The sequence below is a fragment of the Coregonus clupeaformis genome, unplaced genomic scaffold, assembly GCF_020615455.1.
Source record: "Coregonus clupeaformis isolate EN_2021a unplaced genomic scaffold, ASM2061545v1 scaf0090, whole genome shotgun sequence".
Classification (NCBI taxonomy): domain Eukaryota; kingdom Metazoa; phylum Chordata; class Actinopteri; order Salmoniformes; family Salmonidae; genus Coregonus; species Coregonus clupeaformis.
This window is the reverse complement of record NW_025533545.1, coordinates 285,555-429,733: the sequence shown is the minus strand read 5'-3', so window position 1 is coordinate 429,733 and position 144,179 is coordinate 285,555. Positions and strand designations below refer to the sequence as shown.

Sequence of the window (144,179 nt, the reverse complement as noted above, 5' to 3'; positions counted from 1 at the left end):
AAACTAAAATAACGGGCAATCTTCCCGAAGTTTCCGGTGGTAGCAAAATGCAGCCAGCCATGTGGACGATTGGAGGACTTCCAACAGACTTACTTCGGTCTTCCAACATGGCCTGGTGCGATTGCTAGGTGATTTGTGACGCAACTGCAAGCACTCTATACTATGTAATGTTTCATCATTACCTCATTATTCAAATCAAACTTTATTCCAATAGAATGTTTTACAAAAGTAAATTAATCACACATCTATTTATCTGAAGCAGAGAGTATGCATGATCCAGAGTTGCTTTGCTTTCCTAAGAGTAGGGCTGGGCGTATGCCGTATTTTACGATATACCGGTATTGACGGTATTTGAATGTTTGGTTTGTTAAATGTGATAATGTCCATTTTCATAGTTTACTTCCCTACTTGAGTCTGCTCTCTCTCTCTCTCCATGCCGCTGTCCACACAGACCTAGCCCCGCCCCCTGTTACTCAAGAAGCGCATTTGTTGTTCCCCGACCCCAACACACAGCATGTTTTTTGCAACAGTATCTTCTAAATCAAAAAGGAATAAGCGAAGCATGAATGTTAGCTACATGAAGTACCTAAGAGAAAACATTAAATGTAGCCAAAGATTATAGGGTCCCCTAGAAAACACTTATCCACACTTTGGTTCCTACCCTGTCACAATAACCCCTCCCTGACATTTTCATTCTGGTCATGTCACACAACTCTGTATTCAAAGTGCCCACTATTATATTCTAACTATAGAATTAATCCCAATTGCAACGATTAGTTTAAAAAAAAGGCCTAGACTGTTTGCCCAGATCGTACAGCCCTACGTGGCAGTGTGGAAATGATAGCAAATTGGTGCAGGAAATGCATATATTGATGAAAACGCTGAATTTTTGGGGGGGGTTGAAGTTGAATTGAACAGTATAAAACAATCAGAATGGAGAGAGACCCATTGAAATCACTTAGAATGTATGTGTTGCCACCCTAGGGTCACGCACTACTCAAAACAAATTTAGAACATTTATTATTAAAAAACATAAAGTACTGTCAAATACTGTCCATAAAAAAAAAAAATACCAGCCCTACCTAAGAGTGTTGTCCACATCCTGCCTGTTATTCCCATCTCCTGACAGAAGATCTTTGTCCTAACTTTCTTCTTTCAGTTCTCAACCTGTTTTCTTCCTTTGTGGATGTTTTTCACATGCATCAACAGGTTAGACTTTTGAGTGAAGCTTTTCCCACAGTCACCACAGCTAAATGGTTTCTCTCCTGTGTGAGTCAGTTTATGCCTGCTTAAGTTCATATTGAGACTGAAGCTTCTCCCACAGTCACCACAGCTAAATGGTTTCTCTCCTGTGTGAGTCAGTTTATGCTTCATTAGGTTCCCCTTCAAATTGAAGATTTTCCCACAGTCACCACAGCTAAAAGGTTTCTCTCCTGTGTGAGTCCGTATATGATCTGTAAGGTGCCCCTTCTGATAGAAGCTTTTCCCACAGTCACCACAGCTAAATGGTTTCTCTCCTGTGTGAATAACCATGTGCCTGGACAGATCTCCTTTGTGTTTGATGGTCTTGCCACAAACAGGGCATGTGCAAGATTTCTCCATGTGACAGAGTTGGATATGGGCCTGCAGTTTACAGGTGGAATTGTACTGTTTATTGGAGAAGTGACATTCGCTGAGTCTCTTCTTGGCAAGAGTCAAATGCCTCTGCAGGTCAGCTTTCAGAGGAAACGTTTCACCACAGTCACGGCAGTGGTGAGTTTTTCTAGACGTGGTGCTGGGTGTGGAACAGTGTTCCCCCATTGACGTGTTTGGATCCAATGGTGGGCTGGGATCCAATAGTGGGCTGCTGTCAAGTCCTACTGGGTCGCTGCTTACGGCTGAGCTGTGGCTGGAGGCATTGTTTTGATTATATGGCGGGTCACAGGGAATGTAAAGACCCTTAATGTGGGTCCCAGTGCCAAAAGGTGTGGGATCCAATGGTTTAGAGTCACTCTCTCTGTTCTCCACAGTCTGGGTTTGGGGAAGAGTCAAGGACCGAAGTGGGTCCTCCAGATCACATTCACTTTTCACACAGGAAGGAGTGAATATGAACTCTATGGTATCAGCCTCCATCCCTTGAAGCTGCTCTTCCTCCTGACTGGTCCTGAGTTCCTCCTGTTTCCCTTTAATCTGTGTGGGCTCTGGGTCCTCCTGCCCCAGACTGGGGCTCCACTCCTGCTCACAGTGCTGCTGCTCAGGGGGAACCTCCTCTTCAGACACAGAGACAGAGCGCTGCAGGGAGTCTGGAGGGAAGGAGAGGAGGAGCAGATGTTACCTAGACTTTAGACATCAGGGTTGGGGTCAATTTGAATTTAAGACAGTCAATTCAAGACTAGGTCAACTGTAATTCCAACTCAATAACTGGAAAACGAAACTATATTTTCGACTACTTCTCAATAAATTGAAGAGAATAAGATATTTATTTCTAACGTTTTTCCATTTTTTTATTATATAAATTCTAATCACTTCCTGTTTTTTTATGACAATGTTTTTATCCATGCGCGTTAAGTTTAAAAACAACTTCTTAAAATGTATGAACTGGTGATCACTGTTAGCCCAAACAGTTTCTCAATAAGGTAGAAATAACTATAGCTAGCTATCAGTAGATCTACATACGAACCTATTCTACATAATTGCATCTTCGGTGAGATCCGCAGCAGTCTCCGTAGCCGATCATTCTCCTCCTGATACTCCACTACCGTTTTCTCAACTGCCCCGAAAATCTCCACAGCAGCCGCCGTTAAACGCTCATTTAAAAACACACGCAACAACTGTAGTTTATACATGATCAGTCGAATGAGAGTTGGGTAACCTATTGAGTTCAGTCAGTGGATCTATTGTTATTCCACGCAATGAATTCAAAATCAAAAGAAAGTCGTTTCCAATCCTACTTCCGTGTTCTAGTCAAGGAAAGTTCTTAAAATACCTCGGTTCAAAGTAGTTGGTGGCAAACCCGGAAACGCACTACAGCGCCGCCAGCTGGATGGGGGTTTACTACTGTGCACGACAGCCTACAGACCAGTAGCAAAGGGAAACAATAAATACATGTAGACAAACAGTGGTTATCATAAGTATAGGATGATCTGGGATAAACAATTATTCATCAGGAGTCGACTGTATAGCATTACTTTATACATGATTAAATCAATATCATGAATGAGCAGCATTAGGTCAGAATTTTTATTTAACCTTTTATTTTAACAAGGAGTCATACTGAGACCAAGGTCTCTTTTACCGATGAGCCCTTTAATTACACAAATATACACATTAATATGAAAAGCAAAGCAGAGATACAAAACGCAGTCATAGAAAACAAACACATACTACTAAACGTCCTCAATCAGCCATCTGAAATGCCCTAGAGACACCAAATCATCAAATTTGAGAGTTTTTGAGATTATTCCACAAGTAAATTGCAAAAAAAAAACCTCAAAGCTGATTTACCTAACTGTAGAGAAAAAGGAATTTCCAGAGTTAGCCATCCTTGGTAACGTGTACGTCTAAAAGTGATTAATGATGTTAGGTACAGCGGGAGTTTTTGTAAAATAGTTTTATAAACAAAAAAGAAAGCATTGCATCGATCTGCGAGACTTCAAAGAGGGCCAACTTACTTTCTGATACAGAATGCAGTGATGTGAACTGAACCTGTCGTCCGTAATAAAGTGCTGTGCGGTGTGATAAACTGCATCCAATGGTTTCAGTGTATAGGCCCTTTTCACGATGACGTCATCTAACTTCCGCCTTTCCGCGTAGCAGGTTAACTTCACTTCCGTTCGCCCGTAACCTGAGACTTCTCTTCTGAGGTACGTTTAAGTTAAATTAGTAAAGTTAAGAGTAATAATGTTTACGTATATGCAATGGTTTGTAACTTGCTAACGTTATTGTTAATTCATAATTGTTCACTGCCTTAGTTACTTAAAAGTGGGCTAACGTTAGCTAACAACAACTTAGTACCAGATACCGATAACGTTAAAAGGTAGCGTTACATTGCTGCCTGGCTGTAATGTAACAAGTTTACTTAGCTAGCTATCTAACCCTTTGTTAGGCAGTTAGTTTATTCATGAATGTATAGTAACTCACCTATTCAAATACTGTTGTGCATGATAGCTAGATAAATATTGATTCCTGGTCAAAGCTGAATGTTAATTTAGCTGTTTCTTTTCTCCCGGTGTCTGTATCGCAACAGTATCCCATCCAACACCGAAGCATGGCACAATCTTCGAGAAGATGCTATTGCAGTGTACCATTTTGTTCAAACAACAAACAGAAATTCCTGTATCTTCCCGTAAAAATCTCCTCAGCTCAGCAGGGAGGACACTCTTAAGACCCAGGCCATCGCCCGGCTGAGGATTTTAGTCGAGAGGGCCATACGGAGGGTGAAGGAGTACCATATCTGGGATGGGCTTGTTCCTCTTTCCACAGTGGGTTCAGTGAATCAGCTGTGGGCCATCTGCTGCCTCATGTCGAACTATCAGGGACCTCTTGACATTAAAGGAGACAAACCAGTCTGATGTTTTTGTCAACTGGAAGTTGTATATTTCCTGAGTAAGCTAGATGGGCTGTAAATAGAAGTACTTTTATATTACTGTATTGTATGTACAAAAAAATGTAAATATGAATTAACTTTGTTGGTAATTTAATTGATCTAATGTTATACTGTATGTTTTTGTTAAGGGTAATAACTTTTTCATAGCTATTAATGAACCTAATGTGATATATTGTAAAAATATCCAACTATTAACCATGTTATGTGCTTATGTGTCATGGCACTGATGGAACTATTAAATATATGTTTGCAAGCAACTGCTTCCAATCCTTTTGATTTTGGTAAGAGCATTTACAACATCGCAATCCTTTTCAAAATTTGTATTTCAATACATAGATATACAGTATATAACACAATTAAGTTCATTTGCAGTTAAAGAAAAACATGTCGACATTTACATCACAATCCTTTTCAAAATGTGTGTTTCAGTACATAGGAGATATACAGTATATGACAAGTTAATTTGCAGTTAAAGAAAAAAATGTCAAAGGTTCACCTTCCACATTTACCTTAACACTATTTACACATAAAATTCTGCCTTATGTTTTATAACTTAAGAAGACATCCATGTAGATGTTATAATAGAAATGATCAAGCTTCTGTCGCATTGAGTGGATAATCTCCTCATCCCTAAAGATTCTCTCAACTGTGAAGTCAGTGCGGGTATCTGTAATGAAGTCACACCACTGAAGTCCGCTTAAGGCGAGTTGGCCTTGAACCTGATAGTAGTATTTGTGGCTCTTCTTAAGGCAGGCCTGGCCTTTAACTGTGATCAGGTGTTTAACTTGGGTAACATTTTCAACATCGCAACTCTTAACCTCAGCAAGACCAAATGGTGGTGCTTCTGTTGGGCAGAAGACTTTAGCATCCGGGCTGGCTGCAAGGTGAGTGAATCAGGGTGGATGATGACCCCGCATTGTTTCAGAGAGACATCACAAAAATCAGAATATTGCCTCAGTATCTCAGGTTCCAGATCCAACCCTCTTCTCATAGCAGCTGTCTGAGGAGTTCCTCTCAGAATGCGGGTTGCCAAAGCCTTGGCAGACAACTCCCCACGAACATGGCATATTTCACGGAATCTGCTGGCTGTCAGTCGGGGTTTGCGTACCTGGCTCCACAGCTGGCATTCTGACTGCATTCTTGTTTCTGCTTCAATAGCAGCAGACATCTCCTCTGACACAATCAGGCTGTCCAAATGACATTGTTGTATGTAGTTGGGCTCAAAATCAATGGGAAATGTAAAGTTGTAACCTTCAATAGGCAACTGAGGAAACTCACTGGCACCAGGGTGTTTAATAATATCTCTACTTAATTCTAGAGGGCACTGGTAAGAAAGCACAGACCCAAATGGCACAGGGCCAAATTTAGAGTCCACCAAATTAAGGCCCTCAAGCCCGTGCAGCAATTTGCAAATCCCTGGTTGTGGACGGATGTCTTTCAGTTTCTCAGCACTGGCCATGACGTGAGGATCCGGAATAGGCCCTGGCATGAAAAGTGAGATATGTCAAGTTTAGATTTCATTAAATGCCACCTTATCTTTTTCACTAAAAAAGACAACCACACTCATCCAGTCTCGTACATGCTTCTAATACAAATAAAAAATATCCACTGAAAGTCTATATAAAAAGTAACAAATAATAATCACTTTTATGTTTGTATTATTTTAGAAATGCACTAAAGTCTTTGCGCTCTAGTACAGGCGGGGGCTCATTCAGACTCACCATCATAGGCTCGGTACAGTGTGCACTTCACACCAGCTCTGACACTTGTTTTTTTCTTAGCCGCTGGTTTACACACCGCCATATCATTGGTGGCCTCTGGTACAATTCCCCTGTGATATAATAATGATGAACAATACATTGTCAAAAGTCAATACAAACTGCAAAGTTCTGCATCAGTGTAACAAATAATGTCTGACCTGTGTCCTAGGCCGGTGCCAGGTCTGCAGTGCGCTGGTGCATGACAGAGGCAATGGCACTGTCTTAAAGCCCATGGTAACATAGTGAGCACTTTGAAAAGAAGTGCTACTATGTGATTACATAGTGCTTTCCCAGCAGAGCAGGAACATGACATGTGATTGAGTACCACAGGAACCTCTGCAGAGTCTAGTGTAACCTGTTCATAGAGACATAACAATTAGTGCTGTACTTACAAAACATTTTTTTCTGCGTTTCATTATAAACTACTGTACACAATTTTCAAAACCCAATTTCTTTTTTTTAATTAAGAAAAATTGGCTGTTCTGAAACCTTTGACAAGTAGTGCCAACACTTATCGAAAATTTGAACATTTTGAGTTATCACAGAATCTTTCCCAGTCTTTATTGCCGTCAACAACCCACATCGGTTTGTTAGAATTTCGTTGTGTATTAAGTTTAATGATACAAAATCAGAGCTCAGACTGAGAAACAAACTGATCCACAGTGGAACATTGTGGAATCATTCTTATTAAATCTGCAACCGCAGCAAAACACAACAAAAAGAAAACTTATCTATCTTAACCTATCTTATCATAATGTTAGAGAACTGTTTATCTGAGAAACCTGAAGCCGATGAGCCTCCTCATTTTTCTTCATGGACCTGTAACATCGCCCTCTCACTGTCACCTCACCGTTAACTACACTTGAGACTGTTTCAATACAGTGATTGGGAGAAAGGGCGCAGCATTAGCCATTAATACATTACTGACTCTTATCTTACGGTCGATACAAACAGCAGTAATATTAAAAAAGAGGCTGCAAAACAGAAACTCGTCAGCTCATAACCTTCGCTAGCATAGGGCTAATTTAAGCTAAATAAAGATAAACACGTACCTTCATAATCAAACAGGTAACCTTCAACGAAGAACTTGTAGCCTTTATCAAGCTTCGATCTTGAAGTAAGGGACCACTTGTCAGCAAGTCGTTCTACGTCGTTAAGTCGTATTGGTGGCAGATGTGAAAGGGACTGGGTGAACTCCATAATGATGTGCTACTAGCTAAGCGTTCCTAAGCGACACCGGATGTAAACATAACCTGCATCGCGGCAGAACGGAAGTTGTCTGACGTCACGTGAAAAGGGCCTATTGACAGCTGCATTAATATAGATCAGGGGTGTCAAACGTACGGCCCGCGGGCCGGATCAGGCCCGCAAACGGGTTTAATCCGGCCCGCGCGATGATTTAGAAAAAAGAAAAAAAGTTTTTTTTTTTTTTTTAGTATAAAAATGCGCTGCAATTTTTCAATAAAATAAACTGCTGTTCCAATTGCGTCCACTGGATGGCGCAATAGCAATTGTGTTAAGCAAGCAAACTGTTTATGCCAGGGCAGAGCAAGTAGGTCAAGCACGTGCAGCCAATGAGCTACTTTGTTTTGCCCGCAATATTTATTACGGCTTCTACTTTTAACATTATGTGCTTTGGCACCCTCATTGCCCCAATATGTCTCTGTCAAAAAGAGAAAAGTGGACGAGAGTGTTCCAAGAAAAATGGTCATCCTATTTAATCACGGAATTGAATGGGAAAGCTGTATGTTTGGTGTGTTCAGAGCATGTTGCAGTGCTGAAAGAATATAACCTTTGTCGCCACTATGTGAGTCTTCATGCCGACAAATATGACAACTTTCAAAGACAGCGGAGATGAGAGAAGGTGAATGAACTGTTGGCGGGTCTGAAGAAACAGCAGTCTGTGTTTACTCACAGCCGAGACATCAGTGACGCTGCAGTGAAAGCTAGCTACCTCATTGCTAATGAAATCGCAGTGGCTTCAAAACCATTTAGTGAGGGTGAATTTGTAAAAACATGCATGATGAAGGCAGCGGAGATTGTGTGCCCTGGAAAGCGGCAGGCTTTTGCAAATATCAGCCTGACAAGAAGCACAGTTGCAGACAGGATTTCCGATCTTTCAGTGGATTTGGACAGCCAGTTGAAGCAAAAAGTAAAGTCATTTATTGCGTTTTCGGTTGCAATTGATGAAAGCACGGACATTACAGATGTTGCACAACTGGCCATTTTTTCATCCGCGGAGTTGATGACACATTGACCGTCACCGAGGAGTTCGTGGAGTTGGTGCCGATGACAGATACAACGACAGCAGCTGATATTTTTACCGCACTCGTCGGCGCGCTGGACAGGGTCGGAGTGGACTGGTCCCGCACTGTCAGCCTGGCTACAGATGGTGTGCCCTCAATGATCGGGAAAAAAGCAGGCATTGTGACAAAGTTCAGAGAGAAAGTGCAATCTGCAAATGGAGGACGTGATTTGACTTTTCACTGTATTTTGCACCAGGAGGCTTTGTGTTGCAAGTCATTAAAGATGGATAACGTCATGAAGGTGGTCATCCAAACTGTTAATTTCATCCGATCCAGAAGCCTGAATCACCGTCAGTTTGACAGCCTTCTCAGAGAGAAAGACCACATCTATGGCCTGCCATACCACACTGAGGTAAGATGGTTAAGCCGAGGTGCTGTGCTGAGGCGTTTCTTTGATTTACGAGAAGAAATTGAACAGTTCATGGAAGAAAAGGGCAAACCAGTGTTAGAATTTCATTCCGCAGAATGGATGCCGGACCTTGCATTTATGGTGGATGTTACAGAGCACCTGAATAACTTGAACAAACAGCTGCAAGGGCGCAACAAAGTTGTCACGCAGTATTATGACAGCATACGTTCTTTCAAGTTGAAGCTGTCATTGTGGGAGACGCAACTTGCCGGTGGTGATGCAGCTCACTTCCCCTGTCTGAAAAATGTGTGCGCGACCCAACATGTGGCAGACATGAAGCGGTTCAAAGATAAAATAACTGGACTGTTACGGGAGTTTGAGCAACGCTTTCAGATTTATGTTTATATGTTTTTATGTTGATGTGCTATTGTTTTTAATTGATTTTATTTTATTTGTATATTTAACCTATTCTTGACTCTGTGGTTCTTGCACTTGTTTGGGGGAACAGGATTTCATTATTTTTATCTACATTTCTGCCTGAGAAATGACACCCTGATATAGTTCTGTGATCTGTGATATACTTCTGTGAATCACTGAGGCATTGTGTGTTTGTGTGTTCTTTGTCCTCAGAACTTTCAAATAACTTGAGGTGTTTTATGATTAATAGTGATGTTGTGCTTTTGGACACTGTCCTCAGGCTCCAGCTTTATGTTTATATGTTTTTATGTTGATGTGCTATTGTTTTTAATTAATTTTATTTTATTTGTATATTTAACCTATTCTTGACTCTGTGGTTCTTGCACTTGTTTGGGGAACAGGATTTCATTATTTTTATCTACATTTCTGCCTGAGAAATGACACCCTGATATAGTTCTGTGATCTGTGAAACAGTTCTGTTAATCACTGAGGCATTGTGTGTTTGTGTGTTCTTTTTCTTTAGAATTTTCTAATAAACTTGACGTGTTTTATGATTAATAGTGATGTTGTGCTTGTACTATTTTGGACACACTGTCCTCAGGCTCCAGCTTTATGTTGTATGTTGATCGTATTAAAACAAAGAAAACAATCTGAAGTTGTTGTTTTTAAGTTATATATACCATGATTTTTCCGGTCCGGCCCACTTGGGAATAGATTTTCCTCCATGTGGCCCCTGAGCTAAAATGAGTTTGACACCCCTGATATAGATCATGTCGCCGTAGTCTATGACGGGTAGGAGCGTTGATGATAAATACTCTTGGGCAAATGGAAGGAGATGTTTTCCTGAAAGCATATTTTAAATGTATCAATAACCTGGGGTTTTACTACAGAGCAGTGATAATGGAAATAGATAACTACATGTGGGCAAACAGTAACAATAAATAATAGGGTAATTCATCTAGGATGATAATTTATTGCATTGTTTCTAATTTTAAAGACAAAATTGTTGGGTTTCCCTGATGTTAGACACTGACTAAATATGGAAGTCAGGATCACAAATTCGTCTCTTCCAGCCATGCTTTTCACCAATGCAGAGTGCTCAAACAAACTGACAGGCAATAACTTTGTTTTGAGAAATTCTTTAAGCATTCTAAACCAGATTATACATGTTTAAAAGGTGCCAGATACCTCTGTATACACTCAAATATGGTTTAATCATTATTTTGTTCCACCTCGGTCTGATAAGAATCTGTGGTATGACTTAAAGATTGCTGTACACCAGTGGAACCCATCCAACTTGAAGGAGCTGGAGCAGTTTTGCCTTGAAGAATGGGCAAAAATCCCAGTGGCTAGATGTGCCAAGCTTATAGAGATATAGCCCAAGAGACTTGCAGCTGTAATTGCTGCAAAAGGTGGCTCTACAAAGTATTGACTTTGGGGTGGGGGGGTGAATAGTTATGCACGGTGAAGTTCTGTTTTTTTGTCTTATTTGTTGTTTGTTTCACACACAAATGTTGCATCTTCAAAGTGGTAGGCATGTTGTGTAAATCTAATGATACAACCCCCCCCCCAAAATCAAATTTAATTCCAGGTTGTAAGGCAACAAAATAGGGAAAATGCCAAGGGGGGTGAATACTTTTGCAAGCCACTGTACCTCCAGGTTTCCCCAAAGTGTGACAGGTGCCATTCAAAAGCATATAAAGCATGTAAATAGGCCTATGTCTGGATTTGATTAGAGCTTTGAGAGAAAAAAATTCAAGCCTGATGCTACCTGAACCTGATGATCCATACATTAAATCTTTATTGGGGGTGTCTTGCTAATTGCCTATAATTTCCACCTGTTGTCAATTCCATTTGCACAACAGCATGTGACATTTATTGTCAATCAGTGTTGCTTCCTAAGTGGACAGTTTGATTTCACAGAAGTGTGATTGACTTGGAGTTACATTGTGTTGTTTAAGTGTTCCCTTTATTTTTTTGAGCAGTGTATTATATTATAATTCAAATTTAAATCACTTAATAAATCATAAACCAAATTGTTAGCAGTAAAAACACGATCATTAATTGGTAGGTCTAACTTTACTTGTAACTTCTGTGAACTTTCATTATCCTCCCTCCTCATGAGGAAGAGAAATTAGAAAATATCTTAAAGATATGTGGGTTTTTGGTAAAAGAATGACAAGACTCTAGGCAATATTTCTTCAACTCACAGAAGGCAAATACACTGAACAAAAATATAAACGCAACATGCAACAATTTCAAAGATTTTACTGAGTTACAGTTCATATAAGAAAATCAGTCAATTGAAATAAATTCATTAGGCCCTAATCTATGGATTTCACATGACTGGGAATACAGATATGCATCTGTTGGTCACAGATACCTTTAAAAAAAGGTAAAGGCGTGGATCAGAAAACCAGTCAGTATCTGGTGTGACCACCATTTGCCTCATGCAGCACGACACATCTCCTTCACATAGAGTTGATCAGGCTGTTGATTGTGGCCTGTGGAATGTTTTCCCACTTCTCTTCAATGGCTGTGCGAAGTTGCTGGATATTGGTTGGGAACTGGAACAAGCTGTTGTACACGTCAATCCAGAGCATCCCAAACATGCTCAATGGGTGACATGTCTGGTGAGTATGCAGGCCATGGAAGAACTAGAACATTTTCAGCTTCCAGGAATTGTGTACAGATCCTTGCGACATGGGGCTGAGCATTATCATGCTGAAACATGAGGTGATGGCGGCGGATGAATGGCACGACAATGGGCCTCAGGATCTCGTCTCTGAGCATTCAAATAGCCATGGATAAAATGCAATTGTGTTCGCTGTCCATAGCTTATGCCTGCCTATACCATAACCCCACTGCCACCATGGGGCACTCTGTTCACAACGTTGACATCAGCAAACCGCTCGCCCACACAACGCCATACATGCTGTGTACCCTGTGCCCGGTACAGTTGAAACACACTTCTCCAGCATGCCAATGGCCAAAGGTGAGCACTTGCCCACTGAAGTCGGTAACGAAGCCAAACTGCAGTCAGGTCAAGACCCTGGTGAGGACTACGAGCACTCAGATGAGCTTCCCTGAGATGTTTTCTGACCGTTTGTGCAGAAAGTTTCATCAGCTGTCCGGGTGACTGGTCTCAGACAATCCCGCAGGTGAAGAAGCCAGATGTGGAGGTCCTGGGCTGGTGTGGTTACACGTGGTCTGCGGTTGTGAGGCCGGTTGGACGTACTACCAAATTCTCTAAAACGATGTTGGAGGCGGCTTATGGTAGAGAAATGAACATTCAATTCTCTGGCAACAGCTCTGGTGGACATTCCTGTAGTCAGCATGACAATTGCACGCTCCCTCAAAACTTGAGACATCTATGGCATTGTGTTGTGTGACAAAACTGCACATTTTAGAGTGGCCTTTTAAGCCCCGTTTCCATTGGCACTTTGAAGTCAACCCCAGTTGAGCTGGGCATGATGGACTAGCTCAAATTGCGTTTCCACTGCCTCCAGAAATTAGAAATGATGTCATGTTGCTAGGTAGTCAATATGTGACTGCAGCTGGCTTCGCTAATGTTGGTAGCTAGCTAGATGTTGAATAATTTAATTCACCCTCACCATGCTGTAACTAACGTTACCCCATACTCCTGTCGGTGCCAGCCAGACTCAGAGCCATGTATTTAGCTTGCTGACGTTAGCTAGTTAGCAAAACGGTTAGTGTCGTCGCTAGCATAACAGGCTAGCTAGATAGCTCCTGAGTGGCGCAGTGGTCTAAGGCACTGCATCGCAGTGCTAACTGTGCCACTAGAGATCCTGGTTCGAATCCAGGCTCTGTCGCAGCCGGCCGCGACCGGGAGACTCATGGGCGGTGCACAATTGGCCCAGCGTCGTCCAGGGTAGGGGAGGGAATGGCCGGCAGGGATGTAGCGCAGTTGATAGAGCATGGCGTTTGCAACGCCAGGGTTGTGGGTTCGATTCCCACGGGGGGCCAGTATAAAAAAAAAAAAATAAAAGAATATATATATATATATATATAAAAAAATGTATTCACCAACTGTAAGTCGCTCTGGATAAGAGCGTCTGCTAAATGACTAAAATGTAAATGTAATAGCTTAATTCCTACCTTGCTTGCCATGGCATTGGCTATTAGCTAGCTAGCTAACCTAGCAAACCAGACGACAGGTTTGATATGATGTAGCTAGCTAGCTAGCTTTCAATACGACCTGGCCAGCTAAAATTCCTGCTAGCTCACGTTAGCTAGCTAGCTTGTTTCAACACTGATTTGCTAGCTAGTGTTAGGTAGCTAGCATTCGAGGGCTGACTGTTCTCATAAAAGTGTGTTGTGTAGTGCAAAAATGAATGAAGGATTCAGCTATGGCGGTAATTCGTGTCATGTCTGACTACTGCAGTACTACTAGCTGACAGCAACAAGCCCAGACGAGCTAGCTAACTTTGTGTCAACATCCATCAGTGATCAGCTTGGTGGTTGCATAGTAACGGTGTCACCAGCCCGAATTCTAATTGAGCTGGCACCAGTTGTTAAACTGGGCTGCACTGGCCCGGGTTTCCCTAGACCCAGCTCGAATTTGAGAATTACATTAAAGCCAGCTCGAATTTGGCCCTAATTTGGCCCTACTTTTAAGTGCCAGTGGAAACGGGGCTTTATTGTCCCCAGCACAAGGTGCACCTGTGTAATGATCATGCTGTTTCATCAGCTTCTTGATATGCCACACCTATCAGGTGGATGGATTATCTTGGCAAAGGAGAAATGCTCACTAACAGGGATGTAAACAAATAAAAGTGAGACACCCAGTAAAATACTACTTGAGTAAAAGTCTGAAAGTATTTGGTTTTAAATATACTTAAGTATCAAAAGTAATAGTATAAATCATTTCAAATTCCTTATATTAAAGGGATACTGTATCTACTACCCCAGAGTTAGATGAACTCATGGATACAATTGTTATGTCTCTGCATCCAGTATGAAGGAATTTAGAGGTAGTTTCACAAGCCAATGCTAACTAGTGTGAGCGCAATGACTGGAAGTCTATGGTATCTACTAGCATGCTAGCAGTTACCATAGACTTCCAGTCATTGCGCTATAGATATCATAGACTTCCAGTCATTGCGTCAACGCTAGTTAGCAATTCTGCTAACGCTAATTAGCAACTTCCTTCGAACTGCACAAAGAGACAAAAATGGTATCCACGAGTTCATCTGACTCTGGGAAGTAGATAAAGTATACCTTTAAGCAAACCCAACTGCATGATTTTTTATTTTTTATTTTATTTATGGATAATCAGGGGCACACTCCAACACTCAGACATAATTTACAAACTAAGCATTTGTGTTTAGTGAGTCCACCAGATCAGGGTTGTTCTCTTAATAAGTGTGTGAATTGGAAAATGTCCCTGTCCTGCAAAGCATTCAACATGTAAGAAGTACTTTTAGGTGTCAGGGAAAATGTATAGAGTAAAAAGTACATTATTTTCTTTAGGAATGTAGTGGAGTAAAAGTTAGTTGTCAAAAATATAAATAGTAAAGTATAGATACCCCAAAAAAACTACTTATGTAGTACTTCAAAGTATTTTTACTTAGTTACTTAACACCACTGGTAAATAGGATCATTTTGGTCATAAAGTCAGTCTCGTCTAAAACGTAGTTTGGAACATCTGTGCGTCACAAAGGATAAATGAAGGTTGGGTTTTGATTTGAAGATGGACATTTGCCCACTACCATGGGGTGAACAGCTCTCTATCCAATAGCAGAGAGTACCACAGTATGAGTCATAATACCCATAAAACCTAGCGGTCAAACAGGGTAATGGTTCCAATCGTTTTTCCACCATTCATTTTTCCCTATAGGGGATTTTAGAAACACTTGAAATAAGGGCTTTGTTTTGTGTAAGCTTACCCTGGTGTGACGTTTTGATAACCGTGTAAATCTCTCTCGGAGAAGGTGACATTTATCAATATATTATATACACATTGCATGTAATGCCACATAGGGCGGCGCACAATTGGCCCAGCGTCGTCCAGGTTTGGCCGGGGTAGGCCATCATTGTAAATAAGAATTTGTTCTTAACTGACTTGCCTAGTTAAAATAAAGGTTAAATAAAATAATTTGCTGATATGTGGTGAATCTGGTAACGAATGATCAGTTTTCCTATTGGCCAATGCTTTCATTGTGTGGAGTTAAGCTTTATTGATACAGGAAGTGACAGACAGTTCTAGTGCCGTTGGCTGATGGTGTTCAATGTGGTTTGACCATTAAAGCTGCTAAATAGTTATCTGTCTCCATCCAGTCCTTGCTCCTACAGAAAGTCATCCATCCACCTGTACTCGGACCTTCAACTTCCACTTATATACTGTCATGCATCCCTTATAAACTCATCCCCATAACCCGGTTGCATCATAGTCATATCATACTAGCGTTTTCCATCATACAATCACTACCCCTCCCCCCCCCACCCCCCGTTTATGTAATGCCACGTTTTACAGAACATCCTGCTTGCACAATTATTCTCTTGAGGCCGGTTACATCTGGTCCATGTTAGACCCCCACCCCCCCAAGTCTCATTCGACCTCCAGCAGGACATCAAAGGATGGCGTGGGAGGAAGCTCATGTTGAATGTCTGGTCCTTCTGCAATCTCCTCTGGCATTCTTCCAGGCTCTGTTGGCCTGATGTAGACAGATTGGGGGCTGCCTCCACCTCTCTCTGCTGGCTGTGGCGCCTCTCGGCTCACTCCCTTCTGTTACTTTTCCCCTCCCGTCGAATCTCCGTTTTTTTTGGCCTCCTGCTTTCTCCATCCCAGAACCCGTTGTATCTCGGTGGGACGCGGGCGTGAGTTATATCCATCCCATGATTCACGACAACACACAACAGCGCCGCCAGCTGGATGGGAGTTTACTACTGTGCACGACAGCCTACAGAGCAGTAGTTCTGGTTTTGCTTTACTACATGTAGACAAGCAGTGGTTATCATAAGTATAGGATGATCTGGGAGAATAAATTCTTCATCAGGATTCCACTTTATATCATTATAACAAGATCAAATTCATATCATGAATGAGCAGCATTAGGTGAAATCTGATGAAAAATACTCATGGACAAAAGCAAGGAGACCATTTCTGGAATTGTATTTTATGTATCAATAACATCAGACATTCCTCTCTCACCTTCATGAGAGAAATTACAAACCAAACGCTGAGGAATTCCTGTTTCTAGTAACGTGAAAACATCAACAGACAACAGCAGAACTGTGAGCTTCCTACAACCCTATGTACTGTTTAATCATTACATCGTTCAAATAAAACTTTTATACAAAAGTGAATCCATCCAAAGTGAATCCATCACACATCATATTCATCTGAAACCCACAGTATGAATGATCCGGAGTTGCTATGGTTTCCACATTCTGATGTCACCGTCCTCATATTCTTTTCTCTTTTTGTTTTCTTCCTTTGTGGACTTTAGCCACATGCCTCAGAAGATTAGTCTTCTGAGCGAAACATTTACCACAGACTGAGCAGCCATGTTGTTTCTCTCCTGTGTGAGTCAGTTTATGATCGGTTAGAGTCTGGTTTCGACTGAAACTTTTCCCACAGTCACCACAGCTAAATGGTTTCTCTCCTGTGTGAGTCCGTTTGTGCCTCCCTAGGTCCCCTTTCTGACTGAAGCTTTTCCCACAGTCACCACAGCTAAATAGTTTCTCTCCTGTGTGAGTCAGTATGTGCCTCCCTAGGTCCCCTTTCTGACTGAAGCTTTTCCCACAGTCACCACAGCTAAATCGTTTCTCTCCTGTGTGAATCACTTTATGCCTGATTAGGTTATTCTTTAGACTGAAGCTTTTCCCACAATCATCACAGCTAAATGGTTTTTCTCCAGTGTGAGTCAGTTTATGCACGTTTAGGGCCCCCTTGTGACTGAAGATTTTCCCACAGTCGCCACAGCTTAAAGATTTCTCGCCTGTGTGAATCCTCAAGTGCTTGGGCAGAACTCCTTTGTATTTGAAGGTCTTGCCACAAACAGGGCAGGTGCAGGGTTTCCCACCGTGACAGAGTTGGACATGGGCCTTCAGTTTACAGGTGGAGTTGTAGCGTTTTTTGCAAAAGCGGCATTCGCCGGGTCTCTTCTTGGTGAGAGTCACATGTCTCTGCAGGTCAGATTTCAGAGCAAACGTTTCACCACGGTCATGGCAGCTGTGAGTTTTTCTAGATGTGGTGCTGGGTTTGGAACAGTGTTTCTCAAATAATGGGTTCTGATCCAATGGTGGCCTACTGTCAAGTCCTACTGGGTCGCTGCTTACGGCTGAGCTGTGGCTGGAGGCATTGTTCTGATTATCTGGAGGGTCACAGGGAATGTAGAAACCCTTTAGCTGGGTCACAGTGCCAAAAGGTTTGAGATCCACTGGTTTAGAGTCACTCTCTCTGTTCTCCACAGTCTGGGTTTGGGGAAGAGTCAAGGACCAAAGTGAGTCCTCCTGATCACATTCACTTTTCACACAGGAAGGAGTGAATATGAACTCTATGATATCAGCCTCCAGCCCTTGAAGCTGCTCTTCCTCCTGACTGGTCCTGAGTTCCTCCTGTTCCTCTTTAATCTGTGTGGGCTCTGGGTCCTCCTGCCCCAGACTGGGGCTCCACTCCTGCTCACAGTGCTGCTGCTCAGGGGGAACCTCCTCTTCAGAGACAGAGAGAGAGAGCTGCAGGGAGTCTGGAGGGAAGGAGAGGAGGAGCAGAGGTTATCCATGTACCACAGAATGATATAAACAACACTTAAATGAAACACGTGAATTAAAGGTGGAATACGCAGTTGGGGAAACAGCGCCATTGTCCGCTCATCACAACCGTGAAGCATGGAGGTGGAAACATCATTCTTTGGGGATGCTTTTCTGCAAAGGGGATGCTTTTCTGCAAAGGGGACAGGACGACTGCACCGTATTGAGGGGAGGATGGATGGGGCCATGTATCGCGAGATCTTGGCCAACAACCTCCTTCCCTCAGTAAGAGCATTGAAGATGGGTCGTGGCTGGGTCTTCCAGCATGACAACGACCCGAAACACACAGCCAGGGCAACTAAGGAGTGGCTCCGTAAGAAGCATCTCAAGGTCCTGGAGTGGCCTAGCCAGTCTCCAGACCTGAACCCAATAGAAAATCTTTGGAGGGAGCTGAAAGTCTGTATTGCCCAGCGACAGCCCTGAAACCTGAAGGATCTGGAGAAGGTCTGTATGGAGGAGTGGGCCAAAATCCCTGCTGCAGTGTGTGCAAACATGGTCAAGACCTACAGGAAACATATGATCTCTGTAATTGCAAACAAAGGTTTCTGTACCAAATATTAAGTTCTGCTTTTCTGATGTATCAAATACTTATGTCATGCAATAAAATGCAAATGAATGACTTAAAAATCATACAATGTGATTTTCTGGATTTTTGTTTTAGATTCCGTCTCTCACAGTTGAAGTGTACATATGATAAAAATTACAGACCTCTACATGCTTTGTAAGTAGGAAAACCTGCAAAATCGGCAGTGTATCAAATACTTGTTCTCCAACTCTGAGGCGCATATTGAAGATATTGGAAGAACTGTCCACATTTACTTTTCGTCAGCCAACAAGATGAGTAGGCCTAACGAACAGCAAACACACTGGCCTATGTCAATCTACTATCCCCCATAGTACAAAAGTCGACCTGTTCTATTCTGTGCGACAAATAAACATTCCAAACAGTCTGGGACAGTTGTGGGATGCGATAGATCCCAAATTAATACAACCACTAGCATCAAAAACCTTTTTTTATGCATTGAGCCTGATGCAACAGATCAGAACGTTTAGTTAAAATGTTGATAAACTATTAGGCTATTTCTTCACATTATAAGCGCAGCAATGCGCACATGGCAGTAGGCTATAAGCGGGAATGTTCCATTAGCAGGAAAACACCATTATCAAAAGTGACCACAAATGCGATTATGCATGTAACGCTTTCATTTATTGTATGGTAAAAATTATCTTCCCCAAACTTGAAAACGTATGCACTGCTTATGTATGCCAGTTAGGCTCTAAACCCCTTGTAAAGCGGATTAATGTGCTTATTTTTAAGATGTTTTTTGGCCACTTTAGTTGTGATATAAACCTTATCAAAACATATTAGGCCTATGGGGCTAGGCTACATGAGGTGTGTGACTATGATTAGAAAAAGGTCGCAAAAAAAGCCTGTTTCTTATGCTGGGCATCATTCACAAGTGATAGGCTAATAGTCACCCATCAGACTACTCTTGATTTAATCTTGTCTTTACATATACTAAATAATATATGTGTGAAATTTGTTTTGATTTAGAATGGACCATTAAATAAATGCAATCTAGGCAGTTAAATAGCGGACGGAGGACGCTTTTCCCATGATTTATTTTCATGCCAGCCAGGTAGGCTACACTCCAGTTGTAAAGATAAGCAATGTGCTTAATATTAGGAGAGTTGAGAATTTAATGTATTGATGTCAGAGTGATTAGAGGGACAATAGAGTGCTGAGTACCAGGCAGTTAGCAAGTTTGGTAGGCTACTAATGACCATCAGCAGCATTAGAGCTTGGAGAAGCCTAATTAGCGTGACTAAGCGGTCATGTGGAATTCGACTGCCTTCGTGACCCGTGACCGGTGTGGCGGTAATACGGTCACTGCAACAGCCCTAGTCAGGGATATTATTTTCCATTCACGATAAATGTAAAAAACTTGTTGAAATGGTGATATAATATTATAATAATGTACCATTTAGCAGACGCTTTTATCCAAAGCGACTTACAGTCATGCATGCATACATTTTTTTGTGTATGGGTGGTCCCGGGGATCGAACCCACTACCCTGGCGTTACAAGCGCCGTGCTCTACCAGCTGAGCTACAGAGGACCACAAAGCCTAAACAGTTTAATAATTTAGTAGAGCTGTAGCTAGCTATCAGTAGATCTACATACGAACCTATTTTACATAGTTGTATCTCCGGTGAGATCCGCAGCAGTCTCCGTAGCCGATCATTCTCCTCCTGGTACTCCACTACCGTTTTCTCAACTGCCACGAAAATCTCCACAGCAGCCGCAGTTAAACGCTCATTTAAAAACACACGAAACAATTGTAGTTTAGACGTTTTCAGTGGACTGAGAGTTGGATATTCAGCTAGTATGGCTTCTTGACATGGGTCTTTCTGATCACGTTCACTTTTCACAGGAGGATTGAATATAGAGTCTTTGGTATCAAAGAGCCCTTGAAGCTGCTCTTCCTCCTGACTGGTCCCGAGTTCCTCCTGCTCCTCTTTAATCTGTGTGGGCTCTGGTTCCTCCTGCCCCAGATTGGGGCTCCACTTCTGCTCACTGTGCTGCTGCTCAGGGGGAACCCCCTCTTCAGACACAGAGAGCTGCAGGGAGTCTGGAGGGAAGGAGAGGAGGAGCAGAGGTTATCCATGTACCACAGAATGAAATAAACAACACTTAAATTAAACACGTGAATTAAAGGTGGAATACGCAGTTGGGGAAACAGCGCCATTGTCCGCTCCACCGCCGTTGTTATTGTTATGTTGACGAGTTGAGGAGCGTCGCGCAACGTGGTAAAAAAAACATTTGCATTACATATTCTGTTGTTTTATCGCGCGTGCAATGATGTCAGAGTGGGGCAAAAAACAGTGTTTGTTGTTTGCAGTAACTAACTTGTTGTAATATCTAGGGATGGGCACAGTTAATCAAATTTCCAGATAATCGAACGGACGGTAGTATTCAATCACTTGAGTGAATGTTCATTTTTGGAGAATAAAAAGAATATGCCTATTTTGACAATGAAAAAGCTATTTTATAAATTAAATAAGATTCTCTTTGTGAAATTGTTACCTACAGGGATAGACCATGACATTTGAAATCCTTAATTTAATAAAACAACAAACTTTTTAATGTAGTTTTTACAACCATGCGTTGAGCTACTGCTGCGCATTTAGTCCTCCAGTCTTTTCGCCACTTCAAATAGCAATTACACCATTAAGGAACGACGTGGCCGTTCCACCATTAAGGATTCCAGATGTAAAGATCTCTATGATCTATATAGGCAAGCGGACTCAAACCTCCAGCTGCATAGCTAACGCTTGTGCCTGAGTTTGAGCAGAGGTTCCATTGACAATACGGTACAACTATTTAGACATGCCTGAATCCAGACAACTCTATGCGATTTCAGTTCGCTTTTCGTTAATAAAACTAATTTTTAATAATGCGCGGTAAAAGTTACAGTAGATAAGTGTTCTTTAACAATGTATGAAATGGTGTTCACCGTTAAAGGAGGAGGCGTAGAACAATAGCTAGCTATCAGTAGCTCTACATACGAACCTATTCTACATAATTGCATCTTCGGTGAGATCCGCAGTAGTCTCCGTAGCCGATCATTCTCCGCCTGGTTCTCCACTACAGTTTTCTCAACTGCCCCGAAAATCTCCACATCAGCCGCCGTTAAACGATGATTTAAAAACACACGCAACGACTGTAGTTTAGACATTTTCAGTCGAATGAGACTTGGGTAGCCTATTTAGTTTAGTCAGTATGTCTTTCTTTATTTACTCCACACAAGGAATGCAAAATCAAAACAAACTCCTGCTTCCGTGTTCTAGCCCAGGCGTTTAATAAAATCCTTGGTTTTAGTGGATGGGGAGCCCAGAAACACACAACAGCGTCGCCAGCTGGATGGGAGTTTAACACTATACAAGGCAACCTACAGACAAGTAGTAAAGGGAAACGATAACTACAAGTAGACAAACAGCGGTTATCATAAGTATAGGATGATCTGGGAGAATAAATTCTTCATCAGGAGTCGACTGAACAATATCATGTATAAGCATCATTAGGTGAAATCTGATGAGAAATACTCTTGGACAAATGGAAGGAAATATTTTCTGGAAATTATAAACATGTTTTAATATATCAATAACATCAGTCTGACCATTCTCTCCTCACCCTGAGAGACATTCCAAAACAAACAAATCAGGAATTCCTGTTGAAAAATGAGATGAAAACATCAACAGACCTAGGCTGTGTTTATTTACATGGGCAGCCCAATTCTTTTCCATTCCAAGGTCAAATTGGGCCTTCGTGCTGTTGGAGGTTTGGCGTTCCAGCTGGGAATCTTCCCCTGAATAACCCTCCCTCCAAGTCGTAATTAAAAGTGGGAAACTGAGAAGATGTTGTTAGCCATTGCGGAGTTGCTTCACCACTGACTTCTCACCCTTTCAACCAAAAGTTGACGACAAATCAGTTGACAATTACAAACTTATCAATGTGGATAATATAGCTATTTCAACAATACAATCAATGTTAAAGTTATGCTCAGATCTTTTGTATGATTTCAGCCAGTAGTTTTGAAAGTAGTGCTCACGAGCCAAAATGGGTCCCCGAAAATGGTTCACAATTGTGTACTACGTCATCCATTTTGTATAATAAAAAACTTTTTTTTTTTTTGTAATTTGTACAATGTGTTACGAATTTGTACATGCTTAAGATCCCGGACTGCACCTTTAAGCAAGCTAGCTAAATGTATTATTAGCAACATTAGCTAGCTTATCTAACTAGCTAAAATCTTAATGGTTGAAGAGTTATTCTGACTTCAAAAAGCACTTGAACACAATCACGTCGAACTTGCGACTTCCTTATTGGCTAGTGTTCCACTCCATTAGTCATAGTTTTCTTCCTTTGTGGATGCTTTTAACACGCATCAGCAGGTTCCTCTTAACACTGAATATTTTCCCACAGTCACCACAACTAAATGTTTTCTCTCATTTGTGAGTCCGTTTATGAATGGTTAGGGTCTTCTTTTGCCTGAATCTTTTTCCACAGTCCGCACAGCTATATGGTTTCTCTCCTGTGTGAGTCAGCATATGCATGGATAGAGTGTGCTTGCGACTGAAACTTTTCCCACAGTCCCCACAGCTAAATGGTTTCTCTCCTGTGTGAATCAGTATATGACTGGTTAGGGTCTCCTTGTGTCTGAAACTTTCCCCACAGTATCCACAACTAAATGGTTTCTCTCCTGTGTGAGTCAGTACATGCATGTTTAGAGCGTGTTGGCGACTGAATCTTTTCCCACAGCTACCACAGCTAAATAGTTTCAGTCCAGTGTGAGTTAGTATATGATTGGTTAGGGTCGTCTTGTGTCTGAAACTTTCCCCACAGTCTCCACAACTAAATGGTTTCTCTCCTGTGTGAGTCAGCATATGCATGTTTAGAGTGTGCTGGCGACTGAAACTTTTCCCACAGCCAACACAGCTAAATAGTTTCAGTCCAGTGTGAGTTAGTATATGCGTCTTAAGGGATCCCTTCTGACTGAAGCTTCTTCCACAGTCACCACAGCTAAATAGTTTCTCTCCGGTGTGAACCCTCATGTGCGTGGTCAGACCTCCTTTTTGTTTGAATGTCTTGCCACAAAAGGGGCAGGTGCAGGGTTTCCCACCGTGACAGAGTCTGACATGGGCTTCCAGTTTACAGGTGGAGTTATAGAGTTTTTTGCAGAAGCGGCATTCACTGAGTCTCTTCTTGGTGAGAGTCACATGCCTCTGCAGGTCAGCTTTCAGAGCAAACGTTTCACCACAGTCACGGCAGCTGCGAGTTTTTCTAGATGTGGTGCTGGGTTTGGAACGGTGTTTCTCCAATTGTGGACTGGGATCCAATGGTGTGCTGCTGTCAAGTCCTACTGGGTCGCTGCTTACGGCTGAGCTGTGGCTGGAGGCATTGTTCTGATTATCTGGAGGGTCACAAGGAATGTAGAAACCCTTTGAGGGGGTCACAGTGCCAAAAGGTTTCAGATCCACTGGTTTAGAGTCACTCTCTCTGTTCTCCACAGTCTGGGTTTGGGGAAGAGTCAAGGACTGAAGTGGGTCCTCCTGATCACATTCACTTTTCACACAGGAAGGAGTAAAATCGAAATCTAGTATGTCAGGCTCCAGCCCTTGAAGCTGCTCTTCCTCCTGACTGGTCCTGAGTTCCTCCTGTTCCTCTATAATCTGTGTGGGCTCTGGGTCCTCCTGCCCCAGACTGGGGCTCCACTCCTGCTCACAGTGCTGCTGCTCAGGGGGAACCTCCTCTTCAGAGACAGCGAGAGAGAGCTGCAGGGAGTCTGGAGGGAAGGAGAGGAGGAGCAGATGTTATCTATATACCACATAATTAAATAGAACACTTGAATCATACAATAAAACATTATAATTTTTTTTTACACACAAAACAATTAAGGCGAAAGGGATCTTGATCCAGGAGGGGATTGAATGTCTCTGCTGTAACCAAGAAGCTTGATCTTGACATCTTAGCTAGCAAGTTAGCAAACCAAATGCATAGCTGGAGCCCTGAGCTGGATAATTCATTTGACACATCTTAGATTTCTTATAGTTATGAGCAGTCCAGCAAGGCAGGGGTCATCCCAACTCCCCAAAATAAAAATAAAATACTGTGTATATACAGTTGAAGTCGGAAGTTTACATACACCTTAGCAAAATACATTTAAACACAGTTTTTCACAATTCCTGACATTTAATCCTAGTAAAGAATCCCTGTCTTAGGTCAGTTAGGATCACCACTTTATTTTAAGAATCTTTAAATGTCAGAATAATAGTAGAGAATTATTTATTTCAGCTTTTATTTCTTTCATCAAATTCCCAGTGGGTCAGACATTTACATGTACTCAATTAGTATTTGGTAGCATTGCCTTTAAATTGTTTAACTTGGGTCAAATGTTTTGGGTAGCCTTCCACAAGCTTCCCACAATATTAATGTTGTAAATGGCCAGAAAAAAAGAACTTTCTTCTGAAACTCGACAGTCTATTCTTGTTCTGAGAAATGAAGGCTATTCCATGCAAGAAATTGCCAAGAAACTGAAGATCTCGTACAACGCTGTGTACTACTCCCTTCACAGAACAGCGCAAACTGGCTCTGACCAGAAAAGAAAGAGGAGTGGGAGGCCCCGTTGCACAACTGAGCAAGAGGACAAATACATTAGAGTGTCTAGTTTGAGAAACAGATGCCTCACAGGTCCTCAACTGACAGCTTCATTAAATAGTACCCGCAAAACATCAGTCTCAACGTCAACAGTGAAGAGGCGACTCCAGGATGCTGACCTTCTAGGCAGAGTTGGAAAGAAAAAGCCATATCTCAGACTGGCCAATAAAAATAAAAGATTAAGATGGGCGAATCGAAGTTTGAGGTGTTCGGATCACAAAGAAGAACATTTGTGAAACGCAGACCAAATGAAAAGATGCTGGAGGAATACTTGATGCCATCTGTCAAGCATGGTGGAGGTAATGTGATGGTCTGGGGGTGCGTTGGTGGTGGTAAAGTGGGAGATTAGTACAGGGTAAAAGGGATCTTGAAGGCTATCACTCCATTTTGCAATGCCATGCCATACCCTGTGGATGGCTCTTGATTGGAGCCAATTTCCTCCTACAACAGGACAATGACCCAAAGTACAGCTCCAAACTATGCAAGAACTATTTAGGGAAGAAGCAGTCAGCTGGTATTCTGTCTATAATGGAGTGGCCAGCACAGTCACTGGATCTCAACCCTATTGAGCTGTTGTGGGAGCAGCTTGACCGTATGGTACGTAAGAAGTGCCCATCAAGCCAATCCAACTTCTGGGAGGTACTTCAGGAAGCATGGGGTGAAATCTCTTCAGATTACCTCAACAAATTGACAACTATAATGCCAAAGGTCTGCAAGGCTGTAAAAGTTTGAAGGACAATTATATTATTTAAATTAAAAATCATTATTTCTAACCTCGTCAATGACTACATTTCCTATGCATTTTGCTATATTTCCTATTCAAACTCATTTCATGTATGTTTTCATGGAAAACAAGGCAATTTCTAAGTGACCCCAAACTTTTGAACGGTAGTGTATATCACTTGTTGGTTTATCCCTCTGTACTGGTACAGCTCTACTACTCACACCACTCCTCTCAGGATCCCTCCCCCTTGATCCATCTTCCTCTACTTTCTTAACAGCCTCAGCATACAAAAACTTCTGCACTACTCTAACCCTGGTAACCTCCACCTGCCTCTCTCGCACCGGACATTTCTGATCCCGAGCCCCATGGGCACCCCTACAATTAACACATACACATTCCTTTGTCTCATGCCCTTCTGCACACCTAGGAACCTCCCTCCTACACAATGCTGCCACATGCCCATAAGCTTGACACCTGTAACAACGTAATGTACTCGGCACAAAAACTTGTATGGGATAACTGACATTTCCTAACATCACTTTGTCGGGCAAAGACTAAACATCAAAACTCAAAAGAACAGACAATGACTTCTGTTTCACCACTGACACCACCCTGTCTGCGTCGCACCAAACAACGAGCATCAAAAACACTGGGAATCTTCTGCTTCAGTTGGTCAACTTTCACATTTACCACTACCCCAGTAATCACTGCTTTCAGTGGCACCCTCTTCTTTAGAAAAGAACAAGTCACAGATCTCCTTCAACGTGAGCAAGACAAAGGAGCTGATCGTGGACTACAGGAAAAGGAGGGCCGAACACGCCTCCATTCACATAGACGGGCTGTAGTGGAGCGGGTCGAGAGTTTCAAGTTCCTTGGTGTCCACATCACCAACAAACTATCATGGTCCAAATACACCAAGAGGGCACGACAACACCCTTTCTCCCTCAGGAGACTGAAAAGATTTGGCATGGGTCCCAAGATCCTCAAAAAGTTATACAGCTGCACCATCGAGAGTATCCTGAGCGGTTGCATCACAGCCTGGTATGGCAACTGCTCGGCATCCGACCATAAGGCGCTACAGAGGGTAGTAAGTACGGCCCAGTACATGACTGGGGCCAAGCTTCCTGCCATCCAGGACCTCTATACCAGGCGGTGTCAGAGGAAGGCCCAAAAAATTGTCAAAAACTCCAGTCACCCAAGTCATAGACTGTTCTTTCTGCTACCGCACGGCAAGCGGTACTGGAGCGCCAAGTCTAGGTCCAAAAGGCTCCTTAACAGCTTCTACCCCCAAGCCATAAGACTGCTGAACAATTAATCAAATGGCCACCCGGACTATTTACATTGACATTTTACACTGCTGCTACTCACTGTTTATTATCTATGCATAGTCACTTTACCCCTACCTACATGAACAAATTACCTCGACTAACCTGTACCCCCGCACATTGATTTGGTACCCCCTGTATACAGCCTCTTTATTGTTATTTTATTGTGTTACTATTTTTTTTTTTACTTTAGTTTATTTAGTAAATATTTTCTTAACCCTATTTCTTGAACTGCATTGTTGGTTAAGAGCTCTTACGTAAGCATTTCACGGTAAGGTACCTGTTGACAAACAACATTTCATTTGATCTTGTCCCCATTAGTTTCACACGGAGCGTCTTCTCCCTCTGACCATCAGAAACACAAACAATGATCACAAGACCACTTCTGGTTACCTTCACCTTTTCCACAGCACCCAACTCTGAAACCACAAATGGATCAGCCAAAAGGCAAGGGTCTGGCAAGTTGAATGGCTGCTTCATGGACTTAAAGGGGATTCGCCATACAGTATCAACGTCTCCAGTAAAGCCAGATTCTGGTTCAGCCAGCTATATGCTATAGAGTGGTGAGGAGGAGTCTACCGTGTCCGGAAGCGACTACACTATTAATTTTCTGATTTCAGGTTCACTCAAACATCGTTTTAAGCTTTGTTTTACTATTGATAGTTACAGCTGATTTCGAGATTGTATATCGATTAGCTCTCCTTAAAATATTTGTCTTCTGATGTGTTCGTTTCAGTCTGAATTGTTTAATCTAACTTTTTGCCACCAGCTCCTGATATCAAGTCTCCTGAATTAGCCTAGTGCGCATGTGCGCCCAGCTATATCCTGACCCAACTGGCTAAACTAGCTGGCTAACAGGCTAGCTGAACTATGCTAGTTTTCGTCCTCATTGCTAAACTTAATAAATACTGCACCCTCAACTTCAAAACTAATTTGCTAGTAATACAATCATGTAACTAATACATTCGCTGGAAATAAACGTATGACAACGGTGGCAAAGGACATTCATTACTACTTAAGTTCAGTTTTGAGATCATCCGACGTCATTGGCATAGGGTTAGCGCGACGTTTGGAAACGGTGACAACGGGCAGCCTCTCCCCGCTTGGCTCGATGGGATATGTAGTGATTTTGCCAAAACAGCCAACTATGAACACAGTCTTGTACCCTTAACCTTTTAAACGGACTATCGTATTTGTTGATTAAATCGGACTTCATTAGTGTAATGAGCAATCCAGGAATGTCACGAGGTAATTGATACGAAAAAAACTCGAGACAATAGGCCCTTTTCACGTGACGTCAGACAACTTCCGTTCTGCCGCGATGCAGGTTATGTTTACATCCGGTGTCGCTTAGGAACGCTTAGCTAGTAGCACATCATTATGGAGTTCACCCAGTCCCTTTCACATCTGCCACCAATACGACTTAACGACGTAGAACGACTTGCTGACAAGTGGTCCCTTACTTCAAGATCGAAGCTTGATAAAGGCTACAAGTTCTTCGTTGAAGGTTACCTGTTTGATTATGAAGGTACGTGTTTATCTTTATTTAGCTTAAATTAGCCCTATGCTAGCGAAGGTTATGAGCTGACGAAGTTTCTGTTTTGCAGCCTCTTTTTAATATTACTGCTGTTTGTATCGACCGTAAGATAAGAGTCAGTAATGTATTAATGGCTAATGCTGCGCCTTTCTCCCAATCACTGTATTGAAACAGTCTCAAGTGTAGTTAACGGTGAGGTGACAGTGAGAGGGCGATGTTACAGGTCCATGAAGAAAAATGAGGAGGCTCATCGGCTTCAGGTTTCTCAGATAAACAGTTCTCTAACATTATGATAAGATAGGTTAAGATAGATAAGTTTTCTTTTTGTTGTGTTTTGCTGCGGTTGCAGATTTAATAAGAATGATTCCACAATGTTCCACTGTGGATCAGTTTGTTTCTCAGTCTGAGCTCTGATTTTGTATCATTAAACTTAATACACAACGAAATTCTAACAAACCGATGTGGGTTGTTGACGGCAATAAAGACTGGGAAAGATTCTGTGATAACTCAAAATGTTCAAATTTTCGATAAGTGTTGGCACTACTTGTCAAAGGTTTCAGAACAGCCAATTTTTCTTAATTAAAAAAAGAAATTGGGTTTTGAAAATTGTGTACAGTAGTTTATAATGAAACGCAGAAAAAATGTTTTGTAAGTACAGCACTAATTGTTATGTCTCTATGAACAGGTTACACTAGACTCTGCAGAGGTTCCTGTGGTACTCAATCACATGTCATGTTCCTGCTCTGCTGGGAAAGCACTATGTAATCACATAGTAGCACTTCTTTTTCAAAGTGCTCACTATGTTACCATGGGCTTTAAGACAGTGCCATTGCCTCTGTCATGCACCAGCGCACTGCAGACCTGGCACCGGCCTAGGACACAGGTCAGACATTATTTGTTACACTGATGCAGAACTTTGCAGTTTGTATTGACTTTTGACAATGTATTGTTCATCATTATTATATCACAGGGAATTGTACCAGAGGCCACCAATGATATGGCGGTGTGTAAACCAGCGGCTAAGAAAAAAACAAGTGTCAGAGCTGGTGTGAAGTGCACACTGTACCGAGCCTATGATGGTGAGTCTGAATGAGCCCCCCGCCTGTACTAGAGCACAAAGACTTTAGTGCATTTCTAAAATAATACAAACATAAAAGTGATTATTATTTGTTACTTTTTTATATAGACTTTCAGTGGATATTTTTTTATTTGTATTAGAAGCATGTACGAGACTGGATGAGTGTGGTTGTCTTTTTTAGTGAAAAAGATAAGGTGGCATTTAATGAAATCTAAACTTGACATATCTCACTTTCATGCCAGGGCCTATTCCGGATCCTCACGTCATGGCCAGTGCTGAGAAACTGAAAGACATCCGTCCACAACCAGGGATTTGCAAATTGCTGCACGGGCTTGAGGGCCTTAATTTGGTGGACTCTAAATTTGGCCCTGTGCCATTTGGGTCTGTGCTTTCTTACCAGTGCCCTCTAGAATTAAGTAGAGATATTATTAAACACCCTGGTGCCAGTGAGTTTCCTCAGTTGCCTATTGAAGGTTACAACTTTAAATTTCCCATTGATTTTGAGCCCAACTACATACAACAATGTCATTTGGACAGCCTGATTGTGTCAGAGGAGATGTCTGCTGCTATTGAAGCAGAAACAAGAATGCAGTCAGAATGCCAGCTGTGGAGCCAGGTACGCAAACCCCGACTGACAGCCAGCAGATTCCGTGAAATATGCCATGTTCGTGGGGAGTTGTCTGCCAAGGCTTTGGCAACCCGCATTCTGAGAGGAACTCCTCAGACAGCTGCTATGAGAAGAGGGTTGGATCTGGAACCTGAGATACTGAGGCAATATTCTGATTTTTGTGATGTCTCTCTGAAACAATGCGGGGTCATCATCCACCCTGATTCACCTCACCTTGCAGCCAGCCCGGATGCTAAAGTCTTCTGCCCAACAGAAGCACCACCATTTGGTCTTGCTGAGGTTAAGAGTTGCGATGTTGAAAATGTTACCCAAGTTAAACACCTGATCACAGTTAAAGGCCAGGCCTGCCTTAAGAAGAGCCACAAATACTACTATCAGGTTCAAGGCCAACTCGCCTTAAGCGGACTTCAGTGGTGTGACTTCATTACAGATACCCGCACTGACTTCACAGTTGAGAGAATCTTTAGGGATGAGGAGATTATCCACTCAATGCGACAGAAGCTTGATCATTTCTATTATAACATCTACATGGATGTCTTCTTAAGTTATAAAACATAAGGCAGAATTTTATGTGTAAATAGTGTTAAGGTAAATGTGGAAGGTGAACCTTTGACATTTTTTTCTTTAACTGCAAATTAACTTGTCATATACTGTATATCTCCTATGTACTGAAACACACATTTTGAAAAGGATTGTGATGTAAATGTCGACATGTTTTTCTTTAACTGCAAATGAACTTAATTGTGTTATATACTGTATATCTATGTATTGAAATACAAATTTTGAAAAGGATTGCGATGTTGTAAATGCTCTTACCAAAATCAAAAAGGATTGGAAGCAGTTGCTTGCAAACATATATTTAATAGTTCCATCAGTGCCATGACACATAAGCACATAACATGGTTAATAGTTGGATATTTTTACAATATATCACATTAGGTTCATTAATAGCTATGAAAAAGTTATTACCCTTAACAAAAACATACAGTATAACATTAGATCAATTAAATTACCAACAAAGTTAATTCATATTTACATTTTTTTGTACATACAATACAGTAATATAAAAGTACTTCTATTTACAGCCCATCTAGCTTACTCAGGAAATATACAACTTCCAGTTGACAAAAACATCAGACTGGTTTGTCTCCTTTAATGTCAAGAGGTCCCTGATAGTTCGACATGAGGCAGCAGATGGCCCACAGCTGATTCACTGAACCCACTGTGGAAAGAGGAACAAGCCCATCCCAGATATGGTACTCCTTCACCCTCCGTATGGCCCTCTCGACTAAAATCCTCAGCCGGGCGATGGCCTGGGTCTTAAGAGTGTCCTCCCTGCTGAGCTGAGGAGATTTTTACGGGAAGATACGGGAATTTCTGTTTGTTGTTTGAACAAAATGGTACACTGCAATAGCATCTTCTCGAAGATTGTGCCATGCTTCGGTGTTGGATGGGATACTGTTGCGATACAGACACCGGGAGAAAAGAAACAGCTAAATTAACATTCAGCTTTGACCAGGAATCAATATTTATCTAGCTATCATGCACAACAGTATTTGAATAGGTGAGTTACTATACATTCATGAATAAACTAACTGCCTAACAAAGGGTTAGATAGCTAGCTAAGTAAACTTGTTACATTACAGCCAGGCAGCAATGTAACGCTACCTTTAACGTTATCGGTATCTGGTACTAAGTTGTTGTTAGCTAACGTTAGCCCACTTTTAAGTAACTAAGGCAGTGAACAATTATGAATTAACAATAACGTTAGCAAGTTACAAACCATTGCATATACGTAAACATTATTACTCTTAACTTTACTAATTTAACTTAAACGTACCTCAGAAGAGAAGTCTCAGGTTACGGGCGAACGGAAGTGAAGTTAACCTGCTACGCGGAAAGGCGGAAGTTAGATGACGTCATCGTGAAAAGGGCCTATAACTCTACAGAGCGCTAATGGCTACAATGAATGGCTAAATTACTTCCGGACACGAGGTTCCGCGGAGCTCCTCACATTTACATTGTGTCATTTAGCAGACGCTCTTATCCAGAGCGACTTACAGTTAGTGAGTGCATTCATTTTAATACTGGACCCCCGTGTGAATCGAACCCACAACCCTGGCGTTGCAAGCGCCATGCTCTATCAACTGAACTACACCGGGCCCCTCACCACTACTTCAATAACGTTTTTTTTATTTTTATTTTATTTCACCTTTATTTAACCAGGTAAGCCAGTTGAGAACAGGTTCTCATTTACAACTGCGACCTGGCCAAGATAAAGCAAAGTAGTGCAATAAAAACAACAGAGTTACATATGGGGTAAAAAACATAAAGTCAGAAATACAACAGAAAATATATATACAGTGTGTGCAAATGTAGCAAGTTATGGAGGTAAGGCAATAAATAGGCTATAGTGCAGAATAATTACAATAGTATTAACACTGGAATGCTAGATGTGCAAGAGATTATGTGCAAATAGAGATACTGGGGTGCAAAAGAGCAAAATAAATAACAATATAGGGATGAGGTAGTTGGGTGGGCTAATTTCAGATGGGCTGTGTACAGGTGCAGTGATCGGTAAGGTGCTCTGACAACTGATGCTTAAAGTTATTGAGGGAGATAAGAGTCTCCAGCTTCAGAGATTTTGCAATTCGTTCCAGTCATTGGCAGCAGAGAACTGGAAGGAATGGCGGCCAAAGGAGGTGTTGGCTTTGGGAATGACCAGTGAGATATACCTGCTGGAGCGCAGACTACGGGTGGGTGCTGCTATGGTGACCAATGAGCTAAGATAAGGCGGGGATTTGCCTAGCAGTGATTTATAGATGGCCTGGAGCCAGTGGGTTTGACGACGAACATGTAGTGAGGACCAGCCAACAAGAGCGTACAGGTCACAGTGGTGGGTAGTGTATGGGGCTTTGGAGACAAAACGGATGGCACTGTGATAGACTACATCCAATTTGCTGAGTAGAGTGTTGGAGGCTATTTTGTAAATGACATCGCCGAAGTCAAGGATCGGTAGGATAGTCAGTTTTACGAGGGCATGTTTGGCAGCATGAGTGAAGGAGGCTTTGTTGCGAAATAGGAAGCCGATTCTAGATTTAACTTTGGATTGGAGATTCTTTATGTGAGTCTGGAAGTTGAGTTTACAGTCTAACCAGACACCTAGATATTTGTAGTTGTCCACATACTCTAGGTCAGACCCATGAGAGTGGTGATTCTAGTCGGGTGGGCGGGTGCTAGCAGCGTTCGATTGAAAAGCATGCATTTAGTTTTACTAGTGTTTAAGAGCAGTTGAAGGCTACTGAAGGATTGTTGTATGGCATTGAAGCTCGTTTGGAGGTTTGTTAACACAGTGTCCAATGAAGGGCCAGATGTATACAAAATGGTGTCGTCTGCGTAGAGGTGGATCTGAGAGTCACCAGCAGCAAGAGCGACATCATTGATATACACGGAGAAAAGTGTCGGCCCAAGAATTGAACCCTGTGGCACCCCCATAGAGACTGCCATAGGTCCAGACAACAGGCCCTCCGATTTGACACACTGAACTCTATCTGAGAAGTAGTTGGTGAACCAGGCGAGGCAGTCATTTGAGAAACCAAGGCTATTTAGTCTGCCAATAAGAATGCGGTGGTTGACAGAGTCGAAAGCCTTGGCCAGGTCGATGAAGACGGCTGCACAGTACTGTCTATTATTAACGTTGAGCTTTTCTTGACAGAAACTCATAAATCATGCACGGGTGAATCTTACATTTAATATATATTCTTTAAAATGGATTCATAGTGTTCACTGTGGTGTATTGAGAAATGTATTATGTGTTAATGAGTTTACATTTAAAATGGTTGAAAATAGCCAATGGGATGTATATGCAGGAGTTGAGTTATTTGAATTAACAAATGACAATGGGTTTTCCGTTCTTGCATGGAAGTGATTGGATTACGAGATGCAAGGGCGGGAAAAGTTCAATGACGTATGGGGGAGTTGCGCTGAAGACGCTGTAGAGTGTAATTTCTGGTTATTATAAATTCGCTTCGGAGTCTAAAGCAAAAGAACCCAGCATCTTAGGATGCAACATTCACTGTTAGCTCAAACTGTTTATTTATTGAGTAAAACTGAAGCTAACTATCAGTAGATCTAAATTACATACTAACCTATTTTACATAGTCGTATCTCTGGTGTGATCCGCAGCATTCTCCGTAGCCGATCATTCTCCTCCTGATACTCCACTATCGTTTTCTCAACTGCCCCGAATATCTCCACAGCCGCCGCCGTTAAACGATCATTTAAAAACACACGCAACAACTGTAGTTTAGACATTTTCAGTCGAATGAGAGTTGGGTAGCCTATTTAGTTCAATCAGTATGTCTTTCCTTACTCCACACAAAGAAGGCAAAAAAATAAAGTACTATCCGATCCTCTTCTTTGGGATTGGGTTGGCAGATCGCCTCCAATTTATAAGGTGCATACACCGCCACCTACAGTACTGGAGTGTGAGGCCAGTCACGGCCTAACTAGATAAAATGTTATTCATTAGTCCTGTTCCTCTAAGAAAGTGAAATAGAGTCCTAGACACCTCTTTCCTCCAGTGGCAGTCAGTGGCGTTGAAGATTTTTTAAAAATCATGACCATGGCCTTATTTCTATTACATCATATTGGATGACTGTTATTCATATTCCATTCACCCAGTTCAATGCATCTAGCGACAGTTTCTATTGGACAAATTCAGGTACGTTCATCCCCGTTTTTCTTCCGTTTAAGAAAGGTTTTTCAACAGAATCGGCGGAATGAATACACTCCTGATCACACGTAAACACAGTTCACTTTCATAGCAGCCACGTTGTATTCCTCCTTGCATCTATGTGCTCCCCTCCTCTCACCTTGTCCCTTTGCTTGTGGACTACAATGCACAAAAAACCTTTCCAAGCCAAACCATATCATAACTGCTACACATAGCCTACATCGTTGTCACTATATTAGCTAAAGTAACGTGCTAGTCAACATAGCTAATAGAACTAATGCGTTAGTAAACCCGCTACAATCATGCGGTAAAGTTACAGTGTACAGTCAGTCAGCAGTTACACCGGCGGCAATAAATTAGTAAAACCAAAAGCTTACCTTAACTTGGAAGAGTTCCAGTGTTGTGTTGGATAGTCATAGCCAGCTAGCTAACATAGCATCCCTCTTTTTTGAGCAGGGTGTTTGGGTAGGCTAAACTAGCTAGCTGCATTTGCTAGCTAAGTAAGTGAAACAGAAAGTTAAAAAAAATAATAATAATGAAATCTCTCTCTCTTGCTTCTCCTTCATTTTGGAAGAAATGAATTTGTTCAAAACTGTTCAACTATTGTCTGCTTTCTCTCCTTGAGTCAACTACTCACCACATTTTATGCAGTGCAGTGCTAGCTAGCAGTGTTGCCATCTCCTCAGTAAGGAAAGTAGCTATTGGCTGTCCTAAAAGTCGCTAGAAGTTGCTAAATGACGTCATCACCTAATTTCCATAATTGGCCGTGTGCATGTAATTGTGATGGACGCTATAGGAGAGAGGAATAACGTTGTGGGAGAGACAAAAAGTGAGTAAAAAACACCCTAAATATGTTTAGAACTACAAATGAATGTTCGTCTGTCGATTCTTTACAAAAAAAAAAAAAAAAAGTTACATCCCGCCCTGAATCCCAGGGCGGGATCAGCCAGCGGTGGCTTCCCGCATGCGCAGTCTGGACGCGGAGGGGTGAACATCTCTTGCTCTGACTGCAGCTGGGAGGGACTGCTGCGCGAGGACTGGGCCGCCTGTGAGTGCTTTGGGACTGGGGTAACAAAGCACCTGCTGCTCGTTGAGAAGAGTAAGAACGATACGTGCTTTCACGTCAGAGTCTCCAAAGGTCTCCAATAACACCAGAAAAAGTCGCTAGATTTGTCGCTAGTCGCTTTTTTGAAAATATGTCGCTAGAGGGGTCTGAAAACTCGCTAAATATAGCGACAAAGTCGCTAATTTGGCAACACTGCTAGCTAGCTGTAGCTTATGCTTTCAGTACTAAATTCATTATTTGATCCTTTGATTGGGTGGACAACATGTCAGTTCATGCTGCAAGAGCTCTGATAGGTTTGAGGACATCCTCCGGAAGTTGTCATAATTACTGTGTTAGTCTATGGAAGGGGGTGAGAACCATGAGCCTCCTAGGTTTTGTACTGAAGTCATATACCCAGAGGAGGAGGGAAGCTAGCTGTCCTCTGGCTACACTATGGTGCTACTCTACAGAGTGCTGCTGAGGCTACTGTAGACCTTCATTGCTAATCAGTGTGTTTTAATCAATTATCTGGTGACGTGATTATATTTAGCATCGTTTTATCTAAAAAGGATAACTTTTTAAATATTAGAAAATATATATTTTTATGAAATTCACTGAGGAGGATGGTCCTCCCCTTCCTCCTCTGAGGAGCCTCCACTGCTTTCCTCCCCCCACTACAGCACCCAAACCGCAACCCCGTCCGGCCTCTCTAACCCTTGGCTTTCACACAATCTCTCCCTATCTAATTAATCCAGTTTACAAAATATCAACACACGCTCCACCGTTTCCTCCAGTAAACACTCGTCACACAGACCTGTTTCATGTCTCCCCATCATCCACAAAATGGCATTCAAACCTGTGTGCCCAAACCGTAATCTACTCCACACAACTAACTCTCTCCTCCATCCCATACTCCCCACCTCTTCCTTTACTGACCGATGCACGCGATAAAATTGCCTTCCCTTACTACTAGCATCTCACCCCCTTTGCCAAAGATCGAGCCCTTTTTCCCGGATCAAGGACTATACTTCCCTGCGGCCCAGCAGGACCTGAATATCTACCCCCTCTCTCCCTCCAGCACTCTTAGCAACCACATCAGCCTTCTCATTATCCTCCACACCCACATGGGCGGGAACCCAGCAAAAGCTTCCCACCACTCCCATCCTCTCCAATCCCATGAACAGCACCATCATCTTCACAAACAAGTCTCCCCTATCCGACCTGCCCGTCTTCACACTACTCAACACTACAGCTGAATCAGAGCAGATCTCCAATCCTCTTTCCATGTTCTAGTCCAAGAATTTTAGAAACATCTTGGTTCTAGTGGGCGGTGAAACCGAGAAACGCACAACAATGCTGCCTACTGGATAAGAGTTTATTAATCTACAAAGCAGCCTACAGACCAGTAGTAAAGGGAAACGATAACTACATGTTTAGGATGATCTGGGAGAATCCATTCTCATCAGGAGTCAACTTTATATCATTATACAATATTAAATCAATAACACGAATGAGCAGCATTAGGTGACATCTGATGAGAAATACTCTTGGGACAAAAGCAAGGAGAACTTTTCAGGAATTTTATTTGATGTATCAATCACATCAGTCTGACCATTCTCTCATCACCATGAGATAGATTACAAAATAAATGCAGGGGAATTCCTTTTTGAATTAAGTGAAAAGATCAACAGACTTTGATCGGCAGACCTTTGCGCTTCCTACAACACTATGTACCATCTGATCATTACCTCACTATTCAAATAAAACTTTATTTATAGAACATTTTACACAAAGTGAATCCATCACACACCTATTTATCTGAAACCCAGATTATGAATGATCCAGAGTTGCTCTCCTTTCCCAAGAGTTGTTCGCATCCTGCCTTGTTAGTCCCATCTGCTGACAGGAAATCTCTTTGTCCTCAATTTCTTAGTTCTTTGTCATGTTCTCTTCCTTTGTGGACTTTATCCTCAGCAGATTAGTTTTATGAATCTTTTTACCCCAGACTGAGCAGCCATGTTGTTTCTCTCCTGTGTGAGTCAGTATATGTTTTGGTTTGGGTGCCCTTGTATATTAAGCTTTTATCGCAAACCTTACAGCTAAATGGTTTCTCTCGTATGTGAGCCTGTTAATGCTTCACTAGGTCTTCCTTCTGACTGAAACTTTTCCGACAGTCACCACAGCTAAACTGTTCATCTCCTGTGTGCCGGGACAGATCTATATTGTATGTTAAGGTCTTGCCACAAACAGGGCAGGTGCAGGGTCCGACAGAGTCGGACATGGGGCTTCAGTTTACAAGTGGAGTTGAAGCGTTTTCTTACAGATGCGGCATTCACTGGCTCTCTCCCTGACCTGAGTCACATATCTCTGCAGGTCAGGGTTCAGAGGAAAGGTTTCACCACAGTCACCGCAGCGGATAGTTTTTTTTAAACATGGTGCTGGGTTTGGAACAGTGTTTCCTCAATGATGGGTTGGGATCCAATGGTGGTCTGGGATCCAATGGTGGTCTGGGATCCAATTGTGATCTGGGATCCAATTGTGGTCTGGGATCCAATGGTGGTCTGGGATCCAATGGTGGGCTGGGATCCAATAGTGGGCTGCTGTCAAGTCCTACTGGGTCGCTACTTACGGCTGAGTTGTGGCTGGAGGCATTGTTTTGATTATCTGGAGGGTCACAGGGAATGTTCAGATCCTTTAGGTGGGTTACAGTGCCAAAAGGATTGAGATCCACTGGTTTAGTCAGTCTCTCTGTTCTCCACAGTCTGGGTTTGGGGAAGAGACTAGGACCAATGAAGGCAGAAGGTTATGTGTGTTCCTGTTCCAGTCGTACAGTTCTCCAGAAACACGGCATACCTCAACATATTTTGATGGGGTTTTAATTGCTGATTTTACGGCCATCCTCACGCACTGTTGCACCTACGACACCAATCTAGTGAGCACCTGATAATTAATTGCACCCTCCTGGTGTCCCAGGTCTAAATCAGTCCCTGATTAGAGGGGAACAATGAAAACAATGCAGTGGAACTGGCTTCAAGGTCCAGAGTTCAGTTTGAGGGCATTAGTGTGTGTGCTTGACTGTATTTATACTTGGGATATTGCTTATCAACAGTAAAAGTTCTAAAATCGCTGGAGGACAACTTTATGGTTAGGAAAAATGTTAGAGTTAGCTAAAATTCTTCCCTAACCTGCTACGAAAAGACACTTCCGGTTGTATCTATACTCCATCTAGTCACAACGTGTTTTTAGGGAATCTCATGCAAAACAAGGGAGGGACTATATGGTCACGCCTGGTGCCCAAATTGATGACATATATCGCACAGCTGAGAGTCGCGTGGAGACGAATGGATGTGGTTCAGTTAGTTCAGTCAGTTGTCCTGATGATGCCTTCCCAGCTAGTTATAGTTTATGCTGGCTAGCTGGCAACAACAGCAGCAGCATGGCGCTAGTTAAAACGTGTAAAATAAATGTATGTTTATTTAGATGGGTGAGGGATAAATTACTTGTAGTATCGGTCACCATCTGGATGTCACCATGACATCCCAATAAGATAACTTTACGACAAGCCAGCGCAAATGACCATTGTAACAGTGTTGTATTATCAACGTGCTTGCTTGCCAACGTGAGTCGCTTCCCACTGGGCAGCTGTATCACATGTCGCAGGCGGTAGTTACTGTGGCCAATTTATTCCATCCCACTTGATTTTTATTTAAAGTAGTATAGCAGCCTACACAATAAATAACTTGTAATAATTGGTAGTAACCATCTGGATGTCACCGTGATACAAGTCATGGGACCAATATTAGCATTTTTCGCACATCATGTTTTCTAACATCTATAAGTGACTTTGTTGAGCATCAAAATCAATGAGATAGTTTTGGATGATTTGGACATGATGTGGGAAAAATGACAATATCGGTCCCATGAATTTAATGGGATTTGTGCCTAAAATTCTAAAACGTTAGCATGTGGAAACGGTCCCATTGACTATAAACCAAAGCATGGTTTGCTGCCATATCTTGTCCATAGACTGGTTACAGGGTAAGGAAACCAATGTGTCATTTTGTAATTTGGTTGAACTATCCCTTTAACCACACTGCTAACCTTATGCCTAACCTTAAATTAAGACCAAAAAAAAAACTCATTATGACTGTGTGGCTGTGTTATCTGACTTTGTGGCTGTGGAATCCGACTTTGTGGCTATAGAAACTAGTGGAAAGAAAAACAAAGGTCGTCACTCACTAGTTGCCACAGCCACAAAGTCATAAACCCCACCTATTTCTACAATTTCTCTTCTTAAAATCCGATCTTATGCCTAACCCTAACCTTAAATTAAGACGAAAAAGCACATTTTGGTTTTCATTAATTTTTACGATATAGCCAATTTTGACTTTGTGGCTGTTGTACCTACTGACAACCCAAAACAAACCCGCATTTTCTTCTTCTGTTTATATCGGCTGGTGTTAACCGCAAAAAAACACAACACAGTGCCCCCTGGTAGACGGAGTTCTACTACAAGCTACAGACCAGTGGTAATGGAAAGAGCTACAGTGGGGAGAACAAGTATTTGATACACTGCCGATTTTGCAGGTTTTCCTACTTACAAAGCATGTAGAGGTCTGTAATTTTTATCATAGGTACACTTCAACTGTGAGAGACGGAATCTAAAACAAAAATCCAGAAAATCACATTGTATGATTTTTAAGTAATTAATTTGCATTTTATTGCATGACATAAGTATTTGATCACCTACCAACCAGTAAGAATTCCGGCTCTCACAGACCTGTTAGTTTTTCTTTAAGAAGCCCTCCTGTTCTCCACTCATTACCTGTATTAACTGCACCTGTTTGAACTCGTTACCTGTATAAAAGACACCTGTCCACACACTCAATCAAACAGACTCCAACCTCTCCACAATGGCCAAGACCAGAGAGCTGTGTAAGGACATCAGGGATACAATTGTAGACCTGCACAAGGCTGGGATGGGCTACAGGACAATAGGCAAGCAGCTTGGTGAGAAGGCAACAACTGTTGGCGCAATTATTAGAAAATGGAAGTTCAAGATGACGGTCAATCACCCTCGGTCTGGGGCTCCATGCAACATCTCACCTCGTGGGGGATCAATGATCATGAGGAAGGTGAGGGATCAGCCCAGAACTACATGGCAGGACCTGGTCCATGACCTGAAAAGAGCTGGGACCACAGTCTCAAAGAAAACCATTAGTAACACACTACGCCGTCATGGATTAAAATCCTGCAGTGCACGCAAGGTCCCCCTGCTCAAGCCAGCGCATGTCCAGGCCCGTCTGAAGTTTGCCAATGACCATCTGGATGATCCAGAGGAGGAATGGGAGAAGGTCATGTGGTCTGATGAGACAAAAATAGAGCTTTTTGGTCTAAACTCCACTCGCCATGTTTGGAGGAAGAAGAAGGATGAGTACAACCCCAAGAACACCATCCCAACCGTGAAGCATGGAGGTGGAAACATCATTCTTTGGGGATGCTTTTCTGCAAAGGGAACAGGACGACTGCACCGTATTGAGGGGAGGATGGATGGGGCCATGTATCGCGAGATCTTGGCCAACAACCTCCTTCCCTCAGTAAGAGCATTGAAGATGGGTCGTGGCTGGGTCTTCCAGCATGACAACGACCCGAAACACACAGCCAGGGCAACTACGGAGTGGCTCAGTAAGAAGCATCTCAAGGTCCTGGAGTGGCCTAGCCAGTCTCCAGACCTGAACCCAATAGAAAATCTTTGGAGGGAGCTGAAAGTCCGTATTGCCCAGCGACAGCCCCGAAACCTGAAGGATCTGGAGAAGGTCTGTATGGAGGAGTGGGCCAAAATCCCTGCTGCCTTGTGTGCAAACCTGGTCAAGACCTACAGGAAACGTAGGATCTCTGTAATTGCAAACAAAGGTTTCTGTACCAAATATTAAGTTCTGCTTTTCTGATGTATCAAATACTTATGTCATGCAATAAAATGCAAATTAATTACTTTAAAATCATACAATGTGATTTTCTGGATTTTTGTTTTAGATTCCGTCTCTCACAGTTGAAGTGTACCTATGATAAAAATTACAGACCTCTACATGCTTTGTAAGTAGGAAAACCTGCAAAATCGGCAGTGTATCAAATACTTGTTCTCCCCACTGTAACTACACTGTGGGGAAACAGTTACAATAAGTAATATAGTGGTCTAGGATTATAATTTCTTACATGAACTGAATTGAAAGACCACATTTTATTTGATATTTTACCTTTATTTTACCAGGCAGGTCAGTTAAGAACACATTGTCACACAGGCGACTCCTGACAACTGCAACAGCTTTGGGACTGATGTGACAGCATGCACTAAACCAGAGAATGCAGTTATCAAGAGATATTATAAAGAATGTTACTGAATTGGGAAACACTGCAGTGCACATAAAACATAGTTTGTACTTATAGAAGTGTACTTATCAGGAGTGGCCTGTATATCATTACTTCCCAAAAGATTGAATCAATATTATGACTGAGAAGCATTAGGTCAACATGGATGAGAAATACTCTTGGACAGATGGAAGGAGATATTTTCTGGAAAATGTTTCCTGTTTAAATGACGTGAAAATATCAACACTTTGAACAGCAGAGCTGTGAATTTCCTACAATACTATGTAGTGTTTGATCATTACCTCATCGTTCAAATCAAACTTCATTTCATAGAAATGTTTACATAAACACAACTTTCTCACATCCAATTATCTGACACCCACAGTATGAATGATCCAGAGTTGCTTTGTTCACATCCTGCCTTGTTATTCCCAACTTCTGACAGAACATCTCTTTGTTCTAATGTTCTTTCAGTTTTCATCCAGTTTTCTTCCTTTGTGGACGTTTTTCACATGGGTCAGCAGGTTAGTTTTCTGAGTGAAGCTTTTCCCACAGTCACCACAGCTAAATGGTTTCTCTCCTGTGTGAGTCCGTACATGATCGGTTAGGTTCTTCTTGAGACTGAAGCCTTTCCCGCAGTCACCACAGCTAAATGGTTTCTCTCCTGTGTGAGTCAGTTTATGATATGTTAGTGTCTGCTTGCGACTGAAACATTTCCCACAGTCACCACAGCTAAATGGTTTCTCTCTTGTGTGAGTCAGTTTATGCATGGTTAGGTTATTCTTGAGGCTGAAGCTTTTCCCACAGTCACCACAGCTAAAAGGTTTCTCTCCTGTGTGAGTCAATTTATGCCTGGTTAGATGTTCCTTGCGATTGAAGCTCTTCCCACAGTCACCACAGCTAAATGGTTTCTCTCTTGTGTGAGTCAGTTTATGCATGGTTAGGTTATTCTTGAGACTGAAACATTTCCCACAGTCACCACAGCTAAAGGGTTTCTCTCCTGTGTGAATCCTCATGTGCTTGGACAGAACTCCTTTGAGTTTGAAGGTCTTTCCACAAACAGGGCAGGTAAAGGGTTTCCCACCGTGACAGAGCTGGACATGGGCCTTCAATTTACAGGTGGAGTTGTAGCGTTTTTTGCAGAAGAAGCATTCGCTGAGTCTCTTCTTGGGGAGAGTCACATGCCTCTGCAGGTCAGTTTTCAGAGCAAACGTTTCACCACAGTCACAGCAGTGGTGAGTTTTTCTAGATGTGGTGCTGGGTTTGGAACGGTGTTTCTCCAATAGTGGGCTGGGATCCAATGGTGTGCTGCTGTCAAATTCTACTGGGTCGTTGCTTACGGCTGAGCTGTTGCTGGAGGCATTGTTTTGATTATCTGGAGGGTCACAGGGAATGTAGAAACCATTTAGGTGGGTCACAGTGCCAAAAGGTTTCAGATCCACTGGTTCAGAGTCACTCTCTCTGTTCTCCACAGTCTGGGTTTGGGGAAGAGTCAAGGACCAAAGTGGGTCCTCCTGATCACATTCACTTTTCACACAGGAAGGAGTGAATATGAACTCGATGATATCAGGCTCCAGCCCTTGAAGCTGCTCTTCCTCCTGACTGGTCCTGAGTTCCTCCTGTTCCTCTTTAATCTGTGTGGGCTCTGGGTCCTCCTGCCCCAGACTGGGGCTCCACTCCTGCTCACAGTGCTGCTGCTCAGGGGGAACCTCCTCTTCAGAGACAGAGAGAGAGAGCTGCAGGGAGTCTGGAGGGAAGGAGAGGAGGAGCAGAGGTTACCTAGCTATACAGCCTTGATCCAGAGGTTACCTAGCTATACAGCCTTGATCCAGAGGTTACCTAGCTATACAGCCTTGATCCAGAGGTTACCTAGCTATACAGCCTTGATCCAGAGGTTACCTAGCTATACAGCCTTGATCCAGAGGTTACCTAGCTATACAGCCTTGATCCAGAGGTTACCTAGCTATACAGCCTTGATCCAGAGGTTACCTAGCTATACAGCCTTGATCCAGAGGTTACCTAGCTATACAGCCTTGATCCAGAGGTTACCTAGCTATACAGCCTTGATCCAGAGGTTACCTAGCTATACAGCCTTGATCCAGAGGTTACCTAGCTATACAGCCTTGATCCAGAGGTTACCTAGCTATACAGCCTTGATCCAGAGGTTACCTAGCTATACAGCCTTGATACAGAGGTTACCTAGCTACACAGCCTTGATCCAGAGGTTACCTAGCTATACAGCCTTGATACAGAGGTTACCTAGCTATACAGCCTTGATCCAGAGGTTACCTAGCTATACAGCCTTGATACAGAGGTTACCTAGCTATACAGCCTTGATCCAGAGGTTACCTAGCTATACAGCCTTGATCCAGAGGTTACCTAGCTATACAGCCTTGATCCAGAGGTTACCTATCTATACAGCCTTGATACAGAGGTTACCTAGCTATACAGCCTTGATCCAGAGGTTACCTCTACAGCCTTGAAAAGCATCAGGGTTGGGGTTTATTCAACTTTAATTTGAATTTAAATTGGATGTGGACAGCTGATGGGAGTTGTATTAATAACATTGCTAACTTAGCTTGCTAACATACATTTAGAGAAAACAAGTTGTATTAAGTGGCTAGCTAGCGTTAGCTTCGTTTGGTGGTCAATGAGATTGAGAGCTAGCTAACCAGCTGAGCTAGCAAACAATGTAACAAGTATTATTTTGGATTTTGATTTTCGTGACACAGAACGTTTTTTATCCATGTACAGTCAAAGTTACAAAAAAAATCTTAAAAGGGATAGGTCAGGATGATCTACTTCCTCATAGTCGGATGAATTTGTGGATACCATTTTTATGTATTTGCGTCCAGTATGAAGGAAGTTAGATGTAGTTTTGCGAGCCAACGCTAACTAGCGTTAGCGCAATGATAGCGCTGACGCTAGTTGGCAAGTTTGCTAACACTAGTTAGCAACTTCCTTCAAACTGCATGCAGAGACAAATATTTTCATCTGACTGTAGTTTTGCGAGCCAACGCTAACTAGCGTTAGCGCAATGATAGCGCTGACGCTAGTTATCAAGTTTGCTAACACTAGTTAGCAACTTCCTTCAAACTGCATGCAGAGACAAATATTTTCATCTGACTCTGGGAAGGTAGTTAAAGGGATTAGGAATGTGACAAATGTAAAAATTGGCTTAACGTTTAAACCAGGGTTGCCCAACCCTGTTCCTGATGAGCTACCCTCCTGTAGGTTTTCACTCCAACCCCAGGTTACTAACCTGATTCATCTTATCAACCTGCTAATTATTAGAATCAGGTGTGCTAGATTAGGGTTGGAACAAAAACCTACAGGACGGTAGCTCTCCAGGAACAGGGTTGGGCAGTCCTGCTTTAAACAATAAGAAAAAAAATCATTAAATGACGTGAATTCACATTTCAGATATTGTCCTTCCTCGTATGACCACTAAGGGGCAACGCAGTTCAATCTACCGCAGTCTTGGCTACCTGCAAGACGATCGCCACTAGTCACCACATCCACAAAGTCATAAACCCTGACTATTTCTACATTTTATTTTATTGAATTTTAAACCTAACCTTAACTCTAACCTTAACCACGCTGCTAACTTTATGCCTAACCCTAACTTTAAATTAAGACAAAAACAGCTAACTTTTATTTTCATGCATTTTTTAAGATATAGCCAATGTTTGACTTTGTGGCTGTGCTATGTAGTGGAAACCCCCTACCAGACTGTACTCACCTTACTGCTACCACCCCCACCCACTCAGCAATGATTGTCTGCTGTGTGCTTTTCCTCCACGTTCTCACTTCTCATCAATGTGATGGCTCGTTTTCAGTGATGTATGACAGCGTGTTCATAGACATCCAACGATCTCACGCCGTCCCTTATCGCACTGCTGCCCAGCAACGGTATGGGTCTCACCGTGACTCCCTTTCAGCTTTGCACCTGTACTGCCACTGTAGCTTTAATTCCACCTCGCAAAGTTTGTATTTCACAACCTTCTCATTTAACTTCGCAAAAGTATTTCCATATAGGACTTTGCTCCTGTCGCTTCCTTGTCTCACTCTCTGCCATTTTTCCAAGTATTTAACGACAGTAACGTGCAGAGCGCTTTATATTTGTGGGAGATAATTGTAAAGATTCATTCATTGTTGCGTTAGGTATTTGTTTCATTCTAATTTTCCCTTTAAGATGATAATCGGGACATGTTAGTGGTAGTTTGTGATAACTGCACTGTGATTTTTTAAAATACAAATAAATATAGGTTTCAGTTATGGATTTTGTAAAAACGTTAACGATCCCAATTTCGTTTAAACGTCACACCCGTAAAAGGGATTACATTCCAAAATCCCGAACTGTCCCTTTAATTGAGTAGGACTGTATCTAGCTATCAACAGGTCTACATACTAACCTATTCTACATAGTTTTATCTCTGGTGTGATCCGCAGCAGTCTCCGTAGCCGATCATTCTCCTCCTGGTACTCCACTACCGTTTTCTCACATGCCCTGAAAATCTCCAAAGCAGCAGACGCCGTTAAAAGCTCGTTTAAAATCTCACGAAAAGACTGTAGTTTAGACGTTTTCAGTCGACTGACAGTTGGGTATTCAGCTAGTATGGCTTCTTGAAGTGGGTTCTCCAGATCACATTCACTTTTCACACAAGGAGGAGTTAACATGAACTCTATGATATCAGCCTCCAGCCCTTGAAGCTGCTCTTCCTCCTGACTGGTCCTGAGTTCCTCCTGTTCCTCTTTAATCTGTGTGGGCTCTGGGTCCTCCTGCCCCAGACTGGGGCTCCACTCCTGCTCACAGTGCTGCTGCTCAGGGGGAACCTCCTCTTCAGAGACAGCGAGAGAGAGCTGCAGGGAGTCTGGAGGGAAGGAAAGGAGGAGCAGAGGTTACCAACAGTTGATGTCAGAAGTTTACATACACTTAGGTTGGAGTCATTAAAACTTGTTTTTCAACCACTCCACAAATTTCTTGTTAACAAACTATAGTTTTTGCAAGTTGGTTAGGACATCTACTTTGTGCATGACACAAGTAATTTTTCCAACAATTGTTTACAGACAAATTATTTCACTTATAATTCACTGTATCACAATTCCAGTGGGTCAGAAGTTTACATACACTAAGTTGACTGTGCCTTTAAACAGCTTGGAAAATTCCAGAAAATGATGTCATGGCTTTAGAAGCTTCTGATAGGCTAATTGACATCATTTGAGTCAATTGGAGGTGTACCTGTGGATGTATTTCAAGGCCTACCTTCAAACTCAGTGCCTCTTTGCTTGACATCATGGGAAAATCAAAAGAAATCAGCCAAGACCTCAGGGAAAAAATGGTAGACCTCCACAAGTCTGGTTCATCCTTGGGAGCAATTTCCAAACGCCTGAAGGTACCACGTTCATCTGTACAAACAATAGTACGCAAGTATAAACACCATGGGACCACGCAGCCGTCATACCGCTCAGGAAGGAGACGCATTCTGTCTCCTAGAGATGAATGTACTTTGGTGCGAGAAGTGCAAATCAATCCCAGAACAACAGCAAAGGACCTTGTGAAGATGCTGGAGGAAACAGGTACAAAAGTATCTATATCCACAGTAAAATGAGTTCTATATCAACATAACCTGAAAGGCTGCTCTGCAAGGAAGAAGCCACTGCTCCAAAACCGCCATAAAAAAGCCAGACTACAGTTTGCAACTGCACATGGGGACAAAGATCGTACTTTTTGGAGAAATGTCCTCTGGTCTGATGAAACAAAAATAGAACTGTTTGGCCATAATGACCATCGTTATGTTTGGAGGAAAAGGGGGTTGCTTGCAAGCCGAAGAACACCATCCCAACGTGAAGCACGGGGGTGGCAGCATCATGCTGTGGGGGTGCTTTGCTGCAGGAGGGACTGGTGCACTTCACAAAATAGATTGCATCATGAGGAAGGAAAATTATGTGGATATATTGAAGCAACATCTGAAGACATCAGTCAGGAAGTTAAAGCTTGGTCGCAAATGGGTCTTCCAAATGGACAATGACCCCAAGCATACTTCCAAAGTTGTGGCAAAATGGCTTAAGGACAACAAAGTCAAGGTATTGGAGTGGCCATCACAAAGCCCTGACCTCAACCCTATAGAAAATTTGTGGGCAGAATTGAAAAAGCGTGTGCGAGCAAGGAGGCCTACAAACCTGACTCAGTTACACCAGCTCTGTCAGGAGGAATGGGCTACCCGAAACGTTTGACCCAAGTTAAACAATTTAAAGGCAATGCTACCAAATACTAATTGAGTGTATGTAAACTTCTGACCCACTGGGAATGTGATGAAAGAAATAAAAGCTGAAATAAATAATTCTCTCTACTATTATTCTGACATTTCACATTCTTAAAATCAAGTGGTGATCCTAACTGACCTATGACAGGGAATTTTAATAGGATTACATGTCAGGAATTGTGAAAAACTGAGCTTAAATGTATTTTGATAAATTTCCGACTTCAACTGTATAATATACTTTAGATTTCAGGGTTGTGGTCAAATTGAATTTTTAAGCCAGTAAATTCAAGACTAGGTAAACTATAATTCCAAATAAATAACTGAAAGCTATAATCTAGTTTAAATTACTTCTCAATAAATTGTAGAGAAGCAATTTATTTATAACGTTTTTCGATTTTTGAATTATAACGTTCAATTCAAATCACTTCCTGGTTTTTATGACACAATGTTTTTATCCATGCACGGTAAGTTTAAAAACAACTTCTTAAAATTTATCAAATGGTGATCAGTTAAATGTATCAATAAAGTAGAACTATAGCTAGCTATCAGTATAACTACATACGAACCTATTTTACATAGTGTTATCTCTGGTGTTATCTGCAGTAGTCTCCGTAGCCGATCATTCTCCTCCTGGTACTCCACTACCGTTTTCTCAACTGCCACGAAAATCTCCACAGCAACCGCCGTTAAACGCTCATTTAAAAACCACCGCAACAACTGTAGTTTAGACATTTTCAGTCGAATGAGAGTTCGGTATCCTATTTAGTACAGTCAGTGGGTCTTTCTTTACTCCACACAAGGAATGCAAAATCAAAACAAACTCGTTTCCAATCCTACTCGTTCTAGTCTACCTAAAAACTATGTTAAATCCTTCGTTCTAGTTGGTGGGGAGCCCAGAAACACACAACAGCGCCACCAGCTGGATGGGAGTTTACTACTGTGCAAGGCAGCATACAGGCCAGTAGTAAAGGAAAACGACAACTACATGTAGAAAAAATGCGGTTATCATAAGTATAGGATGATCTGGGAGAATCATTTATTCATCAGGAGTCAACTGTTTATCATTACTCTAAACAAGATGAAATCAATATCATGAATGAGCAGTATTAGGTCAGAATTGATGAGAAATACTCTTGGACAAATGAATTGTATTTAATATAATGTATCAATAACATCAGCCCGACTATTATGTCATCACCCTGAGAGACATTCCAAATCAAATGACCAGATATTCCTGTTTCTAATGAAGGGAAAACATCAATAGACTTTGTACAGCAGACCTGTGAATTGCCTACAATAATCTGTACTGTTTGATCATTACCTCATCATTCAAGTGGTTATCCCACTGGCTATAGGGTGAACGCACCAATTTGTGAGTCGCTCTGGCTAAGAGCGTCTGCTAAATGACGTTAATGTGCCCTTGAGCAAGGCACTTAACCCTAATTGCTCCTGTAAGTCGCTCTGGATAAGAGCGTCTGCTAAATGACTAAAATGTAAATGTAAATGTAATTCAAATCAAATATTATTTACATTCAATGTTTTACAACATTAAATCCATCAGAGATCTATTTATCTGAGACCCACAGTATGAATGGTCTGGAGTTGCTCTCCTTTCCTAAGAGTGTTGTCCACATCCTGCCTTGTTATTCCCATTTCCTGACTGAAGATGTTCTTTCTTCTTTCCTCTCTTTGTGGATATTATCCATATGCTTCAGCAGATGAGTCTTCTGAGTGAATCTTTTACCACAGACTGAGCAGCCATGTTGTTTCTCTCCTGTGTGAGTCAGTATATGTTTAGTTAGGTGCTCCTTGCGATTGAAGCTCTTCCCACAGTCACCACAGCTAAATGATGTGAATCCTCATATGCATGGACAAATTTCCTTTTTGTTTGAAGAGAATGTTTTGCTACAGAAGGGGCAGGTCCAGGTTCGTTCAAATCCAATGGTGGGCTGGGATCCAATGGTGGACTGCTGTCAAGTCCTACTGGGTCGCTGCTTACGGCTGAGCTGTGGCTGGAGGCATTGTTCTGATTATCTGGAGGGTCACAGGGAATGTCACAACCCTTTAGGTTGGTCAGTGCCAAAAGGTTTAGGATCCACTGGTTTAGAGTCACACTCTCAGTTCTCCACAGTCTGGATTTGGGGAAGAGTCAAGGACTGAAGTGGGTCCTCCTGATCACATTCACTTTTAACACAGGAAGGAGTGAAATTGAACTCTATGATATCAGTCTCCAGCCCTTGAAGCTGCTCTTCCTCCTAACTGGTCCTGAGTTCCTCCTGTTCCTCTTTAATCTGTGTGGGCTCTGTGTCCTCCTGCCCCAGACTGGGGCTCCACTCCTGCTCACAGTGCTGCTGCTCAGGAGGAACCTCCTCGTGAGAGACGGCGAGGGAGAGCTGCAGGGAGTCTGGAGGATAGAGGTTATACAGCCTTTAGACTAGCTGAGAAAAACTCAACTCCACCGTATATACAGTACCAGTCAAAAGTTTGGACACACCTACTCATTCAAGGGTTTTTCTTTATTTTTTTACTATTTTATACATTGTAGAATAATAGTGAAGACAGCAAAACTATGAAATAACACATATGGAATCATGTAGTAACCAATAAAGTGTTAAACAAATCAAATTAGCCACCCTTTGCCTTGATGACAGCTTTGCACATTCTTGGCATTCTCTCAACCAGCTTCACCTGGAATGCTTTTCCAACAGTCTTGAAGGAGTTCCCACATATGCTGAGCACTTGTTGGCTGCTTTTCCTTCACACTGAGGTCCGACTCATCCTAAACCTTCTCAATTTGGTTGAGGTTGGGGGATTGTGGAGGCCAGGTCATCTGATGCAGCACTCCATCACTCTCCTTCTTGGTAAAATAGCCCTTACACAGCCTGGAGGTGTGTTGGGTCATTGTCCTGTTGAAAAACAAATGATAGTCCCACTAAGCGCAAACCAGATGGGATGGCGTATCAGTGCAGAATGCTGTGGTAGCCATGCTGGTTAAGTGTGTCTTGAATTCTAAATAAATCACAGACAGTGTCACCAGCAAAGCACCCCCACACCATAACACCTCCTCCTCCATGCTTTACGGTGGGAACTACACATGCAGAGATCATCCGTTCACCCACACCGCGTCTCACAAAGACACAGCGGTTGGAACCAAAAATCTCAAATTTGGACTCCAGACCAAAGGACAGATTTCCACCGGTCTAATGTCCATTGCTCGTGTTTCTTGGCCCAAGCAAGTCTCTTCTTCTTATTGGTGTCCTTTAGTAGTGGTTTCTTTGCAGCAATTCAACCATGAAAGCCTGATTCATGCAGTCTCCTCTGAACAGTTGATGTTGAGATGTGTCTGTTACTTGAACTCTGTGAAGCATTTATTTGGGCTGCAATTTCTGAGGCTGGTAACTCTAATGAACTTATCCTCTGCAGACTCTGGGTCTTCCTTTCCTGTGGCGGTCCTCATGAGAGCCAGTTTCATCATAGTGCTTGATGGTTTTTGCGACTTTACAAAGAAACTTTCAAAGTTCTTGAAGTTTTCCGTATTGACTGACCTTCATGTCTTAAAGTAATGATGGACTGTCGTTTCTCTTTGCTTATTTGAGCTGTTCTTGCCATAATATGGACTTGGTCTTTTACCAAATAGGGCTATCTTCTGTACACCACCCCTCCCTTGTCATAACACAACATATTTGCTCAAACGCATTAGGAAGGAAAGAAATTCCACAAATTAACTTTAAACAAGGCACACCTGTTAATTGAAATCCATTCCGGGTGACTACCTCATGAAGCTGGTTGAGAGAATGCCAAGAGTGTGCAAAGCTGTCATCAAGGCAAAGGGTGGCTACTTTGAAGAATCTCAAATATAAAAATATATTTTGATTTGTTTAACACTTTTTTTGGTTAATACATGATTCCATATGTGTTATTTAATAGTTTTGATGTCTTCACTATTATTCTATAATGTAGAAAATACTGGTACTGTACATCTCAATGGAGTTGAGTTGTGATGAGTGTCGGCGGGGTGTACCTGCGACTACATTGAGACACTATCAGTCGATGCTACAATTTCTCTCTCAGGTATTGCCTATGCTCTTCACTCAACAGCGTGCCTTGGTTGTAGTTGTTGTCCTGCATGCCTCTCCAAAAGGACTTGAATTGCCCTCACATACGTCCTTGCAGTTGCATGAGGTAACGCAATTGTCACAGTAGTCATGTTTGGGTGATATTGGGTTGCGTGACCTCATCATCAAAAGAGCTGTAACAGTTTCACCCACCTGCAGCTGGTACTGTTTGACACATACAGTCTCACCTTATCTGAAACGCCAACAAGCTGTCTTCCATGGTGCAGGATAAGTGAATGTTATCTTGCGCCGTCCCTCCCAGCTCAGGACTCAAGGTGTGGAGGTGGTCCATAGTTGACTACATGGTGGACACCCTTAAAGTCTACCCACGTTCCCAGTGCTGAAGTAGCCATCACAACTCTGAGATAAGATGACTCATCTTTCAAGGCTGCGTTGATGTGCAGTTTTATGTGCTCGGGTGTCTCTGAGTGGTACATGTTGAAAAGCCTGTTTCCCAGTGTGTCCTCTGCTTCTGCTGGATGCACAGATTTCTCCCCAAGGAAATGATGGAAAACCTTCTACAGCAAGGAACAGTCTTCAATTCTCTTACAGGATATGACAGTCCTTGGGGTCTCGGGGCCCCTTTGACTCCAACTCTGTGAGCAACCGTAAAAACGTCTCTACAGGATCAGACGACACCCCTTCTTCACTGCCAGTCTGATGTTGTCCCTGTCAGGAAACAGACATGCCCAGCTGCTTCATTATGCTCTTCCTTGTAACCTTGGAAACTGTAGCTGTGACGTCCAATACAGGAAACTGGAACTGGTAGGAGTGACCGCAGCTCACCAACCATTCCACACCACTTCCGAAAAGCAGCCTCCTTCCCCTGTACATTACCCCTTCATAGGAAATGGGATAAAAACAAGAAAATATGCATTAGTTGTCATAATAAATAATACTGGTTCAGTGACAACATTGTCATGTTGAAGGTAGAGTATGGACTTTGTGTTCATTTAAAGGAGTGTCATTTTCAGAGAAGGTCCAACATAATTTTTTTGAAAAGTGATATATACTAAAATGCACAGAAACACAACTGATCAAAGAATTAGCAGGTTTCACACATCAGACACTTGTTTTACAAGTCAAATAACACCAGGGCATCTCAAATCATATAAGGACAATTAACATGTACATTAACATCTAGTGGAAAGCCTTCCCAGAAGAGTGGAGGCTGTTATAGCAGCAAAGGGGGGACCAACTCCATATTAATGTCCATGATTTTGTAATGAGATTTTCCACAAGCAGGTGTCCACATACCTTTGGCCATGTATTGTATCATCCTCTACACGACGAGAGAAAAGATCCTGGTACAGGAGCTCTGGAACAAGGAGCGGGGATGGGACGACCCCCTCTTACCGGCACCCCTACTAAATAATAAAAAATAATGCCATTTAGCAGACGCTTTTATCCAAAGCGACTTACAGTCATGCGTGCATACATTTTTTTTTTGAGTGTGTATGGGTGGTCCCGGGGATCGAAACCCACTACCTTGGGGTTACAAGCGCCGTGCTCTACCAGCTGAGCTACAGAGGACCAGTGGAAGGAGCGGGAGCGCGAACTATCCCTAGGTGTTACGTCCCTCCAAACAAAGACAGTGCCGCAGTGCCCACCGACATCCACATCTTCTGCGATGCTTCAGAGACAGCTCTGCGGCCTTGAGGGCTTGGGATCACCATCATTTGGCATCATAGTTTGGTACACAGACTCACAGATCTTCCAACTGTGAGACGTGCTCCAGTCTACCTTTACAGGATCAGGAGTAAGGGTGACTTGACCGCAGAAAGTAGATTTGCGACATTCAGTGGTGTCCTCTTCTCTAGCAGTACTGGGCATCACAGGCCAGGTGTCAGGTGACTGTTGCAGGAAGGGTGGACCTTGAGTCCAGTGGTTCACTCGGGTTTGCTCAGCCAGAGTTTTCCATCTCGTGATTTCGTCTGCTGGGTTGTTAGCGGTGTCGACATACACTACCGTTCAAAAGTTTGGGGTCACTTAGAAATTGCCTTGTTTTCCATGAAAACATACATGAAATGAGTTTGAATAGGAAATATAGCAAAATGAATAGGAAATGTAGTCATTGACAAGGTTAGAAATAATGATTTTTAATTGAAATAATAATTATGTCCTTCCAACTTTGCTTTCGTCAAAGAATCCTCCATTTGCAGCAATTACAGCCTTGCAGACCTTTGGCATTCTAGTTGTCAATTTGTTGAGGTAATCTGAAGAGATTTCACCCCATGCTTCCTGAAGCTCCTCCCACAAGTTGGATTGGCTTGATGGGCACTTCTTACGTACCATACGGTCAAGCTGCTCCCACAACAGCTCAATAGGGTTGAGATCCGGTGACTGTGCTGGCCACTCCATTATGGACAGAATACCAGCTGACTGCTTCTTCCCTAAATAGTTCTTGCATAGTTTGGAGCTGTGCTTTGGGTCATTGTCCTGTTGTAGGAGGAAATTGTCTCCAATCAAGCGCCATCCACAGGGTATAGCAAAATGGAGTGATAGCCTTCCTTCTTCAAGATGGCATCAAGCATTTACCAGACGCTCTTATCCAGAGCGACTTACAGTTAGTGAGTGCATACATTTTCATACTGGCTCCCCGTGGGAAACGAACCCACAACCCTGCCGTTGCAAGCGCCATGCTCTACCAACTGAGCTACAGGGGACTACAAGCACTCTTCCAGCATCTTTTCATTTGGTCTGCGTCTCACAAATATTCTTCTTTGTGATCCGAACACCTCAAACTTCGATTCGTCTGTCCATAACACTTTTTTCCAATCTTCCTCTGTCCAGTGTCTGTGTTCTTTTGCCCATCTTAATCTTTTCTTTTCATTGGCCAGTCTGAGATATGGCTTTTTCTTTGCAACTCTGCCTAGAAGGTCAGCATCCCTGAGTCGCCTCTTCACTGTTGACGTTGAGACTGGTGTTTTGCAGATACTATTTAATGAAGCTGCCAGTTGAGGACCTGTGAGGCGTCTGTTTCTCAAACTAGACACTCTAATGTATTTGTCCTCTTGCTCAGTTTTGCACCGGGGCCTCCCACTCCTCTTTCTATTCTGGTTAGAGCCAGTTTGCACTGTTCTGTGAAGGGAGTAGTACACAGCGTTGTACGAGATCTTCAGTTTCTTGGCAATTTCTCGCATGGAATAGCCTTCATTTCTCAGAACAAGAATAGACGCGTTTCAGAAGAAAGCTCTTTTTTTCTGGCCATTTTGAGCCTGTAATCGAACACCACAATTGCTGATGCTCCAGATACTCAACTAGTCTCAAGAAGGCCCGTTTTATTGCTTCTTTAAATCAGCACAACAGTTTTCAGCTGTGCTAACATAATTGCAAAAGGGTTTTCTAATGATCAATTAGCCTTTTAAAATGAAAAACTTGGATTAGCAAACACAACGTGCCATTGGAACACAGGACTGATGGTTGCTGATAATGGGCCTCTGTACGCCTATGTACTGTAGATATTCCATTAAGAATCATCCGTTTCCAGCTACAATAGCCATTTACAACATTAACAATGTCTACACTGTATTTCTGATCAATTTTATGTTATTTTAATGGACACATTTTTTTCTAAGTGACCCCAAACTTTTGAACAGTAGTGTACATCATTTACACACACACACACACACACACACACACACACACACACACACACACACACACACACACACACACACACACACACACACACACACACACACACACACACACGTCAGCTCAGACAGATCCAGCTCAGAGAGGCCCAGCTCCATCAGCAGTAGAATGGAATTTAGAATGAAATATTAATGTGTTTTATGCAACAAATTTTAGTGCATCGTATCGCATCGAACCGAATCCCACCGATTTGTTCTTCTAATCAAACCGAATTGCACTGAATCCTTTCAAACTAAAACGTATCGTTCCTGTGTCGGAGAACATGTATTTAGATACGTGCCGAGTCGTCTTGAACGGGAAAGATGCAAATCCCTACAAGTTACATTACCCAAAAGGTGAAACGACCCAAGTATCACCACATTAAGGTTGGTTGATAGTTAATGTACCGTATTGTCTATGGACCCTTTGTCAATGGACCCTCTGCTCGACCTCAGGCACAAGCTTTATCTATGCCACTGGAGATTCGAGCCCACTTGGCTATATAGATCTATCATCTGCGCGTATAATTGAAGTGTTGGGGCGGCAGGTAGCTTAGTGGTTAAGAGCGTTGAGACAGTAACCGAAAGGTCGCTGGTTCTAATCCCCTAGCCGACTAGGTGAAAAATCTGTCGATGTGCCCTTGAGCAAGGCACTTAACCCTAATTGCTCCTGTAAGTCGCTCTGGATAAGAGCGTCTGCTAAATGACTAAAATGTAAATGTGTTCTATTTAATTCTGTTGTATATAGATAATGTTATTCTCTTCTTCCATGCGGCTCTCTGTCTCTGAAGAGGAGGTTCCCCCTGAGCAGCAGGAGTGGAGCCCCAGTCTGGGGCAGGAGGACCCATAGCCCACACAGATTATATAGGAACATGAGGAACTCAGGACCAGTCAGGAGGAAGAGAAGCTTCAAGGGCTAGAGGCTGATATCATAGAGTTCATATTCACTCCTTCCTGTGTGAAAAGTGAATGTGATCAGGAGGACCCACTTTGGTCCTTGACTCTTCCTCAAACCCAGACTGTAGAGAACAGAGAGAGTGACTCTAAACCAGTGGATCTCAAATCTTTTGGCACTGTGACCCACCTAAGGGGTTTTGAAATTCCCTGTGACCCTCCAGACAATCAAAACAATGCCTACAGCCACAGCTCAGCCGTGACCCAGTTGGACTTTCATTTTACATTGACATTTGAGTCATTTAGCAGAGGCTCTTATCCAGAGCGACTTACGGTTAGTGAGTGCATACATTTTCATACTGTCCCCCCGTGGGAAACGAAACCACAACCCTGGCGTTGCAAGCGCCATGCTCTACCAATTGAGCTACACGGGGACTTGACAGCAGCCCACCATTGGATGCCAACCCACCATTGGATTCGAACGCACCAATGGGGGGAACCCTGCACCTGCCCCTTTTGTGACAAACAAAAAGGAAATCTGTCCATGCACATGGATTCACACAGGAGAGAAACGATTTAGATGTGGTGACTGTGAGAAAGGCTTCATTCGCAAGGAGCACCTAACTACACAAATACAGACTGACACAGGATAAGTTTCGGTCTAAGCAGAACCTTACCATGCACAAACTGATAAATAGATCTATGATAGATTTAATGTCGTAAAACATTGTATGTAAATAAAGTTTGATTTGATTTGAATGATGAGGTAATGATCAAACAGTACAGAGTATTATAGGAAATTCACAGGTCTGCTTTACAAAGTCTATTAAATTTTTCCCTTCATTAGAAACAGGAATATCTGGTCGTTTGATTTGGAACGTGTCTCAAGGTGATGACAGAATGGTCGGCTGATGTAATTCCAGAAAAAGTCTCCTTACATTTGTCCAATACTATTTATCATAAATTCGGACCTAATGCTGCTCATTCATGATATTGATTTGATGTTGTATAGAGTAATGATATACCGTCGACTCCTGATTAAGAATGTATTCTCCCAGATCATCCTATAGTAATGATAACCACTGTTTGTCGACATGTAGTCGTCGTTTTACTTTACTACTGGCGTGTATGCTGCCTTGTATAGTATTAACCTCCCATCCAGCTGGTGGCGCTATTGTGTGTTTCTGGGATCGTCACCCACTAGAACAAAGGATTTTATCAAATTCATTGACTAGAACATGGAAGTAGGATTAGAAACGAATTTGTTTTGCATTCCTTGTGTGGAGTAAAGAAAGACATACTGTCTGAACTAAATAGGATACCGAACTCTCATTCGACTGAAAATGTCTAAACTACAGTTGTTGCGTGACTTTTTTAATGATCGTTTGACGGCGGCTGCTGTGGAGATTTTCGGGGCAGTTGAGAAAACGGTAGTGGAGTACCAGGCGGAGAATGATCGGCTACGGAGACTGCTGGGGATCACACCGGAGATACAATTATGTAGAATAGGTTCGTATGTAGATTTACTGATAGCCAGCTATAGTTATATTTTATTGATAAACTTTTAACTAACTGATCACCATTTCATGAATTCTAAGTTGTTTTTAATCTTGTGGATAAAAACATTGTCATGAAAACCAAGAAGTGATTAGAATTTCTAATTCAAAAATGGAAAAACTTTAGAAATACATAGCTTATTATCTTCAATTTATTGAGTAAATGAAATCAGATTCTAGTTTACCTAGTCTTGAATTTACTGGCTTAAAGGTTCAAATTGACCTCAACCGTGATGTCTAAAGTCTGTATAGAGCCCCACAGTGGAGATGTCATAATACCCTAAAGTGTGTATAGGCAGAGATACTGAGAAGGGTGCACTTGCGGCTCGCAATTCGGGGCGTTACTGCATGTGGGCCTTCCTGTATATATTGGTACATTTAAAATGTTTATGCTAAGACAGGCCGAGGCACTCCAGTACAGTTGGAGGCGGTAAGGCACCATAACGTTGTATGCCAACCGCCGATAAACCCCACAGAAGAAGAGGCAGGGCCAACAACGGTAGCTAGCTAGTACACCGGTAGACGGTGTCCTTCGACCCCGCCTCTCGGGCACTGTTTTCCCGTAGTTCTGTTAACGACGGCGAGGGCAGGTGTTCGGCAGGCGGGTGCGAAGGACACTGTGCTAGCTAGCAAGGAGGACTCCGGTACACAGCAGGCGGGGGCGACACGGTGTCGCTAGCTAGCGCAACACTGGTAGACACCTTTCGGGCACTGTTTTCCAATAATTCTGTTAACGACGGCGTGGGCAGTTTTTCGGCAGGCGGGAGCGAAGAACACGGTCTACTGGTGTCGCCTCTCGCTAGATGGTAAGGAGGACTCTGGTACACAGCAGGCGGGGGCAAAAAAACTCTGATAATTCTTATATTTCCCTTTTGACCCACATTCAAAAGTGTCACACAAGCATGAAGATGTAATGCTCAAGGAGGGGCGTTCATGCAGAAACCAATGGGATGCTCGGGGGTGGGCATTCATGAAGGAACCAATGGGATGCTCGAGGGGGGCCGCAATCACACACTATTGGTGATACTGGATATAATGGAATTTGCTGTCCGCAGAGCGGAACTGTCTCCGCCCTAACAGTGGGATTCGCTGTCCGCAGAGTGGAACTGTCTCCACCCTAACATTGGGATTCGCTGTCTGCAGAGCGGAACTGTCTCCGCCCTAACATTGGGATTCGCTGTCTGCAGAGTGGAACTGTCTCCACCCTAACATTGGGATTCGCTGTCTGCAGAGCGGAACTGTCTCCACCCTAACATTGGGATTCGCTGTCCGCAGAGTGGAACTGTCTCCGCCCTAACAGTGGGATTCGCTGTCCGCAGAGTGGAACTGTCTCCACCCTAACATTGGGATTCGCTGTCTGCAGAGCGGAACTGTCTCCGCCCTAACATTGGGATTCGCTGTCCGCAGAGCGGAACTGTCTCCGCCCTAACATTGGGCTGTCAAGCTCCCGCCTATTCCTCTCTTTGGATCAGTGGATACATCTGGTTATTTGAATACTTTTTTGAATATTCGATGAGGGGTGTTGACATCAACCACCTCTAATGGAGAGTGAGATGCTTTATGCTAGCCTCATGAATACAGCGCATTCAGAAAGTATTCAGACCCCTTCCCGTTTTCCACATTTTGTTACGTTACAGCCTTATTCTGAAATGGGTAAAAAAAAGAAAATCCTCATCAATCTTCCCATAATGACAAAGCGAAAACAAGTTAAATATTTTTTGCAAATGTATTCAAAATAAAAAACAGAAATACCTTATTTACATAAGTATTCAGACCATTTGCTATGAGACTCGAAATTGAGCTCAGGTGCATTCTGTTTCCATTGATCATCCTTGAGACGTTTCAACAATTTGATTGGAGTCCACCTGTGGTAAATTCAATTGATTGGACATGATTTGGAAAGGCACACACCTGTCTATATAAGGTCCCACAGTTGACAGTGCATGGCAGAGCAAAACCAAGCCATGAGGTCGAAGGAATTGTCCTTAGAGCTCTGAGACAGGATTGTTTCGAGGCACAGATCTGGGGAAGGGTACAGCAGCATTGAAGGTCCCCAAGCACACAGTGGCCTCCATCATTCTTAAATGGAAGAAGTTTGGAACCACCAAGACTCTTCCAAGAGCTGGCTGTCCGGCCAAACTGAGCAGTCGGGGGAGAAGGGCCTTGGTCAGGGAGGTGACCAAGAACCCAGTGGTCACTCTGACAGAGCTCCAGAGTTCCTCTGTGGAGATGGGAGAACCTTCCAGAAGGACAACCATCTCTGCAGCACTCCACCAATCAGGCCTTTATGGTAGAGTGGCCAGACGGAAGCCACTCCTCAGTAAAAGGCACATGACAGCCCGCTTGGAGTTTGCCAAAAGGCACCTAAAGGACTCTCAGACCATGAGAAACAAGATTCTCTGGTCTGATGAAACCAAGATTGAACTCTTTGGCCTGAATGCCAAGCGTCAGGTCTGGAGGAAACCTGGCACCATCCCTACGGTGAAGCATGGTGGTGGCAGCATCATGCTGTGGGGATGTTTTTCAGCGGCAGGGACTGGAAGATTAGACAGGATCGAGGGAAAGATGAACGGAGCAAAGTACAGAGAGATCCTTGATGAAAACCTGCTCCAGAGCACTCAGGACCACAGACTCGGGCGAAGGTTCACCTTCCAACAGGACAACGACCCTAAGCTCACAGCCAAGACAACGCAGGAGTGGCTTTGGGACAAGTCTCAAAATGTCCTTGAGTGGCCAAGCCAGAGCCCGGACTTGAACCCGATCGAACATCTCTGGTGAGACCTGAAAATAGCTGTGCAGCGATGCTCCCCATCCAACCTGACAGAGCTTGAGACGATCTCCAGAGAAGAAAGGGAGAAACTCCCCAAATACAGGTGTGCCAAGCTTGTAGCGTCATACCCAAGAAGACTCAAGGCTGTAATCGCTGCCAAAGGTGCTTCAAAAAAGTACTGAGTAAAGGGTCTGAAGACTTATGTAAATGTCATATTTCAGGGGTTTTTTGATAATACATTTGCGAAAAATCTGTTTTTGCTTTGTCATTATGGGGTATTGTGTGTAGATTGATGAAGGGAAAAAAACAATTTAACCCATTTTAGAATAAGGTTGTAATGTAACAAAATGTGGAAAAAGTCAAGGGGTCAGAATACTTTTCCGAATGCACCGTATGTATAGACAGTCTCTGATTTTCAACAGGGAGAACTCCGATATCAAGTGTTTAAAGTATTTATTCTCAAAGTTGCCACAAAAAAATTGCACATGCATCACACTTACATCAGTACACACGTAACAACCAACACATTACGAAACTTCTATTAGATCAAATAAGCCTCTCATATCAAAATAGCAATTCATTTTCATCTTGACTAAATTCGACACTCTCTCGTTGCCCACCATACAAAAAGTCCTCAAAAAGTCCTCAAAAACAAAAATAAATAATTAGGCCGTGGCTGCGGATCCGACTTTTTCTGGATCTTTAAGCCGAGTTCACGTCATGTCAGAAACTCGGGACCTCCGAGTGAAAATGATCGTAAGTTATTTGCGTAGAGCTTTCTATTGGTTTATTCTGGTACCTCCCATGTGAGAAACTCAGGATCCGACTCTTCCGCCAGCAACCAAGTCGGAGATTTCCAAGTTTTCGGCATGACGTGAATGCAGCATTAGTCCGCTGCGCTCAAAGATCCGTAGCTTCCTGAAACTTCTGCTCATCTGTATGTTCTCTACGTGTAGAGAACAGGCTACTCAGGCCATAACCGACTATAATAGCATAGCATAACAGTACTGTAAGACTAAAACCCCACCGCATTCAATCGTGCGTCACAATTCTTCAAGTTTTACCGGTGAAACATCCACGAAGCATCAAATCATTCTGCATAGTAACCATTTGATCTCAGTCAGTTTCATGGGGATATATGTATAACTTATATCTTCTTGAGTTATACAGGATTGTTTTCGAAGTAGCCTACAGTGTTGTGAGTGAATACATTTTAGAGCAGATTGTGTTTACAAAGCTGTAGCATAGCCTACCAAGCTGTAGCATAGCCTACCTGCATAGCCTACCAAGCTGTAGCATAGCCTACCAAGCTGTAGCATAGCCTACCAAGCTGTAGCATAGCCTACCAAGCTGTAGCATAGCCTACCTGCATAGCCTACCAAGCTGTAGCATAGCCTACCAAGCTGTAGCATAGCCTACCTGCATAGCCTACAAGCTGTAGCATAGCCTACCTGCATAGCCTACCAAGCTGTAGCATAGCCTACCTGCATAGCCTACCAAGCTGTAGCATAGCCTACCTGCATAGCCTACCAAGCTGTAGCATAGCCTACCTGCATAGCCTACCAAGCTGTAGCATAGCCTACCAAGCTGTAGCATAGCCTACCTGCATAGCCTACCAAGCTGTAGCATAGCCTACCTGCATAGCCTACCAAGCTGTAGCATAGCCTACCAAGCTGTAGCATAGCCTACCAAGCTGTAGCATAGCCTACCAAGCTGTAGCATAGCCTACCTGCATAGCCTACCAAGCTGTAGCATAGCCTACCAAGCTGTAGCATAGCCTACCTGCATAGCCTACCAAGCTGTAGCATAGCCTACCTGTGTATTCAGCACGCTGTTGAGTTCTGGCCACGAGAGAAAAATGGGGTGGTGTTTTAGTCTTCCAGGAGCGTTATACTATGCTATTATATTGGGTTCTGTTATGTACAATACATTGTGATCTTGTTGACACTGATTCAGCTTTATTAAACGAGCACCAGACCAGCGTGTAGAATAGACACACAGTGATCCGTACATGCGAAGAAGCTTCGGGAAGCTCCACATCTTTTAGTGCAGCGGACTAAAAATCCCGAAAAGATCCTGCAGCCACTCGGTAATAATTAATGATCTGCTTAACGTGGAAAGATTTTGGGGCGGAGTAAACCTTCTCGCTTCGCTTCTTCCTCTCTGGTATAGGTAACCTATGCTCCTCCTCTCCTTCCCTCCAGACTCCCTGCAGCTCTCTCTCTCTGTCTCTGAAGAGGAGGTTCCCCCTGAGCAGCAGCACTGTGAGCAGGAGTGGAGCCCCAGTCTGGGGCAGGAGGACCCAGAGCCCACACAGATTAAAGAGGAACAGGAGGAACTCAGGACCAGTCAGGAGGAAGAGCAGCTTCAAGGGCTGGAGGCTGATGTCATACATTTCATTCCTTCAGGTGTGAAAAGTGAATGTGATCAGAAGGACCCACTTTGGTCCTTGATTCTTCCCCAACCCCAGATTGTGGAGAACAGAGAGAGTGACTCTAAACCAGTGGATCCTTTTGGTACTGTGACCCACCTAAAGGGTCTTGACATTCCCTGTGACCCTCCAGATAATCAAAACAATGCCTCCAGCCACAGCTCAGCTGTAAGCAGCGACCCAGTAGGACTTGACAGCAGCCCACCATTGGATCCCAGCCCACCATTGGATCCCAACCCACCATTGGATCCCAACCCACCATTGGATCTCAACCCACCATTGGAGGACCACTGTTCCAAACCAAGCACCACATCTAGAAAAACTCACCACTGCCGTGACTGTGGTAAAACGTTTGCTCTGAAAGCTGACCTGCAGAGGCATGTGACTCTCACCAAGAAGAGACTCAGCGAATGCCACTTCTGCAAAAAACGCTACAACTCCACCTGTAAACAGAAGGTCCATGTCCGACTCTGTCACAGTGGGAAAACCTGCACCTGCCCTGTTTGTGGCAAGACCTTCAAATACAAAGGAGTTCTGCCCAAGCACATGAGGATTCACACAGGAGATACATTTTTAAGCCGTGCAGTGACTGTAAGAAAAGCTTCAGTCTCAAGAATAACCTTACCAGGCATAAACTGATTCACACAGGAGAGAAGCCATTTAGCTGTGGTGACTGTGGAAAAAGCTTCAGTCTCAGGAATAACCTTACCAGGCATAAACTGATTCACACAGGAGAGAAACCATTTAGCTGTGGTGACTGTGGAAAAAGCTTTAGTCAGAAAGGAGACTTAGGGAGGCACAAACTGACTCACACAGAAGAAAAACCATTTAGCTGTGGTGACTGTGGGAAAAACTTCAGACAGAATGGAGACCTAAGGAGGCACATACTGACTCACACAGGAGAGAAACCATTTAGCTGTTGTGATTGTGGGAAAAGTTTCAATCAGAAGGGAGACCTAAGGAGGCATATACTGACTCACACAGGAGAGAAACAACATGGCTGCTCTGTCTGTGGTAAAAGATTCATTCGTAAGTCTCATCTGCTGAAGCATGTGATTAATGTCCACAAAGAAAGAAAACGGGATGAAAACAAGAACAATTAAAATTAGGACAAAAAAATCTACAGTTAGGACAAAGAGGATCTTCAGTCAGGAGATGGGAATAACAAGGCAGGATGTGGACAACACTCTTAGGAAAGGAGAGCAACTCCAGACCATTCATACTGTGGGTTTCAAATAAATGGATGCGTGATGGATTTACTTTTGTGAAACGTTTTATACTAATAAAGTTTTGATTTGAATGATGAGGTAATGCTCAAACAGTAGCACCCAGTATTACGGGAACCTCACAGATCTGAGGGATGTACAACAAAGCAGGAGTTCGCCGCTAACTGGTCTAAATATTCTGATATAACTTTTTATATTTTTTTAGAGAGATGATCTTGAAATGGGTATAATTGATTCAACAAACGAAAAATACATAAAAGTTTAGCTTTAAAAAAAAGAAAAATGAACCAGAAAAGCAATAGTTATTTCTGGTTGCTAGCTAAATCCTTGATTCTGCATTGTAGTAGAACCCTCTGCTATTACATTTACATGTTAGTCATTTAGCAGACGCTCTTATCCAGAGTGACTTACAGGAGCAATTAGAGTTACGTACCTTGCTCAAGGGCACATCCACAGATTCTTCACCTAGTCGGCTCGGGGATTTGAACCAGCGACCCTTAACAGCTAGGCTACCTGCCGATCCTGTCTGAAGTCTGTTTATGTTTTCACATCATAAAAAATATATATATATCTACAGTGGGGAGAACAAGTATTTGATACACTGCCGATTTTGCAGGTTTTCCTACTTAAAAAGCATGTAGAGGTCTGTAATTCTTATCATAGGTACACTTCAACTGTGAGAGACGGAATCTAAAACAAAAATCCAGAAAATCACATTGTATGATTTTTAGTAATTAATTTGCATTTTATTGCATGACATAAGTATTTGATCACCTACCAACCAGTAAGAATTCTGTCTCTCACAGACCTGTTAGTTTTTCTTTAAGAAGCCCTCCTGTTCTCCACTCATTACCTTTATTAACTGCACCTGTTTGAACTCGTTACCTGTATAAAGACACCTGTCCACACACTCAATCAAACAGACTCCAACCTCTCCACAATGGCCAAGACCAAAGAGCTGTGTAAGGACATCAGGGATAAAATTGTAGACCTGCACAAGGCTGGGATGGGCTACAGGACAATAGGCAAGCAGCTTGGTGAGAAGGCAACAACTGTTGGCGCAATTATTAGAAAATTGAAGAAGTTCAAGATGACGGTCAATCACCCTCGGTCTGGGGCTCCATGCAAGATCTCACCTCGTGGGGCATCAATGATCATGAGGAAGGTGAGGGATCAGCCCAGAACTACACGGCAGGACCTGGTCAATGATCTGAAGAGAGCAGGGACCACAGTCTCAAAGAAAACCATTAGTAACACAATATTAAGTTCTGCTTTTCTGATGTATCAAATACTTATGTCATGCAATAAAATGCAAATGAATTACTTAAAAATCATACAATGTGATTTTCTGGATTTTTGTTTTAGATTCCGTCTCTCACAGTTGGAGTGTACCTATGATAAAAATTACAGACCTCTACAGGTGGTATGAGGGCCCGCCGTCCACAGGTGGGGGTTGTGCTTACAGCCCAACACCGTGCAGGACGTTTGGCATTTGCCAGAGAACACCAAGATTGGCAAATTCGCCACTGGCACCCTGTGCTCTTCACAGATGAAAGCAGGTTCACACAGCACGTGACAGACGTGACAGAGTCTGGAGACGCCGTGGAGAACGTTCTGCTGCCTGCAACATCCTCCAGCATGACCGGTTTGGCGGTGGGTCAGTCATGGTGTGGGGTGGCATTTCTTTGGGGGGCCGCACAGCCCTCCATGTGCTCGCCAGAGGTAGCCTGACTGCCATTAGATTTACATTTTTAGTCATTTAGCAGACACTCTTATCCAGAGCGACTTACAGTTAGTGAACACATTTTTTTTTTAATACTGCCCCCCCGTGGGAATCGAACCCACAACCCTGGCGTTGCAAACACCATGCTCTATCAACTGAGCTACATCCCTGCCGGCCATTCCCTCCCCTACCCTGGACGACGCTGGGCCAATTGTGCGCCGCCCATGAGTCTCCCGGTCGCGTGCCTTAGACCACTGCGCCACTCATTAGGTACCGAGATGAGATCCTCAGACCCCTTGTGAGACCATATGCTGGTGCGGTTGGCCCTGGGTTCCTCCTAATGCAAGACAATGCTAGACCTCATGTGGCTGGAGTGTGTCAGCAGTTCCTGCAAGAGGAAGGCATTAATGCTATGGACTGGCCCGCCCGTTCCCCAGACATGAATCCAATTGAGCACATCTGGGACATCATGTCTCGCTCCATCCACCAACGCTACGTTGCACCACAGACTGTCCAGGAGTTGGCGGATGCTTTAGTCCAGGTCTGGGAGGAGATCCCTCAGGAGACCATCCGCCACCTCATCAGGAGCATGCCCAGGCGTTGTAGGGAGGTCATACAGGCACGTGGAGGCCACACACACTACTGAGCCTCATTTTGACTTATTTTAAGGACATTACATCAAAGTTGGATCAGCCTGTAGTGTGGTTTTCCACTTTAATTTTGAGGGTGACTCCAAATCCAGACCTCCATGGGTTGATAAATTTGATTTCCATTGATAATTTTTGTGTGATTTTGTTGTCAGCACATTCAACTATGTAAAGAAAAAAGTATTTAATAAGATTATTTCATTCATTCAGATCTAGGATGTGTTATTTTAGTGTTTTTTTGAGCAGTATATATAGGTTGTTTTCTCTTAATTTTTTCAACAACAAAAAATCGAATAATTGGATCCAATGAACGGAGCAGGCTGGGCTGACATGCTCATAGCCAATCAGATCCAATGAACGGAGCAGGCTGGGCTGACATGCTTATAGCCAATCAGATCCAATGAACGGAGCAGGCTGGGCTGACATGCTTATAGCCTTGCTAGGACTTTCTAAATATGAGCATGCACTTATAAGATTGTGCTGTTATTATTTCTATTAATATGATCTATTATTGTTATTTTTTTATTTTTTTTCCTGACTGTTTTCCATGTTATTTGGTTAGTTTGCTTAAAAAGCACCCTCATAGATATGCAATAGACCTACGGGGGTTTGAATGTGTGAGTGAAGGGTGGCAGTATTGAATTATGTTATCATGGGACTGCTCATATCTCCCGCTGGCCTACGCCAATTGACGGCCAAGGGTTTGCCTTAGGACGCAAAGGTGCGTCATGAGTCAGGGAGATGGTCTGATGGTCTTAGTGACAATAGACCTAGATATGGAGGGAGGTTTTAGTGGGTGGAGTATTAGGACAATTGGAGGTTTACATAGATACAGCTACAGTATGCTTAACAGTGCAAATATTATGGTCCAGCTATATGGACACTTAATCATCCTGGTGCTTTTTAATGGTAAGTTTACAAACATTGGTTGTGGTAAATATAATTGAAACGTGGGTATCATTATGGTAAGTGGGGAAATAAGTATAGCCAGTTACAATTGTAATGACTTAGCAGATCATAAAAAAAGATATATTTTTACCTGGCTAAAAGAGAAATAATATAATATCTATTGTTTACAGGAAACTCACTCTACAAATATAGATGAGGTTGGGTGGAAAATATATTTTTGTCATGGGCAAAAAACTCAAAAGGGGGGATTATACTAATTAAAACACATTTTGATCCAAACTGTGCAAACAGATCCTCAAGGAAGATGGATTCTTTTAAATATGCTATTGGACCAAAAACAGATCTGGCTAATTAATATATATGGGCCAAATAATGATGATCCACACTTCTTCAAAAAAATATATAATAATCTATTGAGCTCACAAGCAACAAATTAATATATTATTATGGTGGGAGATTATAGTACGGTTTTAAGTACACTACCAGTCAAAAGTTTGGACACACCTACTCATTCAAGGGTTTTTCTTTATTTTCAATATTTTTTACATTGTAGGATAATAGTTAAGACATCAGAACTATGAAATAACACATGGAATCATGTAGTAACCAAAAAAGTGTTAAACAAATCAAAATATATTTTATATGTGAGATTCTTCAAATAGCCACCCTTTGCCTTGATGACAGCTTTGCACACTTGACAAGATTCTATAGTCCAGCTGATCGCCCATTAAGGATGGCTGGCTTCTTTTGTATTCCTATTGATTGGATGAATAGGTAAGGCTTTCAAAACATTTACACCTTGCCCAGACAGTCGTCTGAACTCCATATCAAATCAAATCAAAATGTATTTGTCACATGCGCCAAATACAACAGCCACCCGAGTGGCGCAGTGGTCTAAGGCACTGCATCGCAGTGCTAGCTGTGCCACTAGAGATCCTGGTTCGAATCCAGGCTCTGTCCGGGGAGACTCATGGGGCGGCGCACAATTGGCCCAGTGTCGTCCAGGGTAGGGGAGGGAATGGCCGGCAGGGATGTAGCTCAGTTGGTAGAGCCGATTCGATTCCCATACATACTTTCATACTGACTGTTTTCCATGTTATTTGGTTAGTATGAAAAATAAAAAAATTATGTATGCACTCACTAACTGTAAGTCGCTCTGGATAAGAGCGTCTGCTAAATGACTTGCTTACTTATACAACAATGCAGTTCAAGAAATAGAGTTAAGAAAATATTTACTAAATAAACTAAAGTAAAAAATAAAAGTAACACAATAAAATAACGAAGCTATATACAGGGGGTACCGGTACCGAGTAAATGTGCGGGGGAACAGGTTAGTCGAGGTAATATGTACATGTAGGTAGGGGTAAAGTGACTATGCACTGTCAGTGTCAATGTAAGTAGTCCGGGTGGCCATTTGATTAATCGGTCCTGCTTTGTAGCCTATTTACAGTGCCCTTTCACTCTCGATTAGCGGTAGAGAATATGCTTTCTGATTGCACATTTCAAACCGCAAATGCAAGAAGAGGTTCCCAAGCTTTCTTTAAGTCAACATTTAATTTCTTCAACTCTTATATTGAGCAAAAGGCATTCACAGTGAGTTCATAGGCCTATACAGTACATTTAGGCTTACTGTTAGACCTTTCAAATACACAGCAAACTATCAGCAATAGCCTCATTAGACTAAATTTAGAGTGGGTGAACTAACCACTTCCTCAGGTGGTGAATTAGTCCGACATGAATGAGCTTATGTGATACTAGTGCCCAAAAAGATGTAGGCAAATGAATCTATTAAACAAAAATAATCTGTAAATTCTGGAACCCTACTTTGTATTGTAGGCCTAAAATTCAAAATTCATGACAATCACTGGTTAAGGTTGCACATCAAAGTATCTTGAGTCATGCATTTCTGCTTGAACATGTTAGCTTAAACATGTAGTTCTTTAATAATTTTAGTAGTTTATTACACTTAGAATGAAGCACATTGAATGGGTTTAGATAAGATCATTAAAGTGCCTTCAGAAAGTATTCACACCCCTTTACTTTTTCCACATTTTGTTGTGTTACGGAGTGGGATTAAAATTGATTGAATTGTCATTTTTTTGTCATCGATCTACACAAAATACTCTAATGTCAAAGTTTGTGTAAAAAAATTATTTAAAATAAAACACTAATTACAGCTGTGAGTCTTTCTGGGTAAGCCTCTAAGAGCTTTGCACACCTGGATTGTACAGTATTTGCACATTACTCTTAAAAAAACTATTCAAGCTCTGTCAAGTTGGTTGTTCATTGTTAGACAGCCATTTTCAAGTCTTGCTGTAGATTTTCAAGCCAATTTAAGTCAAAACTGTAACTAGGCCACTCAGGAACATTCAGTGTTGTCTTGGTAAGCAACTCCAGTGTATATTTGGCTTTGTGTTTTAGGTTATTGTCCTACTGAAAGGTGAATTTGTGGTCCTCTGTAGCTCAACTGGTAGAGCACGGCACTTAAAACGCCAAGGTAGTGGGTTCGAGCCCCGGGACCACCCATACACAAAAATGTATGCATGCATGACTGTAAGTCGCTTTGGATAAAAGCGTCTGCTAAATGGCATATTTATTTATTTAATTTGTCTCCCAGTGTCTGTTGGTAAGCAGACTGAACCAGGTTTTCCTCTAGGATTTTTCCTGTGCTTAGCTCTATTCCGTTTCTTTTTATCAAAAAAACTCCCTAGTCCTTGCCGATGACAAGCATACCCATTACATGATGCAGCCGCCACTATGCTTTAAAATATAAAGAGTGGTACTCAGTGATGTGTTGTGTTGGATTGGGCCCCAAACATAACACTTTGTATTCAGGCCATAAAGTTAATTTCTTTGCCACATTTTTTGCAGTATTACTTTAGTGCCTTATTGCAAACAGGATGCATGTTCTGGAATATTTTGATTCTGTACAGGCGTCCTTCTTTTCACTCTGTCAATTAGGTTAGTATTGTGGGAGTAACTACAATGTTGTTGATCCATCCTCAGTTTTCTCCTATCACAGCCATTAAACTCTGTAACTGTTTTAAAGTCACCATTGGCCTCATGGTGAAATCCCTGAGTGGTTTCCTTCCTCTACGGCCACTGAGTTAGGAAGGACACCTGTATCTTTGTAGTGACTGGGTGTATTGCTACACCATCCAAAGTGTAATAACTTCGCTATACTCAAAGGGATATTCAATGTCAGTTTTTTTTTACCCATCTACCAATAGGTGCCCTTCTTTGCGAGGCATTGGAAAACCTCCCTGGTCTTTGTGGTTGAATCTGTGTTTGAAATTCACTGCTCGACTGAGGGACCTTACAGATAATTGTATGTGTGGGGTACAGCGATGAGGTAGTCATTCAAAAATCATGTTAAACACTATTATTGCACACAGAGTGCAAGTCCATGCAACTTCTTATGTAACTCGTTAAGCACATTTCTACTCCTGGTCTTACAGTATTTAGGCTTGCCATAAAACATTTTTTGAATACTTATTAACTGAAGACATTGAATCCATTTAAATTCAGGCTGTAACACAACTAAAGGTTACAAAAAAGTCAAGGGGTGTGAATACTTTCTGAAGGCACTGTTGATTACAAAAAATATATATATATCGCCTGACCCCGTAACAACATTTGGGTGTGACCAAATCATAGGCTTAAGCTACCAACTGAAACCGAAAAAGTTAGTATGTAGCCTGTGAATGCTATCACTCATAGAATGTAGAACATGTAAATTATAGGATCTGTATGTTTTTACACTAGTCCCCAAATTGGAAATAGTCATGTTACTAAATGAAATAATGAGTTGCATGTTTTTATGCCTGGGTGTTTAGAAGTGAAAGTATTCCAAAAGGAATCGGATTACGTTGCTCATTTTGAGTAAGCCAAAGGATTGTTATTGATTACTTTATTTTTCATATAATTGTAATCAGCAACAGATTACATTGTTAAAGTAATCTGCTCAACCCTGCCACTGTTTTCTCGACACATAGTTATCGTTTTCCTTTACTACTGGTCTGTATGCTGCCTTGTATAGTATTAACCTCCCATCCAGCTGGTGGCGCTGTTGTGCGTTTCCGGGGTTCGTCACCATCTAGAACCAAGGAGTTTTCAAAAATTATTTGACCAGAACATGGAAGTAGGATTTGAAGAGGACTTTGATATATTTTTTACGGAAGAGTATTAGGGCCAAGTGAAGAAAAAAAAAGACAAAACTGCAAGGGGTGGTGGTACTTGGATTATACTTCAGAATTGGCTTTAGTAAGAAGGAAATCCTTGCTCTTTTAGCACATAATAACCATATTATTATAATTATTAGGACCTGGAAAATGTGCCACATATTATTTTCAGCAGGAACTGTGGTAACGTACAGAGAGACGAGCGGGTTGGGTGTGTGGGCGGTATAGAGTAGCAATAGTATCAATCTAATGATCTAATACACTCGTTCAAACAGGCATCACTGTGCACTCACAGCTTATCAATCTAATGATCTAATAACGCGAACGCACACACACACACACACACAGACACACACACGCACACACACACACACAGACACACACGCACACACACACGCACACACACACACACGCACACGCACACCTAGTTTCCCCCTTGCAATTTCAGACTGTATGCATACGCTCTAACGGCCATCGTGCGTTATGAGCACAAACAAAAAACGTTATCTGCACTGTCACTGAACGCAAAATGAACTGGGGTTGAGTCCCTGAACGCAAAGAGAACTGGGGTTGAGTCCCTGTCTGTCACTGAACGCAAAATGAACTGGGGTTGAGTCCCTGAACGCAAAGAGAACTGGGGTTGAGTCCCTGAACGCAAAGAGAACTGGGGTTGAGTCCTTGTCTGTCACTGAACACAAAGAGAACTTGGGTTGAGTCCCTGTCAGTCTGCACTCAGAATTCGCTACAACCTTCTGCCGCGAAGCCTAGGCGTTCGAACACCTTGCAAAAAACTGTGCATAATGGGAACTATTAACGACCTTATCCCACAGGAGGTTGGTGGCACCTTAATTGGGGAGGACGGGCTCGTGGTAATGACTGGAGCGGAATCAGTGCAATGGTATCAAATACATCAAACAAATGTTTTCCATGTGTTTGATCAGTGGTGGAAAAAGGACCCAATTCTCATCCTTCAGTAAAAGTAAAGTACCTTAATAGAAAATGACTCAAGTAAAAGTAAAAGTCACCCAGTAAACTTCTACTTGAGTAAAAGTCTAAAAGTATTTGGTTTAAAATATACTTAAGTATCAAAAGTAAAAGTATAAATCATTGATGGAAGTTACAATCTATCTGCAATATTAAAGCTGATCTAACCCCCCAAAAAAAGACATACAAATATATATATATATATATATAAAAACAAACAAAAAAATTATACAAATATAATAATAAATAAACAAACAAAAAAATTGTATAAATAATTTATATTTCCTTATATTAAGCAAACCAGACAGCACCATTTATTATTTTATTATTTTTATTTTACGGATAGCCAGGGGCACACTAAAACACTCAGACATTATTTAGAAACAAAGCATATGTGTTTAGTGAGTCCGCCAGATTTACATTACATTTACGTAATTTAGCAGACGCTCTTATCCAGAGCATTAGGGATGACCATGGATGATATGTTGATAAGTGTGTGAATTGGACCATTTTCCTGTCCTGTTAAGCATTCAAAATGTAACGAGTAGGAGATTTTTCAATTTTCCCTTTTTGCTGAGAATTTTTTTGTCTGCACTGAATTTTTTTGGGGGCCCGCTCTACAGACGGCTATATCAGTCCGCTAATACAGCACTAATAAAAGCCCAGTGCCCTAATATATATATATATATTTTTTTATATTTATTTGTATATTTTTTATTTCTGATTTTTCAGGGGGTGACGGTGTGCTTTAGGACCATGCGGACGCCTCCGAGCGGTTGGGTAGGCTGTTTGGAGTCTTTATCCGACTGGATAACATAATATATGTCCCTTCCCTTCTACTTCTAAAACCAAAGTTGAGCCCCTGCTCCTGTCTATCTGTGGGGAGGGGTTGGGTTGCCAGTTCGTCAAATTTCTGCCCTGTTAGAGCTGCCCCGGTCAACTGTAAGTGCTGTTATTGTGAAGTGGAAACGCCTAGGAGCAACAACGTCTCAGCCGCGAAGTGGTAGGCCACCCAAGCTCACAGAACGGGACCGCCGAGTGCTGAAGCGCATCTGTCCTTGGTTGCAACACTCACTACCGAGTTCCAAACTGCCTCTGCAAGCAACGTCTAGCCAAGAACTGTTCGGTTTCCATGGCCGAGCAGCCGCACACAAGCTTAAGATCACCATGCGCAATGCCAAGCATCGGTTGGAGTGGTGTAAAGTTTGCCGCCATTGGACTCTGGAGCAGTGGAAACGCATTCTCTGGAGTGATGAATCAAGCTTCACCATCTGGCAGTCCAACGGATGAATCTGGGTTAGGTGGTTGCCAGGAAAACGCTACCTGCCCCAATGCATAGTGCCAACTGTAAAGTTTGGTGGAGGAGGAATAATGTTTGGGGCTGTTTTTCATGGTTCGGGCTAGGCCCCTTAGTTCCAGTGAAGGGAAATCTTTAACGCTACAGCATACGATGACATTCTAGACGATTCTGTGCTTCCAACTTTGTGGCAACAGTTTGGTGAAGGCCCTTTCCTGTCTCAGCATGACAATGCCCCTGTGCACAAAGCGAGGTCTATACAATAAATAGTTTGTCGAGATCAGTGTGGAAGAACTTGACTGGCCTGCACAGAGCCCTGACCTCAACCCCATCGAACACCTTTGGGATGAATTGGAACGCTGACTGCGAGCCAGGCCTAATCGCCCAACATCAGTGCCTGACCTCTCTAATGCTCTTGTGGCTGAATGGAAGCAAGCCCCAGCAGCAATGTTCCAACATCTAGTGGAAAGCCTTCCCAGAAGAGTGGGGGTCGTTATCGCAGCAAAGGGGGGACCAACTCCATATTAATGCCCATGTTTTTAGAATGAGATGTTCTACGAGCATTTGTCCACATACTTTTGGCCATGTAGAGTACGTGACTCATCGCTTCAAGCGACATCCACCAAACGTACCTCAAAGTCTGTTCAAGAATGTTGAAGAACGTTTTGGTGAAACATGTCGTTCAGTACAAACCTTTTAAGCAACGTAGCAAACGTTTAATCGAACTAAAGGCACCCCTGAACCAGTGTTGCCATGTTCACGGTATTCCTCCCAAATTGGGATACTTTGAAAACGATGTCGCGGGTGAAAATGTATTGGTCGTGGGTTGCAGGTTTTTGGGCTATTTCTAAGTTGCACTGTGGCCGCCATGGCATTTCTCTTTTTTAAAAAATATATTTAATTGTGACCTGCTGCTGACTGTCAGGCAGTGAGGAAGGCTGTTGATGAGTGAGTGGGTGGTGGGGAGGGCGGGTGTGTGTGTGTATATCACGTTGTGACAACGTTTTTGTAGGTAGGCTATTTAGATTGTCATTATGGAGACACTTATTTCTAACGCTTTTTCGTAAAACATTTGAATACGCTACAACTGACATCACGAAATAACGGAGACAAAAGCACTGAAAAACGACTTTGGGCGCACTAGAGCGCATTTCATAAATTCTCTTGCTCGGAGGTGGTTTAAACTGCATTCTAATCTTGACTTTGCTTTAAAAAAAAAAAAATTTAACGGTATCAAGCGAAGCGTTTTACTCATGCTCAGTTCTTGAGTCTCGGGGGCTTCCCGAGCGGAAATTTGAAATGGAAGTTATGGAACTCCCTTGCGTGGTTCTTTTATGGGGGGGGGAGTCCTCAACGAAACTGACATTAAATGAGGAGAATGATACATTTGCCTCTGTTGGCCATCAAGTAGCCTATTAATTTATATGCCATTTTAGGCTACCATTTGATACAATAAATATGTTGAAATGACGATATCACTGGAGTCATTGCAAAATCAATTTGTGACACCTGAAGCTGGCAAACCAACTGAATAAATAACGTACAACTTCCTGTTTATTGTTATTGTAGCCTTGTGTTATTATGCAGTTATTAATGGACATGTTTAGTTAATTAAATTGGAACTAATCAAATATCTATTGCAATTGCTGATCAGTTGTTAGAACGCATTAGATTAGGCTACAGGTAAAAAATAAAAAAATAAACACAGGCTGTATATTTAATTCAGTGATTGAAATGATGACCCCCTCCTCAGTAGCCTGTTCCAGCAGGTTATTGGGAAATACAAGCACTTCTTACCTCGAAATCACCTCGCTACTCATGTTGAATAAATGTGTCTGTTTATTTGAACTAAGCAAGCTGCTAAAATCGTTCAGTTTACATCTTGTCTAGGCTACTGTAGACTATCTGGAATTAGATGTAGGTCTATCAGGGGATATAGGCTACCTGCCTTTATGTAAGCAAACCACGGCAAAAGTTGAATTACATTCATAAACCCCGATTTTAGTCTGTAGCCTACGCCTATTGAAATTACAAGTCAATCTCGTAAATGGGCCATTTATAACATTTTGTAGTCTTAACATCTGGCACATAATAACAGCACAATTGTTTCAAACAGCCTAACAGTTTCATCACTCAAACGCTCCTGTCGGATTTAGCTGTAGTTATGCACATGCGCAAAGAGGATTTTTTTTTTACAATTGTAAACCTGCTTCAAGCCCTGAATGCTGATTGGCTGAAAGCCATGGTACATTTAAGCAATAAAGCCCGAGGGGGTGTGGTATATGGCCAATATACCACGGTTAAGGGCTGTTCATAAGCACGACGCAACACAGAGTGCCTGGATACAGCCCTTAGCTGTGGTATATTGGCCATATACCACAAACCCCCGAGGTGCCTTATTGCTATTATAAACTGGTTCCCAACGTAATTAGAGCAGTAAAAAGAAATGTTTTGTCATACCCGTGGTATACGGTCTGATATACCACAGCTGTCAGCCAATCCGCATTCAGGGCTCGAACCACCCAGTTTATATTAGACCGTATACCACGGGTATGACAAAAATATATACATTTTACTGTTCTAATTACATTGGTAACCAGTTTATAATAACAATGTTTTACGACATTAAATCCATCATAGATCTGTTTATCAGTTTCTGCATGGTTAGGTTCTGCTTGAGACAGAAACTTCTCCTGTGTGAGTCCGTATATGTGCAGTTAGGTGCTCCTTGCGAATGAAGCCTTTACCGCAGTCACCACAGCTAAATGGTTTCTCTCCTGTGTGAGTCAGTATATGTCTCCTTAGATCCCCCTTCTGATTGAAGCTTTTACAGCAAAAATTACAGCTGAATGGTTTCTCTCCTCTGTGAATGCGTATATGTCTGGTTAAGTGCTCCTTGCGATTGAAGCGCTTCCCACAGTCACCACAGCTAAATGGTTTCTCTCCAGTGTGAATCTTCATGTGCATGGAGAGATTTCCTTTTTGTTTGAAGGTCTTGCCACAAAAGGGGCAGGTGCATGGTTCCCCCATTGGTGCGTTGGGATCCAATGGTGGACTGTTGTCAAGTCCTACTGGGTCACTGCTTACGGCTGAGCTGTGGCTGTAGGCATTGTTCTGATTATCTGGAGGGTCACAGGGAATGTAGAAACCCTTTAGGTGGGTCACAGTGTCAAAAGGTTTGAGATCCACTGGTGTAGGGTCACTCTCTCTGTTCTCCACAGTCTGGGTTTGGGGAAGAGTCAAGGACCAAAGTGGGTCCTCCTGATCACATTCACTTTTCACACAGGAAGGAGTGAAATTGAACTCTATTATATCAGCCTCCAGACCTTCAATCTGCTCTTCCTCCTGACTGGTCCTGAGTTCCTCATGTTCCTCTATAATCTGTGTGGGCTCTGGGTCCTCCTGCCCCAGACTGGGGCTCCACTCCTGCTCACAGTGCTGCTGCTCAGGGGGAACCTCCTCTTCCGAGACAGAGACAGAGAGCTGCAGGGAGTCTGGAGGGAAGCAGAGGAGGAGCAGAAGTCATCTAAAGTGCCTTCAGAAAGTATTCACACCCCTTCATTTTTCCCACATTTTGTTGTGTTACAGCCTGAATTTAAAATGGATTAAATTTAGATTTTGTGTGGCCTACACACAATACCCCATAATGTCAAAGTGGATTTTTTAAAACAAATTAATTAGAAATGAAAAGCTGAAATGTCTTGAGTCAATAAGTATTCAACCCCTTGTTATGGCAAACCTAAATAAGTTCAGGAGTAAAAATGTGCTTAACAAGTCACATAAGTTGCATGGACTCCCTTTGTGCAATAATGTGCATTCTTGAATGACTAACTCATCTCTGTACCCCACGCATACAATGATTTGTAAGGTCCCTCAGTCGAGCAATGAATGTCAAACACAGATTCAACCACAAAGACCAGGGAGGTTTTCCAATGCCTCACAAAGAAGGGCACCTATTGGTAGATGGGTAAAACATTTTAAAAAGCAGACATTGAATATCCCTTTGAGCATGGTGAAGTTATTAATTACACATGCTCGCTTCGAGGCAAGCAACCCTGAAGCATGCATGAGAGCATCAGCTGTTCTGGATGACTATGAGATCACGCTCTCCGTAGCCGATGTGAGTAAGACTTTTAAGCAGGTCAACATTCACAAGGCCGCAGGGCCAGACGGATTACCAGGACGTGTACTCCGAGCATGCGCTGACCAACTGGCAAGTGTCTTCACTGACATTTTCGACATGTCCCTGACTGAGTCTGTAATACCAACATGTTTCAATTAAATCAAATTATTAGATGCCAACACCCCCCCCTCCAATTCAAAACCAAACATGTTCTACTTCCTGTCTGAAGCAAATACAATGTCTGTCTAGAAGCTGGGCTAAGTTATGCCCCTGCCTATATCCCATTTCAGTCAGCTTTTCGTGACAAAGACAACTTTCTAATCATGCAGTCAGTTACAGTAGATAGCTGTTCTTTTAACCCTCAAGCTGAGGCACATTTTTTTTTATCATAGCCCAAAGTGGGTTATTCAATTTTACAAATGTTTCATGACTTTGTCAATCAACTTGTTCTTGATAAATCTTAATTATTGTTTAGTGTTTCTGAATCAATATGGACTTTGTTCAAATTCAAGACCCCAGACAAAACATCTATCTCCGCCTACAGTAATTTGATCAACAGGACCTTTATTTGACTCCAGATTTCTCTGGAGACATAATAACAAGGTTATCCATACCACCAGAAGGTTATCCATACCACAAGGTTTTTTTAAGCCTTGAGACATGGATTGTGTATGTGTGCCATTCAGAGGGTGAATGGGCAAGACAAAATATTTAAGTGCCTTTGAACGGGGTATGGTAGTAGGTGCCAGGCGCACCGGTTTGTGTTAAGAACTACAACGCTGCTGTTTTTTTCACACTCAACAGTTTCCCTTGTGTATCAAGAATGGTCCACCACCCAAAGGACATCCAATCAATCAATTTTATTTTATATAGCCCTTCTTACATCAGCTAATATCTCGAAGTGCTGTACAGAAACCCAGCCTAAAACCCCAAACAGCTAGTAATGCAGGTGTAGAAGCACGGTGGCTAGGAAAAACTCCCTAGAAAGGCAAAACCTAGGAAGAAACCTAGAGAGGAACCAGGCTATGAGGGGTGGCCAGTCCTCTTCTGGCTGTGCCGGGTGGAGATTATAACAGAACCATGCCAAGATGTTCAAAAATGTTCATAAGTGACAAGCATGGTCAAATAATAATCAGGAATAAATCTCAGTTGGCTTTTCATAGCCGATCATTAGAGTTTAAAACAGCAGGTCTGGGACAGGTAGGGGTTCCATAACCGCAGGCAGAACAGTTTAAACTGGAATAGCAGCAAGGCCAGGCGGACTGGGGACAGCAAGGAGTCACCACGGCCGGTAGTCCCGACGTATGGTCCTAGGGCTCAGGTCTCTCAGTTGGCTTTTCATAGCCGATCATTTAGAGTTGAAAACAGCAGGTCTGGGACAGGTAGGGGGTTTCGTAGCCGCAGGCAGAACAGTTGAAACTGGAATAGCAGCAAGGCCAGGCGGACTGGGGACAGCAAGGTGTCATCATGCCCGGTAGTCCTGACGTATGGTCCTAGGGCTCAGGTTCTCAGAGAGAAAGAGAGAACGAGAGAATTAGAGAGAGCATACTTAAATTCACACAGGACACTGGATAAGACAGGAGAAGTACTCCAGGTATAACCAACTAACCCCAGCCCCCGACACATAAACTACTGCAGCATAAATACTGGAGGCTGAGACAGGAGCGGTCCGGAGACACTGTGGCCCCATCCGAAGAAACCCCGGACAGGGCCAAACAGGAAGGATATAACCCCACCCACTCCGCCAAAGCACAGCCCCCGCACCACTAGAGGGATATCCCCAACCACCAACTTACAATCCTGAGACAAGGCCGAGTATAGCCCACAGAGGTCTCCACCACAGCACAAACCAAGGGGGGGGCGCCAACCCAGACAGGAAGATCACGTCAGTAACTCAACCCACTCAAGTGACGCACCCCTCCCAGGGACGGCATGAAAGAGCACCAGCAAGCCAGTGACTCAGCCCCTGCAACAGGGTTAGAGGCAGAGAACCCCAGTGGAGAGGGGAACCGGCCCGGCAGAGACAGCAAGGGCTGTTCGTTGCTCCAGCCTTTCCGTTCACCTTCACACTCCTGGGCCAGACTACACTCAATCATATGACCTACTGAAGAGATAAGTCTTCAGTAAAGACTTAAAGGTTGAGACCGAGTCTGCGTCTCTCTACATGGGTAGGCAGACTGTTCCATAAAAATGGAGATCTATAGGAGAAAGCCCTGCCTCCCGCTGTTTGCTTAGAAATTCTAGGGACAATTAGGAGGCCTCGTCTTGTGACCGTAGCATACGTATTGGTATGTACGGCAGGACCAACTCGGAAAGATAGGTAGGAGCAAGCCCATGTAACGCTTTATAGGTTAACAGTAAAACCTTGAAATCAGCCCTTGCCTTAACAGGAAGCCAGTGTAGGGAAGCTAGCACTGGAGTAATATGATCAAATTTCTTGGTTCTAGTCAGGATTCTAGCAGCCGTATTTAGCACTAACTGAAGTTTATTTAGTGCTTTATCCGGGTAGCCGGAAAATAGAGCATTGCAGTAGTCTAATCTAGAAGTAACAAATGCATGGATTAATTTTTCTGCATCATTTTTGGACAGAAAATTTCTGATTTTTGCAATGTTACGTAGATGGAAAAAAGCTGTCCTTGAAACAGTCTTGATATGTTCGTCAAAAGAGAGATCAGGGTCAAGAGTAACGCCTAGGTCCTTCACAGTTTTATTTGAGACGACTTTACAACCATCAAGATGAATTGTCAGATTTAACAGAAGATCTCTTTGTTTCTTGGGACCTAGAACAAGCATCTCTGTTTTGTCCGAGTTTAAAAGTAAAAAGTTTTCAGCCATCCACTTCCTTATGTCTGAAACACAGGCTTCTAGCGAGGGCAATTTTGGGGGCTTCACCATGCTTCATTGAAATGTACAGCTGTGTGTCATCCGCATAGCAGTGAAAGTTAACATTATGTTTTCGAATAACATCCCCAAGAGGTAAAATATATAGTGAAAACAATAGTGGTCCTAAAACGGAACCTTGAGGAACACCGAAATGTACAGTTGATTTGTCGGAGGACAGACCATTCACAGAGACAAACTGATATCTTTCCGACAGGTAGGATCTAAACCAGGCCAGAACTTGTCCGTGTAGACCAATTTGGGTTTCCAGTCTCTCCAAAAGAATGTGGTGATCGATGGTGTCAAAGGCAGCACTAAGGTCTAGTAGCACGAGGACAGATGCAGAGCCTCGGTCTGACGCCATTAAAAGGTCATTTACCACCTTCACAAGTGCAGTCTCAGTGCTATGATGGGGTCTAAAACCAGACTGAAGCATTTCGTATACATTGTTTGTCTTCAGAAAGGCAGTGAGTTGCTGCGCAACAGCTTTTTCTAAAATTTTTGAGAGGAATGGAAGATTCGATATAGGCCGATAGTTTTTTATATTTTCCGGGTCAAGGTTTGGCTTTTTCAAGAGAGGCTTTATCACTGCCACTTTTAGTGAGTTTGGTACACATCCGGTGGATAGAGAGCTGTTTATTATGTTCAACATAGGAGGGCCAAGCACAGGAAGCAGCTCCTTCAGCAGTTTAGTAGGAATAGGATCCAGTATGCAGCTTGAAGGTTTAGAGGCCATGATTATTTTCATCATTGTGTCAAGAGATATAGTACTAAAACACTTAAGTGTCTCTCCCGATCCCAGGCCCTCGCAGAGCTGTGCAGATCCAGGACAGCTAAGCCCTGGAGGAATACGCAGATTCAAAGAGGAGTCCGTAATTTGCTTTCTAATGGTCATGATCTTTTCCTCAAAGAAGTTCATGAATTTATCACTGCTGAAGTGAAAACCATCCTCTCTTGGGGAATGCTGCTTTTTAGTTAGCTTTGCAACAGTATCAAAAATAAATTTTGGATTGTTCTTATTTTCCTCGATTAATTTGGAAAAGTAGGATGATCGAGCAGCAGTGAGGGCTCTTCGGTACTGCACGGTACTGTCTTTCCAAGCTAGTCGGAAGACTTCCAGTTTGGTGTGGCGCCATTTCCGTTCCAATTTCCTGGAAGCTTGCTTCAAAGCTCGGGTATTTTCTGTATACCAGGGAGCTAGTTTCTTATGACAAATGTTTTTCGTTTTTAGGGGTGCAACTGCATCTAGGGTATTGCGCAAGGTTAAATTGAGTTCCTCAGTTAAGTGGTTAACTGATTTTTGTCCTCTGACGTCCTTGGGTAGGCAGAAGGAGTCTGGAAGGGCATCAATGAATTTTTGTGTTGTCTGAGAATTTATAGCACGACTTTTGATGCTCCTTGGTTGGGGTCTGAGCAGATTATTTGTTGCGATTGCAAACGTAATAAAATGGTGGTCCGATAGTCCAGGATTTTGTGGAAAAACATTAAGATCTACAACATTTATTCCATGGGACAAAACTAGGTCCAGAGTATGACTGTGGCAGTGAGTAGGTCCAGAGACATGTTGGACAAAACCCACTGAGTCGATAATGGCTCCGAAAGACTTTTGGAGTGGGTCTGTGGACTTCTCCATGTGAATATTAAAATCACCAAAAATTAGAATATGATCTGCTATGACTACAAGGTCTGATAGGAATTCAGGAAACTCAGAGAGGAACGCTGTATATGGCCCAGGAGGCCTGTAAACAGTAGCTATAAAAAGTGATTGAGTAGGCTGCATAGATTTCATGACTAGAAGCTCGAAAGATGAAAACGTCATTTTTTTTTTGTAAATTGAAATTTGCTATCGTAAATGTTAGCAACACCTCCGCCTTTGCGGGATGCACGGGGAATATGGTCACTAGTGTAACCAGGAGGTGAGGCCTCATTTAACACAGCAAATTCATCAGGCTTAAGCCATGTTTCAGTCAGGCCAATCACATCAAGATTATGATCAGTGATTAGTTCATTGACTATGACTGCCTTTGAAGTGAGGGATCTAACATTAAGTAACCCTATTTTGAGATGTGAGGTATCACGATCTCTTTCAATAATGGCAGGAATGGAGGAGGTCTTTATCCTAATAAGATTGCTAGGGTGAACACCACCATGTTTAGTTTTGCCCAACCTAGGTCGAGGCACAGACACAGTCTCAATGGGTATGGCTGAGCTGACTACACTGACTATGCTATTGGCAGACTCCACTAAGCTGGCAGGTTGGCTAACAGCCTGCTGCCTGGCCTGCACCCTATTTCACTGTGGGGCTAGAGGAGTTAGAGCCCTATCTATGTTGGTAGATAAGAGGAGAGCACCCCTCCAGTTAGGATGGAGTCCGTCACTCCTCAGCAGGTCAGGCTTGATCCTGTTTGTGGGTGAGTCCCAGAAAGAGGGCCAACTTGACACAACTGTGGGAAGCATTGGAGTCAACATGGGCCAGCAATCCCTGTGGAACGCTTTCAGCACCTTGTAGAGCCCATGTCCCGACGAAGAGGGTTCTGAGGGTGCAACTCAATATTGGGAAGGTGTTCCTAATGTTTTGTACACTAAGAGTGTAACTACAGTGGGGAGAACAAGTATTTGATACACTGCCGATTTTCTTTGGGGATGCTTTTCTGCAAAGGGGACAGGATGACTGCACCGTATTGAGGGGAGGATGGATGGGGCCATGTATCGCGAGATCTTGGCCAACAACCTCCTTCCCTCAGTAAGAGCATTGAAGATGGGTCGTGGCTGGGTCTTCCAGCATGACAACGACCCGAAACACACAGCCAGGGCAACTAAGGAGTGGCTCCGTAAGAAGCATCTCAAGGTCCTGGAGTGGCCTAGCCAGTCTCCAGACCTGAACCCAATAGAAAATCTTTGGAGGGAGCTGAAAGTCCGTATTGCCCAGCGACAGCCTCGAAACCTGAAGGATCTGGAGAAGGTCTGTATGGAGGAGTGGGGCAAAATCCCTGCTGCAGTGTGTGCAAACCTGGTCAAGACCTACAGGAAACGTATGATCTCTGTAATTGCAAACAAAGGTTTCTGTACCAAATATTAAGTTCTGCTTTTCTGATGTATCAAATACTTATGTCATGCAATAAAATGCAAATTAATTACTTAAAAATCATACAATGTGATTTTCTGGATTTTTGTTTTAGATTCCGTCTCTCACAGTTGAAGTGTACCTATGATAAAAATTACAGACCTCTACATGCTTTGTAAGTAGGAAAACCTGCAAAATCGGCAGTGTATCAAATACTTGTTCTCCCCACTGTATATACAGTATGTATATGGTGGTGTGTAGAGACAGCATGTGAATACACAATACCCCATAACGACAATGTGAAAACATGCTTTTAGAAGTTTTAGCAAATGTATTGAAAATTAAATACAGAAATCTATCTAATTTCCATAAGTATTCACACCCCTGAGTCAATACATGTTAGAATCACCTTTAGTGTCGATTACAGCTGTGAGTCTTTCTGGGTAAGTCTCTAAGAGCTTTGCACACCTGGATTGTACAATATTTGCACATTATTATTATTATTTTTTAATTCTTCAAGCTCTGTCAAGCTGGTTGTTGATCATTGCAAGACAACCTTACTACCAGATCGTCTTGAGGTAAAATACATTAAAAAGATAACGTAACTTATTTGCAGTTGTAACTGTTTCCACTAGTGACTGATGGCTTTACAATGTTACTTCATAGCCTTTTAGCTATTTTACACAGCACTTTATGTCATATTGCTGGATAGCTAGCTACGTTTTTTTAGAGAGAGCTTTTCGACTATCTCTCCCCCTGTTTTCAGTCACAGGTGGGGACTGGATTAGGTGTGAGCAGTGCAGGAGGTAGGCTCATGAGTTGTGCTCCAGTTTGACTGAGGATAGCTTTATTTGTGACCTACAGTGAGGGGAAAAAAAGTATTTGATCCCCTGCTGATTTTGTACATTTGCCCACTGACAAAGACATGATCAGTCTATAATTTTAATGGTAGGTTTATTTGAACAGTGAGAGACAGAATAACAAAAAAAATCAGAAAATCGCATGTCAAAAATGTTATAAATTGATTTGCATTTTAATGAGGGAAATAAGTATTTGACCCCTCTGCAAAATATGACTTAGTACTTGGTGGCAAAACCCTTGTTGGCAATCACAGAAGTCAGACGTTTCTTGTAGTTGGCTACCAGGTTTGCACACATCTCAGGAGGGATTTTGTCCCACTCCTCTTTGCAGATCTTCTCCAAGTCATTAAGGTTTCGTTTGGCAACTCGAACCTTCAGCTCCCTCCACAGATTCTCTATGGGATTAAGGTCTGGAGACTGGCTAGGCCACTCCAGGACCTTAATGTGCTTCTTCTTGAGCCACTCCTTTGTTGCCTTGGCCGTATGTTTTGGGTCATTGTCATGCTGGAATACCCATCCACAACCCATTTTCAATGCCCTGGCTGAGGGAAGGAGGTTCTCACCCAAGATTTGACGGTACATGGCGCCGTCCATCATCCCTTTGATGCGGTGAAGTTGTCCTGTCCCCTTAGCAGAAAAACACCCCCAAAGCATAATGTTTCCACCTCCATGTTTGACAGTGGGGATGGTGTTCTTGGGGTCATAGGCAGCATTCCTCCTCCTCCAAACACGGCGAGTTGAGTTGATGCCAAAGAGCTCCATTTTGGTCTCATCTGACCACAACACTTTCACCCAGTTCTCCTCTGAATCATTCAGATGTTCATTGGCAAACTACAGACGGGCCTGTATTTGGAATCTGATTGATTGATTGCTTCTGTGGACAGGTGTCTTTTATACAGGTAACAAGCTGAGATTAGGTGCACTCCCTTTAAGAATTTCTAAATAAAAGGGATGAAATGTATTTGAACACACTTGTGTGCCATAATAGTCTACCGGGTTGGGGGGGGCAGTTACCCCGGTACTTTAATAAAATGCTCCTTTCCTAAAAACAAAATTTCATGAAATAACAAAAAAAATGTAAACTGTAGCTATTTATTTCCTTCATCCACATACCATTTTTTCCCCAAACGTTGCTTTTTTTGTGTGTCAGCAATTAGACATTGTTCTTAGGGGGGGCTAGTTACCCCCTAATACCCTATCATGCTGCCTTGTTGACAACATGTCTGAGCTGCACAGGTTACTGTTCGATTTGAGAAGGGCGCTCCTCCCTCCCCGCTTTCGCCTGATGAAGTGACAGGCCATAGCCCGGTGTACCCCAGGCCAGATTAATCGAACCCCCTCTATATTAGCCCACACAGCTACAAGGACGCACTTTCATGCTAGGTTTAGGACCTCATATTGAAGCTCATAAACACGCCAACTGATGTAATGAACAATCTTACAATTATCAACTTCGGTTTAGATACAAGCGTCATGAAACCTCTAAACAAGGGCGGGTCAATTTACCCCACTCTGCCCTAGGTGGTAATATCTCTCTAGAAGCTGATCCGTCGTCAGTATTGTGAAACAATGTAAATGTTAAGATAAGATTTTAATAGAGAAAACTGATCCGGGAGCAGGGCTGCCTTTCTTTCGATCCTATATGTAGGCCTATCGACGCACTACGACGACGTTCTCTCTGCGTGGTGTTTTGGGAAACGTATGTGAAATCTTCGGCCGTTATAGGAAGGTCGTCACAAGTTACCACAGTCAAAAAGTCATAAACCCCGCACATTTCTTCAATTCCTCTTCTTAAAATGTTATTTAAAACCTAACCTTAACCAGTGTTAACCTTAAGCCTAACCTTAAATGAAGACCAAAAAGCACATTTTTGTTTTTATGAATTTATATAATATAGCCAATTTTGACTTTGTGTCTGTGTTAACTAGTGGAAACCTTACAGGAACGATGCAACGTAAAAACACTCGCAAGGTTAAGTTCCATCGCTATTGAGAAACCGGGCCTACAGCTACAGCTAGCTATCAGTAGATCTACATACTAACCTATTCTACATAGTTTTATCTCCGGTGTGATTCGATTCCGCAGCAGTCTCCGTAGCCGATCATTCTCCTCCTGGTACTCCACTACCGTTTTCTCAACTGCCCCGAAAATCTCCACAGCAGCCGCCATTAAACGATCATTTAAAAACATACGAAACAACTGTAGTTTAGACATTTTCAGTCGAATGAGACTTGGGTAGCCTATTTAGTTCAGTCAGTATTTCTTTCTTTACTCCACTAAATGATTGCCAAAACAAAACAAACTCGTTTCTAATCCTACTTCCGTGTTCTAGTCAAGGAATTTTATAAAATCATTTTTTCTAATGGCTGGCGATCCCATAAACACACAACAGCGCCGCCAACTGGATGGGAGTTTCCTACTATGCAAGGAAGTTTACAGGTCAGTAGTAAATGAAAACGATAACTACACAGTAGCGGTGCGTGGGTAAAATCACCGGGGAAGCCAATCCAGGGGAAAAAAGCCATAATACAGCCTATGTGTTGTGATAATTGAGTTGTTTGCTCTATAACCTGTTAATTCATATGCCTTGCGACCGTCATATATAGGCCTAAAGGCCCAGACAGTAAGAAGACACAGTGGCAGAATACATTCAACCACATCTTTGTTTAATCACAAAACCGAAGAGCAACCTCTGTCTGGCGAAGTCCACAAAGAATGTAACAAACAGTTACCTGACCTTCAGCATTGTCAAGCAAGTTAATGTTTCCGACATTTTCGGACCACTAAACAACTATTTATTTAGAACCACGGAGTGTTACTGCAAGTCGCAAAGAAAACAGGAGCTGCCTCCACTATTCCAGCACCATTTCAACATCATCTAATCACTTATGCTTATACTAATACAGAGACAACTAAAAGATACCAAAAACGATTTAGTCCAACCAACGTAGGCTAAATATGATGTGGCTGTCCATGTTATCGATTTCTGTGTGTGTGCAAGTAGAAAAAACATGTAAACTCACCCTAGGTGCTGAAAAACGCCAATGTCATCCTCCTCTTTCATGTTGCCGAATGGTCTACCACTCTGACATACAGTATACACTTTTAGGTTTTGTTGTCCTAGGATACCTGACTAAAATACTCGCTCGCTAGCCTGACTTCCTTTCATGGGCAATGATTAGCCAGCATACTACATACTACATCTAGATACATGTTGAACTTCCATCCTTTCAGGCCAGGGGCACAATCTTTGGTCGCTTGCGAAAGTATTCAACCCACTTGGCATTTTTTCTATTTTGTTGCCTTACAACCTGGAATTAAAATGGATTTTTGGGGGGTTTGTATCATTTGATTTACACAACATGCCTACCACTTTGAAGATGCAAAATATTTTTTGTTGTGAAACAAACAAGAAATAAGACAAAAAAACGGAAGTCAATACTTTGTAGAGCCACCTTTTCCAGCAATTACAGCTGCAATTCTCTTGGGGTATGTCTCTATAAGCTTGGCACATCTAGCCACTGGGACTTTTGCCCATTCTTCATGGCAAAACTGCTCCAGCTCCTTCAAGTTGGATGGGTTCCGCTGGTGTACAGCAATCTTAAAGTCATACCACAGATTCTCAATTGGATTGAGGTCTGGGCTTTAACTAGGCCATTCCAAGACATTTCAATGTTTCCCCTTAAACCACTCGAGTGTTGCTTTAGCAGTATGCTTAGGGTCATTGTCCTGCTGGAAGGTGAACCTCCGTCCCAGTCTCAAATCTCTGGAAGACTGAAACAGGTTTCCCTCAAGAATTTCCCTGTATTTAGCGCCATCCATCATTCCACCAAACGTGTTTGCTTATTTTTTTCTTTACGCAATGGCTTTTTTCTGGCCACTCTTCTGTAAAGTCCAGCTCTGTGGAGTGTACGGCTAAAAGTGGTCCTATGGACAGATACTCCAATCTCCGCTGTGGAGCTTTGTAGCTCCTTCAGGGTTATCTTTGGTCTCTTTGTTGCCTCTCTGATTAATGCCCTCCTTGCCTGGTCCGTGAGTTTTGGTGGGCGGCCCTCTCTTGGCAGGTTTGTTGTGGTGCCATATTCTTTCCATGTTTTAATAATGGATTTAATGGTGCTCCGTGGGATGTTCAAAGTTTCTGATATTTTTTTATAACCCAACCCTGATCTGTACTTCTCCACAACTTTGTCCCTGACCTGTTTGGAGAGCTCCTTGGTCTTCATAGTGCCGCTTGCTTGGTGGTGCCCCTTGCTTAGTGGTGTTGCAGACTCTGGGGCCTTTCAGAACAGGTGTATATATACTGAGATCATGTGACACTTAGATTGCACACAGGTGGATTTTATTTAACTAATTATGTGACTTCTGAAGGTAATTGGTTGCACCAGATCTTATTTAGGGGCTTCATAGCAAAGGGGGTGAATACATATGCACGCACCACTTTTCCGTTATTTATTTTGTATAATTTTTTGAAACACATTTTTTTTTTCATTTCACTTCACCAATTTGGACTATTTTGTGTATTTCCTTTACATGAAATCCAAATAAAAATCCATTTAAATTACAGGTTGTAATGCAACAAAATAGGAAAAACGCCAAGGGGGATGAATACTTTTGCAAGGCACTGTATGAATTTATGGTTGGATCAGAATCATTGGCCAGTACAAATAATTAAGTAAAACAACAAGTCCAAATCCCTATCTCCATCCATGGCTAATTTAGGAAAGGGCCAATTTTAGCTAGCTAGATAGACACAGGAGGACAACAACACAAGGAGATGCAACAATTCAAGTTTTTTTCTGTCAATAATGACGTTTGGCTTCTGATGTGATGTGATTGGTCTGAAGCCAAAATCCAAACTGGCCTCCCTTGACACTTTTTTTTGGTGCGCCAGGACCATTCACAGTTGAGCTCACTCAGTTTAGCTCAACGCTGATTGGCTATTATTATTATTATTTTCTTTTTATGAAGGGAGGCCAAATGCTCCCTTGCTTCCCTTGCATTAATTGCTACGGGCGGCAACAATGTCATACTCTTTTTGACCAGACAGCATCAGATAGATGGGCTACACATACAGAGACAGAGGGGCGCTGTTTCGCTCACTCTGATGCTTTCTCCGCTGAGACACATTCAGCCTCTTGCGAATTGAAGGAAATGTATTAGACACAGAGAGACTAAATAATAAAATTATTTTGTAGTTTTTTCTTGATAATTTTTTTGGGGAAGCCTGGCTTCCCTTGGCATCCATGAATGCATGCAACTGTTACTACAAGTAGACAAACAGTGGTTATCATAAGTATAGGATGATCTGGTATAATAATATGCCATTTAGCAGACGCTTTTATCCAAAGCGACTTACAGTCATGCGTGCATACATTTTTTTGGTGTATGGGTGGTCCCGGGGATCGAACCCACTACCTTGGCGTTACAAGCGCCGTACTCTACCAGCTGAGCTACAGAGGACCACAATAATGGGCAGCGCACAATTGGCCTAGCGTTGTCCAGGGTAGGGGAGGGAATGGCCGGCAGGGATGTAGCTCAGTTGATAGAGCATGGTGTTTGCAACGCCAGGGTTGTGGGTTCGATTTCCACGGGGGACCAGTATGAATTTTTTTTTTTTAATAAAAATACACAGTAAATTCCATAGTGTTAAATATGCAGTGTCAAAGTACATTGACTCTTACAGAGTTATTACTACAACAGTTGGAGTAAGATACCGCCCAGTGTTGGTGAAAAAGTACGTTGTTAAAAGACGCAGTGTCAGACGTACTCTGAAAGCTCCGCCCACCTACGACTCGTCTCAAACGGACCACACATTTTCACGGCGCCATTTTCTTCATGTGGAATGACTGCGGTAAGTTTCTCCTAAGCGACTATACACACATTATTTGTCATTTTAACAGAAGCAGCATTTAAGAATTACTTTATATCGTTGCTAACAGTGCACTCTAGTTGGTTTTAGGTCTTAAAATGTATAATTTTAAAAAGGCTAACGTTAACATGTTGTGACTGACTTCTGTCCAGTCCATGTGCCAGCAGTATTAAGCTAACGTTAATTAACATTAACTGACGAACATAACGTTCAAACTAGACAATGTCAGCCCGATTTATTGTAAGTTATGTTAATACAACGTGGAGGGGGGATTGTGTACTTCTTGTTAACGTTCAGATATTACAGGAACATAGCAAAGACTAAGGGGAGTTGGCTAAACTAGCTACAGTTAGCTACGTTAGCTTGACTGGCTAACTATGTGCGGGTGGCATGGATTTATTATGTTAACGGCGGGTAGACATTAACCTTGGACACTGCTTAAGCGGTGTGCCTTTATTTTTTTCCTGGATATTATACAAAATGACTTTCGGGTTTCAAAGCAGCAGCAGTACTGTTAAAATACTTAAGCACTATCTTAGCACACACTTATGGTGTAACGTTTAGCTAACATTATTCAATTCAATGTTATTTATATTGTCAAATCATAACAAGAGTTATCTCAAGACACTTTACAGACAGAGTAGGTCTAGACCACACTCTATAATATACCAAGACCCAACAATTGCAGTAATTGTGCGGGCAAGGCGGTAACATTAATGTTACAAGGATGAAAATCAGACGTTATCCTTTTTAATGTGTTTGACAGTAACTTCAATTTAACTGGCCATTTCTGCAAAAGTGCTGATCATTTCTCAGCACTTTGGTGGCTTGAAACAATATTTTTTCTTATATTTGAGGAAATACTGCTAAAATAAGACCATCAACTTTTTTAACTGTGAGAAATTGTACTGATACTATTTGCAGGGAGCATGCTGCTTAAAGCTAAACTTGGAGATGTCCAAAAATTTGTCAGAATAACTGAGCCAAATCTGAAAGACTTTTTGATTGCAGGTAAGAATTTGACAATGTTAGTAATAACTGTCTGAATTTAGCTGTTTAAAATTGATATACTGGAATATTCCTAAAATGATGGGACATGTTAAGTTCTCAGGTTTTTGGAACTGGTCCATTTTTGTACGTCTAAATTTCTTCTGTTTTGCCCTTGGTAACTACACTTTAATTGTGGATGCATTGCTTAAGGTATAGTTATGATGCTACAAAAAAAAAACATTTTAATCACTTAATAGTGTTTGTTTAAAACCTATTTTATAGGGTAAGGTAGGTGTACACAGTGAAATTATTATATAAATAATGATTTACTTTTGTTTACACAAGCTTTTATCCCTGTTTTTTCTAGCATTTGCAAAGTTTGGTGTCCCAGCTGTAACAGAAGGTGTGAAAATTGTTGACAGTTCAGGGACTGAATTGGATGATGATGTTTTTGAGGATATTATAAAGGATCCCTCAACTGGGGTGCTAACCATCAAATATGACTCAGGTTTGTTTCAGTTAATTAGACTAATTAATGAATACGTTATTTCTTTGTTTTATGAAGTTCATGGTGTCTATTAAATAAGTGTCTTAGATTATGAGGGAACTATATATAATTCTTTTTCTTCTAAAAATCATGGTTAGAATCTGTCTCCATGGTGGCCTCTTCTGAGCAATCCCAACCATCATCCCTTGATACCTTGGACTCTGAGGATACAGTCATTATTTCAGATAGCCCCTCCAGAAAACGCCAGAGGCTGGATACAGAAGCCAAGCAAGTAAGACAATTCTGACATTTTAAATTCTGTTCTTGAATCTGTTCTCAGAGAATTAAAATTACATTAATATACATTGTAAATTACATGGTTTCAAAACATTTTTGAAGTCCTGATTAGGGATGTCCCGATCAAGTTTTTTTAAGCGCCCTATCCGATTAAAAAAAGTATCTGCTGATATTGAGTCCTGATCAGATACTTTTATTTATTTATTGATAATACAGTGCACACTTCGAGTACATTCAAGTTATTGTCGCTGTCTGGAGGGAGTTTCTTACCATTATTGGCTTTTTCATTGGATTTTTGTAGCACTTGCAATCTTTGAGATTGGATCGGGACATCCTCTGACATCATATTAGTTTATTTCCAGTTTATTTGCAGTGGACATAACATGCAGAATTGTTATGCATTTTGTTTTAAGTTGGTGGAATCAGCTCTTACCAACAAAACCGGTGGGGAACGTATAATAAATGAATACAACCGAACCAAGTCCTTGACGGATGAAACAAGACGCAAAATGGTGAACATGCTGGCAGCTGACATGACAGAAATGAATGGGTAATTTGTTAATAGTCCTTGTGTTCTCAATCTGTAAATCTAAATCTGAATCTAAGTGAATATGACTGCACAATCCTTTCTTCTTCAATTTTGCAGTACATCTCCACCCAGACAGGTGAAAGAAATGTATGCCAAAGGAATAGTGACCTTATTCCCGTACCTCAGTGACCCATTCTCTAAGAATGGCTATGTGAGTTGCACACAGTAATAGTTGTAATGTTAAATATTATTGGAAGTTTTTGAATCCTACCAGACCATGTTGTTTTCAATGAAGTATCCATTTTTGTTATCCTTTCATCCTTCAAGGAGCATTATTATGATGGCGAGAGTGGAACTGGGTACTTGGCCTGGAGGATTAAAACTATTCAGAGAGGCACCGCCAAAGACAGGCGATCATCATTCGGAGGTAATACTGGAAAATGTATGGAACAAAACAGTTGCTAGATCAATAATTGCATTTGTTGCACTATTTCTCAGACATATAGTATAATGTGTAACTACATCCTTCAATTCTGCTAGCTCCCTCCCTCTTAGCAAATTTAAAGAAAATATGCATCAGAGACCTACAAAGGACTGTGACATAAGGGGGGGGTTGCCTCGACACTGACTGGTCGAGGCAACCCCTGGCAAACTGGCCTTGCAAACTTTAGGGTGATTTAAACCAGTAGATGGCATTTTCATACATTTTTCAACCCACAAACTGCAGATTTCATAAATTGTGAAGAAATAATGTCAATATTAACACCAGCATTGATGCAGGGCTCCACACTAACTTTTTGTCTTGGTTGCACTTGTGCGCCTAACTTTTTTATTTAGGTGCACCAGCACAAAATGTAGGTGCACCCAAATTTTTTCCTTGCGTCGCCATTAACGCCACAATTTCAAGGTCACCTTTTTATCACGCTCCATATACATTCATATATATCATGTAACCACCCCCCCCCCTTTGCTGTCCTCTGCCCCTCAGATGGCCAACACCTGTAATTTGGCCTTCTTCCCATTTGGCCTTGGCTAAACCAGCTTGCCACACTCCCTAGCATCAAACATATCATTCATATCATTTAGTTTACAGCTCAAAAAGTATATTTTACAGTGGAGTACTTCCTTTAAAAGTTAGCCAGGCTACTAAAACTTTTGACATGATTGAAATTTTCCCGTGTTGTGTAGAATCAGCCAAAGGATCAACTGGTGAAGACATGTCTGGAGGACCGACTGTCAGACGAGAATCCCAGTTTGTTCCAGAGACTGCCCTGACTGATGATGAGTGCAACAAAGCAATCTCACTGATGAAACATTCTGCTGATGCAGACACAATCAAGAAGAAAATGGAACTGACGTTTGTGTATCGCCGCAAAATGATCCTCGACCCCCAGCAGTCAAGCAACATACTGTCTGAGTTTCCACGTTTTAAAGACGTCAAAAGCTTGGTAATTATGTTATTCCTAAATGCTGAACAACTGGCTGGTAGAATACATGCTTTTGACTATGGATACAATCAGCAGCGAAACCGTCCACCTAGAGTAAAGTTGTTTGATGGAAGTAATGATTTGGGGTTGAATGCTATACAGTCTTGGTGCTTATTACGTAATATGCCTTTGCTATTTGGTGATTTAATACAGTCAGATGACCAGCACTGGCATCTTCTACTTTTGCTTCTACACATTGTTAACATTGTATTTTCCCCAGTCCTTACAGAAGGCATGACCATTTACCTCAAACATTTAATCATTGATCATCATCAGCTCTTCAAGCAGTTGTTTCCTGCAATCAATCTCTTACCAAAGCATCACTTCATGATTCATTACCCTCGTAATATAAAAAACATCGGCCCAGTTCTGCACATGTGGTGCATGCGTTATGAAGCTAAACATAATTTTTTTAAGAAGCAATTAAAAAGCTTTAAAAATGTAACAAAAACATTAGCCAAAAAGCACCAAAGTTGTATGGCAATGTATCGAGAGTCCTTTAGCAAGGAAAGATTAACTTTAGGTTCGGGGAAGATGGTAACACTTAGTGAGCTCAAAGAAGGTCCCGAGATTGCTTTAAAATGTGGGTCTGTATTGTCTACCAGTGTGTTTTCTGCCAAGTGGATCAAACATCATGGTACAGAGTACCGCCGTGACTTCATTATCTGTACTGAGGTAGCATTTGAGATGCCTGTATTTTGTAAAATCAAAATTATTGCTGTGAAAGATGACTGTGTATTGCTCTGTGGAAAACTGATGGAAACAGTGTGTTTTGATTACCATTACTATGCCTTTAAGGTCAGGATGCATCCAGACAGGGTTCAAAAGGTGATCAACATTACTGAACTGTGTTACTTTAAACCTTTTGATGTTCAAATGAAGTATGGAACGACAGATTCCTCCTTGTATGTTGTTCCCTATTGCCATTTTATGGAAACCTAAGGTCAATGTTTTAAAAAGGGATTTGTATTCTTAATATATTTTAGCCTGACATAGTTGAGCTGTTAATAAAAATTTGAAATGCATTATTTTGTGGTAAGTTGTGATTTTTACTCACTTAATGGAGTATTTGGTGTAATTTGACACAAAAAAGTGTAAAATGAATACTGCTGAGATTTATTTCCGTGACACTATACGGTGTTAGAATTTGACTCTATTTGAGCTTGTTTTTCACTGCAAGATAGTCAATTATCAACACAATAGTGTGTAACATCAACACTTATCAGAGTTATTTTAACCTTGAGTGTCAACTCCATGCAGTGTTAAACTGGACTGGAATCAAACTCAATCAGAGTTGATTTGTTATTTTAGAAGAGTAAATGATTAACTCTTCCAAGGGTAATATTTACACTCTCCAGTGTTATTTAACCTTTAGTGTAAAATTAAAATAACACTATTCAGTGTAAGCGAGTGTTAAATTTTTACTCTATTTAGAGTTAATTTAACTCTAAAATGTTAACACTATGAAAAGAGTCAAATTAACACTATTTCAGGGTGGGACCATATACACTCAGAAATAGTGTTAAATTTAACTCTTTAAGTGTTACTTTAACACTTCAAAATTTACTGTGTATGTATTCACTAACTGTAAATCGCTCTGGATAAGAGCGTCTGCTAAATGACTAAAATGTAAATGTAAATAATAATAATAATAATAATCAATTCTTCATCAGGGGTCGACTGTACATCATTACTCTATACAAGATCAAATCAATGTCATGAATGAGCACCATTAGGTCAGAATTTATGTGACTTTTTCTTACCATTATGTTTGACATTTTATTAATTTAGCAGACACTCCTATCCAGAGTGACTTACAGTTAGTGCATTCATCTTAGGATAGCTAGGTGGGGCAACCACATTTCTCAGTCATAGTACATTTTGAAGTGCGAGTGTTAGTTCACAAAGTTAAACACAAGGTGCTGTGGGATTATTTAAGATACTCTTTGAAGAGGTAGGGTTTCAGACGTTTTCGGAAGATGGGCAGGGACTCTGCTGTCCTAGCTTCAGGCCAGGGAGAAGTTGGTTCCACCATTGGGGCGCCAGGACAGAAAAGAGCTTTGACTGGGCTGAGCAGGAGCTGCCCTCCCAAAGGGGTGGGAGGGCCAAGAGACCAGAGGTGGCAGAACAGAGTACTTGGGTTGGTGTGGAATTTTTTCTGGATTTAAAAAAAACTTTATGTATCGATAACATCAGTCCGACCATTCTCTCATCGCCCTGACAGGAATTCCGAATCAAACCAACTAGATATTTATGTTTCTAATTATCTAAATAATATGTTAGTTTTTTTTACAGCAGAACTGTGAGCTTCCTACAATACTGTTTGATCATTACCTCATTCAAATCAAATCAAACTTTATTTACATAGAATGTTTTACAACATTAAATCCATCATTTTCATAATTTCTATTAATATCTATTTATCTGAGTATGAATGATCCAGGGTGTTTTTCCTTTCCTAAGAGTGTTGTCCACATCCTGCCTTGTTATTCCCATTTCCTGACTGAAGATGTTCTTTCTTCTTTCCTCTCTTTGTGGATATTATCCATATGCTTCAGCAGATGAGCCTTCTGAGTGAATCTTTTACCACAGACTGAGCAGCCATTTTGTTTCTCTCCCGTGTGATTCCGTATATGCTGCCACAGTTAAGCGATCATTTAAAAAACACACGCAACAACCGTACTTACAATTTTTGTTTTTACACGAGTTGGAAACTGCCAGTGTTTCGATTAAGCTGAACCGCGGTGCACCGGTCTATGGCCCGTGACGTGAACAGGCAAAAGCGGTGAGGGAGGAGCGCCCTTCTCAAAGACCCCGATTCCTAGGATACTGAGGACTATTTTTGTCCGCTCATACAGGAGTAATAAAGCACTAGTTCACACAGGAGTAATATCCTTTTTTTTAAAGCACCCTCAGCACCACTACTTCCCACAGCTATGGCTATGCCATTATTCAGAATTGTGCTTCCTCAATTTGCGTGGATGAAATTTGAACACCCAAGCTTATAGGCTTCTGTAGTTTCAAGTTTTAATGTCACATGCACAAGTACAGTGAAATGCCTTTCTTGCGAGCTCTAAACCCAACAATGCAGTAATCAATGACAATGTAATACTAAAAATAACACAAGGTAGAACAAAAACACACAATAAATAAAAATAAGAAGAACACGATAAAGTAAGTAAGCATACTATATACAGGGTCAGTCAGTTCCAGTACCATATTTACAATGTGCAGGGATACTGGAGTGATAGAGGTAGATATGTATAGGGGTAAGGTGACTAGGCATCAGGATATATGATTAACAGAGTAGCAGCAGCGTATATAATGATCAATATGATCATTGTATATGAGTGGGTGTGTGTGTGTAGAGTCAGTATAAATGTATGTGTATTTGTATGTGTGTGTGTGAGCAAATGATGGAGTGAGTGTGTTTGTGTGTGTGTGTGTGTGTGTATAGAACTCAGCCCACGTGTAGCAGGTTAAACCTGGAGCCTGGTGCAAGGTTCACGACAATTGGACCGTTGTCATACAGTTCCATGATTAGTGAGAAGACGGGTAGATTTATAGCACTTCTCTCACCTTCCAATATTTCATGGATTGAACTTGAAATTGAAAACTGTTCACACCACTGTATTTTTTATTAATCAATATATTTTGTGCGTAAAGGCTCTCCTAAACCTGATTTTTTTTATTTTTTATAATCATTTACACATACTTTCCTAACCCTAAAATGTGCCTAAATAATCTACAAGATCAGAGTATTTTTAAATCTACCGGATGGCGCTGAAACGGAGATGAGGATGCATAGATGGCTTTCTTCATTGATCCATATACAGTGGGGAGAACAAATATTTGATACACTGCCGATTTTGCAGGTTTTCCTACTTACAAAGCATGTAGAGGTCTGTAATTTTATCATATCTACACTTCAACTGTGAGAGACGGAATCTGAAAATCCAGAAAATCACATTGTATGATTTTTAAGTAATTAATTTGCATTTTATTGCATGACATAAGTATTTGATCACCTACCAACCAGTAAGAATTCCGGCTCTCACAGACCTGTTAGTTTTTCTTTAAGAAGCCCTCCTGTTCTCCACTCATTACCTGTATTAACTGCACCTGTTTGAACTCGTTACCTGTATAAAAGACACCTGTCCACACACTCAATCAAACAGACTCCAACCGCTCCACAATGGCCAAGACCAGAGAGCTGTGTAAGGACATCAGGGATAACATTGTAGACCTGCACAAGGCTGGGATGGGCTACAGGACAATAGGCAAGCAGCTTGGTGAGAAGGCAACAACTGTTGGCGCAATTATTAGAAAATGGAAGAAGTTCAAGATGACGGTCAATCACCCTCGGTCTGGGGCTCCATGCCAGATCTAACCTCGTGGGGCATCAATGATCATGAGGAAGGTGAGGGATCAGCCTAGAACTACACGGCAGGAACTGGTCAATGACCTGAAGAGAGCTGGGACCACAGTCTCAAAGAAAACCATTAGTAACACACTACGCCGTCATGGATTCAAATCCTGCAGCGCACGCAAGGTCCCCCTGCTCAAGCCAGCGCATGTCCAGGCCCGTCTGAAGTTTGCCAATGACCATCTGGATGACCCAGAGGAGGAATGGGAGAAGGTCATGTGGTCTGATGAGACAAAAATAGAGCTTTTTGGTCTAAACTCCACTCGCCGTGCTTGGAGGAAGAAGAAGGATGAGTACAACCCCAAGAACACCATCCCAACCTTGAAGCATGGAGGTGGAAACATCATTCTTTGGGGATGCTTTTCTGCAAAGGGGACAGGACGACTGCACCGTATTGAGGGGAGAATGGATGGGGCCATGTATCGCGAGATCTTGGCCAACAACCTCCTTCCCTCAGTAAGAGCATTGAAGATGGGTCGTGGCTGGGTCTTCCAGCATGACAACGACCCGAAACACACAGCCAGGGCAACTAAGGAGTGGCTCCGTAAGAAGCATCTCAAGGTCCTGGAGTGGCCTAGCCAGTCTCCAGACCTGAACCCAATAGAAAATCTTTGGAGGGAGCTGAAAGTCCGTATTGCCCAGCGACAGCCCCGAAACCTGAAGGATCTGGAGAAGGTCTGTATGGAGGAGTGGGCCAAAATCCCTGCTGCAGTGTGTGCAAACCTGGTGAAGACCTACAGGAAATGTATGATCTCTGTAATTGCAAACAAAGGTTTCTGTACCAAATATTAAGTTCTGCTTTTCTGATGTATCAAATACTTATGTCATGAAATAAAATGCACTGCTCAAAAAAATAAAGGGAACACTAAAATAACACATCCTAGATCTGAATGAATTACATAATCTTATTAAATACTTTTTTCTTTACATAGTTGAATGTGCGGACAACAAAATCACACAAAAATTATAAATGGAAATCAAATTTATCAACCCATGGAGGTCTGGAATTGGTGTCACCCTCAAAATTGTGCTCAATTGGATTCATGTCTGGGGAACGGGCGGGCCAGTCTATAGCATCAATGCCTTCCTCTTGCAGGAACTGCTGACACACTCCAGCCACATGAGGTCTAGCATTCTCTTGCATTAGGAGGAACCCAGGGCCAACCGCACCAGCATATGGTCTCACAAGGGGTCTGAGGATCTCATCTCGGTACCTAATGGCAGTCAGGCTACCTCTGGCGAGCACATGGAGGGCTGTGCGGCCCCCCAAAGAAATGCCACCCCACACCATGACTGACCCACCGCCAAACCGGTCATGCTGGAGGATGTTGCAGGCAGCAGAACGTTCTCCACGGCGTCTCCAGACTCTGTCACGTCTGTCACGTGCTCAGTGTGAACCTGCTTTCATCTGTGAAGAGCACAGGGCGCCAGTGGCGAATTTGCCAATCTTGGTGTTCTCTGGCAAATGCCAACGTCCTGCACGGTGTTGGGCTGTAAGCACAACCCCCACCTGTGGACGTCGGGCCCTCATACCACCCTCATGGAGTCTGTTTCTGACCGTTTGAGCAGACACATGCACATTTGTGGCCTGCTGGAGGTCATTTTGCAGGGCTCTGGCAGTGCTCATCCTGCTCCTCCTTGCACAAAGGCGGAGGTAGCAGTCCTGCTGCTGGGTTGTTGCCCTCCTACGGCCTCCTCCACGTCTCCTGATGTACTGGCCTGTCTTCTGGTAGCACCTCCATGCTCTGGACACTACGCTGACAGACACAGCAAACCTTCTTGCCACAGCTCGCATTGATGTGCCATCCTGGATGAGCTGCACTACCTGAGCCACTTGTGTGGGTTGTAGACTCCGTCTCATGCTTCCACTAGAGTGAAAGCACCGCCAGCATTCAAAAGTGACCAAAACATCAGCCAGGAAGCATAGGAACTGAGAAGTGGTCTGTGGTCACCACCTGCAAAACCAGTCCGTTATTGGGGGTGTCTTGCTAATTGCCTATAATTTCCACCTGTTGTCTATTCCATTTGCACAACAGCATTTGACATTTATTGTCAATCAGTGTTGCTTCCTAAGTGGACAGTTTGATTTCACAGAAGTGTGATTGACTTGGAGTTACATTGTGTTGTTTAAGTGTTCCCTTTATTTTTTTGAGCAGTGTACAATGTGATTTTCTGGATTTTTGTTTTAGATTCCGTCTCTCACAGTTGAAGTGTACCTATGATAAAAATTACAGACCTCTACATGCTTTGTAAGTAGGAAAACCTGCAAAATCAGCAGTGTATCAAATACTTGTTCTCCTCACTGTATTCTGAACCTGTGCTCTCCATGCATTCTAGTGAGTCTGTCGACTAAATTCTACACTGAACAAAAATATAAACGCAACACGCAACAATTTGAAAGATTTTACTGAGTTCAAATAAAATAAATACATTTGCCACAATGCGCCGAATAAATCAGGTGTAGACATTACCGTGAAATGCTTACTTACAAGCCCTTAACCAACAATGCATTAATTTTTTAATAAAAAAGTAAAATAAAACAACAACAAAAAAGTGTTGAGAAAAAAAGAGCAGACGTAAAATTAAATAATAGTAGGGAGGCTATATACAGGGGGATACTGGTGCAGAGTCAATGTGCGGGGGCACCGGCTAGTTGAGGTAGTTGAGGTAATATGTATATGTGGGTAGAGTTAAAGTGACTATGCATAAATAATAAACAGAGTAACAGCAGCGTAAAAATATGGGGTGGGGGTGGGGGGCCAGTGCAAATAGTCTGGGTAGCTATGATTAGCTGTTCATGAGTCTTATGGCTTGGGGGTAGAAGCTGTTGAGAAGCCTTTTGGACCTAGACTTGGCACTCCGGTACCACTTGCCGTGTGGTAGCAGAGAGAACAGTCTATGACTAGGGTGGCTGGAGTCTTTGACAATTTTGAGGGCCTTCCTCTGACACCGCCTGGTATAGAGGTCCTGGATGGCAGGAAGCTTGGCCCCAGTGATGTACTGGGCCGTACGCACTACCCTCTGTAGTGCCTTGCGGTCGGAGGCCAAGCAGTTGCCATACCAGGCGGTGATGCAACCAGTCAGGATAATCTCGATGGTGCAGCTGTATAACCTTTTGAGGATCTGAGGACCCATGCCAAATCTTTTCAGTCTCCTGAAGGGGAATAGGCTTTGTCGTGCCCTCTTCACGACTGTCTTGGTGTGTTTGGACCATGATAGTTTGTTGGTGATGTGGACACCAAGGAACTTGAAGCTCTCAACCTGTTCCACTACAGCCCCGTCGATGAGAATGGGGGCGTGCTCAGTCCTCTTTTTTTTCCTGTAGTCCACAATCATCTCCTTTGTCTTGGCCACGCTGAGGGAGAGGTTGTTATCCTGGCACCACACGGCCAGGTCTCTGACCTCCTCCCTATAGGCTGTCTCATCGTTGTCAGTGATCAGGCCTACAACTGTTGTGTTGTCGGCAAACTTAATGATGGTGTTGGAGTCGTGCCTGGCCATGCAGTCATGGGTGAACAGGGAGTACAGGAGGGGACTGAGCACGCACCCCTGAGGGGCCCCCGTGTTGAGGATCAGCGTGGCAGATGTGTTGTTACCTACCCTTACCACCTGGGGGCGGCCCTTCAGGAAGTCCAGGATCCAGTTGCAGAAGGAGGTGTTTAGTCCCAGGATCCTTAGCTTAGTGATGAGCTTTGAGGGCACTATGGTGTTGAACGCTGAGCTGTAGTCAATTAATAGCATTCTCACGTAGGTGTTCCTCTTGTCCAGGTGGGAAAGGGCAGTGTGGAGTGCAATAGAGATTGCATCATCTGTGGATCTGTTGGGGCGGTATGAAAATTGGAGTGGGTCTAGGGTTTCTGGGATAATGGTGTTGATGTGAGCCATGACCAGCCTTTCAAAGCACTTCATGGCTACAGATGTCAGTGCTACGGGTCGGTAGTCATTTAGGAAGGTTATCTTAGTGTCCTTGGGCACGGGGACTATGGTGGTCTGCTTGAAACATGTTGGTATTACAGACTTGGTATTGACTCTTTGCCTGTTTGATGGTTAGTCGGAGGGCATAGCGGGATTTCTTATAAGCGTCCGGGTTAGAGTCCCACTCCTTGAAAGCGGCAGCTCTACCCTTTAGCTCAGTGCGGATGTTGCCTGTAATCCATGGCTTCTGGTTGGGGTATGTACGTATGGTCACTGTGGGGACGACGTCATCGATGCACTTATTGATGAAGCCAGTGACTGATGTGGTGTACTCCTCAATGCTATCTGAAGAATCCCGGAACATGTTCCAGTCTGTGCTAGCATAACAGTCCTGTAGCTTAGCATCTGCGTCATCTGACCACTTTTTTATTAACCGAGTCACTGGTGCTTCCTGCTTTAGTTTTTGCTTATAAGCAGGAATCAGGAGGATAGAGTTATGGTCAGATTTGCCTAATGGAGGTCGAGGGAGAGCTTTGCATGCCTCTCTGTGTCTGGAGTAAAGGTGGTCTAGAGTTTATTTTCCTCTGGTTGCACATTTAACATGCTGGTAGAAATTTAGGTAGAACGGATTTAAGTTTCCCTGCATTCAAGTCCCCGGCCACTAGGTGCGCTGCCTCTGGATGAGCGTTTTCCTGTTTACTTATGGCCTTATACAGCTCATTGAGTGCAATCTTAATGCCAGCATTGGTTTGTGGTGGTAAATAGACAGCTATGAAAAATATAGATGAAAACTCTCTTGGTAAATAGTGTGGTCTACAGCTTTTCATAAGATACTCTACCTCAGGCGAGCAAAACCTTGAGACTTCCTTAGTATTTGATTTTGTGCACCAGCTGTTGTTTACAAATATACACAGACCGCCACCCCTTGTCTTACCGGAGTCAGCCGTTCTATCCTGCCGATGTAGTTTATTTCCCGTCAGCTGTATGTTGTCCATGTCGTCGTTCAGCCACGACTCGGTGAAACATAAGATATTACAGTTTTTAATGTCCCGTTGGTAGGATAACCGTAATCTTAGGTCATCTAATTTATTTTCAAATGATTGAACATTGGCTAATAGGATTGATGGAAGAGGCAGTTTACTCGCTCGCCATCTGATCCTTACAAGGCACCCCGACCTACGTCCACGATATCTCTGTCTCTTTCTCCTGCGAATGACGGGGATTTGGGCCTTGTCGGGTGTCTGTAGGATATCCTTCGCGTCCGACTCGTTACAGTTCATATTAGTATATCAGTCAATTGAAATACAGTCATTAGGCCCTAATCTATGGATTTCACATGACTGGGAATACAGATATGCATCTGTTGGTCACAGATACCTTAAAAAAAAAAAGTAGGGGTGTGGATCAGAAAACTAGTCAGTATGTGGTGACCACCATTTGCCTCCTTCGCAGATGGTGGTCACCTTCGCATAGAGTTGATAAGGCTGTTGATTGTGGCCTGTGGAATGTTGTCCCACTCCTCTACAATCGCTGTGCTTAGTTGCTGGATATTGTCGGGAACTGGAACACGCTCTTGCACACGTCGATCCAGAGCATCCCAAACATGCTCAATGGGTGACATGTCTGGTGAGTATGCAGGCCATGGAAGAACTAGGACATTTTCAGCTTCCAGGAATTGTGTACAGATCCTTGCGACATGGGGCTGTGCATTATCATGCTGAAACATGAGGTGATGGTGGCGGATGAATGGCACGACAATGGGCCTCAGGATCTCATCATGGTATCTCTGTGCATTCAAATTGCCATTGATAAAATGCAATTGTGTTCGTTGTCCGTAGTTTATGCCTGCCCATACCATAACCCTACCGCCACCATGGGGCACTCTGTTCACAATGTTGACATCAGCAAACCCACACAACGCCATACACGTGGTCTGCGGTTGTGAGGCCGGTTGGACGTACTGCCAAATTCTCCAAAACGACATTGGAGGCGGCTTATGGTAGAGAAATGAACATTCAATTATCTGGCAACAGCTCTGGTGGACATTCCTGCAGTCAGCATGCCATTTGCACGCTCCCTCAAAACTTGAGACATCTGTAGCATTGTGTTGTGTGACAGAACTGCACATTTTAGAGTGGTCTTTTATTGTTCCCAGCACAAGGTGCACCTGTGTAATGATCATACTGTTTAATCAGCTTCTTGATATGCCACACCTGTCAGATGGATGGATTATCTTGGCAAAGGAGAAACGCTCACTAACTGGGATGTAAACAAATTTGTCCACAACATTTGAGAGAAATAAGCTTTTTGTGCAATATGGAAAAAGTTTGCATATGGAAAATGTTTGAGATGTTTTATTTAGGCTCATGAAACATGGGACCAAAACTTTACATGTTGCGTATATATTTTTGTTCAGTAAATGTCATACATTGCCATAACTGTTCCTGCATACTGCTGCGTATACTCACTTCAGTCTCCAGAGCAAATAAACTGTCTTGAATACAAGCCATGTCTACTTTTTTTGCTATATTGACAGACTAATCTACTGTTTTATTGAAACATGTTTACTTGCCAACAAATTAAAGTTGATATGAGAAACCAACTCCCTCCATCCTTTGTTTTAGCAGTTACATTTAGTCACTTGTCAGTACACTTGTAAAAAATATTATATAAAACACCATTATATGCACAACAGCTAGCAATCTCTAGACCACAATACAGTTGTGAGCATACTAGGTATTCTATATTATACTACATCAGTCTAACTGATTATGGATGTTGTGTCGGTTGAATGTTCCAGGCAGGATTCCAGAATGTTCATCATTTGGTGAACCTCTTCTTGTGTTGGGTATTGGCAGCTGGTTTAGCAGGCTTTGGCGCTGTGGAAACGTCGGCAGGGATTTGGGGTTTGTGGGGCTGTGAGTCTAGCTCCTTGTAAACAACCATCTGGTTCTTCTGCACTCCGCAGCCAGTTGGACAAGCCTCTCATACACTTTCTTCACCGCCCACCGCTTCGACCTCTTGCAGAAGATATGTTTGTACTGCAAGTCTCCTGGAAAGACATGAATACTGATCATGAAGATGTGTAACCATACAATAAACCATGTTAATCTAAATAAAAAAGGGTTCAGTAAACTGGTATGTGTTTTGTTACACTCTGAGTCAAAAATGGGGCTTAAAGCAAAGATGTGAAAAGTTTGAGGAGGGCTTGACATGTAAACAGTCTAGTCGTGTATTGTTGTGTATGAGCACCTACAGATGTACTGTTGAGTAGACAAGCACTGCCAACAATTGAGTGCATAGGCTAGAAGAGTATACTAACATGCCAAAGAACTGACTGCAAGGGTGTGAAAAGTTTGAGGAGCACTTGTTTTGTAGACAGTTTAGTGTATTGGTGATTTGTTATTTATTTCATGCCAATAGATTATGCATACTAACCTTCACACAGAATACCCACCCAACAGGCACCAGTCAAGTCACCCACACCATCCCCTCCTTAATAATACCCCCTTTTATCAAATGTACACTTCAAGCCTTGGCTGAACAATCAACTAAGCCTCCATAATACAGAGAAAACTACAGTAGAAGTTGTAGCCTACTTGTAAACACACAAACTATGAAAAGACACGGACCATGTTTATGCCTCGCTCCAGTATATGGAAAGATTTAGTAGATTTTAGAAGGTGATTTAAACTAGTTCCTGGTGCGGAGCTTGATGTTAACGCCTCTGCTGCAGATGATGATGAGATCAGACTCTATAAATATAAATCAGATTAGCCTCTGCGGTAGTTAGCTGGCTAACGGTTAGCTTAAGTACCCTAACGAAGCTAAACGTTAGCTTGCAAAGTTACAAATTCCATCGCCAAATAGCAGTAGGCTATTTACATTGTTTTGGAAGGTTTAGCCAGCGTATTATGAAAGCTAGCAAACTAGATTTTGGTTTAGATAAACAAATGTGTTTGCTAGTTAGCTAGGTAACGTCAGCTACAGTGGGGGAAAAAAGTATTTAGTCAGCCACCAATTGTGCAAGTTCTCCCACTTAAAAAGATGTGAGAGGCCTGTAATTTTAATCATAGGTACACGTCAACTATGACATACAAATTGAGAATTTGTTTTTCCAGAAAATCACATTGTAGGATTTGTAATGAATTTATTTGCAAATTATGGTGGAAAATAAGTATTTGGTCACCTACAAACAAGCTTTCTGGCTCTCACAGACCTGTAACTTCTTCTTCAAATCAAATCAAATCAAATTTTATTGGTCACATGCGCCGAATACAACAGGTGCAGACATTACAGTGAAATGCTTACTTACAGCCCTTAACCAACAGTGCATTTATTTTAAACAAAAAAAGTAAAAATAAAACAACAACAAAAAAAGTGTTGAGAAAAAAAGAGCAGAAGTAAAATAAAGTGACAGTAGGGAGGCTATATATACAGGGGGTACCGTTGCAGAGTCAATGTGCGGGGGCACCGGCTAGTTGAGGTAGTTGAGGTAATATGTACATGTGGGTAGAGTTAAAGTGACTATGCATAAATACTTAACAGAGTAGCAGCAGCGTAAAAAGGATGGGGTGGGGGGCAGTGCAAATAGTCCGGGTAGCCATGATTAGCTGTTCAGGAGTCTTATGGCTTGGGGTAGAAGCTGTTGAGAAGTCTTTTGGACCTAGACTTGGCACTCCGGTACCGCTTGCCGTGCGGTAGCAGAGAGAACAGTCTATGACTAGGGTGGCTGGAGTCTTTGACAATTTTGAGGGCCTTCCTCTGACACCGCCTGATATAGAGGTCCTGGATGGCAGGAAGCTTTGCCCCAGTGATGTACTGGGCCGTACGCACTACCCTCTGTAGTGCCTTGCGGTCGGAGGCCAAGCAGTTGCCATACCAGGCGGTGATGCAACCAGTCAGGATGCTCTCGATGGTGCAGCTGTAGAATTTTTTGAGGATCTGAGAGGATCTAAGAGGCTCCTCTGTCCTCCACTCGTTACCTGTATTATTGGCACCTGTTTGAACTTGTTATCAGTATAAAAGACACCTGTCCACAACCTCAAACAGTCACACTCCAAACTCCACTATGGCCAAGACCAAAGAGCTGTCAAAGGACACCAGAAACAAAATTGTAGACCTGCACCAGGCTGGGAAGACTGAATCTATAGGTAAGCAGCTTGGTTTGAAGATATCAACTGTGGGAGCAATTATTAGGAAATGGAAGACATACAAGACCACTGATAATCTCCCTCGATCTGGGGCTCCACGCAAAATCTCACCCCGTGGGGTCAAAATGATCACAAGAACGGTGAGCAAAAATCCCAGAACCACACGGGGGGACCTAGTGAATTACCTGCAGAGAGCTGGGACCAAAGTAACAAAGCCTACCATCAGTAACACACTACGCCGCCAGGGACTCAAATCCTGCAGTGCCAGACGTGTCCCCCTGCTTAAGCCAGTACATGTCCAGGCCCGTCTGAAGTTTGCTAGAGTGCATTTGGATGATCCAGAAGAGGATTGGGAGAGTGTCATATGGTCAGATGAAACCAAAATAGAACTTTTTTGGTAAAAACTCAACTCGTCGTGTTTGGAGGACAAAGAATGCTGAGTTGCATCCAAAGAACACCATACCTACTGTGAAGCATGGGGGTGGAAACATCATGCTTTGGGGCTGTTTTTTCTGCAAAGGGACCAGGACGACTGATCCGTGTAAAGGAAAGAATGAATGGGGCCATGTATTGTGAGATTTTGAGTGAAAACCTCCTTCCATCAGCAAGGGCATTGAAGATGAAATGTGGCTGGGTCTTTCAGCATGACAATGATCCCAAACACACCGCCCGGCCAACGAAGGAGTGGCTTCGTAAGAAGCATTTCAAGGTCCTTGAGTGGCCTAGCCAGTCTCCAGATCTCAACCCCATAGAAAATCTTTGGAGGGAGTTGAAAGTCCGTGTTGCCCAGCGACAGCCCCAAAACATCACTGCTCTAGAGGAGATCTGCATGGAGGAATGGGCCAAAATACCAGCAACAGTGTGTGAAAACCTTGTGAAGACTTACAGAAAACGTTTGACCTGTGTCATTGCCAACAAGGGGTATATAACAAAGTATTGAGAAACTTTTGTTATTGACCAAATACTTATTTTCCACCATAATTTGCAAATAAATTCATAAAAAATCCTACAATGTGATTTTCAGGATTTTTTTTCTTCTCATTTTGTCTGTCATAGTTGACGTGTACCCATGATGAAAATTACAGGCCTCTCTCTTCTTTTTAAGTGGGAGAACTTGCACAATTGGTGGCTGACTAAATAATTTTTTCCCCCACTGTACCTTACCTCAGCTTGTCCTATTTTCTGCTGCGCTGATGTTGGCTGATCGGATGCTTTCTTCTTTGAAGTGAAGGGGAAAATCGATGGAATAGCATCACTTTTCAACGTTCGACGACATGGCAACCCCATCAGTTGAGACTTAAGTTACGTTTCGAAATCCTCTGGCTGAAAGTGCTGGCTACAAACATAAGACATTTTGATATTTCTCACATCAATTGGCTACACCTCCATTAGCCAGTCCTCCACGTCCTGAAATCACTATGAATTCTGGATATTGTGGTATTTCTACCTGTGATATGCAGAAACGCTCGTATTTGCGTGTAATGAGGAAATTCTAAATGTTTATAACACATGTGTTTATAACATATTAATGGACATATATAGTGAAATAGAGCAGCGGTGAAATTTCCCTTGACCTCTAATTGATCCAGGGGCCCTGTACAAATCAAATCAAATGTTATTGGTCACATACACGTATTTAGCTGATGTTATTGCGGGTGTAGCGAAATGCTTGTGTTTCTAGCTCCGACAGTGTAGTAATAACTAACAAGTAACATCTAACAATTTCACAACATATACCCAATACACACAAATCTAAGTAAAGCAATCGAATTAAGAATATATAAATAAATATATGGACGAGCAATGTCAGAGCGGCATGGACTAAGATACAGTAGAATAGTATAGAATACAGTATATACAGTTGAAGTCGGAAGTTTACATACACCTTAGCCAAATACATTTAAACTAATTTCTCCAAAAAGTACGATCTTTGTCCCGATGTGCAGTTGCAAACCGTAGTCTGGCTTTTGTATGGCGGTTTTGGAGCAGTGGCTTCTTCCTTGCTGAGCGGCCTTTCAGGTTATGTCAATATAGGACTCCTTTTACAGTGGATATAGATACTTTTGTACCCGTTTCCTCCAGCATCTTCACAAGGTCCTTTGCTGTTGTTCTGGGATTGATTTGCACTTTTCGCACCAAAGTACGTTCATCTCTAGGAGACAGAACGCATCCCCTTCCTGAGCGGTATGACGGCTGCGTGGTCCCATGGTGTTTATACTTGCGTACTATTGTTTGTACAGATGAATGTGGTACCTTCAGGCGTTTGGAAATTGCTCCCAAGGATGAACCAGACTTGTGGAGGTCTACCATTTTTTTCTTCTTCTTGGCTGATTTCTTTTGATTTTCCCATGATGTCAAGCAAAGAGGCACTGAGTTTGAAGGTAGGCCTTGAAATACATCAACAGGTACACCTCCAGTTGACTCAAATGATATCAATTAGCCTATCAGAAGCTTCTAAAGCCATGACATCATTTTCTGGAATTTTCCAAGCTGTTTAAAGGCACAGTCAACTTAGTGTATGTAAACTTCTGACCCACTGGAATTGTGATACAGTGAAATAATCTATCTGTAAACAATTGTTGGAAAAATTACTTGTGTCATGCACAAAGTAGATGTCCTAACCGACTTGACAAAACTATAGTTTGTTAACAAGAAATTTGTGGAGTGGTTGAAAAACAAGTTTTAATGACTCCAACCTAAGTGTATGTAAACTTCCGACTTCAACTGTACATATGAGATGAGTAATGCAAGATATGTAAACATTATTAAAGTGACTAGTGTTCCATTTATTAAAGCGGCCAGTGATTTCAATAGGCAGCAGCAGCCTCTAATGTGCTTGTGAAGGCTATTTAACATTCTGATGGCCTCGAGATAGAAGCTGTTTTTCAGTCTCTCGGTCCAGTTTTTGATGCACCTGTACTGACCTCGCCTTCTGGATGATAGCGGGTGAACAGGCAGTGGCTCGGGTGGTTGTTGTCCTTGATGATCTTTTTGGCCTTCCTGTGACATCGGGTGCTATAGGTGTCCTGGAGGGCGGGTAGTTTGCCCCCCCGGTGATGCGTTGTACAGACCGCACCACCCTCTGGAGAGCCCTGCGGTTGCGGGGGGTGCAGTTGCCGTACCAGGCGGTGATACAGGCCAACAGGATGCTCTCAATTGTATATCTGTAATGGCTGCTCTGGCCGTGACCCCACTCCCTGGGGGTGTCTCAGGGGGTTGGGATATGCAAAAAAAAAAAAAAATCCATTACACACTTTTGTGTAACAGGCCAAATATAAACATCCCCAAAATTATTATTATTATTATACAGACGCTATAATGGCACAGATACAAAGATTTGTCCTCTAGCTATTGTAGTACCTGAGGAATTATGACTTTGTTAATGTTTGCAAATGGTAGCTTAGAGAATGTTGATTTGGCCCAGGGAGACATCTGGAGAGCAGTTTTAGAGGGGCACCCTAAAACAGAGGAAGTCTGTTAGGTGACCTCCTGGGATTGGTCTGTAGGGGAAAACACCCATATCAATTTACATAGGATATATACTATGGTTTGGGACAAAGGACGGTGAGAATAGCATATTTGAATTTGGGTCGGCTGTTCTCCGGGTGTCTGCAGACATCCATAAATTGAAGCTGGAATACTCTGATATAAATAAACCTTTATGATCGAAGTACAGCGTCAGCGGATCTCCTTGTTCTCACAGCATAATTAGCAATGTTTTCTCGACACAACACTATCTCTATGGGTGGCCACAAACAAATCGAACCCGCTTAGTTTCACGTCCTCATTTTCTTCTTTGTATTGGCGGGTGTTATTTGCATAACACAACACAGCGCCCCCTGGTGGATGGAGTTCCACTACACACTACAGACCAGTGGTAATGGAAAAAATAAACAACGTCGGGAAACAGTTAATATAAGTAATAGAGTGATGTAGGATTTCTTGAAGGAACTGAATTGAAAGAACACAGATTTTATTTTATATATTACCAGGCAGGTCAATTAAGAACACATTGTCACACAGGCGACTCCTGACAACTGCAACAGCTTGGGACAGATGTGACAGCGTGCACTAAAGACTTTCCTAAGAGTTTTGTTCACATCCTGCCTTGTTATTCCCATCTCCTGACAGAACATATTAATCCTACTTTCTTTCAGTTTTCATCCTGTTTTCTTCCTTTGTGGACGTTTTTCACATGGGTCAGCAGGTTAGTTTTCTGAGTGAAGCTCTTCCCACAGTCACCACAGCTAAACGGGTTCTCTCCTGTGTGAGTCCGTATATGTTCAGTTAGGCTCTTCTTGAGACGGAAGCTCTTCCCACAGTCACCACAGCTAAAAGATTTCTCTCCTGTGTGAGTCCGTATATGTTCAGTTAGGCTCTGCTTGAGACTGAAGCTCTTCCCACAGTCACCACAGCGAAATGGTTTCTCTCCTGTGTGAGTCCGTATATGTTCAGTTAGTCTCTGCTTGCGACTGAAACATTTCCCACAGTCACCACAGCTAAATGGTTTCTCTCCTGTGTGAGTCAGTGTATGCCTGGTTAGGTGCGCCTTGTGATTGAAGCTCTTCCCACAGTCACCACAGCTAAATGGTTTCTCTCCTGTGTGAGTCCGTATATGATTGGTTAGGTTGTTCTTGAGACTGAAGCCTTTCCCGCAGTCACCACAGCTAAATGGTTTCTCTCCTGTATGAGTCTGTTTATGATATGTTAGAGTGTGCTTGCGAGTGAAACATTTCCCACAGTCCCCACAGCTAAATGGTTTCTCTCCTGTGTGAGTCAGTTTATGCATGGTTAGGTTATTCTTGAGACTGAAGCTTTTCCCACAGTCACATCTAAAAGGTTTCTCTCCTGTGTGAGTCAATACATGCCTGGTTAGGTGCTCCTTGCGATTGAAGCTTTTCCCACAGTCACCACAGCTAAATGGTTTCTCTCCTGTGTGAGTCAGTATATGCTTCTCTAGGACTCCCTTCTGACTGAAACATTTCCCACAGTCACCACAGCTAAATCGTTTCTCTCCTGTGTGAATACTCATGTGCCTGGACAGATCTTTTTTGAGTTTGAAGGTCTTGCCACAAACAGGGCAGGTGCAGGGTTTCCCACCGTGACAGAGTCGAACATGGGTCTTCAGTTTATAGGTGGAGTTGTAGCGTTTTTTGCAGAAGCGGCATTCGCTGAGTCTCTTCTTGGAGAAGGTCACAGTGCCAAAAGGTTTGAGATCCACTGGTTTAGAGTCACTCTCTCTGTTCTCCACAGTCTGGGTTTGGGGAAGAGTCAAGGACTGAAGTGGGTCCTCCTGATCACATTCACTTTTCACACAGGAAGGAGTGAATATGAACTCTATGATATCAGCCTCCAGCCCTTGAAGCTGCTCTTCCTCCTGACTGGTCCTGAGTTCCTCCTGTTCCTCTTTAATCTGTGTGGGCTCTGGGTCCTCCTGCCCCAGACTGGGGCTCCACTCCTGCTCACAGTGCTGCTGCTCAGGGGGAACCTCCTCTTCAGAGACAGAGAGAGAGAGCTGCAGGGAGTCTGGAGGGAAGTCCATGGGTGCAGACATTTTATTTGAACGTGCTCTGAGTAGTGTGACACCTGCCATTGCCACCGCACACATCTGTCCTTTACCTCGTTGTGTCGCCATCTGAGATGTGTTTAATTCAGAAAATGTACTGACACATTCCAGGAACTTGAGGAAGGTGGGAGCGTTCTCCCTCCACTCAGCCAGAACCTTCTCCCACTTGAAGCTCTTCAGGTCATCCGGGTCGATCCGTTGAAGGATGGAATTGAACCTCAGGCTGGTTAGATTTCTACATTCCTTCTCCACAACGCTGAGCACCTCGTCGACCGTTACGTCACGTAGGCCAGGTACGGACATGACACACCTCGGTAGCGCGCGGTAACGTCCCTGGGCCAGGTTAGTTCCCATTTTCTCAAAGGGGCCTTTAAGGATCCTACTCTTCATTGATTTGGCCGTCCTCACAACGACCTGAAAAAAAATGAATGAATTGATTAATTGATTGGATTCATAGAGCAAGATCTCAAAGCTCTTTACGTAGTATGGGGGAAACTCACTTCATCAATGTCTAGCACCCTAGAGTGATCTAGCACCCTAGAGTGAAGCACAGAGACCAATTTGTGCCAGAACACTCACCACATATCAGCTATCATGGTGGAGAGGTGAGGAGTGATATGCCAATTGGGAATTGGGGTGGATGATTAGGTGGCCATGATGGAATGGGGCCAGGTTGTGAATTCGGCCATGTCATCGGGGTTAACACCCATAATACCATTAAGTAACATTTCTATTAGTAACTGGACATACTGATATACTGATAGTATTAACTGGGTTGTGTGTGTGTGTGGGGTCAGGTGTCATTCTAAACAAACCTTTGTTTCTTTTTTAAACGTGTTTATTCCATATCGTCGAGTAGCTGGACACGTTGACCTTGTCGCTGCAAGGTTGGTTGATGGTTGTGTCTGTGACTCGGGGTTGGACAGTGTCAGTCTGCCCACTTCTCCCTAAAGTGGACAGATGGTGTAAAATGCTTTGTCATCAGTAGACATGGATTAACTAGGGTTATGGTCTATAACCAGGGTTATATTGGACAGGAGAATTTAACCAATATGTATACAAGTTATGGGGTTAATTTCAGCCAACAGGACACATGCATATTAACTAGGGTTATATTGATTGATCACAAAACAAAATCTGTGCTTTCCCAGCTAGCACATAACGTTCTGAGATCGTGCTAACAGATGACTGGAAGTCTATGGGTAACACTTGTTAGCACTGGCTCGCAAAACTACCTCTGAATTCTGTCATACTGGACACAGAGAGATAGAAATGGTATCCACAAGTTCATCTGTCTCTAGGGAAGTACAGTGCCTTGCAAAAGTATTCATCCCCCTTGGCGTTTTTTCCTATTTTGTTGCATTACAACCTGTAATTTAAATTGATTTTTATTTAGATTTCATGTAATGGACATACACAAAATAGTGCAAATTGGTGAAGTGAAATGAAAAAAAGTCCTTGTTTCAAAAAATTCTAAAAAATAAATAACGCAAAAGTGGTGCGTGCATATGTATTTATCCCCTTTGCTATGAAGCCCCTAAATAAGATCTGGTGCAACCAATTACCTTCAGAAGTCATAATTAGTGAAATAAAGTCCACCTGTGTGCAATCTAAGTGTCACATGATCTGTCACATGATCTCAGTATATATACACCAGTTATGAAACCCCCCAGAGTCTGCAACACCACTAAGCAAGGGGCACCACCAAGCAAGCAGCACCATGAAAACCAAGGAGCTCTCCAAACAGATCAGGGTGACTTCATAAAAAAATATCAGAAACTTTGAACATCCCACGGAGCACCATTAAATCCATTATTAAAAAATGGAAAGAATATGGCACCACAAACTTGCCAAGACAGGGCCGCCCACCAAAACTCACGGACCAGGCAAGGAGGGCATTAATCAGAGAGGCAACAAAGAGACCAAAGATAACCCTGAAGGAGCTGCAAAGCTCCACAGCGGAGATTGGAGTATCTGTCCATAGGACCACTTTAAGCTGTACACTCCACAGAGCTGGGCTTTACGGAAGAGTGGCCAGAAAAAAAGCCATCGCTTAAAGAAAAAAATAAGCAAACATGTTTGGTGTTCGCCAAAAGGCATGTGGGAGACTCCCCAAACATATGGAAGAAGGTACTCTGGTCAGATTAGACTAAAACTGAGCTTTTTGGCCATCAAGGAAAATGCTATGTCTGGCGCAAACCCAACACACCACTCCGAGAACACCATCCCCACAGTGAAGCATGGTGGTGGCAGCATCATGCTGTGGGGATGTTTTTCATCGGCAGGGACTGGGAAACTGTTCAGAATTGAAGGAATGATGGATGACGCTAAATACAGGGAAATTCTTGAGGGAAACCTGTTTCAGTCTTCCAGAGATTTGAGACTGGGACGGAGGTTCACCTTCCAGCAGGACAATGACCGTAAGCATACTGCTAAAGCAACACTCGAGTGGTTTAAGGGGAAACATTTAAATGTCTTGGAATGGCCTAGTCAAAGCCCAGACCTCAATCCAATTGAGAATCTGTGGTATGACTTAAAGAATGCTGTACACCAGCGGAACCCATCCAACTTGAAGGAGCTGGAGCTGAAGAGTTATGCACGCTTAAGTTCTGTTTTTTTTTTCTTATTTCTTGTTTGTTTCACACACAAAAAATATTTTGCATCTTCAAAGTGGTAGACATGTTGTGTAAATCAAATGATACAAACCCCCCAAAAATCAATTTTAATTCCAGGTTGAAAGGCAACAAAATAGCAAAAATGCCTGGGGGGGGGGAATAATTTCGCAAGCCATAAAGGGCCTCAAATTCCCAAAGTATCCCTTTAAAGTCATGTTTTCAAATTGTTCTGAGAACGTTAAGAAACAACGTTCTTCTGTAGGAATTTCAGTACTTCCACAGAACATTCCACACAAGTTCCCATGTGGTTCTATTCAATGTCATATTTTTACTACATTCTGCAATTGTTCTCAAGCGATGTTCTCAGAACATTCAGATAATGAATGTATGGTTCTCCTTTATGTCAGTTCTTGGCAATTTTCTGGGAACATACATTTTATATACCATTTTTCTTCTACATATTAACACCAATTAGTTCTAAATTCCATTCTCAGAACATGAAGAAAACTTTCCACAAAAAAACACATGAAAACTTTTGTCATGTTCAGAAATGTTCCAAGAATATACACAGTTTAAAGAACATTAAGAACACCTTCCTAATTTTGCGTTGCACCCCCCTCCTTTTGCCCTCAGAACAGCCTCAGTTTGTCAGGTCATGGACTCTACAAGGCGTTGAATGTGTTCCACAGGGATGCTGGCCCATGTTGACACCGATGCTTCCTACAGTTGTGTCAAGTTGGCTGGATGTCCTTTGGGTGGTGGACCATTCTTGATACACAAGGGAAAACTGTTGAGCGTGAATAAACCAGCAGCGTTGCAGTTCTTAACACAAAACCGGTGCGCCTGGCACCTACTACCATAACCCCGTTCAAAGGCACTTAAATATTTTGTCTTGCCCATTCACCCTCTGAATGGCACACATACACAATCCAAGTCAATTGTCTTAAGGCTTAAATCTACACCGATTGATGTGGATTTAACACGTGACATCAATAAGGGATCACAGCTTTCACCTGGATTCACCTGGACAGTCTATGCCACCAACTGCAAGTCGCTCTGGATAAGAGCGTCTGCTAAATGACTAAAATGTAAAAAGCAGGTGTTCTTAATGTTTTGTACACTCAGTGTACATTCCGTTCTCAGCGTCAACAAAACTCTAACCTCTATCTTAATAAGTGCTTGTTTCCTTTCAAATGGGGTCTGTTTGAATAGACTAAAAATGAACAGCTTTGTATGCGTAAAAAAGCCCATGGCATGCTCCATCCTGGTGGCGCAGTGGACTAATTCCAGGGATAGAGAACAGAAGATCATAGGTTCAAATCTCGCTGATGCCGTGTCACAATAAAACAAACTGTTTGCATGATTAATGTCTAAGCAAATTAATTTATATGTGTCCTATTAAACTCAGCAAAAAAAGATACGTCCTCTCACTGTCAACTGCGTTTATTTTCAGCAAACTTAACATGTGTAAATATTTGTATGAACATAAGATTCAACAACAGACATAAACTGAACAAGTTCCAAAAGACATGTAACTAACAGAAATTGAATAATGTGTCCCTGAACAAAGGGAGGGTCAAAATCAGAAGTAACAGTCAGTATCTGGTGTGGCCACCAGCTGCATTAAGTACTGCAGTGCATCATCTCCTCATGGACTGCACCAGATTTGCCAGTTCTTGCTGTGAGACGTTACCCCAATCTTCCACCTGCAAGTTCCCGGACATTTCTGGGGGGAATGGCCCTAGCCCTCACCCTCCAATCCAACAGGTCCCAGACGTGCTCAATGGAATTGAGATCAAATGTTATGTCTGGCGCAAACTCAACACACCACTCCGAGAACACCATCCCCACAGTGAAGCGTGGTGGTGGCAGCATCATGCTGTGGGGATGTTTTTCATCGGCAGGGCCAAATAACCTATAATTTCCATTCTCATAGCGTTAATAAAACCAGAGTAAAAGGTTCTCAGAACCTCCCTGCAACCTAAACATGTACCTTCCCAGAAGAGGCTAAATGTTCACTTCTGTTCTCAGAACGTTTACCGAACGTTCCGTTTTACAGGTCGGGAAAGTAATGCCTTTGGTAATGCTCATCGGTCTATAGGTTAATTTGAATAATTTAGTGGCATTACATTTGCGCGTCTGTACAGTGTATTCTTTACGTAGGCCATTTTATTTATCACATGTACAGCATAAAGATAGAGGCGTTGAGAGTCAAATCTGCTGCAGCATCGTGGTGCTTTCAAGACAACTGGGAACTCTGAAAAATACGAGGTCAAATCATGACGTCAGGTGATCTTCAGGTCTGGACCCATTTCCACAAAGAGCCTCAGAGTAGGAGTGCTGATCTAGGATCAGGTCCCAACCTGTCCATATAATCTTATTCATTATAATCTAAAAAAGGCCAAACTGATCCTAGAGATCAGCACTCCTACTCTGACAGGCTTTTTGGATACAGGCTCTGGTTAGTTCTTTTGGGAAAGGGCTTTATGCTACAGACTAATTTGATTGACAGAACGTTGATACTAACCTTTACGGTTTCTGGAGACCACATTAAAGGAGTTGGTGTTGTCGGTGCAGTCACAGTGGTTGGTGTTGATGATGGGACGGATACAGAATCAGATTGAAACAGATTTCTTCCCGCGGAGCCAATTTGTCTTGGAACGACAGAAGTGACAGAGTGGGGCTTTTTTCTCTCCGGTGATTTCTCAGTTGATGTGGTGCACCTTTTACATCCAACTGTATTTTCCCTTGTCATGTTTTTCACCAGACCAGCGATTCTCTGAGCATCTGCATTGCAGCGGCGATATTGGGAGAGCAGACCTTTGCAGTTGCTACAGACAGACATCAGGTTATCGCCAATGGTTACAGGTCCCATCAGCTCCTCTAAGGTAAAGGTGTAGTCAGGTTTCATTGAATAATATTTTCCTAAAAGTAAATTGTTTTTCTTCCTTATTGCATCAAAAGTACATCCACACATTCGACACACTTGTTCTTCCAGCCCTTTGGATGCCGGGGTCGTTGGCAAATACGTTTTTTCTCCAGGAGACCGTGGCTGCTCCATGTTTATCCTCCTGCACCCTAATCTCAGACACACAGAAATAAAATCTAGCGTAACTGCATCAGATGCTTGATTATGTTCTGGGGGAGACGTGTTAGAAAATGTACTAACGAGACTAGTGAAGTCTCCAACCCTATAAAACAGAAACTCTGTCAAATCCTGATTTGTCCAAACGATCAGTGATGGAAAAACCTGCAGAGCAGAACAAAGCTCCTTGTTTATCGATCACATCCCAGTCGGTCGACAGATGCTACTACCATTTACGTTACATGCATCTGTCCACAAGCACTTGGAGCTGCTCTTCCTCCTGACTGGCCCTGAGTTCCTCCTGCTCCTCTTTAATCTGTGTGGGCTCTGGGTCCTCCTGCCCCAGACTGGGGCTCCACTCCTGCTCACAGTGCTGCTGCTCAGGGGGAACCTCCTCTTCAGAGAGAGAGAGCTGCAGGGGAGGATAGGTTACATATACAGCCTTTAGACATGCCAGAGTGCACAATCCCATTTCAAAAAGCTTTCAGTGACACAGACAACCATTTAATCATATAGTAGCGACCTTGACCTTAACCCAACACCTAGCGACCTTGTCGAGAGGTTCGGACCTCTTGGTGTAACGGTTAAGGTGTTGGCTTGACAGTCGCTGGACCTTTGTTCGAGACCAGGTCGGGGCTATGCTCTGACTTCGCTACATTGCGTCAGAAGTGCAACGATGCCCGTGAGGCCATCAGAGAGACGTGTACACAAGAGGGACTTGTTATAGAGAAGCGTGGGGACACTCTCTCTCTCTCGATGGAAGGGGGTAACGTAGCAACCTTAATCCAACACCTAGCAACCTAGTCAAGAGGTTTGGACCGGGGATGTGACAAATAAATAAATAACCGCTTAAAACTGACTTTTTTTCTGTTAAGAAAATGTCATAAAAATTCAGTGTGAATTCACAATGCAGAATATAGTGCCATTTGCTCCTTCCTGCGCTGTGTACAGTCTGTACAGTCATATCTTACGATCATAACGTGGTGTCAGAAGTGTTTCAATGGTTGTCAAATAATAAAATACAACACTAGAACACTGTCCGAGTCGACTGGAGAGATTATTTGACAGAAAATACAAAATATTCTATGAATTTTGTTGGAGTTCAGTGACAAAAAAGTACCTACTTAACTTCTCTCTGTTTCTTTCTTTCTCACGTCTCGTGAGCACTGAGCAGTTGCTATGGATAATCACACCCAGAGAGTCGTGGAGCTGACACGCAGCACAGGGATGGCACATGGGACAGACGGAGACCAACAGCTAAATAATAGACATTGTTTTTTGGTTAGGGATTGTTTCTTAAAAGATGCAATATGTAACTTTTTTGGGCAACCCAACCAAATTCACATAGAAATGTGAGTTATAGATCTGTAATTCTTATTGAAAGCAAGTCTAAGAAGCTGTAGATCAGTTCTATGAGTGCCATTTCTATGCTTCCTGTTCTTACGTTTAAGTTTTTGCACACCAGCTTCAAAACAGCTGAAAATACATTTTTGGTTACATGGTACAATGACCCTCTACACTATGAATTGCTTGTTTTGTCACAAACTGGAATTAGGCAAACTATTAGAAATTTAGCAACTAGGAAATGGCGGAGTGATTTCTGCATATTGCATCTAACGTTAAAGATCCCAATTTCATTTAAAGATGCACTATGCAGAAATCGCTCCGCCATTTCCTGGTTGCTAAAATTCTAATAGTTCGCCTAATTTCAGTTTATGTGACAAAATAAAAAAGTATAGTGTAGAGAATCATTGTACCATCTAAACCGCTGTGAAATATATTTTCCATGACCAAAAATATTGTATTTTTAGCTGTTTGAAGCTGGAGTACAAATCCTAAAGTAAAAGATGTGAAGACGAAAATTAAGTGCGGGAAGCGTAGAAATAGCAGACATAGAACAGATCTACCGCTTCTTAGACTTGCTTTCAATGTTAATTTGGTCAGGTCACCCAAAAAGTTCAATTTTGCAGCTTTAAACGTTTTAACGTTTAAACATTCACAGCCCTAGTTTGGACCTCTTGGCTTAACTGTTAAGGTGTTGGTAGGTTTGACAGTTGCTGGACAAGGGTAAGAGTCCCGGCTGGGGATACTCCAAGAATTCGTCCAGGACTGAAATCTACACAGACCGGTGCGCCATAGCCAATCAGAGCTACAGTAGGCCTTCGTGCAAACAAGCCATTTGCCACACTTTTTCAGCTAGTTGGCCGTCAGAATTGCACTGACAAACGATGGGGAATAGTAAGTAGCCTGCTCGTCCTTCTGCAGCTTGCCTGCCAATGCATGCTTGTCCCAACCAAGCACCCAAGCCAACTGGCTAAAGTTGGCTAGCTTGCTAGCTACTTGCAGACACAAATGAGAGAACACCTCACTCTGACCATTTTACTCGCCGTAGCAGAGCCGGTTAGGCTGTTTACATGTTATCAGGAGGTGTTGGGCATTCGTAAATTCATCAGTTATTCTGTGCTCTGGCACACTACAGACGAGAGTGCTCTGAAGTCCTCTGTAGCTCATCTGGTAGAGCACGGCGCTTGTAACGCCAAGGTAGTGGGTTCGATCCCCGGGACCACCCATACACAAAAAAAATGTATGCACGCACGACTGTAAGTCGCTTTGGATAAAAGCGTCTGCTAAATGGCATATTATTATTATTAAGTCGGAGTAGATAGCCAGAGTGAATTTGCGAACGCAAGAGATATGCTAACTGGATAACAGTTGTTCAAGTTCAGCATTGATAGCTAGCAAATCCATTAACATTTCTTGCTAGCTAACCAAATGACACCTGCTGTGTAACCACCGAAAAATATATGAGGGGAAACAGTCAGCCACTCACCCACTCCTCCAATGACATGACATCCTCCGAAGAGCTAGCTAGCTAACGTTAGGCTCCGTGTTTAAGCTTGTTACATAAATAGATACGCTAGTCTATTAGTCATGGTGTGACTTGTGATCATTGAACCTTGCTAGTTTGATTGTATTGACATTCCCAGCCTTAGTTACATTCGTCTGTTTTTGTCCAAAATATTGAGTCATTGAAACTTTAAGTGTATAACGAGGCAGCAAACTATGTACCAGGCAGGCCAGCTGTGATTTACAACCTGAAAGCAATATTTTTTGGACTGCCAAGAAATGTATTGGTGAATTATATGAATCATGCATTGAACTGCATCCATCTATTCTGCCAACAATGCCGTAGTGTACATCATGGAATGTTGAGTCAAATATAACCTATTTTTAAATCCTCATAAAGTTGGTTTTGTAGCATAAACTGGGAATTTGATATTTGACTGATATGAGTGTATGTTTGTTTCATATCTGCAAAGTAGTTAAACGCTGTCCGTTCCACTTTAAACATCAGTCGGACACAAATATGCTGCTGCATCTGTAACGTTGACAACGACGTGATGGAGGCGCAATTCATGAATAGGCGTGTAAGACGGGAACATTTTTGATAAATTGTTTATAATGTGATCCCTATTTGCCTAACCAGTTTATTATTTGGTTAGAACTGTTGCTAATCGCTAGATATTAGTAGATCTACCTAGCTACATACGAACCTATTCTACAAAGTTTTATATCCGGTGTAATCCGCAGCAGTCTTCGTAGCCGACCATTTTCCTCCGACCTTGTACTCCACTACCTTTTTCTCAACAGCAGCCACTGTTAAATGCTAGTTAAAAATATCACGCAGTGACTGTAGTTTAGACATGTTTCAGTCGACTGAGCTTTGGGTATTCAGCTAGTACTGCCTTCGTCCACGAAGACAGAATGGTGGTCACAAACAAAAGAAACCCGCTCGCAGTTTCACTTCCGCATTCTTCTTATTTTTCTTCTTCTTCTTCTTTTGTGGGGTTTAACGACGGTTGGCATCTATTATGTTGCAATACCGCCCCCAGCTGGACTATAGTATAAATCCACTATACTTTGTGATAGAAAATGGGAAAAGGAGATAAAAAAAATTAATCACACATCTATTTATCTGAAACCCAGAACATGAATGATCCAGAGTTGCTCTCCTTTCCTAAGAGTGTTGTCCACATCCTGCCTTTTTAATCCCATCTGCTGACAGAAGATCTCTTTGTCCTAATTATGGGTTCACAGCGAAGCTATTGTTATTCTTAGATGTTTTTTTCTTGACATGGTCAATTAACTCAAGCTTAGACTGTTAACTTTTTTTATAATTTGGCACATTGAAAATATAGGCCATGAGTAACTTGGTCAAAAATAATGCCACCGATTGGCCTATAGGGGGCGCTGTTATAAAGCAGTCTCACTTAAACCCTCATATCCGCCGCCTCGTTTGACCTAGAGACTTTTTAAACTTTGTATGTAGGTGTCTTTCCTCATGCTGAACAAATGTGCCTCAAGGACCCATAAGGTCCGTCAGAATAGATTTTCCTCCATCTTGTAAATGTTGGGGAAAACTTTTGAAAAAATGTATTCTCATGAACCACAGGCCCATTGTAGCCTACATCTTTTAACTTAAGTTTGAGAAAAGCTAAGGGATCGGTTAAGAGCTGGCGGAGTTATTGGTAAATCAGGAAATCAGATTTTATCGTGTCCTTTTTTAAATCCTTTGTAAATCCACTTCACAATGGCCTATCAACTTGAAAACCTTTTAGGGTCATTACATTCACATTTTAGTCATTTAGCTGACGCTCTTATCCAGAGCGATTTACAGTTAGTGCATTCATCTTAAGATAGCTAGGTGGGACAACCACATATCACAGGCATAGTAACTACATTTTTCCTCAATAAAGTATCTATCAGCAAAGTCAGAGCTAGTAAGTGGGGACGGGGGAGTAACGCTAATCCTTAAAATAATGGACGAAAAGTCAGATTCACTGGCTATTGAAAAAACTAACAGATTTTACGTGTCCATTTAAACCACTGTAAATCCACTCCACAGTGGCCTTTCAAGCTTTCAAGCTTTTCCCGCATTCAACACAGCTAAATGGTTTCTCTCCTGTGTGAGTCCGTACATGATTGATTAGGTGCCCTTTCTGACTGAAGCTTTTCTCACAGTCACCACAGCTGAATGGTTTCTCTCCTGTGTGAATCCTCATGTGCCTGGACAGATTTACATTGTGTTTGAAGGTCTTGCCACAAAGAAGGCAGGCACAGGGTTTATCCACCGTGACAGAGTTGGACATGGGCCTTCAGTTTACAGTTGTAGCGTCTTTTGCAGAAGCGGCATTCGCTGGGTCTCTTCCTGGCTAGAGTCACATGCCTCTGCAGGTCAGCTTTCAGAGGAAACGTTTTGCCACAGTCACGGCAGCGGTGAGTTTTTCGAGACGTGGTGCTGGGTTTGGAGCAGTGTTTGTCCAATGGTGGGCTGGGATCCAATAGTGGGCTGCTGTCAAGTCCTACTGGGTTGCTGCTTACGGCTGAGCTGTGGCTGGAGGCAATGTTCTGATTATCTGGAGGGTCACAGGGAATGTAGAAACCCTTTAGGTGGGTCACAGTGCCAAAAGGTTTGAGATCCACTGGTTTAGAGTCACTCTCTCTGTTCTCCACAGTCTGGGTTTGGGGAAGAGTCAAGGACTGAAGTGGGTCCTCCTGATCACATTCACTTTTCACACAGGGAGTGAATTTAAACTCTATGATATCAGTCTCCAGCCTTTGAAGCTGCTCTTCCTCCTGAATGGACCTGAGTTCCTCCTGTTCCTCTTTAATCTGTGTGGGCTCTGGGTCCTCCTGCCCCAGACTGGGGCTCCACTCCTGCTCACAGTGCTGCTGCTCAGGGGGAACCTCCTCTTCAGAGACAGAGAGAGAGAGCTGCAGGGAGTCTGGAGGGAAGGAGAGGAGGAGCAGAGGTTATCTATATACCACATAATTAAATAGAACACTGGAATCATACACGTGAATTATACATGGAGTGTACAAAACATAATGAACACCTGCTCTTTCCATGACATAGACTGACCAGGTGAATCCAGGTGAAATAATCCAGGTGAGCGCTATGATCCCTTATTGATGTCACTTGTTAAGTCCACTTTTAATCAGTGTAGATGAAGGGGAAGAGACAGGTTAAAGAAGGATTTTTAAGCCTTTAGACAATTGAGACATGGATTGTGTATGTGTGCCATTCAGAGGGTAAATGGGCAAGACAAAATATTTAAGTGCCTTTGAACGGGGAATGGTAGTAGGTGCCAGGTGCACCGGTTTGTGTCAAGAACTTCAACGCTGCAAGGTTTTTCATGCTCAACAGTTTCCTGTGTGTATCAAGGATGGTCCAACATCCAGCCAACTTGACACAACTGTGGGAAGCGTCGGAGTCGACATGGGCCAGCATACCTGAGTGCACATACTTTAGCTAGCTATAGGGTTCTCAGCTGAGTAAACTCAACTCCACCATATATACATCTCAATGGAATTGAGTTGTGATGAGTGCCGGTGGAGTGTACCTCCGACTACATTGAGTCACTATCAGTCGATACTTGTAAAAATTTCAGTTCTTTAATGCCTACCTTGTACCTATGTTTGTCCTGTGTAACTGCATTATTTTCTTTGGGTGCTGCAATACGTCGTTTTTGTAGATTCCAACACTGACAGCTCTATAACAATCAGGACAATCACAGGTACAAAAATATAAACACAACATGTAAAGTGTTGGTCCCATGTTTCAGGAGCTGAAATAAAAGATCCCAGACATTTTTCATATGCACAAAAAGCTTATTTCTCTCAAATGTTGTCCACAAATTTGTTTACATCCTTGTTAGTGAGCATTTCTCCTTTGCCAAGATAAAAAAAAGTTAAAGATTCCAGCTTTACAGCCAGCTGGGTCACATCATTCTCTGATATTTGTGGTCCTCTGTAGCTCAGCTGGTAGAGCACGGCGCTTGTAACGCCAAGGTAGTGGGTTCGATCCCCGGGACCACCCATACACAAAAATGTATGCACGCATGACTGTAAGTCGCTTTGGATAAAAGCGTCTGCTAAATGGCATATTATTATATTATTATTATTATATTTAACTCCTTCTTCTTCTTCTTCTTCGTGTAGCTTTCCGGCAGACCAAACACTGTGTTGCGTATTGCTGCCTTTCGCAGGTCGGAGTGCGGATTGCACATTTTGGTCACAAAAACAAAAGCAAACAGGGGAATGGGAAAAACTTAAATTGCACCACCATCTAACCCTGCACTATACCCTATTCCCCCAAAACCCACCACCCCATCCCACTACTTTGGCCCTAAAAGATCCTACACCAGGCCGTTGGCCTGGGAGGATGGAACCCCTTCACTCAAAACTTCCTGTAGATCCTCTGCACTAAACACCCAAATATATATTATTCTGTGGTTTCTGCTCCATCAGTGAAGTGCAGTTGATCACCATGGTGATAAACGTAAGAAATCCAAGTTTACTAAAACTCATCCTCTCTGGATCTTCTCTCTTCAGGCCTACTCACTGGGGGCTCCCAGTCGAATCACTCACCCTTGGACTATCCTCTACTCTCTTCACTGCCTCAGCATAGGAAAACTTTCTGCCCCACTCGAACTTTGGCAATCATAACCTGTCCTCTCTTTCACAGGGCACTTCGGATCCCCAGCTGCATTGGCACCCCCACAGTTGACACACAGTGCTTTCTCTATCCCAACTGTACACTCCCTCTGACTATGCCCTCCTGCACATTTTCTCACATTGAGAGAGCGCCCTTCTAAACACTGCTGCCACATATCCGAATCCTTGGCACCTAAAGCACCAAAGCGGGTTCGGAACATAGGCCCTAACCTGACCTTATCAGGTATAAAGTCTGTGTCAAAGCTCAACAAGACAGACAGGGTATTCTCAGTCTTGCCATTGCCACCAGGTCTACGTCTCACCAAACGGCGGGTGTCACAAACACGAGGAATATTCATTTTCATTTGATCCACCTCCACACTCAATGCTACCCCACTGATCACCCCATGTGGCGGGCACCCTGCAAAGCCCACCACAGGTTGAGCCCCGAGCTGCGTGACTCGAAGCGCCCACTTCCTCTCGGAGGCAGATACACAAAAAATTTAAACAATTCAACTTTCACAGATGTAACCATTCCCAGTTTGTCATTTGCCCAGCAGGACATTACGGGTCGGCCAAAAATCAAGAATCCACTCCTGCCGGTCCAAAATCATCTCTGGTAGTATTCTCAGCACAAACGTTGGAAGACTCTACCACACCTGTCGCTACAGGTAGGCACATTACTACATATTGGACTGGCTCAACTTCAGAGCGCTCACTACTGCCTTCTGACTCCATTTTCGAGATTATCAAGGTTCTCAAGAGTTCATGAAGTCCTATAAGTAAGATTACTTGGTTTGTAAATCAGGAGACGTAGGTATGTACACCTCAAACGAAGGTGTATACTCAGGAGATGAATCTCTGATCTTAATTGTCTCCCGAGTGGCGCAGTGGTCTAAGGCACTGCATCACATGGTTCGAATCCAGGCTCTGTCGTAGCCGGCCGCGACCAGGAGACCCATGGGGCGGCGTGCAATTGGCCCAGCGTCGTCCAGGGTAGGGGAGGGAATGGCCGGCAGGGATGTAGCTCAGTTGATAGAGCATGGCGTTTGCAACGCCAGGGTTGTGGGTTCGATTCCCACAGGGGGTATGAAAAAAAATAATGTATGCACCAACTAACTGTAAGTCGCTCTGGATAAGAGCATCTGCTAAATAATGTAAATGTTAACAGCGCCATTCTTACGCTTTCGCGTCATCGCACTTCCCCATGACGTATAAATAACAATGCACAACTTTTTTTGTCTATTCAAACAGACCTAATTACAAAGGAAACAAGCCCTCGTTAAGATCAGGTGTGGCCAATTAGTAGGCGCAGCCAAAACACATGAACACACTTAACAAGACAGAGGATACAGAGAGTTTTGTTGACGCTGAGAACGGAATGTATGTTTTTAAATTACATTCTTAGAACGTTCTTTGACACATACATGTCCTCTGCCTCGACGACACGTTGCCAGTATTATCAGCAGCGCCTGTCTTTTTACTAAAGAAATGCATTAACTTGGGTAATTTTTCTGTTTAAAATTAAAACGTTTTTTAAACAATTTCTCTGGCCACGTTCTGAAAGTGCCTTATTGCTGCAGCAATCATATAGCGTGAAACAATGCACGGGAACTCTGACATGGTTGGGTGGGTCTCGAGCGGAGAAATAATAATAATACAATTATTATTATTATTTTGTTAAATTTTGCCCAGCTCACGAGGCTCCCTTCATCAAATCAAAAATCGAATCAAATGTTATGTCACATGCGCCGAATACAGCAGGTGTAGACCTTACCGTGAAATGCTTACTTACAAGCCCTTAACCAACAATGCAGTTTTAAGAAAAAAATAGATATTTCCTAAATAAACTAAAGTAACAAATAAAAGAGCAACAATAAAATAACAATAACGAGTTACCGGTATCGAGTCAATGTCCAGGGGTACAGGTTAGTCGAGGTAATTGAGGTAATATGTACATGTAGGTAGTGGAAAAGTGATTATGCATAAATAATAGATAATAAACAGCGAGTAGCAATAGCATAAAAAAAGGTGGGTAGAAGCTGTTAAGAAACCTTTTGGACCTAGACTTGGCGCTCCGGTACCGCTTGCCGTGCAGTAGCAGAGAGAACAGTCTATGACTAGGGTGGCTGGAGTATTTTACCATTTTTAGGGCCTTCCTCTGACACCGCTTGGCATAGAGGTCCTGGATGGCAGGAAGCTTGGCTCCAGTGATGTACTGGGCCGTACGCACTACCCTCTGTAGTGCCTTGCGGTCGGAGGCCGAGCAGTTGCCATTCTGACTGGTGATGCAGGATGCTCTCGATGGTGCAGCTGCAGAACTGAGGACCCATGCCAAATCTTTTCAGTGTCCTGAGGGGGAATAGGCGTTGTCGTGCCCTCTTCACGACTGTCTTGGTTTGTTTGGACCATGATAGTTTGTTGGTGATGTGGACACAAAGGAACTTGAAGCTCTCAACCTGCTCCACTACATCCCTGTCGATGAGAATGGGGGCTCGGCCCTCCTTTTCCTGTAGTCCACGATCATCTCCTTTGTCTTGATCACGTTGAGGGAGAGGTTGTTGACCTGGCACCACACTTCCAGGTCTCTGACCTCCTCCCTATAGGCTGTCTCATCGTTGTCAGTGATCAGGCCTACCACCGTTGTGTCGTCAGCAAACTTAATGATGGTGTTGGAGTCGTGCCTGGCCACGCAGTCATGGGTGAACAGGGAGTACAGGAGGGGACTGAGCACGCACCCCTGAAGGGCCCCTGTGTAGAGGAACAGCGTGGCAGATGTGTTGTTGCCTACACTTACCACCTGGGGGCGGCCCGTCAGGAAGTCCAGGATCCAGTTGCAGAGGGAGATGTTTAGTCCCAGGGTCCTTAGCTTAGTGATGAGCTTTGAGGGCACTATGGTGTTGAACGCTGAGCTGTAGTCAATGAACAGCATTCTTACGTAGGTGTTCCTTTTGTCCATGTGGGAAAGGGCAGTGTGGAGTGCAATAGAGATTGCATCATCTGTAGATCTGTTGGGGCGGTATGCAAATTGGAGTGGGTCTAGGGTTTCTGCGATGATGGTATTGATGTGAGCCATGACCAGCCTTTCAAAGCACTTCATGGCTACAGACGTGAGTGCTACGGGTCGGTAGTCATTTAGGCAGGTTATCTTAGTGTTCTTGGGCACAGGGACTATGGTGGTCTGCTTGAAACATGTCGGTATTACAGACTCAGCCATGGACAGGTTGAAAATGTCAGTGAAGACACTTGCCAGTTGATCAGCGCATGCTCGGTGTACACATCCTAGTAATCCGTCTTGTGAATGTTGACTTGTTTAAAAGGTCTTTCTCACACTGGCTACGGCGAGCGTGATCACACAGTCATCCGGAACAGCTGGTGCTCTCATGCATGCTTCAGTGTTGCTTGCCTCGAAGTGCGCATAGAAGTCATATAGCTCATCTGGTAGGCTTGTGTCACTGGGCAGCTCGCGGCTGGGCTTCCCTCTGTAGTCCGTAATAGTTTGCAAGCCCTGCCACATCCAACGAGTGTCGGAGCCGGTGTAGTAGGAATCAATCTTAGTCCTGTATTTATGCTTTGCCTGTTTTATGGTTCGTCTGAGGGCATAACAGGATTTTTTATAAGCGCCCAGAAAGCGGCAGCTCTACCCTTTAGCTCAGTGCGGACGTTGCCTGTAAACCATGGCTTCTGGTTGGGGTATGTACAGTCACTGTGGGGTCAACGTCATCGATGCACTTATTGATGAAGCCGGTGACTGATGTGGTATACTCCTCAATGCCATCGGATGAGTCCCGGAACATATTCCAGTCTGTGCTAGCAAAACGGTCTTGTAGCTTAGCATCTGCGTCATCTGACCACTTCTGTATTGAGCGAGTCACTGGTACTTCCTGCTTTAGTTTTTGGTTCTAAGCAGGAATCAGGAGGATATAATTATGGTCAGATTTGTCAAATCGAGGGCGAGGGAGAGCTTTGTATGCGTCTGTGTGTGGAGTAAAGGTGGTCTAGGTTTTTTTTTCTCTTGTTGCACATGTAACATACTGGTAGAAATTAGGTAAAACCAATTTAAGTTTCCTTGTATTAAAGTCCCCGGCCACTAGGAGTGCCGCTTCTGGATGAAAATTGTCTTGTTTGCTTATGGCTTTATACAGCTTGTTGAGTGCGGTCTTAGTGCAAGCATCGGTTTGTGGTGGTAAATAGACAGCTATGAAAATATAGATGAAAACTCTCTTGGTAAATAGCGTGGTCTACAGCTTATCATGAGATACTCTACCTCAGTCGAGCAAAACCTCGAGACTTCCTTAATATTTGACTTTGCGCACCAGCTGTTATTGACAAATAGACACAGACCGCCACCCCTTGTCTTACCGGAGGCAGCTGATATGTCTTGCCGATGCACAGAAAAACCAGCCAACTGTATATTATCCATGTCGTCTTTCAGCCACGACTCGGTGAAACATAAGATATTACAGTTTTTAAATGTCCCGTTGGCCAATGATTGCACGTTGGCCAATAGGACGGATGGTAGAGGCGGGTTACCCACTCTGCTGAAGTGCTAAAAACAGCAGTCAGATAAAAGCTATTCTTGAACCTGGTAGTGGAGGCGGGTTACCCACTCGCCAACGAATTCTCACAAGGCACCCGGACCTTCGTCCCCTGTATCGGCTTCTTCTCGTCATGCGAATGATGGGGATTTGGGCCTGGTCGGATATCTGGAGTAAATCCTTCACGTGCGACTCGTTAAATAAAAATTATTCGTCCAATTCGAGGTGAGTAATCGCTGTTCTGATATCCAGAAGCTATTTTCGGTCATAAGAGACGGTGGCAGAAACATTATGTACAAAATAAGTTACAAACAACGTGAAAAAACACAAAATGGCACAATTGGTTAGGCGCCCGTAAAACGGCAGCCATCTCCTCCGGCACCATTCTGGTGTTCATAATATGAGGCCTGAGGCAATTGCCTCTTCTGGGGCGGCAGGTAGCTTAGTGGTTAAGAGCGTTGTGCCAGTAACCGAAAGGTCACTGGTTCTAATCCCCGAGCTGACTAGGTGAAAAATCTGTCGATGTGCCCTTGAGCAAGGCACTTAACCCTAATTGCTCCTGTAAGTCACTCTGGATAAGAGCGTCTGCTAAATGACTAAAATGTAAATGGTCAGTCCGCTACTGAGTGGAAGTTCTAAAGGGATGTTTCAGATGTATACATCTAATGAAACATCTGGCTCCTACGTCTATCTGTGGGGAGGGGTAGGGTTGTGGGTTCAAAATGCTCTGCTGCCCTAAATATGTGACTCATTGCAATGCCATGCCATTCCCTGTAGACGGCGCTTGATTGGAGCAAATTACCTCCTACAACAGGACAATGACCGAAAGCACAGCTCCAAACTATGCAATAACTATTTAGGGAAGAAGCAGTCAGCTGGTATTCTGTCTATAATGGAGTGGCCAGCACAGTCACTGTATCTCAACCCTATTGAGCTGTTGTGGGAGCAGCTTGACCGTATGGTACGTAAGAAGTGCCCATCAAGCCAATCCAACTGGAGGTGCTTCAGGAAGCATGGGGTGAAATCTCTTCAGATTACCTCAACAAATTGACAACTAGAATGCCAAAGGCATTATTTCATTATTTCTAACCTTGTCAATGACTACATTTCCTATGCATTTTGCTATTTTCCTATTCAAACTAATTTCATCTAAGTGACCCCAAACTTTTGAACGGTAGTGTATATCCTTCTTGTTACTCTCGCCGATGCCACCGATACACTCTTAGCAAAAAGGTGCTATCTAGAACCTTAAAGGGTTCTTCGGCTGTCCCCATAGGAGAATCCTTTGAAGAACCCCTTTTTGGTTGCAGGTAGAACCCTTTTTTGGTTGTATGTAGAACCCTTTCTACAGAGGGTTCTACATGGAGCCCAAAAGGGTTCTACCTGGAACCAAAAAGGAGTCTACATGGAACCAAAAAGGAGTCTACATGGAACCAAAAAGGAGTCTACCTGGAACCAAAAAGGAGTCTACCTGGAACCAAAAAGGAGTCTACCTGGAACCAAAAAGGAGTCTACATGGAACCAAAAAGGAGTCTACCTGGAACCAAAAAGGAGTCTACATGGAACCAAAAAGGAGTCTACCTGGAACCAAAAAGGCTTCTCCTATGGGCTACTGTTGCATCAATATGTTTTGACCATGACAGTTTACAATCCAAGGTTACTCCATGCAGTTTAGTCTCCTCAACTTGCTCAATTTCCACATTATTCATTACAAGATTTAGTTGAGGTTTAGGGTTTAGTCAATAATTTGTCCCAAAAATGCTTTTAGTTTTTGAAATATTTAGGACTAACTCATTAAATGTTGCAGTGATTTCAATTGCTGTGGTAGCTGACATGTATAGTGTTGAGTCATCAGCATACATAGACACACAGGCTTTACTCAGAACCAGTGGCAGGTCATTAGTAAAGATTGAAAAAAGTAAGGGGCCTAGACAGCTGCCCTGGGGAATTCTTGACTCTACCTGGATTATGTTGGAGAGGCTTCCATTAAAGAACACCCTCTGTGTTCTGTTAGGTAACTCTCGATCCACAATATAGCAGGGGATGTAAAACCATAACACATACGTTTTTCCAGCAGCAGATTATAATCGATAATGTCAAAAGCTACACTGAAGTCTAACAAAACAGCTCACACAATCTATTTATTATGAATTTCTCTCAGCCAATCATCAGTCATTTGTGAAAGTGCTGTACATGTTGAATGCCCTTCCTTATACAGTGCCTTCGGAAACTATTCAGACTCCTTGACTACTTCCACAGTTTGCTACGTTACAGCCTTATTCTAAAGTGGATTAAATAAAAACATTTCCTCAGCAATCTACTCACAATACCTCATAATGACAAAGGGAAAACAGGTTCTTCTAAATTTTTGCTAAGAAAAACATTACATTAAAAATACCTTATTTACATAAGTATTCAGACCATTTGCTATGAGATTTGAAATTGAGCTCAGGTGCATTCTGTTTCCATTGATCATCCTTGAGATGTTTCTACAACTTGATTGGAGTCCACCTGTGGTAAATTCAATTGATTGGACATGATTTGGAAAGGCACACACCTGTCTATATAAGGTCCCACAGTTGACAGTGCATGTCAGAGCAAAAACCAAGCCATGAGTTCGAAGGAATTGTCCGTAGAGCTCCGAGACAGGATTGGGTCGAGGCACAGATCTGGGGAAGGGTACCAAAAAATGTCTGCAGCATTGAAGGTCCCCAAAAACACAGTGGCCTCCATCATTCTTAAATGGAAGAAGTTTGGAACCACCAAGACTCTTCCTAGAGCTGGCCGCCCGGCCAAACTGAGCAATCGGGGGAGAAGGGCCTTGATCAGGGAGGTGACCAAGAACCCAGTGGTCACTCTGACAGAGCTCTAGAGTTCTTCTGTGGAGATGGGATAAACTTCCAGAAGGAAAACCATCTCTGCAGCACTACACCAATCAGGCCTTTATGGTAAAGTGGCCAGAAGGAAGCCACTACTCAGTAAAAGGCACATGACATCCCGCTTGGAGTTTGCCAAAAGGCACCTAAAGGACTCTCAGACCATGAGAAACAAGATTCTCTGGTCCGATGAAACCAAGATTGAACTCTTTGGCCTGAATGCCAAGCATCACGTCTGGAGGAAACCTGGCACCATCTATACGGTGAAGCATGGTGGTGGCAGCATCATGCTGTGGGGATGTTTTTCAGCGGCAGGGACTGGGAGACTAGTCTGGATAGAGGCAAAGATGAACGGAGCAAAGTGCAGAGAGATCCTTGATGAAAACCTGCTCCAGAGCGTTCAGGACCTCAGACTGGGGCTAAGGTTCACCTTCCAACAGGACAACGACCCTAAGCACACAGCCAAGACAACGCAGGAGTGGCTTCGGGTCTCTGAATGTCCTTGAGTGGCCCAGTCAGAGCCCGGACTTGAACCCGATCGAACATCTCTGGAGAGACCTGAAAATAGCTGTGCAGCAACGCTCCCTATCCAACCTTACAGAGCTTGAGAGGATCTGCAGAGAAGAATGGAAGAAACTCCCCAAATACAGGTGTGCCAAGCTTGTAGTTTCATACCCAAGAAGACTCGAGGCTGTAATTTTTATTTTTAATAAATTAGGAAACATTTCTAAAAACCTGTTTTTGCTTTGTCATTATGGGTATTGTGTGTAGATTGATGAGGGGAAAAAACTATGTTATAAATTTTAGAATAAGGCTGTAACCTAACAAAATGTGAAAAAGGTCATGGGGTCTGAATACTTTCCGAAGGCACTGTAAGTCTGCTGAAAATCTGTTGTTAATTTGCTTACTGTTAAATAGCATTGTATCTGGTTAAACACATTTTCTTCCTAAAGTTTACTAAGGGTTGGTAACAGGCCGATTGGTAGGCTGTTTGAGCCTGTAAAGGGTACGTGCTATTCTTGGGTAGCGGAATAACTTTTGCTTCCCTTCAGGCCTGAGGGAACACACTTTCCAGTGGGCTTAGATTGAAGAGATGGCAAATAGGAGTGGCAATATCGTACGCTATCATCCATCCAAGTTGTCAAATCCAGGTGGCTTGTCATTGTTGATAGACAACAATAATTGTTTTACCTCCTCCGCACTCACTTTACAAAATTCTAAATTACAATGCTTGTCTTTCATAATTTGGTCAGTTATGCATGGATGTGTAGGTTCAGAATGTTGTTGTTGGCATGTCATGCCTAAGTTTGCTAATCTTGCCAATGAAAAAATCATTAAAGTAGTTGGCAATATCAGTGGGTTTTGTGATGAATTAGCCATCTGATTCAATGAATGAAAAAGCTGAGTTTGCATTTTTGCAAAACAAATCATTTAAGGTGCTCCAAAGCTTTTTAATATCATTCTTTATATAATTTATATTTGTTTCATAGTAAAGTTTCTTCTTCTTTTTGTTCAGTTTAGGCACATGCTTTCTCAATTTACAGTACGTTTGCCAATCGGCTGTGCAGCCAGACTTATTTGCCATTCCTTTTGCTTCATCCCTCTCAACCATAAACATTTAAAATTCATCATCAATCCATGGGGATTTAATAGTTTTAACAGTCATTTTCTTAATGGGTGCATGCTTATTTGTAACTGGAATAATACATTTCATAAATCTGTCAATATTTAGGTCACCCAGAAAATATACCTGTCTGTTGAGATCACATACATTATCAAGCCCTTTCACACTTATTATCCAGATACTGACTGTTAGCAATTGGTGGTCTATAGCAGCTTCCCACATAAATTGGCTTTAGGTGGGGCAGGTGAACCTGTAGCCATATTACTTCAACAGCTAAGCATTACAGGAATATGACTCTGAACATAAACAGCAACACCTCCACAATTGGCATTCCTGTCTCTTCTGAAGATGTTGAAACCATGCATTGCTCTCACTGTATCATCAAAGTTATTATCGAAGTGAGTTTCAGAGATAGTCAGTACATGAATGTTATCTGTCACTAGCAAGTTATCGATTTCATGAACCTTGTTTCCTAGTCTACACATGTTAACGTGGGCTATTTTAAAACACTTTTCTGGGATTCTTTATTGTTTTTATTGCTTTACTGGGAAGCATATCAGAGGTAGACATGCTGATGTTATTTATGTTTGAGCTGATAGTGCAGGTGAGCTGGACACAGTGGACTTCCTATTCGGGCAAACCACATCAGCGCTAACAGTATAACTCAGGTTCATAGGTGCAATGATTACTGCATACAACAGCTGTAGGATCGACAGAGACATTCAAGGGAGTTAGAGGGGCATAAATTAGGTTACTTACGTTATGACTGCCAACGCCCCTGGGACAGTGTACATTTGAAGCAGCACTACGACATCTCAGCGACACAATGGTAGGGATTATCTGAGCAGGGCTTTGGGTCACTGATAAGTCGTTGTCTCAACGCAGCCTTGAAAGCTCATACAGAGTCCAGGAGCCAAGATTTGTATGGACTCCGTCATTCCTGTAGAGCATCTTCGGTTTCCAAAAGGTGTCAAAATTGTCTATAAAAAAGTTATGCCAACAGAGCTACAGTGGTCTTTTAGCCAGGTGTGTAATGCCAGTAGCCTGCAGAATCTTTCAGAGCCACGGCATAGTGACGGTACTGGACCTGAAATAATTGGACGCTTTTTGGAATCTTTCAGTGCTAGAATCAGTTCTTTAAAATCCATTTTCTGCAGTTCCGAGCTAGCTGTCGTAGAATGGTAGGCAATAGAAAAAAGTATGTTATAAAGTCATTAACAGAGTTATTGAGATGGTAGGATTCAAGAAATATGTTGTTTCATCTAACATGTCCAAGCAGGAATGGAAGGTAAAGATATTTTTATTTTGTAACATAAACCAGTGTTCGGAATGAATGTTGGGTTCAATTAGGCTATTGTCAAAATAGGGCTCCAGAATTGCATATTTATTTAGTTCAATAGAGATTCATTGGCTTACATATTTTTGTGTACACATATTACATAGGCTCAACCACTTGAGGCTAATCACCAAGTGGAAACTCAAAACCCATGTACTGCTAGTTATCAGTGCAATTAATTAATCTAACAGTAAATATAATGTCTTTAAAAACATTGCAGCATACTACCCAATGATGTTGCCTCTATATAGAGCTACTGGTGCATCCCGTGCTCCGTGGACAAGGCTATGGGTCTATCTCAGAGTACTAGTAAAAAATGAATAAACTACATACTACGACTACTCCGGTTCAAACAGTGCTAAAACCGTCAATAATTAGAGTTGGGAAATAAATGTAATACCTACAGAAAGCTAAGACCCTCCTCCCTTCAGTAGGTTTCAAAACCTGTTTTCAAATGTTGCGCAAATTTCAAAGCACATAACCAGATATTCCTGTTTTTCTAATGACGTGAACATATCAAGACTTTGAACAGCAGATCTGTGAGATTCCCATAATAAATGCACTACTGTTTGTTCATTATAAAAAATGTTTGAATTAACATCAAACTTTATTTACATAGAACATTTTACAAAAGTAAATCCATCCCATATTTATCTGACAACCACAGTATGAATGATCCGGAGTTTTCTGAAGGGTTGTCCACATCCTGCCATTTTATTTGTGGTCCTCTGTAGCTCAATTGGTAGAGCACGGCGCTTGTAACGCCAGGGTAGTGGGTTCGATCCCCGGGACCACCCATACGTAAAAATGTATGCACGCATGACTGTAAGTCGCTTTGGATAAAAGCATCTGCTAAATGGCATATTATTATTATTCATCTGCTGGCAGATCCTCATTTTCTTTCTCTTCTGCGTTTTCATTCTTTTTTGTTACTTTGTGGATGTTTTTCACCTTCTGAATGAATATTTTACCACAGACTGAGTAACCATGTGATTACTCTCCTGTGTGAGTCCGTATATGTGCAGTTAAGTGCTCCTTGCGAATGAAGCCTTTACCACAGTAACCACAGCTAAATGGTTTCTTTCCTGTGTGAGTCAGTATATGCCTCCTTAGGTCCCCCTTCTGAATAAAGCTCTTCCCACAGTAACCACAGGTAAATGGTTTCTCTCCTGTGTGGATCCTCATGTGAGTGGACAGATGTCCTTTTTGTTTGAAGGTCTTGCCACAAAAGGGGCAGCTGCAGTGTTTCCCATTGTGACAGACTTGGACATGGGCGTTCAGTTTACAAGTAGAGTTGTAGCGTATTTTGCAGAAGCTGCATTCACTGGGTCTCTTCTTGGGGAGAGTCACATGCCTCTGCAGGTCAGCTTTCAGAGCAAACGTTTCACCACAGTCATGGCAGTGGTGAGTTTTTCTAGACGTGGTGCTGGGTTTGGAAGAGTGTTCCCCGAATGGTGGGTTGAGATCCAATGGTGGGCTGCTGTCAAGTCCTACTGGGTCGCTGCTTATGGCTAAGCTGTGGTTGAAGGCATTGTTTTGATTATCTGGAGGGTCACAGGGAATGTAGAGACCCTTTAGGTGAGTCACAGTCCCAAAAGGGTTCAGATCCACTGATTCAGACTCACTCTCTCTGTTCTCCACAGTCTGGGTTTGGGGAAGAATCAAGGACTGAAGTGGGTCCTCCTGATCACATTCACCTTTCAAACAGGAAGGAGTGAATATGGAGTATTTCGTATCAAAGAGCCCTTGAAGCTGCTCTTCCTCCTGACTGGCCCTGAGTTCCTCCTGCTCCTCTTTAATATGTGTGGGCTCTGGGTCCTCCTGCCCCAGACTGGGGCTCCACTCCTGGTCACAGTGCTGCTGCTCAGGGGGAACCTCCTCTTCAGAGACAGAGACAGAGAGCTGCAGGGAGTCTGGAGGGAAGGAGAGGAGGAGCAGAGGTTACCTATACAGTAGCAACGGTCGTCAAAATTGATGAAGTAAAAGGTCAAAAATACAGTTTTAATAAATGTAACAGCTGCATGATGGAGTAAGACACCATTTTTTAAATGTTTAAAATCCATCAAATATTGACTGTTTTATTGCACGTAAACAATTGTATAATGAGAGAGAAAATCTATGGAATCCAGACATTTTGGTGGGACTATATATAAAAATGTTTCTTCTTTGAAATTATACATGGCAAGGTTTTTTAAACCGCATAATGGCCCTTTTACAGGTTTTATTATTATAGTTATAGACATTTATTCACGTTTGAACTACGGATTACAGCACCCAAAGAAAATAACGCAGTTACTCAGGTCAAACATAGGTACAAGGTAGGCATTGAAGAATGGACATTTTTACAAGCATCGACTGATACAGTAAGTGACTGGATGTAATCGGAGGTACACTCCGCTGACACTAATCACAACTCAACTCCATTGAGATGTATATATGGTGTTGTGTTCTCTCAGCTAGCCATTTCAAAACACATGACACAGACCCCAATTTAATCATACATATGAATTGTTTATTGGTTCATTGGTTCATTTCATCTTGTAGGCTACACAGCTTAAGGCTTATATATATATATATAAAGATAAATAAATGGAGAGAGCAATTAGTCGGCTAGCTACATTAAAAACAATGTCTTAAAAATGGTTGAAATGGTGATCTCTATTTGCCTAACCAGTTTACTAATAGTAGAATTATAGCTAACTACCAGTAGATCTACATACGTACCTGTAGACGCTCCTCAGAGGAGGAAGGGGAGGACCATCCTCCTCAGTGAATTTCATAAAAATAGTGAAACATTTAAAAAGTTATAATTTTTAGATAAAACTATACTAAATATATTCACGTCACCGAATAATTGATTAAACCACACTGTTTTGTAATGAAGGTCTACAGTAGCCTCAACAGCACTCTGTAGGGTAGGTCCATGGTGTAGCCGGAGGACAGCTAGATTCTGTCCTCCTCTGGGTACATTGACTTCGATACAAAACCTAGGAGGCTCATGGTTCTCACCCCATTTCATAGACTTACACAGTAATTATGACAACTTCCGGAGGACGTCCTCCAACCTATCAGAGCTCTTGCGGCATGAATTGAAATTTTGTCCACCCAATCAAAGGATCAGAGAATGAATCTAGTACTGAAAGCATAAGCTACAGATGGCTAGGACTGCAATGCATAAAATGTGGTGAGTAGTTGACTCAAAGAGAGAGAAAGACAGTAGTTGAACAGTTTTGAACAAATTAATTTCTTCAAAAATTAAGGAAGAGAGAGAGAGCTAGCTATATTTCGTCATTTTTTTCCCACTTTCACTTTTAGTTACTTAGCTTGCTAATGCTCCAAGCTAGTTTAGCCTACTCAAACACCCGGCTCAAACAGAGGGATGTTATGTTAGCTAGCTGGCTATGACTATCCAACACTAATTTATTGCCACCGGAGCCCGTCGGTGTAACTGCTAAACTGCTTACTGACTGTACACTGTATTGCATGAGTGTAGCAGGTTTACTAACGTGTTAGTTCTATTAGCTAAGTTGACTATGACATGATAATATGGTGACAACGATGTAGGCTGTGTTTAGTGGTTATGATATGAAGGTTTGGCTTGGAAAGGTTTTTTCACCTGGTCACAGACAGCTGATGTGTCATGCATTGAAGTCCACAAGCAAAGGAAAAAGTTTAGAGGAGGAGAGAGGAGGAGAGCACGTAGATGCGAGAAGGAATACAACGAGCTGTTTGTATGTGGCTATGAAAGTAAACTGTGTTTACGTGTGATCAGGGTTGTGTATTCATTCTGCTGATACTGTTGAAAAACTTTTCTTAAATGGAAGCAAATGGAACGAAACGAGGATAAACATACCTGAATTTGTGCAATAGAAACTCTCGTTTGCAACTGTTGGACTAAATGATTACACCCTAGATCAGCTAGATGCAGGCAAGAGTGTGCAAGGCAGTATTTAATGTGTCACCACCATTTTTTTTCTCTCGACCTGTGTGTACCTATTTTGTCAACTTTCATTCATTCATAGGCTAGGTTGTAGCAACCTCATCATGGGTATAGGTGACATTTTAGTATTATGTAGTAGCCTGAACCTATCGATGTTACATTGAACTGGGAAAATTGAATATGAATAACAGTCACCCAATATGCATAAATAGAAATAAGCCAATGCGCATAAATCAAATAATCGTTCTCCCTCATCTTAAATGGCACCGACCGTAACTGACTCTTACCTATTTTACATAGTTGTATCTCCGGTGTGATCCGCAGCATTCTCCGTAGCCGATCATTCTCCTCCTGGTACTCCACTACCGTTTTCTCAACCTCCCCGAAAATCTCCACAGCAGCAGCCGTTAAACGCTCATTCAAAAACACACGCAACAATTGTAGTTTAGACATTCTCAGTCAAATTAGCTTTGTGTAGCCAATTCAGTTCAGTCAGTATGTCTTTCTATACTCCACACAAGGAATGCAAAATGTAAATTCGTTTCCAATCCTACTTCCGTGTTTTAGTCAAAGACTTTTTGAAAACACCTTGGCTCTGGTGGGTGGCATACACGGAAACGCACAACAGCGCCACCAGCTGGATGGGAGTTTACTACTGTGCAAGGCAGCATACAGACCAGTAGTAAAGGAAAACGACAACTACATGTCGACAAACTGCGGTTATCATAAGTATAGGATGATCTGGGAGAATCAATTATTCATCAGGAGTCGACTGGATATCATTACTCTATACAGCAGTACATAAATAATCATGAATGAGCACCATTAGGTCAGAACTGATGAGAAATAATATTGGACAACTGCAAGGAGATGTTTTCTTGAAAGTATATTTGAAATGTATCAATATTTTTTATGTACAAAACCAATGCAAATAGTCCGGGTAGCCATTTGATTAGCTATTCAGTAGTCTTATGGCTTGGGGGTAGAAGCTGTTAAGAAGCCTTTTGGACCTAGATTTGGCACTCCGGTACCGCTTGCCGTGCGGTAGCAGAGAGAACAGTCTATGACTAGGGTGGCTGGAGTCTTTGACCATTTTTAGGGCCTTCCTCTGAATTGAAAGACAACACATACTCCTGACAACTGCAACAGCTTGGGACTGATGTGACAGCATGCACTAAACCAGAGAATGCAGTTATCAAGAGCAATTATAAATAATGTTTTTGAATTGGGACTGGAAAAACACTGTCCTGCACTTAAAACAGAGTTTGCACTTATAGAAATGCACTCATCAGGATTCAAATGTATATCATTACTTCCCAAAGTATTCAAACAATATCATGAATGAGAAGCATTAGGTGAAAATTGATGAGAAGACAGATGGACTTTATTTTTTTTAAATGAAGAAAAAAAGGTATGTATCATCAGTTAGAACATTCTGTCATCACCCTGGGAGACATTCCAAAACAAACGACCAGATATTCAAATCAAATCAAAATCAAATCAAATTTTATTGGCCACATGCGCCGAATACAACAGGTGC

At 42.5% G+C, this 144,179-nt stretch overlaps 6 protein-coding genes across 8 annotated transcripts; 1 reads left to right on the top strand and 5 right to left on the bottom strand.

Moving 5' to 3' along the window:
• Positions 1-186: 186 nt before the first annotated feature.
• On the bottom strand, positions 187-2,929 carry LOC121562497 (zinc finger protein 629-like). The gene is made up of 2 exons (XM_041874741.2): positions 2,660-2,929; positions 187-2,282 (listed from the first exon to the last, which is right to left on the bottom strand). The coding sequence occupies exons 1-2, from the start codon at positions 2,823-2,825 to the stop codon at positions 1,156-1,158; spliced, it is 1,293 nt and encodes a 430-aa protein (XP_041730675.1). The 5' UTR covers positions 2,826-2,929; the 3' UTR covers positions 187-1,155.
• Positions 2,930-16,549: 13,620 nt separating this feature from the next.
• On the bottom strand, positions 16,550-35,120 carry LOC121562495 (zinc finger protein 79-like). 2 transcript variants are annotated; one of them, XM_045213217.1, is made up of 3 exons: positions 34,851-35,120; positions 20,381-20,824; positions 16,550-18,128 (listed from the first exon to the last, which is right to left on the bottom strand). In XM_045213217.1, the coding sequence occupies exons 1-3, from the start codon at positions 35,014-35,016 to the stop codon at positions 16,846-16,848; spliced, it is 1,893 nt and encodes a 630-aa protein (XP_045069152.1). In that variant the 5' UTR covers positions 35,017-35,120; the 3' UTR covers positions 16,550-16,845. The 2 variants fall into 2 exon arrangements, with proteins under 2 accessions (XP_045069152.1, XP_041730673.1); XM_041874739.2 differs by lacking the exon at positions 34,851-35,120 and adding an exon at positions 21,766-23,188.
• A 7,536-nt stretch (positions 35,121-42,656) lies between these two features.
• LOC123483360 (oocyte zinc finger protein XlCOF6.1-like) lies at positions 42,657-44,563 on the bottom strand (the record flags this gene model as incomplete). Its single annotated transcript, XM_045213219.1, has 2 exons — positions 42,657-43,525; positions 43,610-44,563. Coding segments are annotated over 2 exons (1,161 nt in total), but the record flags the coding sequence as incomplete, so codon positions are not given.
• Positions 44,564-50,574: 6,011 nt separating this feature from the next.
• LOC121558849 (zinc finger and SCAN domain-containing protein 5B-like) lies at positions 50,575-88,729 on the bottom strand. 2 transcript variants are annotated; one of them, XM_045213218.1, is made up of 2 exons: positions 88,452-88,729; positions 50,575-51,518 (listed from the first exon to the last, which is right to left on the bottom strand). In XM_045213218.1, the coding sequence occupies exons 1-2, from the start codon at positions 88,621-88,623 to the stop codon at positions 51,370-51,372; spliced, it is 321 nt and encodes a 106-aa protein (XP_045069153.1). In that variant the 5' UTR covers positions 88,624-88,729; the 3' UTR covers positions 50,575-51,369. The 2 variants fall into 2 exon arrangements, with proteins under 2 accessions (XP_045069153.1, XP_041728142.2); XM_041872208.2 differs by lacking the exon at positions 50,575-51,518 and adding an exon at positions 78,020-78,976.
• A 3,456-nt stretch (positions 88,730-92,185) lies between these two features.
• On the top strand, positions 92,186-95,856 carry LOC123483361. Its single transcript, XM_045213223.1, has 7 exons — positions 92,186-92,260; positions 93,203-93,289; positions 93,636-93,776; positions 93,914-94,047; positions 94,466-94,602; positions 94,909-95,008; positions 95,770-95,856. The coding sequence occupies exons 1-7, from the start codon at positions 92,245-92,247 to the stop codon at positions 95,854-95,856; spliced, it is 702 nt and encodes a 233-aa protein (XP_045069158.1). The 5' UTR covers positions 92,186-92,244.
• Positions 95,857-113,514: 17,658 nt separating this feature from the next.
• Positions 113,515-115,482, bottom strand: LOC121558858 (zinc finger protein OZF-like). Its single transcript, XM_045213222.1, has 2 exons — positions 115,231-115,482; positions 113,515-114,999 (listed from the first exon to the last, which is right to left on the bottom strand). Exons 1-2 carry the CDS (start codon positions 115,480-115,482, stop codon positions 113,716-113,718), a joined length of 1,536 nt encoding a protein of 511 aa, XP_045069157.1. The 3' UTR covers positions 113,515-113,715.
• Between the last annotated feature and the right edge of the window lie 28,697 nt (positions 115,483-144,179).

Coding starts and splice junctions, on each gene's coding strand:
- LOC121562497 (XM_041874741.2), bottom strand. CDS start 2,825: ATGTATAAACTACAGTTGTTGCGTGTGTTTTTAAATGAGCGTTTAACG. Junction 2,283..2,659: donor GATGCAATTATGTAGAATAG/GTTCGTATGTAG, acceptor CCTTCCCTCCAG/ACTCCCTGCAGCGCTCTGTC.
- LOC121562495 (XM_045213217.1), bottom strand. CDS start 35,016: ATGTCTAAACTACAGTTGTTGCGTGTGTTTTTAAATGATCGTTTAACG. Junction 20,825..34,850: donor GATACGACTATGTAAAATAG/GTTAGTATGTAA, acceptor CCTTCCCTCCAG/ACTCCCTGCAGCTCTCTGTG. Junction 18,129..20,380: donor GATACAACTATGTAAAATAG/GTTCGTATGTAG, acceptor CCTTCCCTCCAG/ACTCCCTGCAGCTCTCTCTC.
- LOC121558849 (XM_041872208.2), bottom strand. CDS start 88,623: ATGTCTAAACTACAGTTGTTTCGTATGTTTTTAAATGATCGTTTAATG. Junction 78,977..88,451: donor GATAAAACTATGTAGAATAG/GTTAGTATGTAG, acceptor GCTTCCCTCCAG/ACTCCCTGCAGCTCTCTGTC.
- LOC123483361 (XM_045213223.1), top strand. Junction 94,603..94,908: donor GACATGACAGAAATGAATGG/GTAATTTGTTAA, acceptor TCATCCTTCAAG/GAGCATTATTATGATGGCGA. Junction 95,009..95,769: donor CAGGCGATCATCATTCGGAG/GTAATACTGGAA, acceptor CGTGTTGTGTAG/AATCAGCCAAAGGATCAACT.
- LOC121558858 (XM_045213222.1), bottom strand. CDS start 115,482: ATGGGAACTAACCTGGCCCAGGGACGTTACCGCGCGCTACCGAGGTGT. Junction 115,000..115,230: donor TCCTCAAGTTCCTGGAATGT/GTCAGTACATTT, acceptor CCCAGTCTGGGG/CAGGAGGACCCAGAGCCCAC.